Raw genomic sequence first — 121,896 nt, forward strand, 5'->3', positions numbered from 1 at the left:
TTTCTCTCTTTCGGTCCTCTGCTAAATTCTGAACCAAAGCCATGGTGGTGTGGTAACAACAGCGAGTCCTGAGGGACTTCCGTGATACCTATTGGAGAATTGTACCGGATCCACTTGATGGCCAACACCCACTCTCTGTTAGGCTTGAACCCTCCATGATTGTGTGAAGTACCGTGTACGACTTCGGTCGAATATTATTTTTCCCTTTTCCTGTTTCTGCCCCGAAGGTATGATAATGCCCACCACACTAACCCAACTTATTGTACGTTGGAATTAAGCCGGAGGAAATCGACCCTATATAGCGCTAGGATATAGCGTGGAAAAAAAGATATTTTGAAGGGACTCGATTCCGTTGAACCCGCTGAACCCGCTGAACCCGCTAAACCCGCTGAACTTTTTTTTTTCTTAGGTCGTAGCTTAAAATGGAAAAGATTCTCTCCAACAGCTCTAGCCCCCTAGAGACGGTTTTTTTTTTTTTTTCTCATTTTGTTTGGCACTTACGCCATGAAACATTTGGGGTGTAGAAAGAAGAAAAAAATACAAAGCTTTGATCAAAATGGTGACAGTGTGGCTGCCGAGCAAAACATACGGAGTAATGAAATGATGAATCGTGGATTTAAGAGAAAGCTCCTTGGTCTCCCCGCATCCACTTGGGCAGGGGGCATCACGGGCACGTCAGCGTTCTAAATGGTAATTGATAGGATTAGAAGCATCATCACCCTTGAAAACAGACTGGGGACACTAAGGCAACCCGCACAAGCCCTGTTCCAGAAGACGGATCCTTGTTGCTTGTGAAACAAGCATGCTCCCCTGTAATTCCCTTGACTTCAAGACTGATCTAGGTAGCCTGGCTTGTAGTGTAATAAGCCCAACGACCTTCTGGAAACGCAGGAACTCAATATAGATATCATGATCCATGTTTAAGCTTTACGCGTTGCAATAACGACGCGTTGCTCCAGCATGCTTGACACGGGAACGGCTTGGGTTGTGGCATTGTAGCATCTGCGAACGTCGTACGGCTGGGCTGACTCGGGTCGAGCTTGCGAGCCGGCAGATCTACATTCGCGAAGTAGCACTTGCTCCGGGGCGTTGATGTAGAATCGTGGTGAAGCATACCTGTAAATAAGATAAAACTCACCGGGTCTGGACGCTGTTCCTCCTTCAGGTACGAGTTAGAAACCTGTCGGTGTTGCCCCATCTTCATAACTATTATAGCGTAAATGGGGTCTGGCTCTAGGTGGATTTATAGGTCTTTGTTGGTTTTGCTATGTATCTCAAATCAGCAAAGAAACAAACAATGGACCAGAGATGGCCTGGCTTTCTCCACATGATTTAACTTGATGGGAAAACATGGGAGGGCAGGTGGATTAACAGAAGAGACCACACCGTACATGGGAAAAATTCCCCGCATGCCGTACTATAGAGCCGGGATGAGTGTTGCATTTCCCAGTGCGCACATAGACATACAACTTTAAAGCAATTATACTTGACGAAAATGGAATGGACATACTCACACTATGTTGTAATGATTGTATCCGTTCAATCGTGGAAGATCGTTATAATGATTAATGAAAGAGACAATGGTAGCCCCAAGTATTTTGCTGAAGGACGGGTGGCTGACCTCTTTTCTATCGTAAGGTCAGTAACATAATGACCAATGTATAATGATGTGGATACAACATTGATGACCATCAACAAACATCGATATTATTAATAGTAACAGATATCGATAAGAAAATATTCTATCGACGAGAGTACACAGTAACGAATGACAAAGTCACGTAAATCCTTCAGCTGAAGCTTGCCGAGAAATTGAGATGCGCGTAGGTGCAGTGAGAAGGAGATGTATCGTTGAAGGCGGTAGAAAACGAGGAAGCTAGTGCGTAAGAAAATTCCATGACGATGAGCATGATAGTGAAGGCGAGTAGGCAGTGGACAGTGGACAGTGTAACAATAATAACCTTCATTCAAAGAAAGAATAATCAATTATACGCACCTCGGGCTACGATAGAATTAGTAAACAGAGGGTCGAGAAAGTTTGGCCGAATAACCAGATGATCAAATGGCAATACAGTGTAGTAGAAGCCGTGTCATGCCTATGCTGGACAATCCAAAGCGTTGGGTATTCGGTTCGCGGCTCTCGACAGAATCCCGCGTTTCCCTCGTGGCTTTTCGGTGGTTTTTTTTCTTTTCTTTTTTTTGCAAGGTTGAACCTTTCCACTGGTATCAGTGAGGTCGAATCGCGTGTCTTAGGTATGAGCTTCAGCTATGCCTGCCAAATCTTGCAGATAGCTGCGCGCATCAACAACGCAAGCGACGTAACTTTCTGCAAGTTATCTGTCGTGGCCAGGCCCCGGGATTAGATCTGTGCTGCCATATTAGTTCATGCATGCCAGCCTTGTCTAGTCAGATACCGCCAGGAGAATGAGGAAACAAATGCATGGTTCCCCAAGGCGAATGGGGGGACGACAAGGAATGGGGTGTTGGAGGGGTGTAGGGACAGGCCGCAGTTACTGGGGTTCGGCAAAATGACATTTCATAAATTGGGTGACCAACTACGTATTGCGGCGCCTCTGACACCGAGTATATGATGGGGTAAAAGCAGGAGTGAAGCCCGATACGTAGTATTAAAGATATAGGCGAGATTATACAAGTGATAGCAATGTGCGAGTGACTAGCTGTACGAAAACTTCCGCATCAGTGAAGTTTTGATAGGTAGGTCGATGGAATTATATTGGGCATGGGTTACAAGGCAATTTTTAAAATCCGATCTGAGGGTAAATTGACGGCTAATGAACAAGAAATACAAGGGTGTATCTCATAGCTAGGATAGAATGCTACCTCGATATGTAGCAGTTGATAACGTCAACCTGACAAACTTGAAGGTGTTGAAATCAACGCGCTTTTTTTCTAGACGCTAAGAAAATAGGAACCGTGGTGTCCTTACCAGAGGATTCAAAGCGCTTCGAGTAGAGTAAAAGGTATCAAGCCGGTGACCAATAATATGTGAATAGAACGGCAGTCAACCAACAGACGGTCGCCTGGCGCACTCTGCTGAACTGCTGGGATCAGGGATTGACACATGCATCAGAAAGGCGAATCTTCAGCCTCTTTGATACCTGTCAATCTGGGATCAAGTGATGTAGACACGAACGGCCAGATACAGACGGCCGATAATACCGGGTCTCTGGATGCGTCAACGTCGGATGGTAAGGACTCTGACTCAGCTAACAGTCACGCCCTGCTGTCATTCAGCAAGATAACAGGTTGCAGTGAAAGACGGGCGTCGACGGATATCGGGACAGGCTCCAAAGATGATTGGCTCCTGCGCTCGTTGTATAATTTGGCCTTCTCAGATAAACAAGCACGTACTCGTTGCGTGAGAGTACTACTTATGGTTTGTAATTTGATGATATAGCAGTAAACTACCTAGATAGGAGTTAATCGTGAACACGAAGAATAAAGGCTATAGCGCAGCCAAAGATCTTTACTACTAAAGCAGCCTATACAACATGGTATTTCTTATGGTCACCTTGTAATCCTCCTAGGATGATGGGATGATGGGGAGAACCCTCAGGGATCATTAAGAGCGGGAAGCAGCAGGGGTACAATAGTTCCGAGAAACCCTGATTCAGATCGACGGCTGAATCCACGCGCGCGAAAATAGAGCATACAACGGATAGGAGGCTTGAAATCAGTGTCGCACAATTGTGAGAGGCAGAAAAAAAACGCGAAATAAATAAGTATTGTGAAGGGAGAAATATTATAGAAAAAAATAGATGGTATGAACAGATGATGATCTCGACTTTGGCTTCATACGTAAAAGATCTAAGAGATCTATTAAGATACTTTGGAAGCCTTGACGCGATCTCTGTATTTCCCATGCAGAACACTCGCATTTGCAGGGTATCCCGTGGTTATTTGGGACGAGCTTCAGGGTCGGGGGCGCGTGAGAGGCGCTGCGCGCATCTAGGCGGCGCACCCGCCGATATTTAGGAATCGCATTTTCCAGGGATCTGGACCACAATAAGATCTAATGATCAATGAAAACAGAAACTGGCCTCGACTTATAATCTTATATAAGCGACGAGGTCGTTATTGGAGAATTCTCTTTCTCCGTCCTTCATATTTTCAGGAATAGTTGGAATGTGTCTTAAAAGCCTATGCGCTCAGGCGAGCAATATCAATCCCACTTGGAACTGCATTTAGTATACGCATATAAAGAGGAATGGCCATCAGTACCTATGAATGTTTGGTCTCAAAATGTCAGAACACCACATGACTATCCAATTCCCCCACGCAAATCCACTTGAGGGTCCGTCCGCTGGTAACAGAGGTCTCACATAGCCCATAGCTCCATTTCAGATCCGATAGACGGAAAGGATATTCGCCGTGATTCCATAATGAGAATAAGAACCGACACTTAAGCACGCGTGGTTCGTCCCACTTGGGTTGTGCGCCGCGAATGGTAACTCCATACGGACTTCGATGTCATATTTTGTAGCGAGGTGCACCCCTTGAAACAAGTGGCAGTGTGCGACGCCGGGAGTATTTCAAGCTTAAAGTAAAGACAACCGGTTACTTACAATATGGATGAAATGGCCAATCAAGCAGATTTAACACCGAACGGCCGCGGCGGAATACCTTTAAGGTTGCTTGAAACTGACCGCAAATACGTCGAGTTGGTCCACTCTGGTAATTTCAGGATGGTCATCTAGATGTATATTAGCGGCTGACCACCAACCATAATTTTGCAAAGAAGGCATACATACCCACCTGAGTGCATAATCGAGTCGCGAATTTGGATCGCTAAAAACTACATGTATGTATGTAGTTATTGACAGGAACGGGAGATGTTCGAGCGACAGGGTATCTCTTTTAGGATAGCCGTTGAAGCCGTCCGAGTTTAGCTGCAGTCTCAAGCTCAAGCTCCTTGGATTTACCAGGGACTTGGCAGTTCAGGATGGTAGTACGTACCGCACGTATGCTGTGAGATTCAAAAACCTAGGGTCCTCTATTATGTAGAGTCGGCTTCCATGCAGAAGCAAGGGTCAAATACACCCTAAACGAAGTAGGAAAATGGCCGCTTACAATTAAAAGGTGTGTTAACAGGGGGTTAGTTTTCGGGACGAAGTTGTTTGTGGAGATGATGTTCCTTGTAAAATGACTGATAATTAATACATACAGACTACTGCAGGTGCCTGTAGCTCACGAGTAGCTCCTACCTAAGATATCAAATTCCATTCTTGAGATACCTATTCCATAATCGGACGTTGCCCCTGCCTATCCTCAAGGTCTTGCCTTTCAACATTTACATATCGCCAATGATAGGATACCCGTAGCTTCCCAAATGCAAATCCTTAACATTGAAGTTACAGAAATTACATACACATTGGGTAACTGCATCCAATGTAGCTTACATGTTCACATATAATACCTAATTATGTAACCATTTCATATGCTTTTATTAGCAATATCATTACCTACCGACTAGAAGGTACCTAAGTATTCAGACTAATACCCGATACTTAATACATAGACTACTATATACAGCATCACGTAGCCATAGGCCCGACTAATGCATATACTATAGCACGAGCTTTGGTCTCTTCCACAAGCAGTATATGACCTAGAGTAGATACCAAAATTACCAAGTTGTATAATGCTTTCCAGTTACCTATGGCGGTACGACGTACCTGTCGCTCAACAGGGTTGGCTTGTCTTGGCCATGTACATACGGTAGCGTCGAGATCGAGGACGGGACTCGGGATAACGAGAACTGACAGGACAAGTGGGTATCTTTTCCCTGAAGAAACCCCAGACGATGGGGTCAGAAGGTAGGTTACCTTTGCTTTATGTTACTGTTACTACGTGGTGGACACTGACTGCAGCGCCGGTATGCTAGGTATGTAGAATGAGTTCGTTACCAACAGAGCGGATCGGGAAATGCTATTAGGTATGCTATACGTTAGGTGCGTATTACGAGCGAAATTAGGAGAGCTCAAGAGGCAATTAGCAAAAGGCGCTTTTCCTTATTCTCTACCTACCTAAAGCGGGACGGAATAAGAAGAGACGCGCCATCCTTTTCAGTTCGCGGGCCATTGAGAAAATTTGAGATCAGGTCTATCTGCGGAATCCCCTCTCTGCAGCTTGCCTTGATATTATGAAACAATTCTAAAGCTGATAAAAAATCGTTGAAATGAGCAGTAGTTTTAGCATGTACATACTAAGTATCCGCGCCACTCCTATCATATTCCGGTCAATGTCAACATGATCTTTCTGGCTCGCGACACGATGTTGCTGGCTCAATATAAAGTTTCTAGCCATTTACACGGATTACTCCGATATAGGTAGCTAAATAAATGACATATCTCTCGGGCAAGTCTAGATTCGTGTGAACTATATTATTATTAGATATTCTAGGTTATAAAAACACGCAACTCGTATTACACCCGGGCTAAATGCTGATGAATAACTTCCCAATCCGATCAAGATCGGCGTAATTACGCATCATACGAATCTTCATTGACAGCATGCTTATGTCTGAGACACCATACAATATGAAGGGAGACATTAGCGGGATAGAGATGGTTCTGATGACAACTATCGCGTAGCTTCGGAAATGACATTTTATATTATGCATAAGATAAGCATAGTTAAATAGGGCCGATCAATGATCAGTAATACCACATACATTTTTGCAAGAAGCCGAGCCTTGTACTCAGTACATCATGCAGTCAAAGGCGGCCCCAAATTCAACCGCGAGAATCACTACTACGTATGTGCGTCCATGTGCATGTATGTATGCATTAGCCCAAGGTATCACGTGAACTACATAGTGTTCAGATGCCAGCTCATGTTGTCGTCACGGAAATAATCCCGTACCTACTATGTATGGTAGATATATTTCACATGTCTCTTTTTCCCTCCCCCTAAGCCCGCTACTGTCTTAGGCCTAGGTGTTCGCTATATACCTACCTAAGTAGGTAACTGATGTCCTTCGTTTATATATCTTACGTTACACTTTTTTTTCTCAATTACCTCGACAATCTCAAGTTATAGATGACGAGAAAAGTGTTTAGCTAGGTATTTGTATAAGCACAGAGTTTGGTCGTGTTCTGCATATTGCAGTTTGACGAGCTGCATGATGTAAGGCCTGCATCAATCCTTGACCGGCAGATCTCGTTTCTACGCCCAAAATAAAATCCCCAGATTGTTAGATATCAAGTCCCCTGGCAGCCTGGATGGTGGAATCGATCAATACAGGACCCCGTGGCCAATGTTAAAAGAGGTGAGTGGGCGCCTCTGGGCCTCGACACGCTATTGATGATTGATCCCCGCTAGCTTTAAGAGCGTCAGGCAGCCTGGTCAACTCGGAGAATTTTGCCGCTCCTCAACTGCGAGGATGTCTCGATGCATTGGTATTGTAATAATCTCTTGGGGAGGACAAGGCCACCCAAGTATGCGGCCTACAGCGGTGCCCAGTCGACGGATCTCATCGCACACCGTCCAACGATCTTGAAAAAATTCTTTCCCTGATTCCCAAAGCTCTTCGCCCGACAGAACGCAAAACCTGTACCTTTTATCCACAAGGATGCGCCCACCTTCGCATTGATGGCCCACGTGGTGAACTAGACCAACACCGTGCTCAATCGTAGCCAAAGGCTACTTCAATTATAATTTAACATCAAGCCAACTGCAATATGGAAAATCATGGTCATAAGCTTTAGTATCTAATAGTATATATTTAGTAGACAAACATATACACATACCTATTAAACCAGTTTTAATGACGCCCCTATCACATGTCAACAACTAACGTATAATTTTATTGCACCCGAGTTTAAACAGGGATAAAAAGGTGTACTGCGTAATATGTACTTGTCTACAGTGTGAATAGCCAATCTCATGGAATGAATGGGTAGCCCCGGATAGTAACTGAAAGGGTGTGTGCTTTACAAATTTACGGTCCACCAGTCCACTTAGGTCAATCTGTTAGCTTAAAAGGACTAGCAATGAATAGTGTAGCTCATCATACTAAAGCCTAAGCAAACTTTGTTCTGTCTACTATTGCAAGCTAGTGTGTTCCTCAAGCAAGTAATTTGTACATACAGTAAACTACGGGCTAGTGCCTTACGATGTCAAGGCATACGATGTCAGGTAGCAAACGCTAAGCAGTAATTATTACGAGAGTCGAATTAAAGTAATGGTAACTATTAACGTGCTCCGTTACCATATATGGTGTGGCCGAATTGCTTTTATTAATTGGGTGCTTTATATGTATCTCGAAGCATTTATTTGAAAAGCTTCTTGTCGCCAAACGTGTAACATATAATAAATTGGCTTGCGCAAACATCGGAATGTCTTGTATGTACCTACATACTATTAGGTTGTCTCCCATCTGATCCTCAGGACAATCAAAGGAACGTCGACGTAAACTGGAACAAGCCCCATATCAAATATACAATAGCAAAATATCCAAGTATAAACACGTATTTTCTCTTGTAACCACAATTCGACCTTTACGACAGCATTTACGAGCTCGCCATATTGCGTATCATATACCGCGTAGGTTTGGGGAGGCTAATATTTCTTTACTAGCCTATTAAATTCATCTGCCTATCTTACACCACCTTTTGTGAACTTTAGAGCTTCGGTCATAAAAGTATATGAGGGTATATCGACTCTTTGTGGTATTATCTTTTTTTCATTTATCTACAATTAACGGCTCCGTCCGACTTTCTATTTTTGCCTCTTTTTACACTACTAGGTGCCCCTGGCCTTCTAAGTCTCGGGAGCCACAACGATATTTGACAACTCTCGGTCAAGGGTTCCCTACCCATACAGCCCTAAATACCAGGAGTAAGAATACTCCACCTTTTCCCCTTGGACTAAACACATCATGTTCAGGGAAACTACCTAGGTAGTAAAAATGTGCTTCAACTAACAGCTTCATGTTTTACGTAGTTAATATGCCTCAGGTACTCTTCGGCATTGGAAACACGAAACTTAGTATAGTTGCTGTATTTCTTTCATCTCAATTGAAATTTGAAATCCATTATAGTACCTAGTTGCTCTACTTAAGATAGAACAGGTACCTAAGACAATCCTCTGTTTTGATAATGATTGTTAACTGGTATTTGATTCTAAAGAAGCTCACTATTTAAACGCATTTTAATATAGCTCTCTTATGTGCTCTTTTAAAGTCAAGTCGTAATTCATAATTATAGGGTTGGCATCATAAAAAACGCTTCTATATTGATGAACATATAATCCGTAGTTACAAAGTTGTTACAACAGCAGATTACAGTACACCAAGAGTCGCGAAGAAGCCTTTTAGATTATATCGAAAGAGCCTTGCGAGAAATAGTGCAAGTATACAAAATATCCTATCACACTCCATATAACCTATTTAGTCAGGGGCTGAAGGGTAACTTCTCTAGTTGCCCGTCGCTTAATGTAAACCTGTACTAAACAGGGCACCGAATCCTTCACAACGGTTTATTTACAATATTCGTAAATCAGATATAAATTCTAAAATTACTCTGCTTCATAGAGTATTGCTCATTTCAGAACGCACACTATCCACCGAGAACCATTAGCAATGTGGCCCCGTATCAAGGGTTTACATCTTATTGCTAGGAAAAGTCTTTTGTTATGCGTAAGGTGTTCATGATCGCCAATGGTCAGCTCGCTCGTGACAGCGCCAAACTCGGTTTCTCGCCTTCCAAATGCTATCAAAGGAATAATATCTCTAATCATAGCTGAAAGTTGACCCGTAACGCGAACAACATTATGCCATAGGAGGTACGTTAAGTCAGAGCGGCTACTCTAACCTTCTGTTTCAAAATATTAAAAACCTCAAGGCGTCTCAAACCGCTAGTAAGTACAATGCTAATAGGTAGTCTATCGAATATACACTAAACAAGTTTAAGTAATGCTACGATATACATATTATGAAGCCTAAAAGCTCTCTATCCTTGAAGAGAGTAAGAGGTATAGAAGTTCAATATTTGAGTATCATATCTATCTCATGTCATGAAGTTATCTCACCGAGCTCTCATGTAACCTAATGACTAATAAGGCTCTTACCGCATCGGTAAAGCAATTAATTCTATTACTATATGTATGTATGTTTACCTAGGTGTTCGTATGTACATAGTTCTTTAAATCCGAGCCGGACTTTTCTATACTTTGGTTGAACATGTTCATACCTACTCTTTACCAAGCACGGACAAAAGGCATCCAATCTCCAATAGTAGCTATAATAAGGTCCTCGCTTTCTTACCGCCCTTGTTGTTTCGGCCATCTGCCCACTGACGAACGAGATGCTCACACCACCTTCTGGCCTATGCTATGTAAAGGTTCTTGTCAAACCTAATCTTACCGCAGTAGCCAGACCGCATTGACTGACAGGCCAATTCATTTCTTGATGATTACTACATACTATCATACAATATTCGAGAGCCGAAAATTAATATTTGACTATATAATTCGGTACGTACCTAGGTATTCGCAATAATAAGTACCTAAATTATGTATTCAAAAGCTATCCCCCCTTTACTACCTAGGTACAACATATGGACATATCTATACATACTGCATCCACAAAACCTGAACGTTGGTCTATGCTTATAGATTGAAGGAGATGTGCATTTTATCGCCTAGCAATCATCTTAATACGCTATTGTAATCTTGTAAATCCAGATCGCCTTTCTCGTCCGATTCGCCCATGATGGAGAACTCTCGCCCGTGTAAGCGGGCAAAGATTTCGAACTACCTTTACTTTCACACCCCTCCCCCTGGACCTTGCAGGCAAACAAGGGGGCAAATCTTTCCATTCCCTGTTTCGTTTGCCATAGGATGCAATGCGAATGTTACGGTGCCATTCCACTCGACCCTTGCAGGTGCATGACATACGTACTCTATACGTACTATCTATGCACCATTTTCCCTGTGCAGTTATTCAGGTAAGCCGTTGCCCACTGTGCCGTGGTCCTGCGTTTTAGTGCATTAAATAGCCGACTCTCTACGGTCTTGTGACATTCTATGTTTCCATTGACGTTCCATAACTACATTTCGGCTCTCCGATACGACGCCACCGTATTATCGTAGTCTGATCGTTCGTTCGCGTAAACCTGACGCGTGTTTCTATATCTCTAGAGGCCTTCGATACGCTATAAGCCCTACAGATAGGAGGTAGAGAAGGACGATTTTCCACTATAAAGATCATACATCTAATAAAGAGGATTACACTGTTTCTAATGCCCCACAGCTATTATAGCTCTAAGAGGTAGTCACCGCATTGACCAAATATGAGTATCCAGTAAGAGTTCTGCCGCGCGCTTGCATGGGTGCGTTGACCGCATTGCTATTACTTCACCTGCTTCTGCTTTGCCGCGACCTTGCAGGCCCTACCGTGACTGAAGGTCCATTGTTCGAGAAGGCTGCCTCTCTATTACCTATAACATAGGGTAGGGTCGCTATAGCAGACGCGTCTTCGTAGGACTTAAAAAGGGAAGATGAGCAAGTGTCCGTGCTAAGGTAAAATGAAAATTCGATGGGGTCCCAGTCGGGACCGGTGTTCCTGCAGATATACCATGTCTCCCGTGCGTAGCTACTATTATACCTTGTCTAAAGAGTGTACAATGCTGTCCTATAAAATAAGCTAGCTCTCATGGTATACTGTTTACACTAATATTATACAGTGCAAGATGTATAGTAGCGTCGTCAGAACTCACCGATGACAATCTACAGTACTCATAAAGTGAAACCGAGCGGAATTTCCCTTCCTCTGCATATCCATATCTGGTAGCGAGCTCGGCTAGGTTGCTTTTATTGCAGATAAGTGCAAGCGTACTATGTATGTAGTATAGGGAAGATATTGTGATACTCTTCTTAGACCTTCTCTTCGCTCATCTCCGCAATCCTACGCCTAACGCCTAACGTTTGCGGTTTTTCCCCTTCTTCATTTCGCCTTGCATCAAGAAGTTAGTTCGATCTCGCCCAGTCTGTCGTATTTCCCCATTCCGTACCATTGCTGGCCGAACGTACGTATCATACAATAGCGTGGTCCACGCAATGCGTAAGTAGGTACCTGAAAAGGACATTTACAATAGCCTACGCGCACGCAATTAATACACTACTATGTATTATATACTGCCTAGCTCATAGCTCATGTTCAAAAGTCCATTTACATACCCACCCCGTCATTTCCCCTGCTTCCCTCCACTACATCCTTGCCCGTAAAAATGCCGTGACTCGCATGGCGCATCTATGTCTACCGTCGCAACGTGTAGCGGAAGAATAAAGGGGATCTTTGTACGAGTCTGCGAGTGTGAGCAAGGGATAAGCCCGATTGCCTAGGTATGGTTTGTGCGACACCTCAGGGATGCGACAGACGTGAACCGTGGAGCTGGGGCGCCCACCAGTGTCGTTCCTAATGCCCTTGTTCAGCGGCCTGTCAGGGCCCAGGGGATAGTAGGTCTTGGGGAGATTTTTGGGGTTCGGTGCATGGGCAAGGGAGCGAGCACGCATACACAAGGGGAACCCAAGTAAGCCCGTCTTGTCAGGTTGGGGGTTGAACAGGCATGTTTCCCGTTGTGGGGGAACCTCGAGCTCGACCTCCATATTATATACGATAGTAAAAATAATAGTAACCCAAACTAACGATCAAATCGGTACCCAAACCACTATGTATGCGTAGCAATCCCGCTACACTAGTTTTAGAACGGTTAAGCATTTTTATGACTAGACGATTTTTTATATCATAATGTCGATAATGTCGATTAGTTGGAGCACTAAGCTTTGTCGCTAGAGAAGATCAACCTGGCTAAGAATCCTATCCACGTCGAAAAAAAAAAAAAAAAACCCCTCGCATATGCGTAGGACAAGTGAAAGATGAAAAATTATGTATTAGCCAACGCCGGTCTGGACATTATCATACATATCCGGACGTCAGACTAGAAAACCCATAAAATGTGTAGCTCCGCCTTGCAGAAAGGAGGGAGAGCCTCACACGGGATGCTGAGATACCTACCTACATAGAAGGAATGGCTGAAACATCCCCGGCATCTCAACGGCTCATCCGAGTCGATACAGATGACTAATTCGAAACGAGCACGTACATTAGGGCGTTTTCAAACTCGCCATCATCACACACACTTTTCGCGTGGCAATGCCAATCATTTCTCGAGGATAGGTACGATAAGGGATTAGGACCGGAAAGTAGCTCGAACCGGATAGACTAGATTCTTACGGGAAGCACAAACATATCGTCCCAAGAGAACCAAACAACCATACGCGTAGTTAATTTGACGGCGAACTATACAAGATAGGAAAGATCATCCCAGCCACCCCTGAAATGTACTTGAAGATATGATTTCGGGTTGGATATTTCCGTCTACGTCTTGTTACTAGGCCGGATAGGATTCGATAGCGGCCGCCGACACCGCCTGGCGCGGTTTCGCCTGTGACAGTACCTCCGGCTTTTACTAACGCGTAAACCGGCAGCTTCCCATACGCCTTTGCTCGGGATATGTATAGTGAATGTTGTCATCCGCACAGACGCAATCCTTCTTCGAGTGAGATATCATTCGACCTTTGCTTATTATCCACCAGTGTCACCTACATAGTACATAAGAATGTAGGTGGGTTTAGGATTCATCATCGACACCATTCGAAGGGACTCGGCTTCAAAGTTGCCATTTCTAGCCGGCAAGTGAGGGAACCATGACGCATAATGAAGGCTATAATAATTTCAGACGTACCTCGAGGGGGTGGCAATCAAAACTGCGCCGTACAGTTTGATATCAAGCCATTTTAAGATACTACGGGTTAACATTCTTACCAGTGCCGTAATCATAGCAAAGAAGCATCTTTAGATGGTGCGCTATCATGAACTTTTGGAGTATCTTTATTATTGCCAACTTCGTTTAGAAACAGTGAAGGTCCATTATTAACTAATGGAATACGAATTATTTAGCATCATACTGGTCGTTTCTAGTTGTACTGTAGTCTTTACCATCTTAGCTCCGTTATCCAAGTTGCCTAACTACCTCCTAAACATCCAATCTTAACCATCTCGCAATATGTGCCTTTTGTATATGCCTACTAGGTATTCTTCTCCAGGCAAGCCTAAATAAACTCGAATACAATTTCAAATAGGACATTATACATCGTGTAGTTAGTTATTATATCGTAGACTAAGTTTTCAGAGAAATGCTTTATTCATTCCGTTACAACGATGCCTTCGTAGCCGGTTTACTCTTACAATAACCCAGTTCAATATCCTAAAAGCAAATATGGTGATCATTGAGGCTTCCTACAGCGTACACGTTCTAATCCTTCATTTCATATCTGGAACCAGAATCGTAACCCGACCTCGGTTGATGACGAGTTGATTGCTGGCTAATAGCCTAAAATAAGTTGCAAATGGCAAATAGTTTAAGAGTGGAAGGCATGTAAGAGACGGCCGTCGTAAAGATACGGACACTCAGAGAATCTTTATTTGCTTTCTCCGAAGCTTGCCAACCTACATCCTACTTTCGACCCTCTTTGGATTGAAGTCCCATGTGGTTCATGTTCGACACATAAAGCTCCAACTTCGGTGGGTAATGGTATCGCTGTAGTAGAATATCAACAGTAACCCTTAAAGCAGGTAGACAGGTAAGGGGCTTTGAATACACTATACTCTTGGTGAAATCATGAGGTTACCAACTATCAGGATTCTAGATGATACATCTAGAACAAGGGCCATGTTCAGTATGTATAGCATGGGCTTCCGTAGTTTGGTTAGAGTTCCTCGCGGATCAGCGAAGTTGTTTCCATGCTGTTTGGTTCCACCTCGTGATACTAACTCAGATATAGGATACTACAGAGCCCGTTCATTTCCACCTTTGCTCCGCTTGTCTTCCTGATAAAGCAAAAACGCGGGGCTTGAATAAATATGGCAGTACGATATGCCAAATAGCAACTTGGTTTCTTCTGGTAGTGAGTGGTTTAGAAATGAAGAATGCTATAAGATAAATAGTGTGAGTACTTTAGGTAGTCTAAGCTGATATACTATAGACTGAAATAATAATTGAAGTACTAACTACGTCCTCCCATCTCGCTACCATTGGAAGAACATCGGATTACACCTCGCTCCTATGCTCCAAATAGTCCACAATGAGGTACTCTACCCTTTAAGTATCATATTCTCTAGCGGTAGGAGAAGATAGGTAGATCATGAACGAACTACGGGGGAGTCTCGACGTTGATAGTGGCTGACCCGCTGCTGAAGTAGCCTTCCGTAGCAACAATCATGTAGTTATGTGTGCCGAGCTTCAAGCCTGCCCTTTCCCAAGCCGCGAAATGGTTGCCTGTAGTAACAGTACCGCCTGTCCGCTTTTGCGTTCGCTGGAAAAATTCGGATTGGCATATCTTCGTAGAGAAGTGTGAAGAACCGCTTTCCCTAGAGGGGAACTTGGAAAGAGGGGATATAGAAACCACTTACGATAGACCAATACTGCTGGAAGGTTCGTGTACCTTCGATACTCGGCTGGTTCGTCTATGGAGATATCAGGATTTATTGTTTGAAGTTATGACATGGCTTCGACTTACCCGTGTGCTAACGTAGATATCGTAAGTGCCGCCATCAGTAGTGACTGATCCCTTCTTCTGCGCGTTTGAAGCCGGGTTGTATGTGCCAAAGTTCTCAACGACGTAGTACTCGACGAGCGGGTTCTGAGTCCAGCCGTAGACGGCAAGGTACTTCATATAGAGTCAATATCAACTCCTCGGAACAAAAGTATTATCATTGGAAAGCACGTACACTGTTGCCATTCGGCTGGTATGTACCAGAGTATTTGATCTCCCTAGAGCCCAGAGAAGGTAAGCTATCCAGAATAAAAACAGCCCCCCTTTATATTAGAAGAGGGGTGTGAGAGCGGACCTATGCCTTACTTTGGACCACCTGGATTCCATCCCTTACCACCGACGAAGTTACCGCCGCCTCCACCTACAACAGCCTCTTGTTAGCAAGTGTCCATCATCTATCAAGACTCATAGATCCATAAATGAAGCTGCAAACATGCTCCCTAGGTTGGCTTGTGGTACCCGGACAGGTAATAATGAAGGTAGTGATTAGGTAGATAACTATGCCATATGCGTACCCCATTTCACGCTGTATTTGCCACCTGCTTCATTGGTGTAGGTGACCTGGGAACCGCCGTCGGTCCACCACGAGAAGTAATAGCCATTGTGACGGCCTGTGGCACTGGGAGTAGACTGGCGCTTCTCGAGGATACCAGAGTCCGTAATATTAAGCGGCGAAGCGGAAACCACGCCTATAAGAGAAGCCCACGCGACGATTAGAGACTTGAACGAGACCATGGCGGTAAAGGCTTAAGAATTTCTTGATTTATTCCTGAGGTGACCAGACACTAGAGTAGTCAACAGCATTGCGACGTGCACCGCTTTTATACTGCCATATTCCCGCTGCTAGCCAACTTAGAGATATCAGGGCCGTCCGGATCCCGTACCTGACGATCTCCTTCGATACAAGCCTTACCTGAATAAGCCTGAGGCCGCACATGCCCTCGAAGTCTTAGTAACCGCATACTGAGCGTGTAGGATAAATTCACGATGCTACGCTCAAGCAGGTATTCGGTATCCAGGACCGGGGATAATACATAGCCCAGGGCACTGGAACCAGGTGAGCATTATATCATACCCCCCTATGGAGCCGCATTGTTAAGCTATTTGGACTTGTTGCGGGGTGCGCCACGACTTTTAGACCGTGACTAGGCCATCGTGGAATTTTGCCGGAGGGGGAAATCCTACTTGGCGCTGAACGGCCCAACCCGCCTTATTCGGTGTGCTCTCCTTGGTATTCTAGGCATCGTGAAAACAATAGAGTCGTTGGTCAAGAGGTTTACTCGCTTTGGGAAACTGCGGCCATAATCGTCCGTAGAGTGCGGCCCTAAGTTTGCGTAGACCAGCTTGGCCGGATGAAGGGAGTTGACGGCCCGGTTGAGAGTAAAGGCTCGATCGAACGGTTTAATTCCGAGCTTAAAATCGAATCATTTCAGAATAGCTCTTGTTAGGCACCTAAAAGAAGGATATTCCTGTTTACTAGTATTGGCTTAACGATATAAGTGGAACGAAATATAGACATAAGACATGCATACACCATTTCATGAACGGATAGATTTCCAAGGCTAAGGCTATGGATAATATCTCCTTGTGGCGATAGAGACGCTTTAGAGTCCATACCATATCTTGGAAATGGCATCTATCTTTATAACCATCACCGTCTTGACTGCTTTCGAGAGCCAAGTAGGTCAAGGTTCGCTAAGCCGATTAGGTTTAAGACAATGAACACGTGTTGATGAAGTTGAGACTGTCCGTGCTGTTGGGCCGGTAGCTATTGTCTTAGTTTTCTTTTTAAGATCTTACGCAAGGTCTTTTTTGAATCTACGGAAGACAATATTTCTCTGTCGTTGATCTTTGACGATGCTTATTTATCATGGCCTAGCTTATATCGGAGTTTTACTAACAGTCGACCGAAGTGGTGGTTTCTATCAGTTTAGGAACCGCGAGTTTCCCAACGGATATGTATAAGTATGCCTTGCTGAGATACCTACCTAGATAATGTCTCGCTCGAATAAGTGTTCAGCCTCTAGTTCTGAAAATAGCGATCACTTCATTGCGCCTTTACAGGGTATGGCGTCGAAGGGGAGAAGTGATATTACGAGGATGGCCAAAGCACTCTCCTTTGATGCTTGAGTACCTAACTATTGCTTTTTACTCTCTTGGTCATGGCGTTTAAGCCACGCGACAATAACAGGTACGGACGGCCAATTATAGCTCAAATTTTATAAGCTATATGGCTTCCGAGATTTCGGGTCTTCTGTAGGGACCCTGAAGTAAGTGGCTGAGCTCACACCGAATCGTACATCGAGCTAGCTAGACCGCCATTGACCGCGACTATGCTTTATCGGAGCTTAGGAAAGGTTGAATAAGTCAGTGGCGTTGAGTCGGACGGGCAGCGTACCGTAATCCTGATCATGAAGGCTGATATGGCGGCGATCGATCTTAATCCTAGCAGCAACCACGATGACACTTCGCATCTATGGTGCTACTGCAGCCTATTCCAAGATAACTCTCCGATTGGAAGACAGTTTGCTATGTCTTAGCTTGTTCACGTCGCAAGACTGTCTTAACCTTCCCCTAATTTCAGAAAGAAAACACCAAACCACAGCTCTAAGTCTCAGCTCCAAGTCCCATAACTCTATTCTAAGCCCTAATAAGTGAATTATTATTACCTTTTAGGCACCACTAATTATATAGAAGAAGGGTAACAGGTACAGAACCACGTCATGAATACTCGTGAAGAAAAGGGCGGTGATGGTTCATAAATAACTGGGCTGTGAGTATAAAGATGTTTTGGCCCGATGTATGGTGAATCTCGGAGCCGACGGTTAAACGTATTCTTTAACCCCGTAGCTGTAAGAAGATACGATACGACCTTTCCTCCTATGGCGCACAAGTGATCATATGTTTTACATCAGCCCCATGCGATATCAAATATTCTAATGTGCTACAACGGACTCAGTTCTAGGCGGGACCCTTAAGGAGACACATAAATTCGACCATTTGAATATTTTCTAGACTTACTTCTCACACCCCGGGGATTTAACTGGTAAACTTTAGCATACCTACTGTGGTTAGAGTGTTTTGCTCGGGTTCTACGCAGTTGTTAACAAACGCTCTACTCTAATAGAGTTCTCACGGAACGGGAATACGCGGTAGCTCCCGTGGTCTAATACGATGGAAAAGGTATGGTGTGATTCGCTCTCTAGTTGATGTTGCGGTTGGGGTGTATCGGTTTCGGGGAAGGAGTTTTGTATTAACGCCTTGCCCCTATTAACCCTTGGCCGGGGCCTGAACAAGACACTACATTGGTTAAGGCGGCTTGATTTAGTGTTACCTATGTCAGAATTTCCTCTACGGAAGATTGTACTGTGTAACTTATGCAATAGGATGGATATATGGGAATTATCGGTACTACATGGGCTCGCAAATCGGTTGGGCGTGCAATTTTCGAAGACTCCGTAGATCTGGTTGTGGTTTCTTCCTGATAACTCTGAATGAAAATCATATCGTCATGTGCCCTATTTATAGGTGCAGTAAACATACAAGCATGTATTCGGACCCGGGTGTATGACCGAGCCGAGCGCCCCCGGCAGGTTTCGCTAATCTCTAGTCCGAGTGAGCCTCGAGATTTAACGACTGTTAATCTACTAAGGCCAAAATACCTATGTATATAAAGTTGATACCGATGCGACACGCCGTTAAGGATGGGCTAGTTTGATAGTACGGACGGCTGTTCTTTGTATCAATATCTTAACCCTCTACTTACCGGGCTGACAAAAATGGCGAAAGGAACCCCCCATATTCTAATCGTAGGCGGTGGCCTAGGTGGCTTGCTTCTCGGCCAGACACTGCGCAAGAATAAGGTCTCTTTTGAGATTTTCGAGCGAGATCGCAGTGACAATATTCGAGTCCAGGGGTGGGCGATCGGCCTCCATACGTAAGTCATCCTTAACAAGATAGAGAAGTGTGGAAGCTAATGATTAGCAAGTATGCTTAATGAACTCGATACGTCTATCCCCGACGACATGCCATCACGCGATTTCGTAAACCATTTGTTGCCCCTGAAATTCAACTATGAGTGTGCCTGGTATAGACATGATCGCACTAGAAAACTTGGAGTCCGCGACGATGGCAGCGGTAAATTTATTCGTGCGAACCGTGCTCGACTTCGGAAGTGGCTAGCAACGAACATGCCGATTCAATACGGCAAACATGCTGTTCGCATTGAAGAACATGATGATTCAGTAACGGTATACTTCGAAGATGGGACTTCGGCCACTGGCGATATCCTTATTGGAGCGGATGGCCCTTATAGTCCTAGTAAGTATTTGGGGTACCCTGGGTAGAAATAGGACTGCGTGTTGACTGATCTTTAGCTAGGAAATACCTCCTAGGCGGGCAAGATGTTATTAGGAAGCCACGCCAAGGGGTAATAAACGGAGAGATCGTCCTAAGCGGTCGCGATATGGAAGAACAGCTTCAGATAGGATCTTCTTGTTATCTAGTCGATGCGAGTTTGACCGACGAAGCCCCCTCGTTCTTCTTCGTTGGCCTAAGCGAGGCCTATCCTGATGGGAAGTCGGGCAAATATTTCTTCAATTTGTTCTGGCGCGACGATGAAGCAACCAAGAAGGATTTCTGGACGTATTCGGCTAGCAGTGAGAAGTTATACGAGACAGCGTTGGAGAAAACGAAGCATCTGCCGGCCAAGTTTAGATCTATCGTAGAGAAAACGGGACCTGGAGGAATGAAAACCCCGCCCCTACACATCTACACGTTAACCATGGACCCGGAGTTATTGCCTAAGGGGAGGATTACGTTACTTGGTGATGCTGCGCATTGTATGCCCTCATGTAAGTGGCTATGACGAATCTAGCGATTCAAAGAAGGGACTAACGTGGAAGAACAGTTCGAGGTGAAGGAGGGTTCCACGCCTTGCTTGATGCGCTAAAGCTTGGGAAGATCTTAGCGCAATTACGGACAAACAATACCGATGAAATTAAAAGGGTGCTTGGGGATTATCAAGACGAAATGATCGAAAGAGGGTCCAAGGCGGCGGAATGGTCAACTACTGCCTTTGACGAAGCCTGGAGTGGCGAGGATGCCGGACCTCGCATTATTTGGGGCCTGCCCGTGGTGCCTCTGCCGGACGAGAAGATCACTCTGTGACAACATTCTGGATAAAATCGTGGACGTTGGTTAGTGTGTTGAGTAGTGTATTGAACTTGAATAGCAATACCCAAATAATACTCCCAAATTAATATTCATAATAATATACATAACCTGGTTAGGCCTTGACCTTGGGATGCCTCCCACATCTTCTGATTAGGAGGTACCTAGGATATTAGGGTTATCGAAATAGTCAGGAAGAAGCGACTATGGTCGGCTCAACCAACACCGGGATGCTTTCCTCCATGAGACCCCAGGAACACTGTAGTAGCCATCGGTGTTAGTGCCTGAATTTATAGTGCATTAAAGAGGATATATATGAAAGGGTAGAAGTGTACTTACCACACCACTACCGCCGCAAGTCCCTCTCATATTTTCTCCGATAGCGAAATGCTGTGTCCCGGCCAGGACCTTGTAACAATCCTCCCCGTTCGCCGTTAAGTTGGTCGTAAGGGTGAACTTGACATCGAAGTCCTCGGTTGGCGACGAGTAGTTTCCAGTTGTCTTAATAATCTCGATGGTCCATTTTGAGATTGAATCCGAAAGCACAGTTTGGTTTCCTCCCGTCGTGCACTCGACAGTACGCCCATATGGCTCTTCAACGTACCACGTCCAATCCACTGTGCAGTTTGCCGTGCTCGGCTCGAACGAGGCTCCTGAACCCGCGGGAATGGAGCCGGGATTTGTGATAGTTGCCCATAGGTGGGCGAGAGGGCTGTTTCCCGGACGGCCTGAAGGAGAGAACGTAGATAGTCTGGTTACTTCCCATGGCTTTAAATCTTCGGTAGGTTGATTTTGCTCGGATGAGCGGACGAGGGCGAAGAGGCTCGTAAGAGTGAAGTACTTGAGGTTTCTCATTTTGTCATAAGGTCTGTACGTGGAATCTGTACGTATGATTCGTATGTGAAATCGATGTATGAAAGCTGTGTGTGATGCGTATGTTGACTTCCAACTGGAACAACCTCACTCGAAAGTTATATACAATCCTCTGCTCGAATTATGGTTTGCTACCATGGCGTAACGTTAGCATATAGCGTAGCAGTGGCTGATCTAGACCGAGCTTATTGCAAAAGTCGGCGTAGAAGGATTTGAATTAGGAGGTTGTCATCACGGACGTCGAATCGGCTAAATTGCCGCGATCGAATCACTATGGTATTTCACTAGGACCGGACTCTGAATACGAGATACGTGAATACGTGACCAATGATGATAAAATTTATTTATAACGTGATGCATATGTGTGTACCGTTGCTCGAATGTCGTTCCTCGTCTCGTCTAAGCTATGGCATGTTATGTATGGTAAGCTTTGGACTTGTTCGATTGTCGATTGTATAGGACTGGATGAACCTTATACGACACTAATATACCTATAATTAAGGTATTTATCATCTACATTGAACCTAATATAATTCACTTTTTAGTAAACCTATCACTAAACTAACCTCTACTAGAACGTTACCGCGATATTCTAGCGGACGTAATTGTATGCTCTTATACGCTCGCAATCATCTCATCTCGCAGCTCCACCAGAAGGTGGCTTTGGCCCTGGCTCGTCCGGCCATGCCCGAAACATATCACGAAGCTTGTCCAATGGCGCTGTCATGAGGCCAGCAACAGTCTCATATGGCGGCTTATTCGGCGCGCTTGGGTGACTACGCGTTGGCGTGAATATCTTGGTCATCTCGAACTGCTGGGCTAGGTCTCTCGACCTTGTGGGCCGTAGTGCCTCTTCTAGTTTGACAAGATCGTGCTCTTCCTCTTGTTTGATATGCATTTTGAGGTCCGTCATCAGCGACTCGAGAGTTGGGATAAAATCACTATGATCAGGGGTCATGTTTTGGAATTTGTAAAGCTGCTCTTTAGTCTGGGAGACGGGCGGCGAGAATTTGTTAGCATATACTGTTGGACGTAACTGGAATGATTTGTATATATAAGGATGTGCTACACGTACTATCTGATGCTCTTCTCGATCTTTATCGGCTATCTCTTGTCCGTTGTTGAGGCCCGTCTCCATTGAAGGATATACGACTAGCTCTTCAGCTATTGCATGTCTCGTCAGCTCCCACACGAAGGCATTTTGGTATCGCTGCTGAGTATCATGATCGGTCGAATTGATAATCTTGTCGTAATATTTCTCAATTTGTCGGTGGTCTTGTTTTATCGCTGACGAAATGCCGTCTGCCTGGGTGAGAGTCTGCGTTGGGTCATTTGGCGAACGTCTGTCTCGGCTTGTCTTATTGTCTGCAGGTGAATTTGGGCTTATCATACCACTTGACAAAATCTTGTCGGAATACGGACGAAATAAGGCTATAGGAGTCGGCGGCACGAATAGTTGCCATGCTCCAAAGTTCTTCTTCCGTGCTAATCGAAGCGATTGTCGGAACATGGTAATAGTGCTTGAACCCGTCAATGTATTGTGATTCTCAGAATAATTCTCAAGGTTAGTATCTTAAAGATCGATCCGTGGCAACGACGATAGCTCAAGAGCCACGAACAAGTTGATTGATATTAATCGCATCTGTGTTAATCATCGATCGTCGCGTCAAGGATTCTAACGAGTGACGGTCATTCCCGTCATTAACACGTATTCGACGAGTTTTAGTTCGATCCATTCCAAACGCGATGACGAACGGTAGTAACGTGATTCGCAATATGGGAAAATCGCAGTAGCTAGGAGTATGTATAATGCAGATAGCGGTTTCGTTCAATGACGTTCTCGTACACAGTATTGGCTTTCACGATCTAATAACTGATCATTGGCCAAGTGCTCCTGAGGATATGAGATCGACTATGATCCCCGATACACGAATAAATTAGACCCTTGCGATTCAAATAACATCGAATATGTAATTACGAGCACAGAGACAACACACCCAAAGAAAGAACATCTGCGAGACTTTTCAATTTTACAATTAAATCTCCCCATCATCAAATTCATCAACATATGTACCTCCTAATGTATGTACCAAATATGGATATATCCAAACTAAAAGAATTAAATAGTTACATAGAATCTACCGCCAAGTTCCCTCGACAGCAATCTCAGATAAGCCGCACGAGTTCGGCACCGTGTACGAGCGGTTCGGGTCGCTCTCCCACGTAACAGCAGCCCCGTCGCTCGCCACCTTGACGAACTTGTACTCGAACGCGCGGCCCGGCGCGAGGCTCAGCGAGAGCGTCCACACGGGATCGGAAGCCGTGTACTTGGCGGCCGACAGGGCCGGCGCAGCCGCGACGTCCCAGTTGCCGAGCTCGGGGATCGAGCCCGCGAGCTTAATGGTCTCCCCGTACGATGTTACGACGGCCTGGTTGAATGTCAGTGATACGCTACTACTAGCCGCGGCGGTACACGCGGCGGTGGTGCTGGTTGCGGGGGCCGGGGACGAACTGGTTGCTGTGGTGGATCGCCTGGTCGTGGTCGATGTCGATGCGGAGCCGCCGTCGGCGATGGCGATGTCCGCGCACGACAGGTATACCTGAGGCGTCTGGAACGAGTTCCACTTGAACGAGAGCAGCGTGTGGTTGGACACGAAGTCTGGGATCTTGATCTTCTTGGTGACTGTGTAGCCTCCCGAGATGCTTGTGTAGCAGGAGTTCAGCGCCGAATTATCGACGCCCTGGCACTTGGTCTGGTCGCCGCTGTTGAATCCGTTGCACGTGAACCAGTCGTTTCGGTAGCACGCCTGGTCCTCGGTGCAGTCGGGGTTGTATCCGCAGTCCTGGCCGTCAACGTCAGTGCAAGGGAGAAGACCCGCCTCGAAGCAGTCTTCGGCAGCCTGCTTCTCGTCGTCGGTAGGGAGATAGCTAGGGTCGAGGAACTTGTCGACGATAGTCTGGTTCTGGCAGATGCGGTACGCGAACATTCCGCCGTGGTCACCGTTGTGGTCGACGCACCACTGAACATCGACGATCTGGCCGGGAGAGTACGTGGCCACGATGTCGTTTCCCCAGTTCGCCGATGGCTGGTTGTAGTCAAAGCTCACGCGGGCGTTGTACCCGCAAGGGCCTGAGCGGCCAACCGTTGCCACATCGAGGTCCGGCCAAGCTGTCACCGGCTCGAGAATCGTGCATTCTGGACAAGTATCCCCTCCAGACTATATATATTAAAATAGAAAATCAGCTTCTTTAGAATTCGGAAGCTTATCAAGGTAAGTAAACGTACCTCCGCTCCTTCACGAGTGCGGCTTGCTGGGATGGTTAGGTACCCGTGACCGTGAACGAGGGTGATGAGGCCGGAGCCAGCTAACGCAGCGATCGCTTTCATCTTGGAACGTCGAGAAGATTGGACTAGAGTAGAGTCTTAAGCGTGCTAAGAATGTGAAAACTAAAGATGATCTTGCGGTTGTCAAAGCTCATGTAGTCGACTTCATAGCTCGCTGGTTTACTGATATATATACTCGTCAACACGATGTTTATATCGGTTGTATCGTGGCGCATACGTGAGAAGGACCGAAATTTGAATGGGAATGGCGGAGGAAGCTGTTACTGCTCTACGATATACCGCCGAGGTCATTTCCAACTTGCCCGCCCCGCTCCTACGCTATGATTGCCCATTCGGACGAAATATTCTGGGGAAGCGGTGTTATACCTAGCATTAAGCCGCATATCCCCGGGCGTTCATCGGTAGCTCTAGGCGCATATCGTATTGTGGGGGAGGACCCCGGATTATAGCACTGATGTAATGCATGAACCTAGGCTATATTACTATATGTAGAATTGTCTTGGAGCCGAAGACTATCCTGGGTCTTGGGTCGAATCTTAAGACGGGGAAACTCCACATTTACAGGGCAACAGGGCACGTTTGATCTGGGGTTGTTTGGAGAACCTGCCAAGAATCTTCCCGTTCGAGAGCCCTCGTGCGGGCCAAATCCATATGATCCCGTCCGAGAAAGCGCCGGATGGAACGCTTCTAGAGTTGGCTCCATGTTCGGCGGCTCTTTTGCTGTCGTAGATCATTCAAATGCATTGCCAGCATTACGCTCCCTCAGCCTCCGAGCTCTAAACGCGAATCATTAGCTATAAACTCCGCCGGCAGACTCCGCCTTGGACGTTGGACTCCTTAATAGATCAGTTATACCTACTCCAATGAGTCGTGACAACTTCGTTGAGTCGACTAGTAATGGGCCGAATTGGTATCTCAAAACTCTCGAGATTACCTAGGTAGGTACGAAGTAGTCTGGGACGAAACCCAACATTTCTAAGAAAATACCTATTTTTTCAAATGCCAATCGTATTAACAGACTTGTAATGGGTGCCCCTTAATCATACATTCATCGTCCGCCGTGACATCATCATCATGAACAGTTTGCCCGAATTAATCTCCCTTCCCTCCTCCTACTCATTATTCGTTGTTCGTTCATTCAGTCAGTCGCCAATGGTAAAGGGGGTCGTCGGGTATCAAGCTCAAGAGACTAAAGAAAAAAAAAACAAAGCAGAGCTCATGAACTATTCCTCCGGCTATGCAATCAACAGGAGGGGCAATTCTCTACCCAGCGGATTACTACCGTTGACATATGCACAATAGTCCTTTCGCCGTATTAACTTTTCAAGTAAAAAATTACTTGCAGACTAGGCCACTCGACTACTCACACACCTCGAGATGAGTAGCCCCTGTATACCAATGATTCCACCCGCGCCCGTCGCTTCTACGTAAGTGTAAGCCCAGACAGACTCTCTGTCGCCGAGGCCTGGTCGACTTCTTCATCTGGCTGCCACACTGCCTCGATGATGCTCATACGGCAACCCTTCGGTCTAGTGACGCCCTTCGGCAATAAGTTAGAACATAGGTAGTCATCAGTTTTGAAGGAGGCAAGAAACTTACTTTGAAGACGAAACCATCTCCAGCCATCTCGAACAGCTGCTTGAAGTCTTCTTCTCCACGCTCCTGTGCGTTCAGCAAGCTCATCATGACGAGGTCCATGCTTCTTATTAGGCGCTCGTCCCAAGGGTTTTCGGTACCAGGCTCTCGGAGGCAGTGGTCGTTGATGATGATTCGAGCGCCGGGTTTTAGTGCCGGAATTAGGTTACGGAGGATCTGGACGGCATAGGGCGTTGAATAGTTGTGCATAATCCAGCGGAAGAAGTACACGTCGGCGCCATGGATAGGTTGCTCTGTGAAGAAGTCGTGCGCCTGGAACTGGATGCGCTTAGCGACCTTAGCGTCTGCGCATATGGGCTTCGGCGCGCTCTCGACGGTACTAGGGAGGTCTTGTACCACGAACTTGATGTTTTTGTACATCTTGGCCAGATGCACATCTACGAAGCCATGACTGCCTCCTATATCGACGAAAGTTCCGCCGCGGGCGTCCACATCCGTCAAGTCGCAGCCCTCTGATAAGTACCATAGCTCGTATCCTTCGCCACCCGTGAGGCTGTTCATAGCCTGTGCCATGCGCTCGGCGTGCTTGGGGTCCTTTCCAACCGTAACAAACACAGGCTCTCGGTCAACTGTATCGAAGGCGAAGTTGAATCCGGTGCGGGTAAGGCTCGTAGCTTCGGGGTACGCCCTTAGGGCTTTGACCACTTGGGCGGATGCCGGGTAGACACCCTCTGTGTTGAATATCACCCAGGCCTGGAGGTCCTGATCCTGGGCTAATAGTCTTGATGCGGCCGTATGTGCGATTACGCCTGGCTTTAGTTCCTGGAATACATGGTTCGTCATAGCATGTCGCAGTAAGCGGGCAAGGTTGATCGAGTCGAGAGAGGTTTTGGCCTGGAGTTCCGAGAGCGTGATGGAACCATTAAGGGGCACAAGTGTAGCTGGGATGTAACGTCAGCATCTCATGGATAAATATCATACGGTTACCTTAGACATACCGAGCTTAAAATGGTTGATAAGCTGTAGGCTCTGGGTGCTTAGGAACTATTTTGCTAGATTAGTATGACGATACGCAGCAGAAACGCAGCAGAAACGCAGCGAGAAACTTACATCCCAAGCCATCCATCGAACCGACTCTCGGGGTCCGACCATGAGATCATGCAGCTCCTGGGTAGCGTGGATGACTTCTCTACGGCTTCTGGAAACGTCATCTGGCATAATAGGAAAGTCACCCGGCGCGTCTGCGTCGAAGCTTGGAGTCAGAAGGTCATTGCTTTTGAAGTATGCCTCGACCTTCTCCGTCTCAGAGGCAATTTTCTGCGCGAGCGCAATCATCTTGGACGAGGCCATCGTAGGAGGAGTGCTCTTCCTCGGAACGCCCGCAACTCGGATGTTGTTATTAGGTTCTTCTTTATGGAGCTTCTGCTTGTGATGTTTATTTTCTAGTGTACTTGTCGGCAGTTCGAGCGTATGTTTAAGGTTCTGTCTTTTGTGCTCCGTATTGGAAGAAGTTGCCATGGGTGAAGTTGGGTGGAGCCAGGCACCCAATCTAAGCCTAACCATTTTTGCTCCTAGGTAGTGGTAACGACGGCAACTGTTGTGATAGTAACTCCTGCGAGGTAATATGCCGAGATTCGCGACTGAAATAAAGCAGGCCGCCAACGTGAATGCAAATATGTATACCTACTAACAGGTATAAGACAGAGAACCATAGCAACTTTAACATACAAAATTAGAGGAATAAGCTATACACAATCGGAAGTAGGTATGCAATGCTGTGGTATTGAAAACATAGGTTAGGTTAGGTGAATATGATAACTTGGAAAATGAGGTTGGGCCGCACAGAGCATAAACATTTAGCCTTTATAAACTCTGGAATCATTATAAGCTGGAGTGATGTCAACGTTGTGTAAATGAGCCCCGAAGCTTCTAGGAGGTAGCTTAGAACAAGGGAAATAAACCGGGGCTATCAATATTGTATTACTCCCTGAAAAGTGCTTATTACGCGAGACAAGTGGTGCTAGAATTCGAGGACCATAGATGAATGAAGTCAAACTAGAAGATGTACACACACCCTGCTAATAAGGAGGTCAGTATTCTCATTGGTTCGAGTTTGTTCTCTGTCTGACACCCTCTCCTGATTTCCTTTGCTTAGTTTCCACGAACGGTCTTTCTCTTTCCAGATACAGTATATATAGGTATGTTGTCTTAGAACAAGGCCACGCAAGAGCGAGTCAATATGCTGGATGCTGCATACCTAAGTGAAAATAAAAGTTTTGGCCTCCTCCCTCTAGGTATGAAGAGGTTAATAAATACTCTGGTTTAGTCGATAAGAGGAAGAGCTATCTAGAGATGAAATTGGTATCGTTGAGGTTTAAAATTTGGCGTTGAATGCGATATCTTCCCGAATCAGCAGGAGCTCTTAAGTGAGATAGATATATGTCTGGGAAAAACTGGTCATAGGTAATTAAGATAAGACAAATCCAGGGATCTTCCGGACCAGAGAACTGGTTGACAGCTACCGGGGACTTGGTCTTGGGTCCAAGAGGCGTTCACTTGTGGTGTGTGACACAGCAGACATATGAAAAGAACCGTAGTTCTCTTCACTTTTCGGTACGAGCAACCGGGGAGGCGAGGGAGAGAAAAATCTGTGTGCGCGTGTATTGTCTCCGTAGTGGTAAGGGATTGGAGGAATCAGTCCAGCAAAGTGGGATCGCGAGAGACACGCAGCTCCTAGACGGCGATTACCTTTTTTTCTTCTACATTTGTATAACCTGACGTGTCTTAGGCCATAAGGACCCAGTGACTCGGTTCCCAACAACTAGAACGGTCAGAATCCCGACGACCTGGAAAGCCTAAGGGAACGTAGGGCCAAGTGTAGATTTCGTTATGTGACTGTTCTGGCTGGTTGGTTGTGTGTGTGTTGTTCGGCCGTCGTGCGGACCTGCTGTGGGCTGTTTAGCTGCAGTTATCCTTTTCTTGCCCGGGTGTCTGCACTGCAGTGGGCTGTAACCCCTGTACGTTTGTAAGCCGGTTTATTTTTGTGCAGTGCTTCTATCTAGTAAATATACGGCTGATAATGATTAACATTTAGGTACTGGCTTTGTTTAGCTTTATATAGTTGTCAATACATACATATTTGAAGCCTATCTCTTATAGTTAAAGCCTATGGAGCTATCCCTGGGAAATGGTTGACCCTGCCCTGAGGCATACTATCGTCACATCTCGCCCTAGAATTTATAACTGTCCTATAGGACTGTTGAGTACGAAGTGGAAGTTACTTCTGCCAAAATGAAGTATTTAGACGGGTTTAGTTCCTACCTAACGTAGCCGGCCGCTTGAGGTGCTTTTCTCATTAGGCCTCAACGTTAGAGAAGTGGAATTGGCAGCCAATATAACCTGGGTAGTTTTAGAAGCAAGCTGCTCCCACGATAGCAGTCTTCTGGCTGAATATTACACGCGCAAAGCTCCATAAGGAAAGGAACCTTGGACTGCTTTTCCTAGCCAGTGATAATAATGATTGGCTCCTAAGTGTGTTACCTAATGACTAAATCAGCACCGATATCGCGAGTTGGAATCTTAAAGGGGCTATGGGTATCTGAATACGGTAATGGGCGATGGCATCCTAGTTAAGTTTAGATGAAAACCAGCTTGTCGGTTCGATCTCATCTGTGAAGTAAAAAGCTTAGCCCAGCCTAGGAATGCTACGATGTAACGGCCTATTTTAGACTGGCTATTCTAGATAGTGTCTTAGATCTTCAGGGACTGACGCAATATGTGTAAATATTTCTACATAATATAAAGAAATTCTACCTATCATTGGTCATCTGGGTGTCTTAGGAAGTGAGGTTTACTTAGATCTTGACTGAATGAAAAGATGCCAAATCCATCGCTAAAGTAGTGCCTCATGACAGGTACCTCTTACCTAACTGATGCATTATAATTCGTCATCCAAAATGCGTAATTGATATCATGATCGGTCTCTTCACTATTATCTACTAATTTTACCAAAATTTACCACAAGGTAATCTGACATGGCGACAACTTTGTTATAACTAAATGCTATCGTTACGGGAAGCCCTGGAAAATACGTTATCAGATTATTTATAGCTTTTTAATAAATAGTCTTGATTATCTTTGAATCAAAAGTTTAGTAACTGAAGCCGTCGTTAAAATTGGTCCTCGATGTGTAAGAAGCCTTACGATATTTATGAGCCTTGGTAGAGGGAAATGGTCTATACTTAACAAACTCTTAAAACTAAGTAGCAGGAAGGGCTTAATCTATTTGGAATAAACTCAGGAAATGAAAGAAGCAAGGCGAAACTTAGGGCTGTTGCGATTATGTCTATGTCACTGGTGCTTGATATGACATGGCCTCTTAACTACGGTTTCAGTATCTCGTTGTGCCACCTGCTCAGGAGTATGTTGAGTGACTTGGCTCATTAGTGCATTTATTCATGTTTACCAATGGTCTAGAAGTTAATATAATCGAGCTTACGGCCCAGGAAATTCCCTTACGAAGTATATAAGTGCTTCCACCAATCTAGACAAGGAGAGCTCCTCGTCTAATAGGGGTTACCTCGCCGCCAAGACCTTCGGAGGGTAACGCGTCAAGTAAAGTAGGTACTAATCAATATATAGGACGTTTGGGGTAAACATAAGTAGCATCTTCCCAAAAAGGGGCATAATACATGAGTGGCGCTGGAGCTTGCCACCTGGTTGGCTGCAATGAGGCCGTTAGGATTTGTCACGCCTCCGATGCAGCCACTGACAGTTGTCCCTTTTTCAAGGCGGAACGTCGCGATACTTTAAAGATCGCTTTTAGTAGGATGCGAGTATGTACGCCAAGAAATAAATACACACGCTGTGCAAGTAGAACTTCAGCACGTCCAAATATCACCAGACCTGCTGTTCCTAGATAGTCGCACAGCAGATATCAGCACATTGCTACCTCGTAGGTATGCCGTGGAATATCGTTCGAGACCTGGAGCCGTAGAAGATAGGTAACTGGACGGGTTGAATACGTCATTCCATCTCTCTACCGGCGACTGATGATCAAATAGTTCTTCGGCAACGTTCCCGCTCATGCTCTCTTCCATTGGGGTTATTTCTCATATCCCGCCTGGTTTACCTAGCTTTGGAAGAGAGGAGGGGCGGAGGCTACTGAAGCGTGTTTGTTCTTTTTCCTTATTGCCGTCTGCAAACCCGCGTCATATTTACTCGCATTCTATCGTTAGCAGCGGTAACTGTGCGTATGTGCGCGGTTACTTGCCTGACGTGACAGCGGCCGTTGCTGCATGGAGCTCGTTTTGGAGGTATAAAGGCTCACTGTGTACTTGTGTATGGGATGGTGATGATATCGGCGGTTCTGGATCCGGATAGGCGAATGCCAGTCACCAGCGAACTTGGGGTACCTACATGGACAAGCGGTGACGAATCATCGTTTGGGACCTAAGGTGCGCCTCTTGATTGCCTCGGGCGTATGGCACTTAGATATCCCGTAACTATATGTACCTAGCCAGAAAAACAAGCAAACAAAAACGATGCTCGAGATCTTGGTAATATGTGGTCGGTGTGGGGGAAGTAAGAACTTAATCGGAGTGATATGTGATATAATGCTGGCCAGTGGCGATGAGGTATACTACCTACCTAGATAGGAGACGAGAACGTTTCATTTCTCGTGTATATGTCCTCATGTCGCGCGTGTGTAGACTAAAAGCGCACAGAAGTTCGTTTGACAGGTTTCCGACGCCATCGGGTGTTACCCCTGGCAGGCATATATGAAGATAATATGTACCTCTTGCATCGCATGTGATAAAAATATACACACCTAACGCCTGACGGATGTATACTGTTTTTAGAAGTAAACAAAAGATGTGATATGAAGTTAGGCTTCCTCTCTATATCTCGTCGTGTAGTATCTTATAGGTATACTAATAAACATTACCATAGCATTTTGATCATCTTTCTTATTAGTCGGATTTGAGAATGACGGACGACTTCTTCGTAAGTTGTGAACGTTACGGTGGAGAGCATCATGTATACAGTATATGAAAGATGTTTCCTATTCCGGCTATGGATGATGCTATTCTCCAATGATAACGGCTCCTGCGAGCAAGGGTAGCCAAACGTCTAAAATGAGCCAAATTAATGTCGGTTGATACCGTAGTCAATCTCAACATCCCCCCCCTCTTCTCCCAATTACCTTCGTATTTTGGGTTCCATTACGCGAGCTCCCCGTCTCTTAACTGCTACCTACTCGGGCGAACACCAGTACTCCAGTCACTGGCTACCAGGTTTCTGGCCATAAACACAGACGAGCGGCATGTACAACAGCAATGAGTTGTCATGATACCCCTTTCGCACCGAAACCAAGAAGGCCTCGACCTCCTCTCTCCCCCAGTGAAGTCCTCTGGTCATCGGCCCGAGTGCTATAGCTTGGATACCATCCAGTAGGATTTTCTTCCAATAAAGCCCAACGCTCTTCAAGGTCTTGTTTTTCGGCCACGTACCGATAGGTATGTGGAAGACGCGTTCGGTTACGTTGACATATCCGCACTGTCGCATTAAAGCGGCTATCCGACCTTCATCCGAAAACCTGAAGTCGACGCCGAGACTTTCAAGTCCCTCATCCACGTATTTCCAGTACTGAGCGACTGGATGGTCCTCCTCAAGGGTATTGTTACTGCTCATGGGGAAATGGTAGATTTCTTGTAGTTCCAACCAGCCACCGGGCTTCAAATGTCTAATTAAATAAGTATTTAGCTCCAATTCTTGACCTTGAACCGGTATATTATTCCTTGGAAGTGGAACTCACTCGTAGGCCGTCATCAGCAGTTGATCCCAGTCCTTTATAGCCATGATTGTGTGTCGAGAATGTATATAGTCGAAGTGGTTTAATGGGTGAAGCCACTCGCTTTCCACATCGTCAACCATGAATCGGACATTAGGTGGCACCCATTGCGGTTGAATAGGACTCAAGTCTACACCAAGAACATTTGCGCTGGGATAGGCATCGCCCACTAGGCAAGTCAGTACTTCGATAACTACCTAGGCAAACAATCAGAAGATAAGAAGGGATGGGTTTACTCTCGATCGCCCAGATTCCAGTACCTGTCCCGACGTCGAGTATCTCGTGGGGATTATCTCCTATGGGTGCGAAGTGCAGTCGCTGGCATAACAACTTGACCATAGCATGCTTCATATCCTCTCGTTCCTGCTCGACATCGTCATTGGGGAAGTTGTATCGGCCTTCCCTGAACTTGTGGTATCTTCTACCGTTCTCGAACGAAAAGTCCCATATACTTGAAGAAACTGAGGTAGATGCGCTTGTTACCGAATCCGATTCGTACCCGCCATCGGTGACGGATTCGTTATCCGGCAGGGTGAATCTAGACTCGATTTGACCAGTTATCTCGACGTCATCTTCCGGTTGCTGAAAATCCTGTAATAGGCCCTGGGTATCTCCGTACGGATTATTCTCGTCCTGCAATGCCATAGGCGGTGATTGTGGCGTTCGTACGGGATAGACATCTGCACTGAGAGTATCATTCGCTGAACGGAGCATTGAACATTTTTCAGCATCATGAGATCCTGGAGGGACTAGCTGTAAGCTGTAGTTCAGTTTTATTGGAAATCCATTGAACTTGGTAGGGTAGGTCGAAAGTAGACAGGGATGTTCACCAGATTGATCCTGGGGGATTACACTATTCGCGCTGTTAGGGGGAGTTCCTCCTACGATGTCTATTTGGGGACGAGGTAGGATAATTGGTGAACTATTTTTTTCGTCCCCCTGAACTTGAGCTGGCGAGAAATCTTTGGGTGTGTAATGCGATATGCCCGGATGAAGATTATTGACTTGATATTGAAGCTTTGGAGAGACGAGGACAGTTGAACCACGACCGAAGTCTGCCATGGTCAACGAGGAAGTAAATAGATATCTTGATAATTAATGAGACTTGTCGTTATATGTCACTAGTCAGGTGATGGGTAGTGATCTGAGACATTCAAGCAGCCATGCGTGTATGCATCTGGTCCTGAAGTTATCGGACTGGCTCGACTAATATTATTGAAAGAAAATAGAGGAACACCCTGGGTTTTCCATTGGCGCCGACAGGGCTTGCTATTCTTTGCGTAGCCACAGCAGTCGTATCACAATGCGAATGGCAGATGGAATACAATTATTATAATGTGGCTACTAAAGAGATTGGTAGCATCAGGCTCGGATGCCCGCATGAGCACCAGAAGTGGTGAATAGGTAGTCTGGATGACAAAGGTATCCGCGTAATGAGCATTGCAATACCGATACACGGCAGCTCGCCTGCAAAGGTCAATCTGCGGGTGAATACGTATAATAAGAAATAAACAAGAGATCTTAAACATCTTAAACATTATCAACGCTATTTTAGGTTGGTATTTACCACCGAGTACTTCCCTCGAGTAAAGGGAAGATGAGGCAATAGGTTATAAAAGTGCCTAATATATTTAAATGGTTATATTTTATATTTATAGCTTTGACAGGTATGCATATAATAACTGGGCGGTTTGTAGTATTACGTGGTCTCCGTTAATACATAGTATCATCCCCCGATTCGTCCCCATCAGTCAGGGGTCAGGGATTCGGATGGACAACTCGACCATCCCCCCACCAGGTTCCTCCTAAAACAGCACTCCGGCTTTCTAATCGGATCTTTGTGTAGTTCAACTCTATAACTGTCATACCAGTTTCGAGCATGGATATGATGGATTTGTGACGAAGATATGCCTGTTAGAGAATACTAATATCATTGCCGGACGGGTCGTTTTTCGGTTCTAATAATGATTGGCTCCTGTGCTTCGTGATTCGGGGTTTGTGTCTTGTTTCGTCCGTAAGAAGACAGCAATAAAGCGATCGAGCAAAAGTGACATCACGAGCCGAGATTCGCAGTTTGCTACAAACTGAAACAAACAGTAGACAGAACAGGTAAATACAGGAACCCAAAGGAAGTAATTGGTTATGATGGGCAACTGCATATATTTCTCCGAGATGACAACATCCCAAACATGTTCCCCTTGGGGAATCCAGCAACTGTCCAATGAATGGTTATCTCCCGGCACCATACAGCCGTAGTCTACTAAATCCCGTTACTCTGTCATCGTGATTAATAATCACATACCGTACGTTGGACGTAGAGGGGACAGGCTCTGGTATAGTGCGAACTTTCCCTTGATCTTTTATACCTTTACAGATCGCAGAATCAAGAGTACAGCCAGACCCGTAAATTGCCCTACATGCTGCCTATTTTTCCGTTGCGCTACTTTCCCAACACGAGCTCCCAAGGCCAAGGGACCGGCCCATTATGAAACGGAACCTAACGGTCGGACCGAAGCGTTAGGAAAACATTTCCTGTGATTAGAACACAAGTAATCACCCTACCTACTACACTACACGTATCTGTAAGCTCCGAGCTTGGGAATGGTTTATTGTAAGAGGTAACTAGGCACCTAGATAGGATATTTAGTTCTATGTTCCCGAAGCGGACACGCACTCAATTAGTATGTACGAAGTATTGGCATTGGCACAAGTGTTACTATTTGGAGCAAGGAAGCTTGGTGACACAGCTCCCTTTCGCCTCTTCGATATCGCTTTACATGCATGGCCATCACCATCGCCATCGCTGCCGCACGCCGGACTCGCCGTCCCATTTATATACGGCATGGAGTAAAAAAAAGGGGGATAAGGGGACTAACGGACGTTTCTCCGTAATAGGAGAAGAGCTACCCTGCAAAAGCCCCTGAGTGCGGGGAATCCCTGATAACTTTTCCTGATATTCAACACCATTTTCGCTAGGACAGGACCCCGCTCTGGTTAGTAGCTCTCTCATCTCTCATCTATACCTTATACCTAGTAGTTAATCAAACACGTATTTACGAATATATATATATATTAATCAAACCCGAGGAGTGCAACTCCAAGGTCAATGGCGCCGAGTAAGCCTTTCACGTACTGCGAGGGCGCGCCGTCATGGAATCCGACGACATATGTAGCTGACGCGGCGCTACACGAACGCGCCGAAGCCTTCCTCGCTAGCGACGATTTCCAGTCCGCCGTCGTAGCCTCCTTTGCGCTACCGCATCCCCGCCGCGATTCCTACGTCTACCACGCCATTGTTAGCGTTACCTTGGCCGAAGTCCAACATATCGTCTCGCTTGGACGTCAGAATGCCTTCCACGCCTGGTACTTCGAGCCTGCACCCACGCCCTCTACCGAAGACGACGACGACGACGCAAAGCCCGAGCAAACCCCATCCTCAAAAAAACTAAGAGCTCTCCCACCGCCTCCACGCCCCGACATCGACGCCTACCTCTCCATCTTCGACCCCAGCACCTCGACCCCCTCCGCGCTCAAGACCTTCCTCTCCAACGCCAAGAAGGGCAGCCTACGCGCCGAAATAGCCAGCTACCTCCAGTCGAAGCGATACCTACACCCAGCGCTCGCGTCGCAACTCACCATCCCCAAGCAACAGAACAAGAGCAACAAGAATAAAAAAACCAGTACCACCAGCAACGTCCCGCCGAACCCCTACCTAACGTTCCTGAACTGGAGCTGCCGCAACCTCGAATGGGCCGGCCCCAGCGTCTCCTCGACCCTAGCAGGCAACCGCTCGCACCACGTACTGCCCGTACTAATGCACCACTTCGGCTGCGCCTGTCCCAGCCACGAAGCGCTCTCGATCCTGCGCGTGCTCGCCGCGGGGCGCGAGGTGCTCGACCTGGGGTCCGGCGGGGGATACTGGAGCTTCATGCTGCGACAATACGGGGTCCGCGCGGTGCCCGTAGACAGCGCCCAGAGCGCGTGGCGCGTGAACTGGGTATCCGACACGACCGTCGCCGACGGTGCCGAGTGGTTGCGCAAGCGACGACGCAGCAACAGCAACAACAACAAAAAATCCTCGGCTGGAAGTAGCAAACCCGAAACCGATATAGATCCCGACGAAGCGGTCCTCCTTCTCGTATACCCCATCGTCGGGGGCACTATTGCCGGCGGTGAAGAGGGCGGTTTCACGCGGCTCATGATGGACGCGTATTCCGGAGACACGCTAGCCGTGGTCGGGACGCAGAATCATAACGGATACACGGGATTCCGGAACCTGAGCATGGACGAGTATATGGAACGGGAGCGTGCGGGCGAGGGTTGGGTCAAGGTTGTTCAGATCGCGCTACCGAGCTTCCCGGGCAAAGACGAGGCCCTGTTCGTCTTCCAACGTGGCGCTAGGGCTCCAACTAGTACCGGCGATACCAATATAGCTAGCCAGATAGATAATAGCAGTGATAGTAATGTGAAGAAAGATGGCACATGATTACGAAATGGTCTCTTACGGAGTTCTTTAGTGCTTGGTTTGTATTGTCATACCTTACTCTCGTCTATACCGTAGCACCTTAGGAGACCTATTTTGGGTAGGAAATAAATAGGTGACTTTGCAACTGGCATTGATAGGATAAACACCAATCGTTATGGGTAATTACTGGGTAACGGCTACCTACGTGGCTTAATATAAGGAGGTAAAACGTTTCTATTAAGGCAATCGAAAAGTTGGGGAGATCCCTACTTTGACGTTTGCCACGACTTATCTCGTTAACCTTCGTCAATTACAACTGCATTTCGGTAAAAGCTCTCCGCATAACTAAGAAAATAAGCCAGTAACAAATCATCATCCACCGGCGAAATCCATTAGCTTATCATGTTGTCATGATAAGTGGCGGTAGCATCTCTGTAAACCTCAAACCACATTCTTCAAGACAGGTTCCTAACCCAGGTAGGTACCTAGTTAGACATATTCCAACATTAAGAGGTTGGAATTCCATCGCCTCGAAATATCAACTCTCCAACCTTCCAAAACCGCCCCCTCTCTTTGCAAAGTTGTGACTCCGAAAGTCATATAGGAAACAACGATCCTCTCTTTACCTGCCATCGGTTGCATCCCCGCCATTATTACACTAGCTTTCAGGGTTAACCGCCTCAGATATTTTTATGTTGGAGGCCACGGAGATGAGGCGGGACCCATGTCTCAGATTTCTCCATTGGTTTGCTTTCTTTCTGTGTGGTGTGTGGAGTGAGTGATAATGGTTTCGTTTCATTTGGTGAGCTGGAGGTATCTCCTCTCCCTAAGCTAAGCTGGAACACGTCGCCGGCTGGTTTCTCTTGAGCTGGCTCCTCGAAACGACGTCGAGCATGCGATTTCGTATCGGACTTCTCTAAAGGACCTCGGAGATGAGGAGACGTTCGTTGCTCAGGGCTCTGAATTTGTTGTATGTGAGATGACTGGAGCGCGCCTTCGCGACTATGAACGCGAGAGTCCCCCTGGTGGATGGGTGGGGATACAGCTCCGATGCGCTTCTCAGATTCATGCGCGCCATTCTTGGATTTCAGCCCCTTTTTCTGAGCTATTTCTTCCATGAAAGCCAAAAGATGCTGGTTCTCTGCCATCTTTTCCTGAATTTCTACGAGTTTGTTGGGCGGAGCTTCCATAAGCTCCTTGATCAGATCCTCCTTCTCTTGGGTAAGTGTCCGAATTGCTATTCTTGGGTCGATGGAGGGAAGTAATTCCTCCATCTCGCCAGGAAGATTATTCGAAAGACCAGCCAATGTCGTATTGGCCTTGGGTCGAGGAGGAGAGACGGTTTCTGAAGCCTTTCCGGTCTGTGAAACTGTAGTCGGAAACTTGAAGGCTATTCCTCGGCTGTCCGAAGCCCGAGGAGTCCGGTAGGCGATGTGCGGGCTTTCTCCCGGGGACGTCGTAGATATCACAGGAGGTATAATAGGGTCTTGAGGGCGAATAGGCAGGTGAACCGAGTTCAACCAAACCCTACATTTATCGTGCAATGCGGAATCCTTAACCAGTAGCTCAGTCTGGCGGTCTTTAATCTCTTCAAAAACTAATCATATGTTAGCAGCAATCACTAGCGATAGTGACTTGGTATACTTACAGTCAGAAATTTTCTTCACTATTGCCTGAGGCGATCCTACACGAGCACCGAGGTGGTTGTGTATGGCTACCGATAGATAAGAGGCAGGAACCTCCAGCCGTCTTTGAATGACGCTGAGGTGGTTCGGATTGACACCAGGAGGCACATCAACCCTAGGAATGCACTTGCTGATTTCTCCAAACAACCGATTAGCAGCCAGGTGTGTGGAATCAGTTGACTCTTTTATCCATTTTGGCTCATCCCAATCCCTGCATCGTTCTCCATATGGTTTGGAGAAACCAAAGTACTTGAGGGTCATGTCTGCAACGACGGCTGAAGTAGAGCGGTGCTCTATGATATTGAAGATTTCATGGCAGTCCCTGTAATCGGGATGATCGTTTTCAAGAAACATGCGGAAAGCGGCTCTAGCGCTTCGACCAAAAGGCAGCGCCCAGTATCCAGGCAAAGCAGCGAATGAGTCATATACAAGGTGCTTTATATGTCTTTCCTGCGACTTCTTATTGCCACCGAAAGCGCCTCCGAGGAACTCAAGTTGCTCTTCGTTCACTTTAGCCACGGAACCTACTCCAAGCTTCTCCCACTTCTGTTTGAAGTGACTCAACGGCTTGTGCCGACGGGGACCAACCAACTTCTGCCAGTCATCATAATCGGCCTCAAAGTTAAAGGAGTGGTTTCTATGTCCAGCGGACAATCGACCTGCGAGGGTGTTATGGATCTGCACTTTGAAAGCCACAATCGCATCTTGCTGCTGCTGCGAAGGTTTTGCCGGACCGGGAAACCTGCCATCCTTCTTCCCACCAAATTGATCCCAGTCAATAAAGGGGCATGACCAACTTAAGAAGCTTTCAACGACATCCTTTGCAAATATTGCACCAAACTGTCTTGCGAGGAACTCTGTGCGATCGGCGCGCATCTTTCTAGCCGGTGGTCGACAAAAGGACGGATTGACTAACCAACCTGCAGAAAATAGAGCAGGAGAGATAACGATAGCATCAACATGCTCTCCAAGTGCCTCGCGCATTCGATCGCTTGTAACCTGGAACTTGGGATCGGTCTCTCCGAAGAAGACGTCCTGCTCTAGTGTAGTAAGGCCACAAATAATAATGACCAGGGGAAGACTCTTCCCTTCAATGAGTCTAGACTTGTCCGAAATGGCCCCAAGGAAATCCTGTATAAGCTTTTCAGCTGATGATTCAACCTTAATCTCGTCGTCTCGTTTCTGGATGGTTCCATGCCGGTTGGTGTACGAAGAGGACGTGGCGGCGACGTTGACCAGGCGATGGTCTTTGCCGTGGACGTAATGTTCAGGGTTATCCTTTACGACACTGGCAATATCACACTGGGAAAGCCATGTCTGAGCTTTCGGGTGAGTCTCGCCGCAGAGGAGTGCTTTGAATGCTAAGAAGTCGGCAATGTGCCAACCGAGGTCATCGGTACCTGCACGCTCGTGGGACACAGCGCAGAGACCGATAACTCTAGAATCGGGGCTGATGTCTGGAATAGTACGCGTGACGAACGAAGCATCGAGTACCTCATGACTGGCATAGATATCGATGGGCACGAATATAGGAGCCGATGGTGTGAGAGGCCTTCCTACAGACCCAGCAGTCGACTTCGGAGCAGACATTGTAATGGGTTGACTGGCTGGTCGTCGGGGTGTAGTAGTGAGTCTACCTAACTGGAGACCTAGGCTTAGTATGATGTACTTAGACAACTCTGCGAAAGAAGAAGGGGGTGGAAAGCGTTGATGAGGTAAACAATGATGATTGGAAAGTACCCCGGATTATGCGGGAGAGAATGCTGTGGTGGATATGCGAGATAGGATAAGGAAGTGACTGGTGGGTGATTTAGTCTAGGGATAGGATTGGAGGAAGGAAGGAAAGCTGTCACCTTGTACGGCACCAGTTCCAGGGCGAAGTCAAGCGATATGGTATGATGAGGTATGGGGGAAGGCTTATAGGTAATTAGAATGATGAAAAGCAGGGCAACTTACCGTACGTTGAGTTCCAAGGCGAGGAATAATATTTGTGGAAGCCTTAGGATAATAATTTTTGAGACAGGTTGACGCGATTGACTGTCTGGGTAGAATTCAAGCAACGCGTCGTCTATGGTAGGAGGTACGATAGGAGGTATGGTGGGAGGTACCTACCCAAGGCAAGTTTCTCGGATTACCTAAAAGGGGAGTGGAAGGTGCGTAACTTTGGTATGAGCCTGTGGCCTAAGGCATGTACGAATCTTCGTCGATGCTATTAATACTTTTTAGGAGGTAAGTAAGAGATAGGTAGGTTGTGTATTTGTAGGTGCACAGAATAAAGGCTTGGAAAAATAGCAGCTATGGTATTGGAAACTCCAATATGTTCTGGTAAGTTCCAACTACCCACACTGTTATATACCCGGTAGGCACCTGCAGCTACAGCTGCTACCTAAGGACGGTGCTGCCGACTATACGTTCTTAGGTCAGGTAGGTACCTAATGTATCTGTAAATGCCAGGGGAGTGGTATCATTCCTATATCTCATTCAGGGGAAGCTTCCTTTTACAGCATTAGGTACAAGAAGTCAAAGGCTGGCAAGTACAACAGATATATGGTTTATAATATAATCGTTCAGTCCTTCTGCTTTACCTACTATATGCTAGGCCGATACTCCCCTGTGTTCATTACTTTGCCTTGTTACGCGTTTATCAGGTAGGTGCTCGTCTAAAGGGGCAACTACTCGTTACTGTGAAATCACGCAGTCACATCAGCTACCTAATCACCTCGACTCATATTTTACATATTTATGCTAAGGTACGGCCGGGCTCGAAGAGCTAACCAGCCCAATTTTCTATGTATGGGTGTTCAGGCATTGTTCGCAGTATTAACTTACACACAATTTGCCAGCTCGATCATAGTCAAGAATATGTTTATGACGGTACCTTAAACAAAGCAACATCCCTTTCCAGATCATAGTTGGGCTTCACGCTGCTGCCTTAGACGTACCCTCATTTAGTTTAATAGTAGGTACTCGTAATAACACCTGGGGATATGAGGTCTTGTGGTATCAGTTAAATGACAGGATCACGAATTCGCCCTTCACAGGGCTGTAGTCTCCAAGTATTAGACAATGTAGTCTATAGCATTAATCGTTAACACCTATTTAAACTAACGCTAAAACGCTTATTCATGAATACAACCTGTTCTCGCTGCCCATGATAACTTGAGTAAAAATCAGAAAATACCTTTATCCAAGACCCTACATCATACACACCACAGGGTCTAAATATATCAGAGGCATTGTAGCGTGTATTAGAGCCCCTGCAACACATAGGTATTTCGTACGGTTGCCTTGAACTATAGGGGGGGTTGTGTTTTCATCCGCATCATAAATTACCTCGAATGTGACAGTAACGTATTCGTCTCTCCTGGATAGGCTACCGCCTGGCACTCGACCGATCACGAGCGTCTCTTCTCTGAAATAGGGTTTTCGCATGTTGCATCGACTTATGTACCAGGTAATTTCCTCGTAAGAATTTGAGTACACTGAGCTACGTCTCTGGAAGTGATCTCTGAGGGAATCCTGTATTCTATGGCAGGTGTAACAGAGAAAGTCCCGGGCTTTGGGGTCCAGGACAGCTGTCCTAGTACTTTCATACCGTTCGCAATTGTAGAATCTCCTCAAATGTATTTCGCGCAATGCAGGAAGATAGTTCCGTAAAAATACCCAGACAAGCTTGAATTCCTCGTCATATGTCTCACCACCAAAAACTCCGGCCGGTATCACTGGGGGGACTTGCATAATATGTCGCAAAACATTGTCCATTAACCCGGTCCTGTGAGCGAAAGATCCAATTATAGGGATCGCCGAGGGAATGGAAATCCTTACCAGTCGACGTAGATCTGCCCCTGAAAACGCAGCCGAAAGCGGATAATGGAGGGGAAAAAATAATGTATCAAGGTCGAAATTGAAATAAACAACTGACTTGCCTCCAGGAAGCGCAAAGGCGATCCGAAAGTACCTCAACGTTTCGTGCCGAGATTCCTGGTTAACCGAAAGAGAAACGGGCGGGCGAGTAAAAGAGCCCGAGTATGTTACGATGCTATGACTGATATTATAAGTATCTCGGGCCCAATTTCTTTGGAGAACAAGGTGAGTTTGCATTTGGCGAATATCTGCATCTTGGCATTTATCCTTATTCTTATCATCGATCTTCCCCGTTATTAAATCGCGAGTACCTATAATCTCCCGTGATACTATTACGTTTCGAGGTTCCCAGGTCTCCCGCCAAATTTGTAGCCGTAACTCTGGTGGGAGTTTGGAGAAGAGAGTAAAGGCTGTCGGGGTGACGATTTGCCGGTTGCTGATATCATCCGAATCTGAAATAGGAGATGGCTCTGTGTTATGATTCCTTCTATCGGAGGATTCCCCGTTGTCATTGTCGCGTTTTCGATTCTGACCGGAGCTGAGCAACTGAGACACTCGGGGTATGTCCATTCTCAGAACATGAACAACATGTGCTACCGTAGAAGTTGCAATTGAGACTAGGGTATGTAATCCTTGTGTATATGTGATATACCTCCTCGGTGATAAAAGAACGAATATGATGATGATGGAAACCTTTATACCGCTGCGCTTTATTAGATATCTTTGGAGATTCAAGTCTTGATACAATTGCTCTGACTTGCGTCTTAGAAGGTCAGGGGAAAAGAAAGATTGGTAAAAGCCTTCGGAAGTCAACATTGAGCTGTATCCTCGATAGGCAAAGCTAAATTCTGTTATCCAACCTTATTCAAAGGATCTTTGGTGGTGCTGGGTTAGGACCTCATAAGCAGGTCGTTACCACCGCGTCAGAATCTATACACAGATTGAGGGTTGATACTCCTTTAGAAATTCCATAAAAAATAAGCCAATTTACCAGACACGGAAAGAGATACAAGTTATTAATAGGGATAAGGTAGACACTACCTTAGGTAATGTATAATCCTATTACTCTTACTACATGTGAAGCTACGTACCAATTCAAGTGTTCTGGAAGGTCTTTGCTAAGTCCCACATACGGTAACTTCATCATTGAGTCCAAGTTCAAGATGATATGGGAATTTAAGTCCAATCAAAATCACAAAGGCCTGAAAGTCTTATTTTATGTAGAATCTTACTTATGATTGTCAAAGGTTGTTAATTCTAGCACGTGATTGTTGAGAGAATGTAAAGGGGCTCATGTATCGACGGGATCCCCCGGTTCTAACGTTTGTCTACAACGCGTGGGGCCGTCCCCGCCTTATCCGATCCTGACATTGGCAAAACCCTCCCGGACATCTATTCCGGAATCTCAAACCAGAAATATAGTATGTATCATGTATTTTCTTGACATATTGACATTATTACTCTGGGTTGTTCGAAGCTATGCTTGGGATACTGGAGAAACGCCTATGACAGTCGCAGAAAACAGCAAGACATTGGCACAAAACATCGTTACTTGGGATAGCCACTCATTATATGTGAAGGGAGAAAGAGTCATGGTTATGAGCGGCGAATTCCACCCATGGAGGCTACCCGTTCCATCCTTATGGCTTGACGTGTTTCAAAAAACCAAGGCGTTGGGATTCAATTGTGTCTCTTTCTATACCAATTGGGCTCTGTTGGAAGGGAAACCAGGCGATTTCTCAGTCGAAGGTGTATTTTCCTACGAGCAATTCTTTGAAGCCGCAACCAAGGCTGGCATCTATCTTATCGCAGTGAGTATTTCTCTAACTCTCGAGCAGAGCCTGCTAAACAGAACAAGCGACCCGGACCTTATATAAATGCCGAAGTGAGCTTTGGTGGGTTCCCTGGATGGCTCCAACGTGTCAAGGGACACCTAAGGACGTCGGATGACGACTACTTGGCGGCTACAGACAAGTTAGCTTCGAGATCGCTGCATAAATAAGCTCCCGACTGACTCAGACAGCTATGCTGCTCAAATTGGTGCCATTATTGCGAAAGCCCAAATTACTAATGGCGGCCCCGTGATACTATATCAACCCGAGAATGAGTATACGGTCGGCGTCTCTATCCCATTCCCCAGTGGCAAGTACATGAAATACGTAGAGGACCAGGCACGGAACGCGGGAATTGTCGTACCCCTCATTAGCAACGACGCAGCCCCCCTGGGAACTAACGCTCCGGGTACAGGACTAGGTGCAGTGGATATCTATGTGAGCTACACTGAACGAGATTACTGCACCGAATATCCTGACAAGAATTAGGGACACGATGCCTATCCGGTTATGTTTGACTGCGTTAGTAACCTCATATCCGTAATACCAGTGATACTGATGGATCTAGCGAAACCCTTCCACCTGGCCACCACTAGCCTTATCGGGAATCTATTACCAGACACACAAGCTGCAGAGTCCGTCCACCCCTTTCTCTCTCTTGGAGGTTGGTTACCGGATTCTCTTATGCTATTTAAGCTGCTATTGCTAAGTCTATCGCCAGTTCCAAGGTGGCGCCTATGATCCTTGGGGAGGTCCTGGATTTAACAATTGCGCGGCATTTATCAATCATGAATTTGAACGCGTCTTCTTCAAGAATAATTTTGCCGCAGGGGCAACTATCCATAACATATATATGGTCAGTCACGGTCAACCTATACTATCATCTCTACTGACTCGTTAGATTTTTGGTGGCACCAATTGGGGTAATATTGGACATCCAGGAGGTTATACATCTTACGATTATGGAGCGGTAGGTGGGTGACTTTCTGCTCGGGAGAAATACATATATTAACTTAGATCTGCCTTAGGCTATATCGGAAGATAGGTCGCTTAGGAGAGAGAAATATTCGGAACTAAAGCTACAGGCCGAGTGGCTGAAGGTATCACCAGATTACTTGACTGCAGAACCCGGAGCTGCCCTGGTGTGGACGTATGCTGACAATGCTGCCATCACGGTAACTCGACTTGCTGGAAATAGCACAAGTGGTAGTGGGTCATTCTTCGTCGTCCGCCATAGCGACTATTCCAGAACCGCCTCAGATAATTACACGATGAAGCTTCCAACGTTGAAAGGAGAGATCTCGATCCCCACGCTATTTGATGATCTCACTCTTCACGGTAGGGATTCGAAGATTATAGTGACCGACTATGATGTTCGAGGAATTAAGCTCCTATATTCCACGGCTGAAATTCTAACACATCAGAAGTTCGGAAACACGACTGCTCTTTTTGTTTATAGTGGACCGAATGAAATGAACGAGCTCGCCGTGCAAATTAACGATACTTTTTCAGTTATATCAGATGACTCCGTTAAAGTGAATAGAACAGAAGGCCTCATAACTTTGGGCTGCTCTACTCCAGATGCAAGGAATATCGTTAAAATTGATAATTTTCACATTTACATTCTAGGTAGGATAGGTCATTCATTCGCAAGAACAAGGCTAATAAAAACGCCTAGATCGAAATTCTGCTTATAGTTATTGGGTACCTGAGATCAACAAGTCCACATCACTAATTATCAATGGACCATATCTCGTCAGATCCGCCTCTGTTGAGAATGGCGTACTGTCGCTCTCCGCGGATTTTAATAGATCGACGACCGTTGAGGTTATCGGGGCCCCTCAAAACACGACAGTTCTTAATATCAACGGGAAGGCAACTGACTTCAAGGTAGAAGATGGAAGAATAGTAACAACTATCCAATACTCAGTTCCAGCACTCGATCTTCCTGCTCTGTCTGGATTGCCCTGGAAATACGTCGACTCGCTTCCTGAGATTCAGACAGATTATGATGATTCTACTTGGTTGGCAGCAGACCACCAATCAACAAACAATTCATACCAGACTCTACAGACACCAACCTCCCTCTTCGCTAGCGATTACGGGTTTAATACCGGAGTACTGCTCTTTAGGGGCCATTTCACTGCCAAAGGCACCGAGAAGTCCTTTAAAATCAAAACCCAGGGCGGCACGGCTTACGGCCACTCAGTCTGGTTAAACAATACTTTTATAGGATCATGGATTGGTAGTTCCAGTGCTCCAAGCTACGACGCAACGTACAAGCTTCCAAGTCTTTCGCAGGGGGCACCATACGTCTTGACGGTTGTGATCGACCATATGGGACTAGACGGCAATTACATCCCAGGCATCGACACCGGTAAAGCGCCTCGTGGGATCCTCGACTATCGCCTCGCTAGCTCAATATTAGACAGCACCCCTATATCGTGGAAGCTCACCGGCAATCTCGGTGGTGAAGACTATGCCGATCGCACCCGAGGCCCCCTGAATGAGGGCGGCCTCTATGCTGAACGGCAGGGCTACCACTTTCCGCAACCTCCTGTTGAGACTTTCACCCCAGGTTCGCCATTCTCGGCACCGGGAAAACCAGGTATATTCTTCTATGCTGCGCCGCTCTCCCTCGATCTCCCTTCTACTACATACGACATTCCGCTCTCCTTTTCATTCCGCAATGTCGCTGGTGGGGCTGTGCGGATCCAATTGTATGTGAACGGGTGGCAGTTTGGTAAGTACATACCTCACATCGGCCCCCAGACGCAATTCCCAGTTCCAGAGGGGATTTTAAACTATAACGGCGAGAACTGGATTGGGCTGGCGATATGGCGTATGGAAGAGAGCGGCGACACAACCGTGCTCGATTTTAGACTTGAGGCTGGCGAGCCGGTTTTGACGGGACGTGATCCTGTCGTCTTGGTTGAGAGTCCGGCGTGGTCATTACGCAAGGGAGCTTACTGATTTTTGACGTCTTATTATACACTGCATGATCATACGTAAATGTATAGCATTTAGTTGCGGAGATGGGAATCAATCACATCGGTTTAATCTATAGTTATTTCTATATATGCTAGTTAGTTTCTAGATGGAGGCAAGTATGATACATGATTTGTGAAAGACTTCGGAATGCATATAGCTCGCAGAGTAAATATCTCAGGATGATTTAGTAGCAGAGTACTCTGCTTTCCCATATTGCCTTCTCAAAGTCCTAGAGGCACTTGGTAGCTAAATTCCGGCAAACCAGCAAACTGAGGAAACGAATTTCCCGTAGCCTGGTAACGCTCCAGGGGTAGAAAACTCTCCAAACTAGACTTGACACAACCAGCCTTCTCTAGCGCTCGGCCCTCAAACCGATCTTCAATCCACTTGAGCCAGGTCTGTCTCGTGGCATCAAGAGTAGGTACGTGCCACGTCCCATTAACAACCAGGTACTCCAGATCTCCGTCAGGAAAGGCTTCGCATGTGGCCCGAACGGTCGCAGCCGTGACATTTTCGGGAATATAATAGTCTTCCGTGCCATGGATAACAAGAAGCGGGCCTTTGAAGGCTTTCCGTCCCGCATTTGCTAGCTTGCCGTACGCATCGACGTACCAAGTCTTGTCGTAACCATCCTGGATAATCTTATCCCCCGATAGGAAGAGCTGGGTCGAAACGCCTGCTCCGCCCTCAACTTCTTGCAAGAGCTTCGTTCGCGCAATGCCTAACGGAGTTAGCCACGTGCTAAGGTCGAAGTCTGGGAAGATGCTGGGTAGAATCATTCCAATCCACGGTAATATGAATCCAAGTTGGCCGACGAACGCGTCTGTAGTAGGACTCACGGCGATTGTACCGAGATACCCATCCACAAGCCCCTTGAATTCATCATCTCCCTTGGCCGCAAGTACTTCGGCAACACCCCATGCGACGCCACCGCCCTGACTATGGCCTATAACAGCGAAACGTTCGTCCAAAACGTCAGGGAAGGCCTCTAGAGAGGCTTGCAGGGCGTAGAGAGCATCGTGGCCGGATGTCTGCGACATCAGATACTGGTGGGGGATCTCGCTGCCATCCCAGGACTTGTGGATACCAAGGCCAGCGTAGTCGGGCGCCACGACGGCATAACCTGCAAGCGCCAGGGTAAAGGGTGCCTCATGGCCGTACCAAAGCGCCCTATGTGTCGAAGGGCCGGCCGAGGCGAAGAAACCCTCCGTGCCGTGTGTCCAGAGGACGGCAGGTGCTTTGGTGGATTCGCTTCCGTTCCCCGTTTGGAATTTCTTAGGCGTGAAGGGCCAGAGGATAAAAGCCGAGGCTGGGACAACGGTTCCATTAAGGTTTGACGTTGTGTAGAGAATACGTGAGAGCGCTGTGTTAGGTGGGATAACAAAGGACGACGCATTCGTGAACTCTTGGACCTTAAGAAGGGTACCGGGTATTGGCGTTCCGGAAAGTGGCGGGAGATCGTAGAAGCTGTCCTCGGCGGGGCCTCCGTTGGCGAGTTGGGAGCGGTCGAAGTTTATAGCGATGTTGATATTAGTGACTGCTGTTGACGACAGGTTTGCGGACTCTATCTGTGAGTTTGATAGAGCGAAACTAGAGTTGAAACCCGTCGACTGCTCGACGTTCAACGGCGCTTGAGCCTCGACAAGTGACACCGTCAATGAGACGGTGGCTAGCAAGATCTGTAAAGAATGCATCGCAACCAGTTCTCTTCAAGTCGGTTCCAGCTTATTAGTTGTATTTGGTGTCAAACGAATTCTACATGACTTAAGGCGAGTCATGGCTCTAGTTATATATGGAAAATGAATATACTATTGATTGGTCATGATAGCTATCTATTTACGTCTCTCATTAGACTATATCCCACTGAACTACCTATTTTGGAACAAATTTCAATACCATGATAATCAATAGTAGTAGAGAAATAGGGACGAAACTCCACGGAAACCCGTGGGCGAGTAGTTGACATATAAAAGCTGCTGACGTAAAAGCGCCGGAAACTTATGGTGGTGATATTACGGTGGTATCCACCTGTGATTCTTGGTGGTTTTTTAAGTCCGTGAGAAGCTGGCGGAAATTAAATCTTTAGCTTCTCGGCCGACAAAGCGTGGAATCAAGGGTAAAAGGGAGTGATGTTACGAAGGATTTATCCGATATCTTTATAATCCAAAGGCTGCTGACGAATGTCACACATCTGCTTCCATATAAATACCTACACTACGCGTAGTCTGGTCGAAGAATTGGAAACCGGTTTCTAAGTTCAACCAACAATTGCTGAAAGTCATGGTTGAATTCAGGCGGCGTCTCGCCATCTTGGCTTTTACCGATAAAAGATAAGGAACGACGCCCTATGATCAGGTATGATAGTTGGCCGTTCTATATTAGACGGAGCCGAATCTTAGAGTTTGATATTATATGATATGAGCGTAATTCCAAACAAGGGCGAAGAAATGTCAAGATAAATTCGGCATTAAGTGGTTAATCCAATCTTTTCCTTCATGTCTTTACTCGGGTGTCTGCATCCACGACATTGGGCGTGGCGTAGGGCGCGTTTGACAAGCGGGGGTTCATATATCTTTTTCTATATATGACCTTTTAAAGAGCTTAAGTTTGGAAGGAGGATGTAATAGTCAAATCGTATTTAAGGGAAACTCTGCTTTAAATAAAATCCATCTTAAGGTATCCGTGCTTGAACAAGATGTCTGAATCTGTATCTATCGATGATTTCTCGAAGCCAACGTCTATCACGGGTGGTTGCCTCTGTGGCTCCATAAGATACCGTGTCGACTTCTCGAAGGACCACGATTTCTTAAAAGGGGTAAGTGAGGATATTTCTTCAACCCATTTTTATCATCTATGGCTCTAATGCCCAACTAACAGACCGGACCTAGAGCGGAAGCTGTCAATGTACGCAATGCCGACGGAACACGGGCGCTCTGATCTTCATCGCGCATACCGCTCCGCTTAGCGGTTTTACGTTTCTAACATCCACCGAGACGTTGAAGAAATTCTATGCGACGCCGGGTATCCAGCGCGCCTTCTGCACAAACTGCGGCAGCTTTCTATACTGGCGGGATGAGTCGCGCGAAGACGTCGAGATTGCGGTAGGGTGCGTGGATCCCGAGTATCTATCCGAGTTTGGATTCGCGCTTGCGAACTCTTCAGGGCACAACGTGTGGTGTCAGAACGAGATCAAGGGCGTGACCGATCATATTCTCAATAAGGGCAGAGGAATTAAATGGTCTAAAAATAGCGGGAGCGTTAAGCTGTGAGCGACTATGATAGATGAGTTTTCTTTATGTAGTGTAGTACGATAGAGAAAGTCGTTTGCTTCTATGTTAACGACACCACCAAATTCATAGTTACATGATTCTCAAACTTCTTGATTCTGATGAGGATTGGATAGTCTCCCGCAAAGCCTCACGAAATTTTGCAATCATTAGTGATATTGACATCAATTCCGAAAACTAAATGAGATATCGTGGGAAAGACACTTAGATAGACTACATAGGGACCGCTCATTGCTATCCCCTATGAGCCAATCACAAGGTAGGGAACCCACAAATAGTGCATATTGATATAGAGCAAATTTACGACTGAATCTACCAATCACCTAATAGCATCAGTGGTTTAGTGGTAAAATCCATCGTTGCCATCGATGGGCCCCGCGTTCGATTCGCGGCTGATGCATTTCTTTTGCCGTTTTCTCGAACTTGGCCTACGACCCTTTTTTTTTTTTTTTTTTTTTTTGAAGTGCTCATCCACTCAAATTCATATCAGTCTTAGGGAGGCTTCAGAAGGAAAGATTCCATATATGATAATGTTTCTCTAGCCGCCCAATTTCATATCTGCTAATTTTTTCCTCGACGTTAAAGCTTATTAGCAGATATACTTGATAGTGACTTTAGTGCTCCGTTCTGTGGTTACGACTTTATTTCAGGTCAACACAAGACTCCCTTACAAGCAAACGCTCATATCTCTTCATTTATAACATACATACTACCTATCACGCGCTAGAAAATTCAGTTGGAACATGTTTGAATCGGCTCATCATTCCCAATGTGTGCTATATGTAATTATACATTTCACATTAATTAACATATAACATAACGACAGCATAACACACTCATCCAACCCCCCTCTCCCAAACCAATCCCTCCGCTCTCCCCTTACAAAACGAGAGCCACAACAGCCAACAGACCAAGGCTCAAAGAAGCAGCCTTAGCTGAGCCGGCGGTAACTACCGACGTAGGGTACGAGGTTGAGGTCGAGGCCGAGCAGCCAGTGCCGTTGCACACGATGGCAGTGTATCCGCTGCCGGCGGAGGTAGTCGTGGGCGCGACGGGGTATCCCGTGCCGGCGCTGTAAGACGGGACGATGCCGTTGGTGCTGCCATTGTTGTAGCCGCCCTTGCCCGTGGGGTAGACGGCGACGGTTAGTGTGGTAGACACGGACTGGACGCTGGAGGGAGAGGCGGTCGGGGTGTTCACTGCGGGGTAGCTAGATACGGCAGCGGTCTGAACGTCGTTGGACGGCGAGGGGTAGCTGGACACCGCGGCAGTCTGCACGTCGTTGGATGACGAGGCCTGGTGGTATTGGGAGCCGCCAGCGACGGGGTACGAAGCTACGCCGGAGGCAGTGGGCTTGGTCTCGGCCGTCGTCTCCACGGTGGTGGGGACAATCGTGGTCTCGATGGCAATGGTCTCGGTGGTGACGGAGCCGACGGGGCAGTTGGTCACGCTGGCCGGGCACTTGGTGATGGTGCTGATGCGCGTGCTGTAGATGGTGCTCGTGTAGGGAACTGCAGTGGGGGTCTGCGTCGGCTTCTGTGTCTCAGTGACGGGGCACACGGTGGTGTACAGGGCAATCGTTTCGGTAACGACGGAACCCCTGGCCGGGCAGTTGGTGACACTAGGGGCGCACGACGTCACGGTGTAAACGGTGGTGGAATATACGGTGCTAGTCGTGTACTCCGTGGTGGAGGCGCTACCTGTAGGGTAAGACGACGAAGTTGCGCTCACAGACTGGGTCTCGGAGACGCTGTTTGAAGCACTGAAAGTCAGGGATACGGTAGGATAGCCGCTAGCTGAGGCATTGTTCAAAACACTGGAAGTGACCGATACGGTCGGGTATCTGCTGGCCGAAGCGCTATAAGTGGACGACTCGCTGAATGAGCTAGAGGTCTCATCAGGAGGGCAGTCGTCTTCCGAAGAAGTAGCCGAAGCACTGTAGGAAGAGCTGGAGATGGTAGAGATCGTTGAGAGAGTGCTGCTGCTTGTAATTAGCGAGCTCGTCGAGGACTCCGTGACAGTCGCGATGCTAGAAGACGATGTGCTGTCCGCGTAGGTCTCGCTAGCGGATGCTGAGCTGCTGGAGGTGAGGTCGTAAGAAGAAGTTGAAGACACGCTGCTGCTAGTTGCGGCGCTGGAAGCCGAGGAGCTAGTAGAGCTAGAGGAGCTGGAACTTGAAACTGAGGAGCTGGTAGACGTAGCAAGATAGCTTGAGCTGGAAGCATTCTCCGATGTTGCAAGGTATCCTGAGCTGGAGGCGCTGCTCGACGTAGCAATGTAGTTTGAGCTTGAAGCACTGCTCGATGTGGCAACAGAGCTGGAAGTAGAGATGCTGCTGCTAGTGCTGGAGGCAGAGCTCGAGGTGGACGTAGTGCTGACAGTCGAGGAAGTAGAAGAGCTGGTGGTGCTAACGGTTGACGAGGTGGAAGAGCTGGTGGAGGAGCTCGTGGTGGATGAAGTCGTGACCGAGCTGCTAGTTGTAGCAGGCTTGCAGACATCTCCGTCACAGCCACCGCACTTCAAAGCCTCAGCAACCAAGTCATAGTAGTTCTTTCCTGCAAGGTCCTTGTTCTGAGAGGCATAGTAGGCATCCCACAACATGGCACCGCCGAAATGCTCCTGCTTCTTGTACGTGCAGATCAAGTCCTTAGCCTGTTGAGCCGTGATGTAGCCGCTCCCGAGTAATCCAACGGCGGAGGCGCTGCCGGGAAGACCGATGAAGAGCTCAGCAGCGCTGTTAACACCGCCGCTGATGAAGCTCTCCCAGTCATTGTAGTTGAAGCCAGTGGACCAGGCCTCGCAAGTGGGATTGTTGTAGAACTGGATCCAGATCTTATCGAACTTGGCCTGCTGAAGGATAGTCTCCATCTGGAAGTAATCAGCAGACTGCGGGCATTGCGGAGCAGCAGTGAGAATAATGCTCTCGCTGTCAGCGGTGATGAGATCGCGAAGATGGTTTACCATGTTGACGTATGGCTGCTGGTTGCCTAAAAATGCTAGTTAGTGTATATGGTCATACACTACCTAAGGGAGGGAAGTTAAGGGGCATATCTTACTGAATGTAGTCTCGATGTCGAAATCGAAACCGTCAATGGTGACGTGCTCCGTGCTGCTGGTATCAAAAGGTCGAGGCCCCGTATAACCGCTCTTGAAAGGACCAAACGCCTGGTAAAGGAAGTCGGCGAAATCTATACCAGCCTGGACAGAGGAGAGGGTGTAGTTGCTCGAGGAAGAGAATTCTCCTCCGATAGAAAGCAACACCTTCTTTCCGAGCTGCTGGCACTTCTTGATGTCATCCTTGATGAAAGAGCACGAGCTGAGAAGCTTAGAGTCCCGGTTGTTGTTAACGTAAACCTCGGCCGCGCAGTGAGCAGCGAAGTTTGTGCCCGGGTAGCCAGTGCCATTTCCGTTCTCGGGCGAGTTGTTCACGAAACCAAGAGTAACATAGTCGATGCTATCGGACTCGCAGTGCTCGCCAAGGCTATCGGTGTCAGGTCCTGATTGTCCCTATAAATAAGAGTAAGTATATATGAGAAACATATCTAATAATACAATGTCATACCCAATAAGCGTTTAGCTTATAGTCTTTTGTGTAAGTAGCAAAGGCAGAGGAAGCCGAGAGGGCGGCAACCAAAACTGAATTCTTCAACTGCATCTTGAACGATGTATTAAGAGATTATGTGATACGTAGGTAAAGATCGTAAAGTGGCCAAGGCCGTAATGAATGTGATCGTCAAGCTACTCAACGAAAGGACGCAAACAAGATGTTTGCCACGGCTGGCTAATATGCCGTTTCTTGTCAACTCGACTGGTGGTGATGAGGAAAAAAGAAAAGAAGAGAGAGACAGAAGACGGCGCGGTTATGAATAAAGAGCAGCCGTTCGAACCGAGCCATTCCCGCCCGAGTTAGGGATTGGCTATCCTGCATAGTGACAGCCGTACACTGGAGTATAGTGAGGTCCTACAATGTGTGACTAAAATTTGAGACATGAGATAGGCCCATTCTAGTCGTTGCCTACTCATCTCCTGCCTAATAATTTCCCGAATCTCATGGAGTGAGATTGGATTGTCCCGAACGGGTGTTCGCGCCGAAGCGACCCATGATAGTAGGCAGAAGAGTCATCGCCCAATAAGTCCCTACATACCAGAAGCACACAGCGCCGCTAGAATCGGGAAGGTCGTCAGATTCAGGAACAAGCATAGCGCTCAGCCTAGAACTTAGCTCTACATGTGGTCGACAGGGTTGACAGGGGATAGCGATTGGCCGGCTGCGAGGGCCGGATATTGAGTCCATCTCCACGGTGCAGCGGGCAGCCTATAGGCCAAAGGACGGCCCTACGTGGAGATCGATTAAGATCTAGACAGAGTACATAGGCCAAGGGGTCGCTTCTTCGTCGGACCATTTGAGGCTCGCTTAGATTGAGTTTGTTTAATGGAGATTTTTTTGTGAAGAGGAAAAGATCATCGCTCTCGACGACGACAGCCGAGAAATAAGGCTGTAGACCGAAAAGATTTGGAGCGAAGTGTATAGTCTTCATATTTGGTTGCCACCGTAAATCATGATTCTCTTTTTCACCTGAATTACGACGCTATAACCCTACCGAAGCACTTTTCATCCTGTTTTTAATATACCTACCTTAAGGGGGGATAAATCTATAAGGTAGATCAACGCATATGTTCATGGAAATTGAATTCGGCTTTTGACGATACTCGTTAAAATCCGACGGGATCGCTAGCTTGACACGCGGGTTTTGACGTCGGTAAGATTACCCAAAAGTCATTAGAATCGTGGATTTACCTACTCCTCGGCTCGGCGTTGTCGAATCTGGTCACGGCGCTTAGGGCTGGCTGGTTACGCGCATAACCCAATTTATGTGATGAAGTTGGCTTGCTTGCCGGAAAAACTACGTTGCATCAAATCGGATCAGATCGTTTATCGAACACGTCCTCAAGCACGGGTTTAGAAGAGAGAAGCCAAGGGGAGGATCTTAATTGACACTAAAGTCATATAGTTACACTGCATATTGAAGATCGCCTGCAATTGACCCGGATGAGAGCAGGAGTGTCGATAAGTTTGCTAGGTGTATAATATATGAGTTGGCATCCTCTTTAATTTTAATCTGTAAGACCAGTTTTACTTGCTTAATTCCGGTCTTTTAAAGATGATTTAATTGTCATACTATCTATCCACTTGGGATAGGTCGCTGTAGGTACTCTTTATATTTCTCCGGAATATATGTTAACTCAATGCTGGGACAGGTTCTGTACCACTAACAAGGACAATCTGGTCATTAAACCGACATTCGTAGCTTCATAGCTCATACTTGTAGTTTCCAAATTTTGAAACGGTTCAAACGGTCTAATAAGGTGGAAATGAAGAGGGAAATGTAGTCGCAACAGACCCCGCGTTTTCTTTACGACCCCTCATTGGACGTGGTGGCACGGGAGGGGGATACCTCTCCACAAGGTTCCGAGGAAATATGCCCTCGTTTTTCATGCCGAAGTCATCGACATACTCGCCATTATACCAGTCTGTCTCTTCTTCACTAGTAACTGTTATTATCTGGCCAATTCTGAATGAGAGATCCTCCTCATGATCCGATATATAATCGTAGGCAGCCTTCGCCGTAAACGGCACTGGAATTACCATGGCGGAGTCATGGTTCTGGCTGGTCTCAAAAGGGTTAGATAAAAGGTCAAACCTAAGGTTTGATATATCCTCCAATCCGTTAGCAAATTCAGGGGCCGACGAGCTTGAGGCTTGTTGATTTTCTAGGCTGAGGGCAGACCAAGGTGGAGAGAAGGAGCTTAAGGGAAGCATATCCTGTAACAATAGCATCGGGTCTGGTCCAGGAATCGGCGTTTGCGTAGCAATCCCATTAGTTTCGTCAATGGCCTGTTTCTGCCTAATAGATGACTGAAATTCCCCATACAGCTCAGCCTGAACATCACGAATAATTCCTTCCAGTTGGCTTTTCAGCGCGTCGGCGACATCCCTCTCTGCCGAGTCTAACGCTTCGTCGATTTTATTCTCCAGAACTCGATAGATTCTCCGGAAGAGTTCCCTCTGTAGGAATTCGTCATAGCTCCTCGCTGTTGGTCTGAGTTCAGGAGAACTCTCGACAGAACCCCTCTCGAGGTAGTTCCCGTAGTCTGTCTTGATTAGGTACGCTGGTCGACAATGGAGGAACGAGAAAAGACTCACAGGGCGAGGGTAGATCTACAGGATCATCAGCGGGGAAAAGTACAGTGTACACGTGTCTCCATTTATCTTCTTCCGTTTTACTATTGAATTCCTTATTCCTAATTCGAAGCAATTTTTCCGTAGTAGGATCGATGCCCTCCCTTAGTTGTTTTGGTGTGAGCTCGCAGGGAAGATCTTGTCTTGTATGCTTCTCTAAAGAAATATCCGAATCGAATGCTACATTACATCGGGAGCAATACGGTGGTAGCCTGTGTGCCCTGTAAAGGTGTTCCCTGCTCCTTGATCAGGACCCGGAAATACATCATAAATCGCATCACGCTTGGTGTAGGATAGACTTACTTCACTCGATGTACCGAATGAAATCCAGGGCCGTAACAAGCTCCTTTGAGCGAGTAATTTCTTGGCAGGTGCCGATAACGGTTCCGTTGATAATACGGACATGCAAATCTCTCTCCTGGATTGGTTCCATCATTATAAGTAGCTGGTTTTCTTCGTTTTGGTTGTTGCTGATCATCACCTTCCTCGCCCCCGTTACTGCCGTCACCTCTTGGTAGAGGACGTTTCCCCTTAACATCATTACCCTTGTTTTGTTGATTGTTAGAAGAGTTGGCAGAGCCTGAGCCTCCCCCGGGAGCATTAGATGGGCCGGATTCTCCATCTTCCATTGCACCCGAAGTAGCAAGACGGGTATACGTAGCGTATACCATATCCATCAAACCACGAAGTAAAGTTCTCCTTCGCTCAGCCCGCTGAACAAATGAACTTTCTTCTTCCCAACGGCAATCTTCACTACTCTCATTCATCGAAAACTCTGAAGCCTCAGACTCACCTTGCGAAGGTATAGTAAATGGACTAGTAGTTTCCGAGGTATGTCTCACTGATGATGCTGATATTTGGGGCGTGCTTGAATCGGTCATTGGAAATTCAGGTGCATGATAGCCTTCAGAGACCTGGGCCTTTTCCCGCGAGTATGCCATGAGGTAGCGGGTCTCGGTTGGTAGCTTAATCGCCTCACAATCTCCACGAAAATTATCACTAGTGATGAATGTTGAGTGCATGGGCGAATCCATTAAATATATACCGCTCCTCAATGATCCCGGATATATCGTATCTATATCCATTTTCTCACCGCAGCCCCGAGGACCTGTTGAGTGACATCTCGGTTGGCTGGTTGATGTTGATATATCTAGGTTATTAACTGTTCTATCAATAGTGTGAAATTCAGCGGTAGGCGTTGACCGAACAGGAAGCCGTATGGGTCTAATCGGACTTGATGCTCTAACATAATTTATATCAGAAATTATCGATATCCTTTGGGATGGGGATTACGCACTGAAGCCTTAAGTGTGTAGTTAATTTTTCATGAGTCAAACCTAACTTAATATTGCCAGAGAATGGACGGGCAGAGCATTTTTCTTCGTGAAATTTTAGCTGATCCTCGTGGCTAAAAGAATACCGACACCATGTGCAGTCGTAAAGATAAGCTTGTGAGCCTACCGTCTATATTAGTCCCCTTCAGGTTATCTCTATAAGTAAACTATTACTTACTATCGTTAACATTCTCCACTGATATCTTTAGATGATCTAAACACGGACGATTCGCTGCTACATTTGATGTCACTTGCTCCGTATTATTTTGATCTATGTTCTTATGCTCGTGTGCATAGTTGAAAGCTTGCTTTAAAAGGCGCACTTCCTCTTCCCAAACTAACCCGCGACGTTCTTCGGCAATTTCGTAATAGGTCAGCCCCGAGAATTGACGTGTAGGGTTGAAATCCTTCTGTTTCAAGAGGACTTCGATGACTTTGATGTTCTCTCGACCTATGGCGGCTAGCATAGGCGTAGAGGATGTTATGGTTTCTCCGGGAATTGGGGGTTGGTCCGCGTCCGCTAAAGAACAGGACATTAGGAAGTCTATAAGCTGGTCATTTCCAGTTTCGGCAGCTCTCACAACTGCCTTCAGACGTGGTTTATCTGCGGCATACTTAAGGGACAGTTCAGTGAAAGGCGGTTCAATAGTCTCTGTACCATGGAACTTGTCTGGTCTGCCGCATACCAGGGATAGATTGGCGTATACTGGATGCGGTTCAGGGAACTGAGAGGACTCCCATCCATCGTCCCAATTGTGAATTGCTTGAGTTGATTGTCCATACGCGCTCTGACTACGTCCACCCTGGCTATATACGGTTAACTATCAGAATTCGTAAGTGAGGTAATAAAAAGCCTACCTCGAGCCACTGCTGGCGTAGGTCCCAAGTGATTGAAAGGATCTGCTCGATTTCCATGATGCGAGAGATTTCAATGAATTTCGGGATCTTTGAGATATAAAAGATTTCACCGAACAGATGGAATGGCGTGAGATAGCGGATTTCATCGATCCAATTGATATGCTCGACATGAAGGATTTATGAGACTGTCGAGATCCGATTGATTGCGTATCGCTCCTTGCATTAGCATCTCGTTCCTGGAGTACCATAGATCCTCGTTTACTCCTAGATTTTCTATCCAGTTTAGAAAATATCGGTTTGCGCGGCGGGATGGCTGTCGGGGCCGGTGTTTCCTTTGATGGTTCTTTGCGCTGCCCACTACGTTCTACTACGCAGGAAAGCCCCGTTCGCACACATGTTGAGCAGGACGACGATTTGAATGTTGCTATATCACATCGGATTTTCCTTTTTCTACAATTAGTGCAAGCAATTATTGCTACAAAAAGGTCCATTATTAGCTGCGATTCTCCTGTGGTAGCAAAAATACAATCTGTCATAATCCAACCTACCTTTGCGTGTTCTTGTTCGGTTACGTCCTTGCATGAACGTAGATAAGTCTAATTATGAAACTGTTAGACTAGACAATAGGTAGTCTGATATGAAGAACGTTGGTGGACCTTACTAGGTAGTGGCGGGATTTGTTCGTGAGGCTTAGGAGGTATGTCTTGACGGACCTTTAGGTCAACGCCTTCATCACCGGTACTAATCTCGTTTCTTCCACTGCGAGGCCATTCCGGCGGCGATGCATCTCGGGTTAGATTTTCCGGGCATAATAATTCCATAATAAGCTCTTGATTAAAACCCTCTTAAGAAGTTGAGTTAAATATACACATAATGACGACTAAGGATGGTGTAAATTATTAGGTATGTTGAGAAATTATACTTTGTCGAATTGAGATTTGGATTATTTTGAGGTGACGAATGCTGACAGTTTTCCCCTCTGCTACCGTTGCGCAATTGCGCAGAATCTGACCTGCGCATCCACCCTACTTGTATATTAGGCTCGGGCGACGACTTACAACTTGACAGCAATGCTGGTCATATATGCGTCTATATCCTTGAAATAAATACCGCTTATATCTGCCATTTAACCAAGTGAGGTCCTCTTTGCCAATGAGCAGAGACTCAATTTTTCCTCTTTCAACGAAAGGCTGTTACTGTTACTGTTAGCATGTTGAATAGGAGGGCAATTCCCTACTGATCACGCTGTATCGAGAACCACGACCTCGGCTTCGACATCGCCAATACTTTCCACGGTCAACCTGTCCCCCGCATTAACACCATCAATAAATGCGCCATCGCCTTCGTTAAAAACCTCGTCACGGCCGTCGAGTCGGATTTTTGCTTGTCCCTTCTTCGTCATCGGAACGTGAATGTACACCTTTCTCCTGCTGCTCTCCGCGATGTGGGCCCCAATAACCCAATCGAATCTTCCCTGGGGCGGGATTAAAGCGGCTCCCATGACGAAATCGGCATGGATAGGTATGGTCCCCTCAATTGTCGGCTCGGCAGCTTTCTCCTGCTCAAATGTAGCCTCCGGACCACCCTTGAGCGGACTCAAAATCGGCACGAACCCCTTGCGCTTCTCCTCGTCATCAAAATGCCGGGTATGGTATCTAGGAGTGAGTCCTCGTTTCCACGGAATTGCCCAGATCTGGAGGAAATGAACGGTATCTCTTGCGTGCTCGTTCTGTTCGGAATGCGCAATGCCCGTGCCCCCGGTGGTAAATTGGACATCCCCTCGACGCATTCGATAAAACTTGTCCGACTGCCCACCCTCGGCACCCTTACGAAGCATACTATCTCGGTGAGTAAGTTCGCCGGAAATGATATAACTAAAAATCTCAAAGTCGCGGTGAGGGTGTGTTGGAAACCCCGAATTCGGCTTGACTCGGTCCTCATTTAACACCCTCAACGAGCCAAAGTGTGTAAACTTAGGATCGTACCATTCGGCGAACGAAAAGCTGTGGTAAGTGTTGAGCCAACCATGATCCGAGTGCCCACGAGCAGCCGACCGATGAGGAGTAATTTTAGCATGCGAGAGCATTTTGGATATTGTATTCTTAACAGTATTCATATACTGAGCTTTAACTCGAGGTTTGAGTTCTGATTATAGAAATAGAAATGAATTCTTAATATTAGAGGCCAATTGCCTACTGGGTACTTGTCGGGTAGTTATAGATAGATTATACTTGATGTCAAGCGGGTATAAGATTGACAGTTGTCGCATAAGATGGCTTTGATTTATTCTTTATATAGATTTGATTTCAGGGTGAGTTTTTACGCATAAATACGTCCCATATTCTTTCTGCTTGCAAAGCAATTAACAATTGCTGAGTACCTATTGGAGTATTAACTTCGAAGATATTCGAAAAAGCACCTAATTCATGATTTAACCCAAACTCTAAGTTACTCCATGGGACGAACTACGACCCGATAAGGCTAGTTGCCCACTCTGCTATTACCTTTTCACCTTGCCGCCTCTCCTAATACGGAGAAGTGTTGGTCAAAAGATTGCTTACGAAGTATTAGCATATGCTTATTATATATCGTGAAATCAACTCACACCAGTATGTAATACATAGTATGTAAAAGAAGTGCGAACGTAGAAGAAGAAAAAGCTCACGCCATCATAGTTGCAAGATACATCTCATCAATACCTCATTAATAGATTATCGTTTGTCATCCTGGATAATCAACCTGCCATTTCATAATTTAATTGTAACCATGATTGCTGCCACGTGCATAGGTATTAAAGAGACTTGGATCTGACGTGCGTAGTGGAACGTCAAAGCCCCTCCAGAGCGCCCGATTGCTCCGACAAACCGGCGTGAGTTCCAGAACCCTGGGTGAGCTTGAAGCAGGTAAAGGCTGGAAAGCATGGGGCACCTGCAGGTGCTTGAGGTTAGAGTTCGGAAAAAACCAGTAACCGGCATATCCAATCATCTGAGGGCAACTGCCAATCCACTTTTTTTCTCCAATATTTTTGGTCGCAAACCTTTGGATCTCCCCGGATAGGAAAGGAAAAAAAAATTACTACCTAGATTTAAATCACGATGCTAGTCGCGCGCTTTTTTTCCTCCAGTGCAAGTGCTTCTGCACTTCCATTCAAAGGTGTACAGTCATATCATCGGCAGGTAACTTGAACTCATACGAGTACAAGACCTTATTTAATTTCGAACGAGCCTCGGTAATTGCGCGTAACACGACGAGCACTTTAATCGACTACTTGGCGTTGCCCCGCGATTAACTATCCAACTCGATCTTCCATACGTTCAGCCCAGAAAATCGAGGTAAGCAAAGTAAGTCCTAGCCTGGTGCTTCCTTTTTTATTTTATAGATGGTGTTTCGAATCAGTGATCCTACTATTTGGTAGAGAGGTTTGATGCCAATTGATCCCACTGATTTCCCGATTCAAGATTCCGCCTAACCATGGAAGAATGGGAATGAACGTGGGAATGAACGTGGGAGCAACCACGGCTTATGACAAGACCATCGCTCTCGAGGATAGCCATAAATATTGTTATGATGAGTTATTTTCTTTACAAATGTTCGACTGCCTAGCCAATGCTGCGGATAAACATACTCTGAACAATATCACATCATTTTCCATGTTTACCTCTCGAGAGGCCACACAGCAGCACTGGCAGAGGTAAATCTCGAGTCTGCATGCGCCTCGGCGTGCGGATCGAACCCGAGCCCTTTTTTTCTTCTGCACAGCTGCTGTTGTGCCGTCATCGGGAGGGTGTTATCGTACTATAACTAGGGGTTTCCTACTAATTATATACCTATTAGGCATAGCCACTGGCGCAACCTGAGCTGCAATCATGTGTGGTGTACTCGGCTTGATCTTGGGCCACGTCAGTGACGACCCCAATTCCCCGTGTAAAGCTGCAGTAGCGCTTCATGAGGCTCTGTACTTCTTGCAACATAGAGGTCAAGATGGTTAGTGACACCTGGAACAAGAAGATTGACGATATGATAGATAACGAATAAGCTAACACTCATTAGCTTGCGGCATAGCAACTTGCGCTGCTGGCGGCCGCATATACCAATGCAAGGTAAGCCTCACAACTATTCCATCCTAAAACATCACCAATATCTAACATCGGTATTAGGGTAATGGAATGGCCGCCAAAGTATTCGGTGATGGCATGAGGGTCCAGGATTTACCTGGTTCGATGGGCATTGGACGTAGGTGTTTTCATTATCAGGGATCTTACCCTTATATTTTAACTATCGAAGTCAAGTTATCGAAAAGATAGTTTCATCCTTACCGTTTGCAATACTTACAGCGAGACGTTTACTAACACTCAACTTCTAGATCTACGTTATCCAACAGCAGGCACTTCGTCGAACGCTGAGTCACAACCGGTAAGTAACGTATTCCTAGCTAAACAAGCTACATGTACTTCTCATCTGAGTCAAAGGAGCTAACATGTTAATAGTATGTTACAATTCTATCCATTCATTTCTGTCATTTATTCCCTATCAACTCGTGGAATATCCAGTGATGAGAGGCATCTGGTTGTTTACAAGTATTGACAAAGAATAGATTTTACGTTAATAGTCCTTATGGCATATGTGTAAGTTATCCATGTGGTTATCTCTCTAAAGCTATACCCCCCCTTCCCCCTCCCCCCGGTTGAACCATATTGAGTACCTATATATGACCCTCAACAAAAAGCATTATACTTAGGACATATGAGATCATCTGCATTCTCATAAATTAAGAAGCATTTTGTAGACACACAAGACTTGCTGTCTTGTATCCAGCTCAATCAATTGTTTCTCCCTTATCAGATTACTAATGAGAGATGCTATAGCTTGCGCATAATGGAAATCTTATCAATGCCCCTGAGTTACGTCGGTATCTCGACACTGTCGCCCACCGGCATATAAACACGGATAGCGATAGCGAACTGTAAGTCGATACTCATACCCTACTTATACTGATTACAATATATAAAATACCATAAGAACGGTCAAGGCTGATAGGAGAGTTTAGCATGCTCAATGTGTTTGCGAACGAATTGAACGAAACTGGAAAGGCTAGAGTCAACACGGATGATATATTCAGTAAGTTTTTCCGGTTTGCGAACCTACCAATTTCCCCCGTTACCCATACCCGCCGTCGCCCTATATATGTAGCCGCTGTATTATGGAAGGGGGATGCTCTTAAGATATCCAAATAAGATGCTAATTCGTCATAGATTCCTTAGGCCGGATGTATGATCGTTGTTCGGTGCGTTATACTACTCAAATCATGGTCTATCATCTAAATACTAATGTTTTAATTAGGGCGGTTGGGCTTGCACTGCTATGATTGCAGGATTTGGTGTTTTAGGCTTCCGCGATTCTTATGGAATCAGACCCTTGGTTCTTGGAGAAAAGGATTCGGAAACTCTTCCTGGTGCAAAAGACTACATGCTTGCATCAGAGTCTATTGCCCTGCGCCAGCTTGGTTTCCGTAATATTCGGGATATCTTACCCGGCCAGGCCGTTTTTATTCAGAAGGGTCGAGCACCGGTTTTCCACCAGGTTCAGAAGCCGAAGGCTTACTCGCCTGACATTTTTGAATACGTATGTCAACATTTTATGTTATTAGTACCCCTCCTTGGCTTAGTCTTTTCGTCCTAGCCACGCCTCGAAAGCCCTTCGTATTAAACCGTCGTGGTATATTCAAATTGGCCACCGAGGTTTTGCTAATTACTTATGTTATAGGTATACTTTGCGCGACCCGATACCGGTTAGTTCACAATAGCCTCAGCCATTACAAAACTAAACAATTTCTAACCCTATTCTTAGTCATGGATGGCATTAGCGTTCACGCTTCCCGACAGCGAATGGGTTATAAACTAGCCGATAAGATACGAGAGCTTCTTGGAGATGAAGCAATTAAAGATATCGATGCTGTTATCCCGATACCCGAGACGTCGAACACCGCAGCCGCAAGCGTCTCCGAACGATTGGGCAAGCCTTACTGTCAAGGTTTCGTCAAGAACAGATATGTTTTTAGGACATTCATGTTTGTTACCCCTATTTCCCTGATTGATTTGAAGCCTTTGTTGTGCCATTATGAAACTGGCATTGTAATTTACAATTTTTTCTGCTCTCGGGTGGCAAATGGCCGTCGCTAATCAAGTATTTATAGTATGCCACAACAAGGAGCTCGCCAGAAAGGAGTTAGGAGGAAACTCAGCGCCATCCAAACCGAATTCGAAGGACGATGTGTTCTGCTTGTGGACGATTCAATCGTAAGAGGAACCACAAGTAAGGAGATAGTGGCTATGGCACGAGAAGCTGGCGCGCGGAAAGTAATTTTCGCGAGTTGTGCTCCGCCTATCACCGCACCCCATATCTACGGTAGTAAGTAATATATGCCCTGTTGTGCCTTAGGACATAGCCCTTTTGAACTATGGCCCATGTAACTGTGCAGGTTTGCTAACCTAAGTGTATGTAGTTGACTTAGCCAGTCCCATGGAATTGATTGCTTCCGGCAAAGACCGTTTTGCCATTGCCAAAAGTAGGTTCAGAAATTCGCTATGCCCCCGCCTAGCTTTTTGAGATGCAGATTTGAATTTTACGTCTGCTTCGAATTGGACACTAACTCAACCTGCAGGTATTGATGCGGAGGAAGTAATATATCAAGATCTGGATGACCTCAAGGCGGCCTGTGCGGAGCTTGCACAACCAGGCGGTCCTACTGAATTTGAGGTTGGTGTATTCTGTGGCAAGTATGTTACGCCGGTACCAGAAGGATACTTCGAGCATCTGAATCAATTGCGCGGCACGAAACGAAAGCATGCTACACATGCACAAATTTCCAGCAGCGGCCCAACGATAATTACAGGGGGTGGCTTGACCGACGCAAATGGCTTGGCGCCACATGCGACGGCACCAGGAGGCGAGAAGGAGTCGGCCGAGAAGCTGAGAAATGGTACTATTTCACCTTTAATTCGGGAAGATATTAGCCTCCACAACGTGGCCACTGAACCTGAGCGACGATGATAATTCATATTATCCATAAGAGATAGATGCCCAGAGTTAGCAGCTCAGTAAACGATATAGATAACTGGGCGAGATTCGATTGCATGCGGATCATGTAATATGAGTATTAGTTATTATCAATTCACTTTGATGTAACCTACTAGAGGGCCCAAGCGCCTGGCGGTCCCTCTTCGCTGCGCTCAGAAGGCGTCAAAACCCTGGGACAGGTCAAAAAGCTGGGACAGCCTTGGCAACAAAATACGTGTTTCCCATATAAAATCCAACTTTCAACAATTTATATTTAAACGAATAAAATAGATAAAATTATACTTCCAATAGTAATTATATTTTAAATCTTTTATTTTATATAAAAGTAATTTTTTCGATTTTAAATAAAAATAAAAGTAAAAAAGTAAACTTTTTTCAGTTGTTTTTTGAAAAGGAGGTGCAACAAATTCAAACATCCCACACACTTTTTAAAAAACACTACATTATAATAGCCATAACTTAGCCAATATTACAGCTATCAACATACACCTTATATCAAAATTTTTCTTATTTTTCAAAGAAATTTTCAATATAAAAAGATATTTTATAGCTATGAAATTCGTTAAGTTAGGGTATTTATTAACTTAGAAATGGTTGAAAATGTTAGTGCAACCCATACATTCTATATAGTAAACACTATTTGTCCCAGGGTTTTGACCTGTCCCAAGGTTTTGACGCCCTCTGAGCGCAGCGAAGAGGGACCGCCAGGCGCTTGGGCCCTCTAGTATCGCTACCTACCTGCAACCCAGTATGCTAGAAGTGATGTTATAGACTACAAAATTTACCCCTTTTTTCCTCGCCTAGATAAAAGTATATGCTGGGATCAGTGAATGATGCTGTATCTAATGTTTCTCGTGCATTCCTTAGTCGATTAGAATTATTGCAGATTAGCTAGGTCGGTTATCACAGTCCTAAAGATAACCAGTCACTATACCGTTCCTATCATTTACCTATACCATACCATCTAGATATAGGTGCCTGTCTTGTCATTCACAAAATTTAGGTTAGTGACATAAAAGCATGTGAGTATATCCTTATAGACTTGACGTAGTCTTTCTCGTAGGCCCAAAGAAAGCTTTCAATTGAGTTCCCAGGTCTAACAGGCTGTGACTTCTCTATTCTTCCGTATTGTTTAAGGTAGGTACGTATTCACTACTATAGCGCCCTTTCCTGTTAGGGGACAGTTTCCCTTACCAGATTTAAACTTCTCCGATTGCCGCTTCCTTGACTTAGTGGACGTCTCAGGTGGTGAATTTGGCATTTCCTACCACAAACATGCACTTCATTGACATCCTCATTCCCAATATTCGACACTCACTAACACAATTGTACCGCTACACAATCTATACTGCGGGATCAATACTATTTAAACCAGCCAATACTGCTAGATTATTAGGTATATACCGGTATTTATCTATAACTATTAAACGCCGACATCTCTTGAAACCTCCAACCACATATCCTGTGCCTTCGCCCTCTATCTACTACGGTTTTCTGTCGCCGATACCTCTTGCCGTATGTTATTATCTGACTATAGCCCCCTCGCCAATAGTATCCGACATAGTCATAGTCGACATTATAAAGTTGCATCTCTTTGTAAATGCCAACTGTTGAGATTTATAGCAATCGCCAACTCCGTAATTTACCGTCCTATAAATCTCAACTAGCCATATTGTCCGATAGAGCCAACACTCCTATTCATACGCAGCCGCACCTGGTATCTATACAAGATGCCGAAACGTGGCCGCAAGGGCCGTGTTGCGCCCATTAAAGGCAGATGGGATATCTTGCCGCATGGTATGGGCGTTTCCCTAACAGCTGGAAGTGAAGAAATACAGTTTAATATTCCAACACCACCTATTGCCGAGTCACTGTCTTCGACAGAGCCCCGTTCAGTCGGTCAAAGGCTTTCTTCTATAGATTCAACACAGACAACTGTAGCCATAACTCCCGAAAAAGTCATATCAGGAGCAACGGAAAACCCCTCCTTGGCAACTCAATCTACTCAGCTTGATATTACCGAAGATGATACCATGCCCCAGAGTACTAGACGTAAGATCGTTATCAAAATCAAAGTTCCAAAACAAGCAGATATAGACGAAGTCCTAGAGTCTAATGGAGATCTTGCCCCTGAGCCAAAGACGTCGGACGAAAAGCGTAAGACTGAGAATACTGAGACGGATCTCGTACAAAAGACAGGGCGGCAGTTACGGCCAAGGAAGCCAAAGCTGGCACCTGGAGTGTCTAAAATAGATGTGGATAGCCATGATTCTGCCGTGGTGGAACCAATCGCTGGTGGGCAAAGCGATAAGGGAGCACCAAACAAACGAAAGCGAGGACCTGAGCCTAGCCCTATAACGGCCGATGAAGGGTTGGATCCCGACACACCTTTGCCTAAGCTAAAGAAGGTGAAAAGTCAGATCGTAGAAACAGGCGAGGGCTATTTGAAAAGTATAGCCAAGAAAACAAAGGACAACCAATACGGTCTGATGCCACCGGGCGAGAGCCCCTTTCCCCAGTGGCTAGCGCCAAGTGCTGAACAATGTGAAGAAGTTCACAATCTTCTCACAAAGATGCATGGCGAGGTCAAGGCACCCAAAGCTATCTCCGCCCCCTCCCTTGAAGTAATGGGTTGTGGCGAGGTCCCTTCTGTGCTGGATGGGCTACTCAGAACTCTTTTGAGTGGCGCTACAAGAATAGAGCATATAGATATAACGTTGATACCGCTGGCCGAGAAATATGGTGTATCAAAGGAGGGGGTCGGAAAAGAAAGCATCAACTGGAATAATGTCAGGCTGGGATCTTACAAGGATTTGGTTGATGCTATACACTCTGGAGGACTGGCAAATATCAAAGCTAAGCATATTAAGGCCATCCTCGATATGGTATACCAGGAGAATGCTGAACGACGCAAAGCCTGCCTTCAAATCAAAGTTGATACACTTGCAGGGAAGGATGCTAATGAGCAGAAGGACGCCAAGATCCAGGGAACAGATCAAGATGATCTCTCCCTTGAACACCTTCGTGGATTATCAAAGCATGAGATCCTAAAAGAACTCACGAAATATCCCGGGATTGGTGTCAAGACTGCGGCATGCGTCATTCTTTTTTGCTTTCAAATACCTTGTATCGCTGTCGACACACATGTCTACCGATTTTCCAAGTGGCTTGGATGGGTACCGAAAAATGCCAATGTGACCGATGTTTTCAGTCATCTCGAAGTCCATTGTCCGGACCATCTTAAGTATGGCTTGCACCAGCTATTCATCCGGCACGGCCAACGTTGTGGCAAGTGTAGTTCAAGCACTGCCGAAGGGACAGCGGATTGGGAAATGCTTCCCGAGTGCCCTTTGGAGAGTCTTCTTGATCGCTACGACAAGAAGCAGTCGAAGGCTAAGTCGAAACCGGCTAAGAAAGGTAAACAGAAGGACGAAGAACAAGACGAAAAACAAGACGAAAAACGAGACGAAGAAAAGCAGGAAGGGCCTATGGACGAGCCCTAACCTCGCAAGATATGGGGGAGAAAAGATTGTAAAGCCTCCGACTTCCTATACTCAGTTCGGCTTACCAATGCTTCTGCGTAACGGTTCGCGATCGACGTGCCCGCCACACCCACCTTGGTTGCACTCTTACCAGTTCCGTCAATAGCACCCACACGGCCTCTGTCTCCTGTACTAGCTTTTGCTTTCCCTGACAAATTGGTATGTCCCGTACACTAGAGATGCAGGAGTTCTTATAGAACTAGTTAGCGATATGCTACAAGGAGTAGTTGGGATTGATTTAGGCAACAAACCTAAGGATCTGTAGCATGGCAACAGGTGTTCAGATAGTAGAACAGAAGTAGCTAGATAGAAAATGCGATGGGCTTCCAGATTTACTTAAATCATTTCAGACTGTGACTTATTTTATTGCCATATTTTATGCTATGTCAGTAGCAGGACATTGTTTTACGGAAAAGATATGTTATTGAGGCTATTCGCGTGCTAGTGGGACGGTAGGGATAAAGACGTACTTTACGTACATGCCTAACAGTACATACATACAATCACGTATATACAATCTGCGCCTTTCTTGGAAATATCTGAAACCCAAAGCAAAAGCCCATCCCTTTTAACCTCCTTTGATGCAAAAAGAGAGGTATGCAGTCATAACATTGAAGCTCTGGGGGTGAATACCAGGTAGATACTTTACTCAGGTAAGCTAGATTAAAAGGTAAGCCCCTCCCCCATACTCGTGCCACGCCCCACTTAATTCTGGCTTCGCACAGCAAATGCGCGTTCCCTTCCTAATGTTGGTCTTACCTTATCTAGCGTAATTGGTTTCTTATCGATAGGCACATTGGCATATTCCTTGAAACTTCACGCGCCAAAGCACATTACTCTTCTACCTGTACAATTCAACGCGACGGTATTGTCTCCCTCTCAAATTCTCTCGCGCGTGAGGCTACGTCCACTCGTATAGCGGAGCATATCTGTTATACTAATACTTGCATCCAATTTGCACCTTTTCATTTTCCTTTGTCACCTTCCCCTTCCTTATTATTTCTAGACGAGCCCGAACATCCCGTGTAAACTCAATCTACGTAATCCCATTGACCCAACAAAAACATCAAGCACTTGCCATTCAACCATAGAAGAGAATTACTAAAACGAATGAGAGCTAGAGAACGAATAGTAGCCAACTTTCGACTCTGTTTGCGACGTTGATTTGGGATCTATAGCGACATGCCCCAATAAATTCAACATGTCCGTCCCTAAAATACTTGTGAATGCCTTCGATGATTTCCGCGGGTTTCCCGAAACTTCCCACCTATGCTGCCCGAAGGTTTCCGACGAAGATGACGAGATCTATGACGATCCGGATGCGCCAAGCAAAATCAGCGCCGCGGAGAAGCAACAGAGGATCGAGGATGGCGAGAAAAGGTTGATCCAGACGTACACATGTTCATTAGTACTAGGGTTGGCCGAGGACTCGGCAGGAGATCTAGGCCAGGAGTTTGGTATACGGACTAATAACTTCCTAAGGCTCTGCCCAACTTGTGTGCGCAATTGGCACAAGGGACGTAAGTCCTTTCTTAAGGAAATTTCTCAGTAAGGCGTATTCCGATTACACTTTGAAGGAGACACACTAACTCATAGAGTAGGGCTTACGACGACAGTGTCGTATCCGAGATGGAAGACCGCCTGAACCAATTCGACTTTAGCCGCATCACTCAGGGCCTCGAAGCCGCCGCCGAATTCATCAATGCCCACAATGGCGTAGCCGGCCAAAGTACTTTCCTTAAGGAGGAGAAAGAGGAACTCCTTATATCTCTCTATGAAGCTATTTGCTGCATGCCGTATTTGAGCTTGCCGGAAAACCGAAAGCAATTCAATTACGTGTTCGAATCTATCCAGAAACGAAAGATCCTTAAACTAGATGAGATCCTACCGACTATGACCTTCTTTCTATTCGACGAGAATGAAATTCGTAATAGATTTGCCGTCCACACGTTCTCTCGACAACCTTCTATTACCGCCGAAGACTTTGAATGGGCAATTCACGACAACTTGGCGAATGCAATTTTAAGAGCAAATGACACCAATGCATCTCCCCAATTCCTACTTCGATTCTGGCAAGGATTTCTTCATATCCTCAATGTCCTCAATGAGAATCTTGTGTTCCATTCTCTGCGAGCCATGTCCGTTCAACCGAGCATATACGATCTAATGCTGGCGCAGATGCCTCGAATTACTTCGGTTTCGGTCTTAAAAGTACTGCTGAAGGCCTTCTGTTCTCTAATACAAAAGTCACCTAAAGCATTTTGGGATGCATATAGTCATTATTCCCACACGGCTGTTGCTGAACAGATATTGGGGAGCCCTGCTTTCAGATCGCTGCTCACCCAATCTGGGGAGCATGACTTGATGTTAGAAGGCCCCGCGGCTATTTCTTGGGTAAAACCTTTCGTAGAATCAATTCCTACGAATCAGAAGAGCGATGCTTGCGATTCCCTTTTGCATCACTTCCTCCAGAGGTATGCCCAGGATCCTGACATGACGCCTGGAGGCAAGCTGGCTTGTACTCTCGGGGCAGTTGAAGCTCTATCTTCTACTCTAGAGGCATTCGTCTCGCCAAGCTACAAGTTGCATGCCGGCTCTTCCACCATTCACACAAATACGGTCTTAAATCTGACGTTAAAGTATAAAGATCTAATCATTCAGTTAGCCCAACTTCCCTCCGATGACCGGCAAAATGCTGCCATGTCGCAAGTCGGTTTGTCTGTAATTAGATTTGCGCTTGCCCTAGATTCTCGTATCACCGTCGAAGAGTTCAACGCACTCCAGAATAGTGATAGCCATGTTCAACGGGAGGTCAAACGGAATTCGTCGGGAATTTGGGAGGCATTTTTGGAAATTCTCCAGCCCGGCGCAGATGACTTGGCCAGATCGATGTTAGTCGCCGCAGGTCCGTTAATTGCCGTGGAGATTTTCCGGCCGCTGAAGAGACAATCTCTATCGCCAACTAAGAAGGAATTTAATATCGAGTTTCAGAAGACGGCTGAAGTTGTTGGACGAGCTATTGAAAGATTGGCCGACTTCAGTGAATCCGCGCTTCAAGGTCTTTGCCAAGATGCTTCTACGATTTTACCTATCGTAGCGGCTCTTGTTCATGGAGAAGAGGTTATTAGCACAGCTGGGGCTTCTTTTATTAAGACAGTTACCGGCGAGGTAAGAAGAACGGATGCCGTACTCAAATTGCTTGAAGGCTACTTTGTGCACGCCTTGTCTTCTTACACAGCAGTTGTCAACGATGTCAACGAGAAGATGTCCCTTTGGTCGCCACAATTTAATATTATCCGATATTCGAGAGATATACTTAGTAGTCTCTGCGACCCAACGTCTGGCATACTCCGCTCAAAGGATTTAACTGACACGGAACGCGAAGTTCTTGGCAATTGGTGGAACTCACAATGGATCTTTCTTGACAATGCCTTCACCCAGACAGAAGACTGGAGCCGATTGATTGATATGGAAACTATGAAGAATTTTTGTCGAGAAGCTATGGAACTTGCCGAGGCTCTCTTAGCCCAGGATGGTCTTCTGGCCTCCGCACTGAGTCCCCAGTCTGCCCATTCTGCTTCAGTCGATAACAGTGAACAGCCTGAGAAGCAAGCCATGAGGGATATCCTCGAGCAGCCGCGCAAATACTGCCTAGGGCTTTGCAAAATGCTCCGTCTGAAGGATCTGTACCTTGTCACGGTAATCGTCAGTGTTGTTGGGAAACTCATGAGACGACTGGTAGAGTTTGACATGGAGCTCCCCTCACAGGCTCTAGCATTCGTCAAGAATACCTGCATTAAAAACAAGGATGGGAGATATAATACCCAGACGAACATGAACGAACGTCAACGGGCTGAGTTAATAAGAGCTTTAGGAGAGGATACTCAAGAAGATGACATCCAGATTATTTCAGCTAGGAAGAGTGAGCCTCCTAGACGGCAAACTAGGCTTGATGCTTGGTCAAAGTCGAGCTCTGAGACTTCCGTGTCAACCGGTTCTCGGAGGGAGAAGATACAAGTCAGATCGAGCAAGGATGACATCCGTGAGCTACTCAAAAACTCTTCTTCGGATAAGAGCCGGGCTACATTGGACATGATGAGGAGCCGCCAAGCGGAGCGAAAACCCCCGGTCGTTGATGTAGCAGCTATCCGCGAAAAGCGTCAGAAGGAGGCCGAGGAAAAGAAAAAGAGAGACGCTGCAACTATTGCCAGAGCTAAGGCCTTACGAACTCCCAAACCGCTCGTTGGTGGCGAAGGGTCTGGCCTTCAGGGGCTTTCTGGTGTACACGGAAAAGACCACGCACCTCAGAAAAGCGAGATTATGGTCAACTCTTCCTCGGAAGACGAGGAGGATTCGGAAGACGATGCTGAATTTTTAGCTCGGTCTGCTGCGGGACAGAAAACGTCCAAGAGCGGGCAATTTGTGAAAGCTAACGTACGCCTGCCAGTAAAGAAAGTAAAGATTCAACGTTCTGCAAAGGATATGCGGGCGCGATTAATTCCTCCGATGGACGTGCTACATCAGGCCATCCTCGAATGGGATATCTTTCATGAAGGCAGTGACCCTCCAAATGGCATAAGGTGCTCTCAGGTCTCTGATTCGTATGAAGATCCGCGGAAGTACAAAGAAACATTCTTGCCGCTTCTCATCAACGAAGCTTGGAGATCTTTTGTAACAGCCAAGGACGAAGCAACCTCGAAGCCTTTCGGAATCAAGGTTGTTAATCGGATGAACGTTGACAAATTTGTCGAAGTCAGCACAGCCATGCCCATAACCGAAAATAAGGACAGATTCTTAGCGGAAGGGGATATCATATTATTTTCACACGCTTCGAACCCGTTGGAAGCAACGGGTGAGCTACATTGCCTTGCACGAATTTGGCGTGTCCAGTTCAAAAACGGCAATTTAGAAGTACAATTCCGTTTGAGCGGCCGGGCGGGTCCTATATTATCTACCATGATGCCTCAGGCCGAACTCTATGCTGTTAAGATTACTAACATGACCACGATTGAACGTGAATACGCTTCTCTGGAAAGTCTTCAGTACTATGATTTGATGCCAGAAGTGCTAGATGCCAAGCCTTCGCCTATGCTCAAATTTAGCCAGGATGCTATTGACCAGGTCATGCAGAACTATCAATTGAATCCTGGCCAGGCAAAGGCAATTCTCAATGCCAAAGAAAACGACGCATTTACACTTGTCCAAGGGTAAGCTCAGAGAATAATAGAGAATCGTACTGGAAGCCTAGCTAATTAAATGCAGTCCGCCGGGAACAGGCAAAACGAAGACAATAGTAGCAATGGTAGGTGCCCTTTTGACGGGCAGCTTCTCTACGACCAGTGGCACCGCTATCAAACGACCCGGAGGAATTAATTCAACAGGTAATAAAGGGATGGCCAAGAAGTTGCTAGTCTGTGCCCCAAGTAACGCTGCCGTCGATGAGTTGGTTTTGCGTCTCAAGAATGGTGTTAAATCTACTACTGGCTCATTCCATAAGATCAATGTCTTGCGTCTGGGTCGTAGTGATGCCATAAATGCGGCTGTAAGAGATGTCACTCTGGACGAGATGGTCAAAGCTCGCGTGGAGGGCACTGCGAATCAGAATAATGGGCCTAGTTCACGGGACTTAATGCACCAAGAAGCCGGACAGATCAAGTCGGAGCTGGCTGAGTTACGGCCGCAGCTGGAGGCCGCTCGGACTGTCGGAGACCGCACACAGATTAATCAATTACAGCGAAAATTCGATGAGCTGAAGCGTCGTCAAGGTCAAATTGGTGCAAAAATCGATGCTGACAAGGATAGCGGAAACACAGCTGCGAGAGAGAGCGAAATCCGGCGGCGTCAAATCCAGCAGGAGATTCTTGACTCGGCTCAAGTTCTGTGTGCAACGCTCAGCGGTAGCGGACATGAGATGTTCAAGAATCTGCAGGTTGAATTCGAGACAGTGATCATTGATGAAGCGGCTCAGTGCGTTGAACTGAGCGCGTTAATTCCCTTGAAATATGGTTGTTCCAAATGCATCCTCGTCGGAGACCCGAAACAACTTCCGCCAACAGTGTTGTCACAATCTGCTGCGCGGTACGGATATGATCAAAGTCTTTTCGTTCGTATGCAGCGCAATCATCCCGACGATGTTCATCTACTCGATACGCAATACCGTATGCACCCAGAAATCAGTCTATTCCCTAGTCAAGAATTCTACGAACGACGTCTCATAGACGGCGATGACATGAGGAAATTACGATACCAACCGTGGCACCAGAGTACATTGTTGGGTCCATACCGTTTCTTCGACGTGAAGGGTATCCAAGAGAAGGGCCGTAAAGGTCAATCGCTTGTCAACTTGGAAGAGCTCAAAGTTGCCATGCAGATCTATGACAGATTGATAGCGGATTACCCGACAATCGATTTCAAGGGGAAAATTGGAATCATCACACCTTACAAAGCACAATTATTTGAGCTCCGTGACCGGTTCTGTCGACGATATGGAGACAAGGTTAAAGAGCAAATCGAGTTTAACACTACTGATGCTTTCCAAGGTCGCGAGTGTGAGATTATCATCTTCTCGTGTGTTCGGGCCAGCCCTACAGGTGGTATTGGTTTCATGACGGATATCCGACGTATGAACGTTGGTCTCACTCGTGCAAAATCGTCACTTTTTATCTTGGGAGACTCAAGAGCTCTAGTTCAGGGAGAGTTCTGGAACAAGCTTATTGTAGACGCCAAAGCTCGAGATCGTTATACTGCTGGCGATGTTCTCTCTTTGCTTAGGAAGCCTGGGGCCCAGTTACCACCTCCTAACTTTGATATCTCACCCACACCGATGCCATCAGCCTCCCGCCCCCAGTCCAGCGATTCTTATGGTTCCAGGGAGGCGACAGTCGAGGATCCGAATGCTATCTCAAGGAAATCCACGCAGGCTTATGATCAAGATGTAATCATGGAAGATGCTGCACCTTCCAATCGATTACCCAAGAAGAAACACCAAACACCCCAGCTGCCACAGACCTATACTGTTATCGAGCGACAGGGACAAGGCGGTCCGATAGATAATTCAGCGCTAAACGGATATGGTGGGCTTAACGAGCGCGGCGAGAGCGCCACCGTCATTCGTTCCTCTGAACGTCCGATAATACACCAGTCAGGTCAAAAACGGCCTAGAGATGGGAGTGAAGACGGCAAAATGCCGAAGAGGGTAAAATCACCAGAATAAAACGAGTCACTTGGCCATAACTAAATTATGATATCACAGGTTGCCAGCGAAACTAAACCAAGAGCTCCACCGAGTGCTCCTCGAGCAATGCCACAACCGCAGGATCCGTCGGCAATGGCCGTGCTGGGTATCCCCCCTAAACACCCTAAACACCCTCCGACAATGCGCAACCCCCCTCCTGGACCTCCGAATGCTCCCAAGGTTTGTAATATCGTCGTCTTACCCCTTCTTCAGCTAACAATAATTGCCAGGGTCCATCTGGTTCTGCACCACCCAAACCACTTCCACCAAGGAGAAAACCGACTTCTTCTGATCCTTTCATCAAACGTAAACCTAATAGGCCTCGATAATATTTATGGGCTGGATGCATTTATATTTGCAACGAAAGCGTCACAGAGGTAATAATGAAACATAAATGCATTCTCACGGCGTACGGCTTTGGGTTATTCCAGTTATTCCAGTTATCGTAGATAGTGCGAGCCCTTCTTCTCTTCAAAGACTCTAATTAGGTAGTGGTCGGCTTTTTTGATACCCGGGTATAACGTCTTAAACGGGATACAGGACATGACTTCATAGAGATTAGACTAGGTAGTCGAGGTCGCCCTCATAGACTCACTCGGTCCAGGGCTGGGCGCCTCAAGTCGTTAAATAATTACGATGAGCCCGATTTAAGACTAGGGCTAACCTAGGTAGGTAGACTGGGTGGTCTGGTCTATGATCGTCTGTAGCTACCTATTTATGCGTGAAGTTCTTGATGCCCACGATTTAACACTTTTCAGTAAATTCCTACTGTTAACCTTGATTTACGGGTTAATCTCTTTACATCTCATTGATTCCTCAACTATTCTCGTCTCCTCATTAAATCCTATTTTTGTTCTACGTACCCGCGTAGGCGTGTCAGCCTTCACGCTAATATGTACGGCGTAATATAACAAGCGACCATCCCGTATCACTTCTGGGTAGCCCTATCCTACTATTCATCCTTTAATATAACACCACACACTCACCCAAACTCAGTTAAATCCACCCTTACGGAATGCCGCAAGGCGTATTCGAATTACAAGGATTTATAAATCCTTGAATAAATCAGCTAGCCAACTACGTAGGTGCGTTTACGATTCCGCAAATCATTCCTCCTCCAGATACCTCCCTTTGCCTCCTACTATGAGGGAAACGTGTTATCCCTACGTTATCCCAGCCCTCACAGATCTTGTATACATAAAAAGACACCCAGGACCAACTTTGGGTAGAGTATAGTTGGGATAAAAACAAATGAAATAAATATAAAGGGAGGGTATAAAGCAACGTATCTCCTAAATCAGAAAAGATTAAAGACCTCGCTCTCGCTAAGAGACGTCCCGCCCTCCTTCTCCTCACGCTCTCCCCCCTGGCGTCGTTCGACGCCGTACCCCGCTGCTTCCTGAAGTTCGCGCATAAGCGGCTCCATGACCTCGAGGCTACCAGTTTCGTCGCTGTGGGTATTGCTGATGCTGCTGGAGTAGCTTGAAAGCCCTCCGGCTCGAGCACTGCGGGGAAATCGAGACTGGGATTGTAACTGCGCCTGTAGTGCTTCTAATGCCGACTGACGGACGCGGGTATCCGCTTCGCTGCTTTCTTGCCCTCCTCCGCTCTGCTGTGGACATCTCGTCGTGCCTGATTGGCGTCCATGTCCGGAAAGGCGTAGGCTCCGGGGACGGTGTCTTCGAAAAGGGATCTCCCTCTGCTCCGGCTGCGATCGTAGCATCGGGAGCGAATTGTCAAAGCTGCGTGCGGATCTTAAGGATTGAGTTCGTCCCTCTGCGGACCTGTGAGGTTGCGATTGTGGTTGCGGAACGGAACTGGCTGCAGGGTATGCCGAAGAAACGCTGCGTTGTAGGACTTGTCGGTCTTGCAACAAGGTGTCGAGAGTTTTCATCAGAGATACTAACGTCTGCATAAGAATCTCCCCGTTCCGTTCTACGCGGCGCAGCCGTTTCTCCATGTCTTTTGTACGGCTTTCTTTTAGCTTCTCGTACCGCCGCAGAAGCTTCTGCCGCATCGCCCATTCACGGGTCTCATTTTGCTCTGCCAGCGCGTGAGCTGCGTACCGTGTCCTCCTCGCTGCTGCTTCTTCGTGCTCTGCTAGTCGTTCTCTTCGGCGGTAGTAAGATGTGCTATCCTCCCAAGGCGCTGCTCTTAGGGGTTCTAAGGGAGATGACGACGGAGACGATGAGCTGGTTAGTACTGGGGCACTGATACTTCTCTTACGTCGCTTCTTCGCCACAGTCTCTGCTGATAGGTAGGGAGATTTTAATTGAATACTAGGCCTGATAGGGCTGATATCTGACATTTTCCCCGTTATATACGGCCTAGAAGGCGGTAAGCCTAGGTCTTGGTTAAACCGGCCAAGCACCGGAGACTCTGGCCAGGCATTTTCGGCTTGTGATTCAACTTGGAGAAGACGCGACGCTGGAGGTTGATAAATCTTGGCCTTTAACTTCTCCATATCTCTTTTCTTCCGTTCCCTGACGCGATCCTTGCGGCTCGGAGTTCCTTCGGATGTGGTGGGAGGTGATAAAAGATTCGCCTGCACCGAACGATTGGTTTTGTCTGTGGGTGGGGAGGGGAAGTTCAGATTCAGGGGGGAATGGATTTCGGGCCGTGAAGATGATGTGCGAACTACTATAGGGTGGTATGCTGTGGCTGTCTCTGCTTTTAACACCTTTGGTGAGGAATCTGTCATTAAACTCTCGGCAAACGACGCACGATTTCCGGCTGCCGTCTCATTTCCACTGCCGGTGTTAGAACCAGTGGCAGCTCTACTAATCGGTTCTAGTCGATCGATAGCAGCATCCTCAGCACCATTAAGCTTAGCTCTTGCTGTCGTTACTGCTCTTTTGCTGGAAGTCCGTACCGGTAAATCTGGCATGGACAATAGGTTCGTCGAGAGAATACGCGGAGAGCCAGGAGATTTTTCGGCTTTCGTTGGCCTACCTCTTGTCATAGAGTTATCACTGGTTTGTTCCGGTTGTTTCTGCTCGGATTCTTGTATAGCCTGTTTCTGAGGCGGACTTTCAACTATCCGAGGGACCGTTCCAGTTTCAAGTCGTTCGAGGTCTGGTGCCTTCATCTGTTGTTCACTTCGTCCTTCTAAGCTTCCTATAGGCGGCCTAGACTCACGTTCGGCGAGAGGTGTCGTTCTGCTAGCCCCCGAAGGACTTATCGGCGACTTGCTTAATATATTACTCTCAGACTTATCCTGCCTGTCTGGTTCTTTTCCCTTCGAAGAATAAGGTTCTTCTTCGTGTGATGGTAGCGTTGAAAGCATAGATGCCTTTCTAGGAGGAGACGCGAGAAAGGTGAATGCTTCTGGTTGCCTTAATGACCTTGGCGCCAGCGACGCTGAGGATTGTGATTCACGATCCCCGGTCACGGGCCTGGAGACCTGGATATTATGGATATTACGATTTGACGCCGGGCTATGTTCCGACCCAATTTCCTGCTGAAACTTTGCTCCAATGGGCCTTAGTGCCGACTGTTGCTGGGTAGGAATTGATTCAGAATGCGAATTGCCGGAAGGGACCGATATGGCAATGTATCGGTGGCCGCTAATAGTTCTAGCGGAAATAGCAGTATCCGGAAGTCTAATAAGCGGTGGTTGGCGTTTTCGACTCTTTCGCCTTTTCCCAAAGACCTTAAACATATCCCATTTCTTATGGACCGAATAAACGCTCACGTCGTCGGGTATCGACATAAAATTGCCTGGAGGGGGCTCGCTACGGAAAAAGTCGGCAAGGCCCTCTTCGGGATTTTCTCCCTCCCCGACGTCAGGACGGGAAACCATCTTGCCTTGAGGACGAGACGATGGCCTCTGAAGCGCCTCGGAAGTTGTAGTTCCCCCCCTCAAGTCGAACCCAGAGCGAATAATGGATACGATAGATGGCGGATGGGGCGCTTCCAAGTCTTCAACGACTTCATGATTTGTTTGGACCACTATTTCCTTTTCCACAAGAATCCCCCAGTTGATTGACTTTAAGAAGATGCTCTCCATAATAAAATCCTTGAGCGGAGATGGCAGGATGACAGGATGACAGAAACTCTATTTCTCAAGCGACGCTATCATTCATGTGTAAAGTAGTGACAGTGTACGCCACAGTTACTTCAACTCCTCCCGCCCCCGGTATCCGTGACATTACAAGAGACATTAGGTAGAATCAGGTATTCTACAACCTTAGCTAGGTATCACTGAACCAAAGTCGACATCGAAAGGATTGCCTCGAAGACAGCTCGTATATAGCCTTCACGAAGGGGTTAGAAAGAGGCTACAACGCGTAGGGTACTTAACACGTTGTATATACGAGGCCCCTTGCAGTCTTGGAGAGGGCCTAATCAGGGATAAGTACGGGTAGTTAGAATGAGAACCTGACAAATAAGAAAAAAGCTCCAGTCAAATGATGGGCTGGAGAAGTAAAACGGTAGAGTTCGGCAACTGGCCGAGAAACTCAATATACCATCCATCCGAACTAGACATTGTCGGGGAGAAGCTTGTCTCGTAACTTGTGATCGACATATGGATATGAAGACTAGGTAGCTAGCCTAACAAGGAGAAGTAGAATAACTGAGTTTATGACTTACAGGCTTTGACCTAGGTGAATGCATGGCAACCTTGATCACACATCCCAAGTTACCCCGAGTACGAGCACGTAAGATACATTTTGATGGGGAGCAGAACGTTGGAAGCAATAAACAATAATATAATAGATAACACAGTACATTCCTCTATGAAGCCAAGTGACTCGAGATTCTCGAGGTATGTTTCAGAAGAATGTGAATGAGAATAAGATACATAGGAGGTAGGTAGGTATGCTAGGAACCCTAGGGGACTTTTGCCACGCGTTCGACTTTCTTTTTCAACTGATGTTTGAATTGGGGTCGGTGATTAATTCAGAAAGTACTCAACCCCTTATCCATGTTAGACATATGCAAACTATCCAAAGCCACACCCGAGAAATATTGGTTGCTATGTATTGTACATATGTCCGTACGCCAGAGTGACTAACGGCTTCGAATACTACCTAGATATTCCTTTTTATTTTAGGATTGGGATATTTAAGTAAATACATGCGTTTCAAGCATTTAACCTAATCAACTATTTATTTGCCTCTCGTCGAACTGATATCTTCGGTTGTTGGTTGTTGGTTGTTGATAGTTGGACGAGTCATTGTCATGTCAAACTACATAAGAGAGCATCAATTTAAGTTCAACTATTTCAAAAGCCTCGAGGTCTCTACAGGGATAGAGAGCATCGTTATCCCTGTCTACCTATATATTCTCATATTATTATTCTCCGCATAAAGGCCGTTACATAATTACATATGTCTTAACGTTTCCGAGTCTGACCTTCTCGATTCCATAAATGGATGAATTTATTTATTCGCTCTTGGGTAGGCCGGCTATTTATTCAACTATTTCAAAACTCACATCCCGACCTTCGGTGACATCTTCCCAGGTCAACAACTGCGGATCTTCGCCGAAAACCCAACTTCCATCCTTGAACTCCTCATCGTCCGGCTTTGATCCCATATAGCGACCGGGGTGCCAGACGTGCAAATGCTTGTCCTTCAGGTCCGACTCGAGGTCGCCCCAACACCACCAGTCAGACCTGAGGAAGCGCCTATTCATGGCGATGTTGAATCTATCCCCTGGAACTAGGTCATCCTTTTTACGTCTATCTGCGTATTTGAAGATGCGTTCCCAGATTAGCCTATGGACCACTGTTACAGGAGATCCGTCACCAGGAATTGTGACGAACCGCTTGCCATGCTCCCTGAGGTCTGACGATGTGCTATTAGTAAAGTATCGTACGTGGAAGTAACCAAGAGAGATGTTCTTGGTAGCATCGCCAGACGCGCTACGAAGTGCTCCAAAAGCACCGCGAGCAAGCACGTCGATCAGGCCGCATCCCTCGTCCAGAACATCCAAGGCAGATAAATCGGTACATATGGTAATCGGATGACCCTCCCGTGCCGACGTGACTATTTGGAGGGTCAGTATGAACCGAAGCTCCGCCTTGGGATCGCTGAGAGACAGTGTCGGAGATGTAGACAGTGTCACGTTAATCCTTGCTTGATTCACAGAGGAGATGATATCGCTTCCATCAGATGCCATGGCTGAATCAAGTCCGCACGAATATTAATGTAAGTGAATTATCAATAGACTTAGCAGGTTGATATATGCTTAACTGAGCCCTGTTGAACTAGACTAGGCACTTGAACGCCAGCTACCTATATACGCAGCTGTACTGCCAAGAATATATCGGGGTATTACATTATAATTCTTTCCCATAGGCTTAGGGATACGATGTATTGCCACAGTTGGTAGCTGGTATGTAAATCAGCTCTGTGACTCACTTTTGCCCTCTCGTCCCCTCAATAAGAAGGGAGGAGTAATGAAAGATCCACGGTATGATTTGCGGCTAGTTATAAATAAATCCCGAGATCTTTGACTCATATATCCATATGTGCCTCCCGTACCCTGCCATGAATATCACCAGAAGGCACCCCTTCGGGTTGTTATAATAGCCCGAGTCTGCAACCCCGGAGGTAGGTGACATATGGAATATAGCTTTGCCGTATATCGTCTGAATATACTCCACACTTAGACAACAAGTAGTATATGATACTAGGGTCAAAATAGTCGTCAGATGGCGATAGTGAAATTGCGGTCTTCTTTTTCTTTTTCTTTTTCTTACATCGTGACAGTAATGATGAATCATCAGTAGCGCATATTAACTTCCTAGGAGGTATTTACGAAAAGTAACTTTTACGAACAAATTGTATGTAAATACATCGTCATTAGTCAGGGGGTATAAGTAATATAACAGCAGGAGAACCAAATGTCCAAACCGTGGATTCTCGTCTCCCCGGCAAGCCGCGGCATCGGCCACGCCCTGACGCGGCACCTGCTCCGGACAACGACCGCGCCTATATTAGCAACGGCCCGGGCTGATCTACCAGGCCTACGGACGTCTATCCTAGATAATCTATATACGTCGTCGTCGTCGTCACCTCCCGAATCCGTAGGAGACAAAGACGAAGCATCAGCCTCGGCAGCCGCCAAAAGACTACACGTAGCCCGAGTCGACGTAACAGACGAGTCCACGCTCCGCTCCGCCTCCTTAGAAGCGTCCAGGCTATTCCCGCCGGAAACGCACCACCTCCGTCTCGCGTTCGCGCTCCCCGGGATCCTCCTGCACCCAGAAAAGAGCCCTCAGGACATCGACTACGCCCGCGCGCTGCACACCTTCCAAACCAACACCCTCGGCCCCCTCCTGCTAATCAAACATTTCAGCACCTTCCTCCCGCGGAAAAGCGTCGCTATATCCCCCGAGCCCCTATTCCTATCCTCCTCCGTCCGCAGTCCCAACCACGCAACCTGGCTCACGGCCTCGGCGCGCGTGGGCTCCACGGCGGATAACAGGCTAGGCGGGTGGTACACGTACCGGGCGTCCAAGGCGGCCGTGAACAGCCTGACCAAGACGTTCGACAACCATCTGCGGGTGCGGTGCGCGGATGCCGCGGGGGCTATCGCGTATCATCCGGGCACGGTGCGGACGGGCTTGAGCCGCGAGTACTGGGACCGCGTGCCGGCTGGGCAGCTATTTACCCCCGAGTACGCTGCTGAGCGCATGTTGGAGGTGGTGCGGACGAGGGAGATTAGCGAGGATAGGGGTCGTTGCTGGGACCATCGGGGGGATGAGATTCTGCCTTGAGCTTGATATAATTTAGGTACCTAATTTAGAGCGAGCTATAATGTTTACTCCGGTTGGCACTGAAGGGAAAAGGCATGGTATTCTTAGTAGGAATAGCGTACCGATGGATATTTGGTCAACCTATTATATATTATATTTACATCTCCTAACACCTGTATGAATAACGTGCCTCTCAAAGGCATCCATGGATTATTAAAACTACGACAAGTATAATTTCAAAGGACGTAAACGAAAACATCCTTCTTACTGTACAAGTATATTAATAGTTGGAGCTGACAACTACCATTTTCATGACCTAGCCGGGTATTTTTGGGAAACCCCTGAGAACTCCATGCTATATTTCAAGGCTCGACCGCGCCCCTACAGCTCCACATTTTGGAAAGACGCCTCGTCTCCAGGAGATGGCGCGGGCCCCTTTTCGTCTGAGCTATCCCCGCTCTCCTTCTCGCTCTTCTTCTTGCTCTCTTTCTCTTCGATATCCTTTTCGTCGGCTTGCGATTGGTTTCCAGGTCGTAGGGCGACCTTCTGGGTATCTTTATCCTCAAGCCTTACTTTCTGCTCGTCGGTGGCTTTTGCCTTCTCTTCATCTCCTGTCTTATCCTCGTCGTCTTCCTCCTCGCTGCTTTCACTCTTCTCCTCGTCCTGCTTAGCTTCTATTTCTTTATTACTGCTAGACTGGGCCGGCGCCGGTGGAAGGTCCTTCTGGATGTTTTGTATCGGCGCAGGGGACGGCGCTGATTTGGGCGTCTCCTCCCTGCTTTCAACAGGGGCAGGTCTCGGGGCATCCAAATAAAACTTGGTAACACCCAGGATGCGACCGTTCTTTTCGCAGGCATCCACCCATTCTGGTCGTACAACGGGAATATTCATCTCGACAGCTTTCTCCCACGGTACGCCGCGCCCTTCGGTTGTAACAAAATGCGTAGTATCGATGCGTACACCATCGACGATCTTAGCGCCAATGCGCTCGACAGCCTTGGTGAGCTCCTCGCGCGTGTGGGGTGGCAGGATACCCGTAGTAATAGTTATGCCGCTTAGGTCGGTCATTTTGTGGGTGCGGACAACGACCTGCTTGCTGGTTTTTATGCCAGCGGTGGTGCGCAGGACCAGATGGAAGGTATATTCGGAATCGACCGCAAGGCCGCTGATCTTGGTGCTGTGCATCTGCAGGGGCCGAGGGATGTTCCCAGCTTTCTGACCATTGCGATAAAGGGAGAGGGAGATGAGGTCGGCAGTGGCGAGCTCGATAGGGTCCCACTCGAGGACTACAGAGGTTTGGGTGGCATTGCGGCAGCTGAGGACAGGTATACTAGGTTCGGATGCGCCGAAGCAGGAGAATATGCGATCTTGAAGAGCTGAGAACTGGGCCTCTGCTTTAGCTTCAGATTCGTTGTTGCGAGAGACGGTGATGTCGACTATGGAGCCTGAAACGATATTTGGGGGTAATAGAATTGAGGGGAATTCGATCTAGATATCTCCATTAGATCTATTATTATTATCATTATTATTAAAGTGGATAGGCTAATTGGTTAGATATTAGGGTAAGAAGGATTTCTAAATTTGAAGGGTTTATGAAATTGTATGTAAATTGCGACAGTAAGGACAGAGATGGATAGATAATTGTACTTACCAAACGTTTATCAGGGGTTAGTAAAACAGTTACGCCGGCATCAACTTTGCCGACGGTAAGAGAAACGAGCATTGTCGCTAAAGACGGTTTTGAGGCTCGAAATGAAGTGGGAATATAAGTGTCAATATAAGTGTCGACGATGAAAGTTGTAGTGTGGATTTGTAGTGTAACTAGGTAGATTGGAACTTGGTACAGATCAATGATCAATCCAGATAGTTAGATGATCGATGATGTACTTTGGAAAAGGTGCTTGAGCTTGTACCTGAGCTTGTACTACATATGTTAGGTGTAGGTACCTAGCTTATTTCCAAGAAATTTAGGGCCCTAATTTCCAACTCCGCGCTGTTAGGAAATTACATAGGAGGTAGGTAGGTACCTTCTTACCTGTCTCCTTACGCGTTATCGCATGCGGAAACCTTGCGATACCCCGCGAATATCTACTATTTACATATGTGAATATTGAAACATGTGACAGCGATTTTCATTTCTCAAGACATAACATTCATGTATCGAGATATATTGATATGTTTTTTCATATTATATTTTCATAATATATTTTCCGTATTTCCATGTAAGTACCTGATTGAGAGCAGCTATCATTTCGCACGACTGCGATATTGTGTGTTTGTGTTAACTTTCTTCTTATCCATCAATTTCCTATTATCCATAAACCTCCGCGCCGATTCTGAGTACTGATTCCCGGGTCGTTGATAGCTTTGCATTACATGGATACGTTTGCCATCTTTGTCTCGTGCGAGCATGGGTTCAATAGCAGACACAATTTTGTTGGTTTGCTTTACGAGTTCCGGGAATTTCAGATTGCAAGCAGCCTTTGGATTTGCGCAATAGATGTGCACTGTCCCATGCAAATCCGCAATATTAGAATCGTCCGTCATTATTTTTCTGCCCTCCCGGTCATATCCTCGGGCGGCTAACGCATCGCGAAACGCATGGCGTATTCTTCTTGATGATACTCTGCCCGGAAGAGGCGATGTTGTACCAGCAGAATGGACTGAATACCACAGAGGCTGCTTCTTCTGGGCAATGTACATTTCCAAAACCGATTTGGTAAAAGGCTGTTCATATTTATCCAGGTATCTCAGCGAATTCTTAGTGAAGCAATGCTTCTCAGAAATCAAGACACCTAACTCGAACGGATTCGGCGTCAATTTAAATCCAGAAACGCGTCGTAGGACTGAAGGGAACGAGACTTGGTACTTTCTGCAGAAAGCAACGATATGATCACCAGGTTGGATTTCCCCTTCAGATGTAGATCCACCTAAGGCACTCGAAAAGGTGCTTGATTGCGGGCGTTTTGGGCGGCGCTCATCCGTAAGCGCTCTCTCATTGCTCATCCATCTTTGGAGAGAAACATATTGTCCATAATGTGATAGTCCATAATGTGGAAGCCGTAGTTTTCCCAGGGGCCGGGCAAGATGCAAGCTTGTCATGATTTACCTAGGCCGTCCCCCGTATAACCGATGAGTAACCGAGGAGTTGTCAAACGGCTCATAGCTTTAAGTGAACCGTACGATGTTGGTTAGAGGCGTATAAGAAATAAGGAAGAATGAGGTGGCGTTTTCGATGAATTTTATGCTTTAGAATGATTCAGCCTTGTAAAATTTCGAACTTTACCTAATGTACGCTAAAGTTAGTGGTGGCGGAGATAGGTATTGTACCTGCCTAGGTACGTAAAAAACTCAAAGGTACGAAGGTTGGGGCCAAAAGTCTTGCACATGTCCAAATCTTGGCATCGATTTTCGTACGTCTTTTAACTTATTAATACTGTATCAGCCACACGCTAAGCTGAAGGTCGGATAGTGGCCTGTCCACTGAATTTAGGTGGCTTACCACTATATTTATAGCGACATCAGCCACTATGGCTTAAATAAGACCGTGCAGTCTCTTTTTACTCGCACGTGGCCTTGCCAAGCTTAGATGTGCAAGACTTTTGGCCCCAACCTTCGTACTGTTCATAAGAAAAATACTTTAACTTAAATAGTTGCTTGGTCGTAAACTAAAGTATATTACCTGCATAGGTACTGCCATTTACAACTTAAACCATTAGCTACTACTATAGTCAGCTAGTCCACTAAGCTGCCCCCACTCGCTGTCCATTTCTGTTCGTTATTTAAATGCCCCTCGTCACCAACACATTTCCTGCCCTTGACAACAACATTCAACGTAAATCAACAACCCCGGAAGTCTCAGATACTTTGTCGACTTCCATCTTCGATACCAAAACATAACAAATCGGATCCCATTTTACCCTACATATATCAGAAGATCTCCTAGTTTTCCGCCAATATGCCTAAGAATAAGGGAAAGGTGCGTACAATATTCCGACGTCGACCCCGCCACAAGTCTTAAATTTCTATCCTTTTTTTCCTTTTGTGTGTGGTCAGCTCGTGAATTTGATCCCGTCCAAAGACAACAATTACCCAAAAGCCAGTGTTCGACTAGACACAGCTTAGGGAAGTTTGTGGGATTTTGTGTCTGTTGGGTTTATCAAAGAGAAACGGCAAATCAAGCCATTTTGCAAGCCGATCACACTTTCAACCTTTATACCCCTCACTATATTGTCGCGCGTCGCAATATCAAATAGTTATTCGATTAAACTAACATGTCTTCAATAGGGAGGTAAGAATCGTCGTCGTGGAAAGAACGAGAACGACAACGAGAAGCGCGAGTTGACCTTCAAAGAGGAGGGACAAGGTACGTCGCATACCGCAATAAAAGACCCCCCAAACCAAAAAAGGTAGATTCTAACAAAGATAAATCAGAATACGCCCAGGTAGTCAAGATGCTCGGAAACGGTCGCCTCGAGGCGCAGTGCTTTGACGGCGCGAAGCGACTAGCGCATATCCGTGGCAAACTGCGCAAGAAAGTCTGGATCAACAACGGCGATATCATCCTGCTCTCTTTACGAGACTACCAGGACGAGAAAGGCGACGTCATCCTCAAGTACTCGGCCGACGAGGCCCGTTCCCTCAAGGCCTACGGCGAACTACCCGAGAGCGCCAAGATCAACGAGACGGACACCTACGGCCCCAACGACGAGGGCGAGTGCGGCTTCGAGTTCGACGAGGACCGCGATTCCGAATCCGACGAGGCGGGCGCTGCTGGCGGCAAGGAGGTCGACATCGACGACATCTAGTTCTCCCTTCCTGCTTGGATGGGGACGTATCACTCACCTGGTCTGCGGGTTCAGCTATGCCCTACAACCTACCTCATAGCGACCCCCAAGACCAGAGGAAAAAGCCTGTCTTCTCTCTCAAACCCGGATCATACTTACTACCATGTGGTCTGGGTTCCACGACAGTCGGGTGGTGCGGCTTTGATGGCAAGCAAGCGGCAGGGTACATGGTGGGAGAGACGTCATGGCCCTTTGCCGTTTGGCAGCTTAGATACGACGATTTTTTTTTTCCGCTGCTACGGATATTATTTCCCCCTTTTGCAGTCTATTTCTCGGTGGTTTTGGCATTGATGAAGACAGGAAGGATGGATGGTTGGGGGACGATAGCATAATCATAATGAACCTGCGTCGCGAGACATGACTTCCAATACGAAGTCAGTTAGTTGCTAGCTTTCAATACAGATGCTTCTTCTCTCAACATACTATAACTACGCTTAGGCACTCATTCGTGACGTGATGTAATAATTATTTGATTTGATACTCATTTGTATAATTCCTAGTTAACTGAGGTTTATCAATTCTCTAATCCTTTCTATTCCAAAACTATACCAAGCTCAGAGCTCCAAGTCAATAGTCGATAAGCAATCAACCCCTATTACCTGGACACCCGTCCGACGTGCTCGTGCCCATATTCTATAATCCTCATTCTGCATGCAGGCTCTCTAGACGTCGACAACAGGCTCCAAGTCCCTACGAGTTTTGCTCCCCCAATCCGCTAAACGGTATACTGCTAGGTACCTTCTTTACTCCGCCCTCCTTTGGGTGCAGTAGTCGGTTCCGCTATAATGAACACAATACCACCCCCCCTTTCCGCCTTGCATGCTTGATTTTAGTGGTACATATTTGTTTGCATATAAAAAGCTTTCAAGGCTTTGCTCTTTTCTTGAAATAGAGGGACGGCTAGTTACCTACTAAGTTAGGTCCATCCAGTTCTTCTTTCGCAACTCATTTGATAATGGGCGAGGCCTCTACTACTTATAGAAACCTCGTCTTCTGAGTTGCCTCACTAACTGCGACTAAGCAGACGTTCGTGCTTCCATTCTCTTCCGATCGCTTTCGGGCTACATACTCATGAGCCAGCTTATCCCATAATTGGATAACTTCTGCTTTCTTCCGGATGAATCTTGTGAATATGGCTCTACCACTCATCATCACTCTTCTCATCATCTTCATAGTTGTTAGTCTCGAAGCACTAGTCTGGATTAACGTAGATAAGAACATACCGCTATCACGAACTCTTTCCTTCCGCTTCTGTAACGCCGCAGCCAAAGCATCGGCCATTCCGCCTCCGGGACCTGCGGGGGCAATGCCTGCGGGTGGCAGTCCACTACCATGCGGTCCCGTGTCTGACCCTCCCCCAACTGTGGCTGCGCTCCTATCTCTGATTTGAGTCCTGTCCACCTTTTTGAGCGCTGCAATTCCACCGGCCTTTTGGATGCTTTCAAGCATTGCAGAACGCCCAGTATCCGCGGCGGCTGCAGCTGGAACACCAGGTGGAACCCCGGATGAATAGCCCGAATCGCGGTTGGGAGGCGGTAGCGGCGGTGCTGGAGGTATTCCAGCTCCAGGTGGTGGAGGTGGTGGTGGCGGCGGAGGAATTCCTGCACCCCCGGACGGGAGAGGAGGCGGAGGGGGTGGAGGAGGTGCACCAGGACCAGAGCCAGCGCCAGGTAGCGGTGGAGGTGGCGGCGGTGCCGATGACTGAGGTAAAGGGGGTGGAGCTGGTGCGCTCGGCGGTGGAACTGGCGGCTGAGGTGTGCTCCGCGGAGGAGGCGCGGGAGTTGGCCGAGACGCGGCAGGGGGTGGAGGTGGTGCCGGTGGCGGCGCCGCTACACTCGGACCAGGCACTTTTGGGGGAAGGCTTGGGGGAAGACTTGGAGGAAGACTTGGAGGGAGTGGTGGTGCTGGTGCAGACTGAGGCTGCTCCCTTGGCGGTGGAGGCACTGGACCTCTGGCTGGTGGTGGAGGCGCGTGATTTTGCTTCTGGCCCGTAAAAGCAGGGGGTACGCTAAACTTGTGTCCCGTAGACGTCTCTTCATTGTCTTCTATCGGGGTCTTTGGCGGTCTTGGGGGAGGTGCTGGTCCGGGAGGAGCTCGGGGAGCGCTCTCGGTATGAGCATATTTACCAGCATCTGGTAGTGGAGGAGGGGCATTGAACCGTGGCCGGGGTGGTACTGGTTCTTCTGGTGGTGTTGGCTCTCTATGCACAAGCTCTATCTTACCGGACCTACGAGGTGCGGGAGGGGGCGGGGGAGCACCACGACGCGAGCCTGACGATGTTAGACTTTCCGACACCGAGCGACCCCCTCCGGGAGGAGGAGGCGGTGGAGGAGGTGGTAGGCGACCGTGGCCGTATGCATTATACCCGTTAGAAGTCGAGTTATTGGCTGGCGGGGGAGGCGGTGGTGGTGGTGCCGGTGTAGAACGTGATGTCCCGTTTTCGGATATCCCAGTACCCTGTTCCTTCAAGAACTCAACAATAAAGTCTTGGTTTTCCCTGATGAACTCATCTGTGAGGCCCTGCTCCGACAGGAAATTTCCAAAATTATCTCGCCAGTTAGGATCATATGCCTCCAGCTTAGCAAATTTGGAGGTTGGCTTGTGAAAACCATTAACGCTCCCCGAAGAGACTCTGCCATGGTGAGAAGGTGGAACGCTACTTCGAGGTGACTCGGGCGGCGTGGGTGCTGTGGGTGCTGAGGCGTGCCTATGCCCCCCAAATATGCTCCCGAAGAACCCAGTCTTGGCCGGTTGTTGCGTGGCTCCACCGAAAGGAGTATTTCTTGTAGCCTTGGAGGCGTTCTTCTCCCTATCGTCCATCTTCTTTTTAAATTGTTTGGCTTCCTTCTCGTCGACGAAAGATAAACCTGCTAAGCAGTCTTCGAGCTCGAAGGTATGGAAGAAAGTTCGGTCCTGGTTGTAAGACCAGTTCTCAAATATTTCCTGGTCCCATATTACACCCCGACCGGCGGGCTACAAATTGTTAGAAATTAAGAAGTATAACTATGGCTTAAGACCGAACAAGGACTCACAGATACGTCAACCAGCTTTAACCAGTACGTATGTCCTACCAAGTCGTTGGATAGGACGATAGCGCCCTGCAGGCCGGTGTAGGTCCATTTTGAAGTATTCGGGTATGCGACGTATAATCTCGCGACAGCTACGGCGTGGATCTTGTTGGTATGCTTTGGTACTACTCGCCGAACGGTCTCCTTATCCTCCTCGCTGAGGATGGACGGCATGGTGACAGATGTAAAGAGGTCGTGTGATGTAAGGGGGGTAGGGGAGAGAAGGGGGAAATCATAGGAAGTCGGTCACTATCTCCAACCTTCCCCAAGCTGATGTAGAATTACCTAGTAAGTACTACCAAGCAATCATTTGAATTGGGATACGGAATTGGAATAGAATATAGTATATGATTCAAGGCTGCGTATCTGCGCCTTGTGGGATGCGTAACATGAAGCGTGCGCGGCTACCCGTAGTATTGTACCGGAAGTTGGCGTCAAGATGCGGTCGGTAGGCGGTTACGCAAGTTCGGGGTGCTAAGTAGCGGTTGGTTGGTTATTGGTTACGTTGGAAATCGAAAAGAGGCGATTGGGAGGCAACCAGATTTCAAGGGCAGATAGATGCAGCTGGTCCAGCTGATGCAGCTTGGAAAAAAGGAAATGCCGGTTGTAAATTTGTATGTATGGACTTGGTTGTCAAGTAGAGGAATAGAGAATGGGAAGAGAAAAAGTTGTTTAATTCATTTATCTCGTAAGTGACATTGTCCTCTTACTGTTGTAGTAATTTCGGAATAGTGTTTCGTGACAATGTACATTTGAAGTGACCAAGGATAGGATAGATGTATCTGCACGAAACCCGCCCGACATCATCAAGCGTTGTCTGACTAATAATATTGGGGGACCTCGACCAATAGATGTTCTCGAATGTAGTCGAAAAATGAAACAGCCACATTTAGGCACCGCCGCAGTTCGATACCTAAACGGATGTTCTCTTAGGCGCCACCTTTTTGGGAATGCCCCGCCAGCGGGAATATTCGAGTTGCTCATCTCAATTTCATTCACTTCGGATAAAGCGGTCAATCGAATTCGAAGCTCGGTGTCGGATAGATAACGATACCGAATAACCATGTTACATGCTATTCCGTACATAGATGCGTCATTCTATTTACTACACCTAACGGACGAGGGCCAAGACTAACAAATATTGCAATCTTTATTGCTTGTCATCAATGATCATGCTTATCATTACGAATCCCTACATACAGCGTATTCCTTCAAATAGCCTCAAGATCCAAGAACCCTTTTCCAATTAAATACCATTACATCCCATCCAAGGACCACTCTCAGCTATAGCCGCAGAATTTATGTGTATTCACAGCCAAGTTTATTTGTTCAACTCCTTAGCCTTCGCTTGCCTTTCCTCCTTAGTCCCCTCTTGCTCCGGCATATTTTGAGGAATGACAGGACCCGGGTGAGCCTTGTGGGCTGCGAAAAGGTTTGCGCCTTGAGACTGAGCTGCCTCGCTTGCAGTGTTTGACTGAGAGTTGCCTTCAGTCTTGCCGGTCTGCTTCTATTATTCGGTCAGTCAATGTATCGCTTATTGTTATAGAATGGTATAAGTTGTACCTGGAATGTTTCGGGCATTTTGGTTTATAAGTATTCTTTGGTTGATTTGGTATCGAGTATATTGTATGTATGTAGTAATAAAAATAAGAAAGAAAAAGAATTTAAAAAGAGTAGAGACTTCTTTCGGATGTATAATCGCTTTTATATAACTTAGATACCTATAGGTACCTAACGTATGTAACCCAGGCATTCCTAAGTTCTTGGTGGTGTAACCGTCTTTCGATCGAGATGACGTACTTGGACTTTCTATCCTGCTATCTAGAACTTAATGGCCCGCAATTGCCCGTGACCCGGCGTCACAGCGGCGGCAGGTGATTCGGAACCCCGGATTTGCTAAAGCGCGACTGCAGGTGGCGTGCCTAATTGATTAAACGAATACCTAATCCAAGTATTTTAGTTCCATTTTCTATATTCCAACTTCTATGATGCCTACTCGACTTGCTACTCGACTTATTACTTGACCTGCTATTCCATTAGCTCTACACCTTAGCTCTCTACACCATATACGCGGACACTTACGTACCACATCCGCCATATGCGAATATGCACGAGGTCCCTTGGGCCTTGAATCTCATCCGTCGCGCTTCTCCCCCTTCCATCTAAGACGTGCCCCGCATGTCTGCGAATAATGCTCCTCAACCTCAACCGGTGAAGCTCTCGCTGCCTCTTGTATGCTTCTCTAGCCTTGATTCCTTTATTATCATAGTTAGTAGGTTGCTTAATATTATTTGAACTAGGAATACCAACAGCACCTTTTCCAAGAACTCCGCGCCGAAGATGAACTCGTCGTCATTGCCAAAGGCCTCGGCCTTATGCGCCTCGTCACCAATTTACTACACAGCTACGACGCCGCCGGAAATAATCTGATAATAGTTGTAGGCGCCGAAGAGAGGGAAAATGCTTGGATTGGAGAGGCTCTCGCCGAGTCTGCTGCTATCAGCATGGCTCCTAAGGCTAGAGGTCTAACCGTAGTAAATACTGACTTCACCAGCGTCGCAGCCAGGGAGAAGATGTACGCGAAAGGCGGCATCTACAGCATTACGTCCCGAATCCTAGTTGTCGACCTATTAACGAGTCTCCTCGACCCAGCCATTATCACTGGCCTAATTGTCTTGCATGCCGATAAAGTCATAGCTACGTCCCTCGAGGCTTTCATTCTCCGGGTATACCGCCAAAAGAATAAGAATGGCTTTCTAAAGGCATTCTCCGACAATCCAGATCCCTTTACCGTGGGATTTTCGCCATTAGCTACCATGATGAGGAATTTGTTCCTCCGGAAGACATCGCTATGGCCCCGATTCCATATGACAGTTGCGAGCTCCCTTGAGGGCAAAAAGAAAGCAGAGGTTATTGAACTTGAAATACCCATGACAGACGCTATGCGGGACATTCAAACGGCCATCATGGAGTGCGTCGAGGTCAGTATCCACGAACTAAAGAAGGGTAACTCGGGATTGGAGATGGATGATTGGAATCTTGACAGCGCGTTGCTGAAGAATTTCGACGTTATGGTTAGGCGGCAATTGGATCCGAACTGGCACAGAGTTAGCTGGAAAACGAAGCAGATTGTTAGCGATCTAACAGTACTTCGCGGTCTACTGCACTCGGTCCTCGCTCTTGATTGTGTGTCCTTCCTACAGCATCTTGATACTATACATGCTGCTCATTCCCCTCAGCCCGGATCTACAAGGCAAACTCAGTCTCCGTGGTTATTCCTTGATGCTGCACATACCATCTTCGAAACCGCCAAGCGGAGAGTATATGCTAGCAATACGAAAGCTAATGCGAAATCGTCAATCGACTCTCTGCGCCCAGTGTTAGAGGAGCAACCGAAGTGGGCTCTGCTCGCAGAAATTCTAGAGGAGATTGACAGAGACCTCTACTTCGAACCTCCGACGAGAGATGACTCTAATGGAACCATCCTCATCATGTGTTCTGACGAGGCGACGACCCGCCAGCTTCGAGATTACCTTCAGATGATGCACGTTGAGCCCAAGACCGAGCATGACACAAAACAGAACAAGGAAGAGCATAAAGCTTCTGCTGCGTTCATGATGCGGAGAAGACTTCGAGGCTATTTAAATTGGAAGAGAGAATTCGCGCAAGTCAGCAATGCCTTATTTAATGAAAACCAAAAGGCTCTCGAGGGAGCCGTCGATCCACGGATAGCCCAGGGTGCCTACAAAGGAAGGGCACCAGCGAACAAGAGACGCCGGGTACGTGGTGGCGGTAGTGTGGGCACAGCACCTGGCAGGACAACAAACGGAAGTGTAGCGCAGTACTTCGAGAAGCCCAACGAAGTTGCTGACCTCATGGACGAAATTCGGATTACAGGGGAAGAAGCAAATCAAAAAGCAGATGTCATAGCTGATCCGCTAGAGGACATGGATGATTACTTCGAGCTTTACGAAATGCAGGATCTTGTCGTAGTGCACGCTTACGATGGCGATCAAGATGAGCATGTTCTTGAAGAGGTTAAACCTCGATACATAATCATGTACGAACCAGACGCCGCATTCATACGCCGGATCGAAGTTTATCGATCATCACATAACGATAGGAACGTTAGAGTGTATTTTATGTTTTACGGCCAGTCGGTCGAAGAGCAACGCTATCTTGCTACGGTCCGACGAGAGAAAGACTCATTCACTAGACTTATTAAAGAACGCGCCAGCATGTCTGTCGTTATGACAGTTGATTCGCAGGGTGTCGAAGATCCGCAGGAGGCGTTCTTAAGGACGGTCAACACGCGAATCGCCGGTGGGGGTCGGTTGGCGGCCACGGCGGAACCTCCAAGGGTTGTTGTTGACGTCCGAGAGTTCCGCTCGTCGCTCCCATCTCTTCTTCATGGGCGCAACATGGTAATCGTGCCCTGCATGCTTACAGTCGGCGACTATATTCTCTCGCCAACTATTTGTGTTGAGCGTAAGTCGATTAGTGATTTAATCAGCTCGTTCAAAGACGGAAGACTCTACAGCCAAGCCGAGACAATGTTCCAGCACTACAAAAACCCGATGCTATTAATCGAGTTCGACCAGAACAAATCTTTCACGCTTGAGCCATTCGCAGATTTGTCGGGCAACCTGAGGTCGGTTAACCCTAATGACGTACCGTCGGACCTTCAATCCAAAATCGTGCTCCTGACTCTCGCGTTTCCAAGACTGAGAATCATCTGGAGCAGTAGCCCATACCAAACCGCTGAGATCTTTGAGGGCTTGAAGACGCAGCAGGAAGAACCGGATCCCGTAGCAGCGGTCCGGGCAGGTTTAGATAAAGATATGAAAGCAGAGGATCAAGTATTCAATCTCGAGCCACACGAGATGTTGGGAGTGGTTCCAGGCGTCAACCCAAAGAACTTGAAGAACCTAACCCTAGAAGTAGAGAATGTTCGTGAAGTAGCTAATATGACTGAAGCCGAACTCAACCCGCTAATCGGAAAAGAAGCCGCCAGGCAGGTATACGGGTTCTTTAACCGGAATCTAATTGACATAGATGATTGAGATCACCAATAAACAAGTTCTATAATATCCCATCTAGCACACTATAATTACAGTCTTTAAAGATCACAAAGTGTAATTTGAAATGTATTTTTTTTTTCTATTTGCGAGGATTATAAGTCGTGATAATAGTTCCATCACTCCGTCCCGTGTAAAACAAATGACAAGGTACTGTACACAAGAAAATAGAAAATAGGGGGTATCGTAATGCTCATTCGATCGTGATGACTCTTGAAATCCCCGTCTCTCATTAACCAAGGCTCTGCTCATCATCACCGTCGTCCCACCAGCTCAGGTATATGAAACGAATTACTCGAATTCAATTTCCCGCTTACTCTCTTTCTCTCTCTCTCTCTCCTTTCAGCGGATTACCACCACCCCCTCTAGATGCGGCTCGCGGTAGTAGCATGGCGGCGTCGACCCCATCCGCCGCGCCGCGTGCCGGTCGTTGTGCCGGTGGACATGCCGCCGCCCGTCCTGCGCCGGTGGCCGCCGCAGTAGCCGCAGGTCAGGAAGCTGACGATGATGCCGAAGAAGGACACGATGCCGTTGATGATGGCTACAAGGATGTTACCGATGCCGGAGACGATGGCCATGATGACGTTTCCGATGGTGCGGAAAATGGATTGGACCTGTTGTTGGTGGTGCGCTTGTTAGTATATCTGTATGTAGGTATGTACATAGTTGTGGGTATGGGTAAGGTGTTGTTGTTGTTGTTGGTTATGACGAGGTGGAACTTACGCAAGATACTACGGCACCCATGTTGACGGTTTAGGATGATTTGATAGGTTGGGTAGGTATATAGTATATATTTGTTTGAAGACTTGTTGTAGTGTGTGTGTGGATATAGTAAAGCGTATGTAGTAGAGTTTGCGCTTGCTGGTTTTTTCTGGGTATTGGTATTGGAAATATTGATGTTCTGGATGATGAGTTATGAACTTAGTTGCACTTGTGTAAGGGGGAGTCACGACTTATATACGAACCGGGTCACATTATACGTATGGGCAAAAAAGCCATCACGTCGTGGCCAAGGAAAAGCTTGGGCATCGAATTTCTCGGAGAGATTACCTAGGTACAGCAATGTTAGGTCATAGAGTTGCAGGTAGGCTCCAATGAGATCATTCTTCAAAGCGTGCGTTCATATCAACAGCATATTAAAGATGGCTATTAATCGCCATAACGTTACAGGGGCCATATATCGGGTCACGGCACGATAACTACTACAATATGTACTGCATAGGGCGTATATACATACAGGTATGCGATATCTAGAGGTATGTATTCAGATCCTTGGAGATCCCCAATAATTATTACGTGCATGGAAAACCCATCTTTGACAGATCTGTTCCTCGTGGGTGATTTGTATAAAGAAGTTGACGTCACAACAACATTGTATCTTTGTAGTAATGTTAGTATACATGTTGACATGTATGCACTATCAATCATCTATGCAGGTAGGGATAGTCCCGCTCGCCGTCATCATGATCTAAACTTTAGAAAGGGGGTCTTCTATGTACAATGGAAGGTTTATTTTCAGTACTCGGTGCCGTTTTAATTCGCCAACGCTGCGAATCACAACCGCGCCGGTGTAAATGGTCCGACAGACAAACGGTGCGGCAAAGAATGATGCTGTCATAGATATGTGGCTTGCCTCTAATATCCTTCCTAAACAGGAAATAAGAACGCCACAGAGGCGGGGCTAATATCGTCGATGAGGCTTGACGTACCAGCGTACATATACGGGTTTTACCTATCAAATGCTCCAAGCCAAAAAACCTGTTTGTTTTTCTTACATAGAAGGGAATGGTTTGACACGCGGGATGACGTACGTTTGGTGAGATGCGGCTAATATGATCTAAACCCTTGCTTGCATCTTTTCCAGCCTTTGACCAATGAGCGGGAATATTCTGGTTTCTGGTTATTTCATGAACGGTTGCTTTCTCGTGTTGGCGCTTCCTAAGCCCAGCGTCATCATCGTATTAGGTATGTGCCCAGAAAACAAAGCGGGAACCATGTGTGGTGTGTGAACAAGTGACTCGTGGGACCTCTTACCTCTGCCTACTCGTGGTTATCATGCTTTCATGCAATCTAAGTTTTCTACACTTCCAATAATACATGCCTATCCAGCTATCCAAGCCCTTAGTGTAACTATGTAGATTTAGTAAATCTACATAGCACAGGCTAGAGTTGATATAACAGGCTTGATCCTGTCCTATGTACATGTATGATGCCCCATGCCACCCTTAGTTTAACGTACTGTATGTATGTAGATTACGCCACAATATAACATGAACAATATATAATATATATGACGGAAACCCCCCAGTGCTGCGGGCTTTTATTTTTCTTTTCTCTCTTGTTCATGCTTTGCCGCGCAGGTAGCTTCACCCCCCATCTCCGCGGGGAGGTCGGGCAAGTCGCTGCCTCCCATCAGGGCACGGTCTCCCGCCCTGACGGGATGAAACCGAGTCGCAGGTAACCCTCCTCTCATGCAGACGAGCAAACTCGCATCCCGCCGACCACGGTTACTGGTTCACCTTACAGCCGCAGTTGACGGCGCCCCTTGATCGACAATTTATTGTCTCGAGGTAGGTCGCTCGCTTGCTGGCTGTGCGCCCATGCCGTTGCCGTTGTTAGATGTGACGATGAGACTATATCGGTCGAGTAATGTGTAAACGTTGCTCCCAGTATATTCGACTTGGTCACTCGCAATGGCTATGGCTCCGAACATCTACATACCGAATACTTTCTCCGTCACCTATCCACGCTAGATGAGCAAATCCCGGTTGTACGCGACGACTCCAATCGAGACGGACAGAGTGTCTCGAAGTTGTGTGTGCGCTGCTGCTGATGACGATACGGATCCATCGTGGCGAAAAGCTCGAGCCTGCGTTGTGCGAATATCCGTCCACGAGCCTTTCCGGTCGAACCACCCCGGTTCTCGGTAGAAGACCTGTTGTTGATCGACTTTCCCCGCCGACTCGCTTGCTGCGATGTAGTCCACCGCCTCGCCGGCCCCCCCTTCGATTGATGCTTTTGAGTACCATCTCTTGGAGACGTCGTCGTGCCCCGGTGAATGCCCGTCGCGTGGAATGGAAAGAGAAAGGGTACGGTGTGGCCTTTTTGGTTTTTACGGGTGTTCTCTTGTTAAGTATGGCGACGCAAGCCTGGTCCCAGTCCTATTTCCACATTATCCGTTTGGCGTGTCTTAGCCCGGGCCCCGTGTGAACGAACTAGATTGTCATCGCAATCACGAGTAGACGTTCCACGCGGATGCTGGACGGTACTAGGTCGACAATCCTCCAACGGTCCCTCATAGCATCCTACATCTTACTTCCTTTGTCTACCATCCCCGAGCCACCGTTAAATCATACGAATGGCTTCTCTGGCACGTGCTGTTAGCACCCGAGGTCAAAACGTGTATGGGTCCAAGCTAGTTTTCTTACGGACCTTGCGTCCGACGAGACGCCCATTCTCGAGATCGAAATATATCCTCATGTTACAACTACGCCGGGGAGAAACTCAATATACACTTCATATGCAATATCTGGCCTGGCCGTCAATCTACCTATGGAATGCTTGGATTGGAAGTATCGATATGTGGGAGCTGTGAAGGATTTTGGAACTTTGCCATACTTAACCGTTATTTCTCGCAGAATAGTGCAGAGGAATATAAAATCTGTTTTTCCATATGCCGTGCCACTAAATCGTCATCGTAACCAGTCCTACCGAGATGAGTAAAAACTAGATTTATGGACAACTGTGGTTTTGTTCAGATTGCTTAATTTATCAACAAGAAAGTCATCAGTAGATGATCTAAATTGAAGGTCAAGTTAAATAGATGTATTAGTTCCATGGGTAGGAAATAGACTATAATAGTTCTATCGTAAAACATAAACCCGAGTATATAGAAAACGCTGAAAGCATGCATGGAACGTAGGTATAATAGACCGTATTAACAATTGTTCTAAATCACTAAGGACATACTCGAATAGTCACTCGAGTAGTCCAGCAGTTCTTGGGGACTCCAAGCTGCTTCGCCAAATTCGGAGCGTATTAAGAGAACTGAAAGTTCTTCCTTCCCGGCACGGTTTTGCAAGTTTCTTAACCAAGCCAGCTAGTTTAGAAAGTGCCTCGGGCACCACTCTTCTCATCGATATCGCGGTACCGTTCACGCTCCTTTCGGTCCTTCAATAAACAGGCGATAGACATAATTAGGACGACGTCGATACCGACCATACCGAACATAGCCGTGAAAATGTTATCCACGAATGTGTTTCCGAACGAGGTTAAAGGGGTGGAACATCCTCGCATAAGGGCGGCGGCGGCGGGACTGGGGCAAGTCGCATCGGTAACGAAAGCAGGGGAAGTGCTGTTGGTAAAGCCGCAGCAAGAGAACTGAGAATAGAGTTAGCCTAACCTATCGAGTGAGAAAACGTAACTATGGTTACTGACAGCCGTCTGCATGAGGTCTTGCACTTGAAATGATTGCGAAAGCCAAATCTGGAGGAATGTTTCCTGCATCTTCAAGGTGAGGATCCATAAGTCCACACCAATGGCCATAGTGAAAACGGCATCGACCACGATCATATAGACAGCCAACTTTAACCAACCCCTGCTATTCGTTGCTAATGCTGGGAGTGTAACTAAGAAGGTAACGAAAATGAAGACAGCGTTGACGATCCCAGCTGTAAAAGGAAACCTCTGGTATAGCAAATCTCGAGCTGCTTCGTTTCCTTCCGTCGGCGTATCGAAGCACGTTTGCTGGACGATGACGGAGAAACCCAACATGATAGCCCCCATGGCCACGAACAATACGTCCATGGTCACGAAGGTCGCAAGCACCTTGTTCACCATCTTGACTTATCGCGAAACTGTTATCCCTAGAATTTTAGTTGTGGAAATACACGGCTAGTGTTCCCGTCTCTTAGTACACAAAGGTACTTCCTCCTTCTATCCCCCCCAATACGTGTAATAGTTCTTTCGAGATGTTATTGACGGCCGGCGTCTCGTATAGTAAATTTGGCTGTCGTAGGCGACGAACGAGTGTGTGGCAAAAATAATAGCGAAAGAATGTAATATCAAAAATCGGCTTAGAGGTAGCGCGACAGCACTTACACCTTGACCAGCAATCCGAAAGAGGAGAAATGAAGATAGCGAAGCGAAAGTAGCAATTATGAAAAAAGGAGTAAAGTGATAATAATAATACGATGCATAGCACGAGACTATTGGTGAATAGAAGGGGACTTGAGCTTAAGCGCCGGGCTTGATGAAAACTAAACTAAAACGCTACCACCTTTTTTCCTCGGATGGCTCCGAAATGGGAGAAACGTGCGAGGCCAAGCGGCAGGGCAAGGGGATTAAGAATGAGGTACGACGAGAAAAGCCAAGCAACGGCCTGCCCAAATTAACAAGAAAGACTGAACAAAAAAAATACCATGCCACCAGGGCTCCGCCTACTATGAGTTTAGTTAGAAAGAAGGAAATTAAAAAAGCTTGGAGTAAAGGTGATGATGTTTGATCTCGTACGCTTGGTGTTTTAGATTTGTATAGGGTAGAAGGCGAACAGGGGACAGCCCCGTGTCAGAAGCCGGTGCACGTACCAGTATATGGCTCGTGGTAGGAATTACATACAACCTGTCACAAGATGAAATCGACTGCTGCCCAATTAGAACAGAGAGTTCGTAAACACCAGACTGACTAAGGGGAGAAATCGAATGATATCGGTCTGAGGCTCTGACAATATCCCATAGCATAAAACTATACGCCAAGATACGTATACGTATACACTTATATCGCTTCTACGATATGCCTTGTTCTTTACATAGGCTCGTCAAGAATTTGCCTTAGAGGTCTTAGAATATCCTATTGTTGCCATAGAGAAATATCTCGAGTCTCTCGTGAGCAACATCTGCGTTCATCTCCAAGTCTTAAACTATCTCTCATGTTCGTCTCCTATCCGAAACCTGGGGATTCCTCCGTGGTATATACTCGTACAAGACGGAGGAATATAAAATATGATTCGAAGGTCCTTAGATGATCCATGCGTCTCGAGTTGATGATGCGACTTTGCCGCACACCCTGTTGCACATCATCCGCATGTAACCCATAAATTTCGATCAGATGCTGAGGATCTCCAAACACCAACCAGCCATGATTTGCAAGTTAAAATAGAATCGTCTAGACGGCATATGGTAGTTCTTAGTCACGGCCTGTCTGGCGATCTTGGTAGGTAAGGGAAAGTCATTATTAAGATTTGATTACTTCCTCACACTGGAGAAACACGCCGCCGCGATCCTTCTCAACTCGAACCCCTCTATTGATATAGCACCTACAAATTCCCTTGGGTGATGACGCGAGACACTGACTCGGGTAGGGCGCGGTTTTCTCATATGACCGTCCAACTTATACATAGTGCTCCGATACCAACGGCGCCGCTATCGTGTTGTCTGTTCAGTCTTACCAATGCCATTCGGAAGCAGGCCGCCGAGCTTTCTCTATTACTTCCCATTTCTCCATCACGAAGGAAAATGCCGTACGCATTGTCACTACAGAACCGCAATCTGGAAGGCAAGCGGAGCGGAGATTGGCTACCTACGAACGGTTGCGACGGCAACTGGCATGCCGGAGGGGGAGTGGAATGCCATCAGCCATGAGCGGGAGTGGGAATCAATGATGGCTCTCGGAAGACGACTCGATGCAACCACATCCCGAAAACTCGGTACCTCGTACGGAAAGTACTGCATTAGGGCGTAAGACCCTAGGTATGCAACCGGCTAAGACATTGAGCTACCTGGTGTCTCTGATCGAGCAAGAAAAAGGCCGCGCGGGTAATTACAAGCATGCCGTGGTATTCCGGTGACGATATTCTGATGTCACTAAGGTAGTGTTGGGCCATATTGCCGTAACTCCCGCTTCCCGCAGCAGCCAGCAGCGCCGTTCCAGACTTTTGATTCTGGGCGGATCCTTCATTGTGACTTCTCCCGGTGCCGTGGTTCACGCTCTTCGACTATCAGGCGAGACATCAGAGTCAGGTGTCATTCGGATGTAAAGACACGACCAATTGGGTATTCATCATGCGTCTTAGTGGCGCAGAAGAGTAATACTTATTGAATTGCCACAGCGCTTACAGACAGCAGTATTGAATGTGATGGTTTACAACCAGAGCCTCTTCGCCATAAGTCTATCTAACTAATCACCTTCCCTAACATCGGAATAGGTAGGTAACAAAGGTATATTCCCAAGATTTGCTGGTTCTTTATGGCTATCTATTATGTAGTCTGGAGTGGTATACCTTGTAGGCAAGCTATAGTCGCCGATGTTGCCTTTATCTTTTATATGCGTCTACTACTCGTAAAGAGGTATATTGAATCTACAGACGTTGATATCGCATCGTACAGACTGCAGCAATCTTAACCACCAAGTCAAAAGTTCCTACGGACAAATTCTATCCAAGATCGATTATCTACATAGTAGTTCCGGGGTCGCGAATGTAGATCGTATTTCTTGCGAATGGCGTTGCTAACTAGAATATTGGTGATTTCCCCTTTCGGACTGTTTTTAACTACGGTCCGAGTCTCAATCTACATACCACCGGGCACTTTTCACAATGAACGGAGCATTACATCGTTAGGCTTGGTACGCAGTAGGCTACATAGCCTACTACTACTATGTATGTACCTCTAATCGTTCGTGAAGACACAAGATAGTATGAAGCCAAGCAAGACATGGCAAGGGTAGGCAAACGCAGATCGGCCTTCTCCAATTTCTCATCAATCCTACGAAGCCACGCTGCGTGCAAGGAGCTTTGAACCCCCAACCTCTCAAGAATATGGAGTGGCTTAATAAGTGGAACGATGATTTGCTTGGACCCTGGCACGCTTGACAAGGCCCTGGCAGTCTTGGGCAGGCAAAAAGATCGTGCCGAACCGCACAAAAAGGAAAAGTCGTTTACTACCCGCGGGGCCGTCATGATCAATCTGGATGCCTCGTGGGAGAGAGATTGGCGCTTTTCCATTTCTTGATCGGGAACAGCTATCAGTTCTCTAAACTGACGACATGTCATCTCATCTTAGTCCTTTCTCCTGTCGATATATACCATAGGTAATCGTAACTGAATAGGTACGAATGGATATCAACTACATTCTAGAGAGCCTGGAACGTACACTGGGTATCACTCCCATCAGCATAACATACCTACCTCTCTACGTAGTGTATTTCGCAATATCTCATCTCGATAAACCCGAATTAAACGCCCGTCCTTGAATGGTCCGCATGTAATGGTACCTTTTTTCGCCCGACACTACTACGACGGATTTTTCCTTCATCTTCTTCATCTCTCGCTCCAGGGTCTGCTGCTCTAACCCTCGCTCATTGAATGGATAGAACCAATTCAGGACGTATCATTATCCCCGCTTTTTCCATCTCAACGTTACGGCCCTAATGTTGAAGCTCCATAACGGGGCACATGGTGCAATCGCGTTATTAGAGACTAGCGAGGATGTTCGCGTTCTCAGCGGACCCCTACGAGATGACCTCCCAGATGACCTCCTAAGCCTCCCATTCACGTAGCTAGTCTGGGAGTAAACGGTCCTACAATGCCTACAATGTAGGACCTTTACATTGCGCTGAATAGTCATCCCATGGGTGTAAACGCAGATGTTAGGCATCCACCTCTAGATGAATAAAATGAATGGCATTTCATCCTCGGTGTCTTTGGTGCATTTCCGAGGACAATTAAGCCTGTGCAAGACATACATACAACATACATACAATGCCAGAATGCTTGGGATGCTGGATGCGTCGGTATAACATTAAGTCAGGCTGGTACGCTATGAGAGATGAACCAATCATAGCAACTCCGGCTTTAAGAGCGATACTCTCCGAGAGGCGTCTTTATTGCTTATCAGGTACATACTATGTAGTTACGTTGACGGCTTTGTTGCTCTGTTTCTTCTTCCTTGTCTCGTCATTAGGAACATGTTCAAAGAATGAAATTCAATTCTAAAGATAGAGCCTTGACGGCATTTGAATCGAAACACCAAGACTTTACATACCTACCTTACCTATCTAGACAGCTGCTAACTGCTAACGTACGGACTTAATCAAGATGAAAACGTCGAGAACCATCCACTACCAACGTGCTGGATTGGATTCCCGATATGGTCAACTCCAAAATGGTCGAACGGCCTTCATTTCATTGGAACGGAGGCAAGATGCGACTCTGAACCCCTGCTCGCCCCTCATGCATGGGGGAGTGTGCCCGCATTGCTCCTACGTACACCACAAGCGAACCATCCATCAGATCCGTGAGGGCGCCGCACCGTGCGAGTCTCAGAATGATGAGAGTGGAGAGCTTGCCAGTTGGCAGAGTTGAACATGTACACCACAAGACAGCTGCGTGAGCTATTCTTAAAAAAAGATGTACCTGATATATTCCACTCGGCGTTAACGATAAATCCCCATTAGGATTCTTCGGCGACAACATCAGATCCTCACGGCTGGCTTTCTACATACTCACAAATTACCTAAGCCCACAAGGACATCTCCGTAAGGCTTTAAGGCTTAGGGCTTATTAGTGTAAGACGTCTTTAATCAGAACTGCGGCCTACTTTTGGTTACGCAGAGTAGCACGACGACAACATATTGTTTCTTCCCACTTCTTCTTTTAGGCATGTATGTATGTATTGCTTTTTTTTTCCGCCTCGTAAGCACTAGGAGCCTGTCAAAATTGCGGTTCGGCTGTCAACTCGCTGTCAGGGTTCCCTACTATGCCAGTTAACGTAGAAGCGGTCAGCGGGCTCCAGCTTTGCTGACTGTCTTTACCACTCATATTCGACTACAAAGTCATTACTATGTAGACCATGTAAACCTGCAGCAAATACATAGTAATGAAACCCATGTTTTCTTCTTGCCCAGCTGCCCAGCTGCCTAGCTCTAGGTAGCTAACCAGCTAACCTGGCTACTTACTTTCACATGTATTGCATACATACAGCGGGCTTTCGGTCGGACTACTGTGCCGCTGACGCAAACGTAAAACTAACAAGGCTTATGGGAATCCTGGAGGCGCCAGCTCTTATGGCTCATATGGTGGAATTACGTCCACAGTCCACATAGATGACAGATTCTTGAACATTCGTAATCGGGCGCTCTTCAGGGGGCCTGCGCGTGGCGTGTCTAGCGTCAGTGGAATACCTGCAGAAGTTAATGGTTAATGCAGTACGACATGCATCGAGTAGGGTCCTGGCAGCCTGGCTGCTGGCAAGCTATTCTTCTATGTATTATATTGTATTGTATTGTACTTTGACTCGTTCGCCGGCTCGCACTGTCAAGAACCAATATTGTTTACCTAGGTAAATTCCAACAATTCAAACAATTCAACCTGAATTGTGACCAGTGTCATTATCTACCACCTCATCCGGGAATTGATATGCCTATCACGAACGATCTTAAAAGCTTATTTTCACTTTGTATCCTAGGTTCCAAATCCCGACGGCGTATCTTGAGGTTCATTGGTGTATCCTGCTTACTAGGAAATTTTCATGGCCACTAATCAAACCAATAAGTACCCGACAGTCGCCGATTACTAGTGTAGCTCCAACATGCAACAATGAGATGTATCTCGAACCGAACTACTTTGCCCTCGGGACATTTAACAGAATAAACCCCAACCGGTTGGTTGTAGCCACCCTTTCTCAACGACGGCGAAACCGATGCAAACTAAGAGCCTATGGCTACGCGCCGGCTCTCGATGAGTATTTGGTGTATCGACAAATAGATTATCAGTAGTACGGGAAAACCGGATATCCGGGATGAGGTGGCCTGGTGGCCAGATATTTTGTAAGGACACTGTTGCGCATCACGTTAGTTAATGACAGCTCAACTTGGCAACGAGTCACTCGACTCGGATAGACCCAACCGGACAAATAGAAAGGCAATAGAAGTTTACCCTATTACAAAGTATATATCAACGTTTCAACCTGATCCTATGTACCAATCTAAGACGTCTCATTTGACTATTAGGTTACCAAGCGGCTCAAAACCGACTTACACGTGGTAGATTTATACGTCTTGGATGTAAATCGTGTAGGTATTGTTTTATCACATTTCACTGCGATATCGCAAAATACGAATAAAATGCATTCATGCTGTCAGCAATATGAGGACATACGCACGTAAAATGAAGAGCGGCACTTACGAAGACGTTCGGTATAGATCATGATCCATATTTATTCTTTATGCCACCATTCCAACCTCTATTAGATAATACAACACACGTACATTAGCCACGTACCGAGATATCAGTCTTTGATGTCATTACAAATATGACACTCACTTGTTAAATCCTAACCTGCCTTGAGTCTTGACTATTACGTACCTAAGATACCTACGTACCCCGCAACGCTTATTTAACTTCAAGCATGCGTGTTTATACCGTCGGGTGTCTTACTATGATTCACTTTGTTAGCTCTCTTCTGACTAACATGAGATCAGTATCTTCCTGGGGAAAATATATACTTTAGGACATGAGATATCCCCACCTAGTGTGATGATTTATTAGTGTCATGTCACTACTTTTGGATAGGCACTAATGTACTCAAACGGAAATTAGGAAACTAATAATGCTTCGCTACGCCTCAATAATTTATAATTTAAACTAAACTGAATTTCATATGATTCGTGTATCCAGCACCTAAGGTTTTATTTAAGTGATTAGCATTTGACTCCAAAATACGTCTCCTGTAAATTAACATTTATACGTTGCTCTTCGATATCCTGAGAGCTTTTGCTAGTTACCATTTTACCGGTTAGATAGTACCGGCACTAATTCAAAGTCCCCCTACGTTACAACTATTCTTCGAACCCAATTGGTATCGTCGTTGTTATTTTCATTAAGAGTCTTGTACTCAACGTAGATCCTCCTAGGCGGGAAAATACAAAGTTCTACATGATGATGATTCATCCTCTTAATACCTTCTTGATGATTCGCATCAAAATAATCGGACTACCTAAGCTCCTAAGGAATGGACATCCGTTAGGCCATTCAAAGTGACTCACTTATATAGGTGCTTCATACAGCTGGAATCGAGTTGAAGCTTTCAAAGCTTCACCTAAAAAAACTAAAGACATATCATCGAATGAGATGTCGAGCACAGTGCCGAATGCGGCAAGTACCTGATTTAGCTTTGCGATCCTAAGTTTGGCAGGTGGCAGGTAGCAACTTGCTTAGGTGGGGGAAGAAGGAGCGCTACCATTAATAATGATAAGACCGCGCGTAGCGTCTTCGGTAGGTACGTATTGTACATACAGTCATAGAGAGCCTGAGAGCCTAGGTATATAGAGAGAGCCCCATTATGGCCCACATCAGCTGGTGGACCCGAGCGTTCTGCGGAAATTTCTGCACCGTTATTTTAGGAGCTACCAGCCTGCATGCGTTCCCCCCTTCGGTAAGCCATGTTACTCACTTGATGATTTGATTGGCCATATGCCTCATTCCTTTGCTTCAGTAAAATACTCTGGTCCAAACTCACAAAGCATCGTCTCCACCATCCATCCATTACTCGACCGCGCCAGTCTGATTGTCCAGGCAGCCCAGCGAGATACTTAGGATACCTAGTACCTGGTCACACCGATAGGTAGGTTCAGCACCATTACACTATCTTACGTACCTAGTGTATCTATCTACCTAGGTACATGTCTTTCACCCCGTGGGGTATGCAGACAAGCGAAGCAAGCAACCGCGCATTATAGTAACTGTTCATCTAGTGTACCCAAGGCTCCTCTTCGACGTCCCAGGCGCGCCAGTCCTTACAATAGTATTATTATTATTATCAACCCACCCGAGGCAGCGAGGGTTGTTGCTACTTTATTAGAAAGTCGAGTGGTATCGCCAGCACTAGTTCTGCACTAAAGTACAGAGGTAGCTAGTTCGGTCATAAGCCAGGTAAGTGATTGGCCTGATTAGAGAGGCACCTCCACGATTAGATAGAGCTAGCAGGGCCCCTCTAGCATTGGGCTGGGGGTGAGAGCAGGGGAACGAGGGGGAAAGCACCAACGCTCCTACTGCTGGTGCAGGCTGGTACAGTTTGGTGCTATGAACTGTATGATCAGAGCAAAAAGAGTGGAAAATCACGACCCGCCACCTAGTGGCCCATGCCCCCGCAGCTTCTGTCTTTTTTTTCTTTTTAAACAGTGCGGCCTTGACCACGCAAAAGCCCGTGTGCTACCACCTCGCTATCCTCTTTTCAATCATCCCGCATTCACCTTTCCTGATCAATCAATCAGACCAAGCTTGATACTGGCAACGTTTTGATCTTTTCTCACAGGGGAAGTTTAACTCCAAAAACGTACTGTTTGACAATCGCCGAGCCTCCCTTTTCAGAATCCCCTTGACTTTATTTGCATCAGCCCGCAAAACACCGACCGTCATCTAGTTGGTTGTCAATCACTTCTTTTTTTTTTTTTTTCGAGGTTCGCGCCCACTACCAATTGTGTTCATTATTATTTTTAAAAGCTACACTTTTTCAATTTGTTTGTTTTGGGCAATTGACTAACATTTTCCCACCTACCCCTACCAGGCAAACATACCAAAATTTGACCGACCTGAGGTATTGACGAATCCTTTCCAAGTTACCACCCGACCGGTGTACCGAGAGACAACCCAAAAAAAATAAAAAATAAAAACAACCAACCCGAGGCCAAACAAAGCCGCACGGCCAATCTTTTACTTTTTTTTTTTTACCCTATTTTCCCTTTTGACACATTTTTTTTAATTCTTTTTTTTCCCTAAGCAGGAAGTAGTAATTAATAATTTCTACGCTTGTTCTTCGGCCCTCATCTTCCACCTTTAATCCGCCCGGTGGCCGCGCACCAGACTCGATACAGCAGGCGCCCCAACCAGGTTTCTGCGACAGAATTACAGCCTACTACAACCCAGAGCCTCTCCGCTCAACGCCAGATCAAGTATAGGTCGTCGGCACCACGACCAAAACAGTATCTCCACCATTTTTGCCTTTTTCGTTCGTGATACAATCGTCGTACCTCAATAAAAATGGCCGACATCACAGACCAACACGATCAAACTTCTCCCACCGAACTCGACGATTCCCACGTCGGCAATGGCAATGCCGGTCCTGCAGAAAACCGTGGCATCAAGCGCCAACGCGCTAGCATCGCGGACGACGATGATGATGATGACGAGAAGGGAAGTCGCGAGCGTCGCAAAATAGAGATCAAGTTCATCAGCGACAAATCGCGTCGTCACATCACATTTTCCAAGCGCAAGGCTGGAATAATGAAGAAGGTATGTTTATGCATCAGCTTCCATTGCTCCCATCGCATCTTAGTGCACCAACCATCGCGTTGAACGCGTTACCTATTTTGAAATTGAGTTTCCAATCGTGCCAATGCCAACTTTTATACTAACGTCTTATTTCCTAATTAGGCATATGAGTTGTCCGTTCTGACAGGCACTCAAGTCCTGTTGCTTGTCGTGTCGGAGACTGGGCTTGTGTACACATTTACCACCCCTAAGCTCCAACCGCTAGTAACCAAGGCGGAGGGAAAGAATCTCATCCAGGTTCGTGTCTCGCGACTCATCTCGGCTCAACTCAATTCGAGTCCCAAGCTAACCGATCATGTTTAGGCTTGTTTGAACGCGCCTGAGCCTACCCAAGGCAACGAGAACGGCGTTGACGATTCCAACCAAGTCGAATCGCCTGAGGAACCGCCCAATTCTCACCTACCCCCTCAGACGAGCCGACCCGGAATGCCTTCCCATATGCCTCCGAACTACGTACCTAACGTACCTATGGACCCTCAACAAGCCATGGCGTACCAAAGCTACATGCAGCATCAGCAGCGCGGGCAATTTGGATTGGCACAGTCCGGTATGCCACAGCACACCTCACATCAATCGTGACGGTCGCCATGGCGGCGATAGCATTGCCTTGCACCTGATACCCCGAATTTAATGCATTCACGAGGTTCTTTTTTTATTCGAGGCATTCTGAACACCTATAATTGCAAGGCTTCGGTGGTCCGGCGTTGTTGGGTCATCGTGACTTATTTCTTATTTGTTCTGCACAATGCGACCATATTATTTCCGTATCGATTTCGACCGTCTTTCGTATTATATCACTTGTCGCTGACCGAATTTGCGATTGGTGATCCTGGGCTTCGACCCGAGTTTTCAGTATCCATTAATTCTTGCTTCATATTCCACGGAATAAACCAAGGTCCAGCTTTGCGAAGCTGGAGGGACTTGGTTTCTCACCCCCTTCCGATCTTCAATTTCCCAAATGGTAGTAGGCTTCATAACGATGACGGTGGCCCTTACACCGTCCATAACTAGTCATTAGGAGATCTGTTTCCGCCATTATTCCGAAACAGTCTACACTACCTTCGACACTAACTTGCCACTAAAAAGTTGAAAGAGTGGTCTTCGTCAACACGTCCTGCGTCGGTCTACATTGGTTCTACCGGTTGCCTCTTCTACGGCCGCACTCGTCTAGGGTCGATTTCCTATCACACCTGCCTGGACATGGGAGTGTAGGAGACGGCAATCACATTAAGATAATATACGATGGGATCAAGGGTTATCGAAAGAATGAATATCAATGGATACTTTGCCTTCTAAGTCTGCGTGGCCACTACTAATTCTCGAACTGGATCGGCCGACCCTATGTTTGACAAGGAAATGGCAACAATGATTTACGAATCATGGCTGACGAATATATGAATGAGGCTGATCGATCGGAACCAACTTTGCTGTTAACCGACCGGTGAGGCGGGCCTTTTCGCAAACCGAGACTTTGCTGCTGCTACGATTCACACTACCATCTAAAAGTCTGACGACCGGAAATTGTCGTGTGAGGGGTGGCAATCATTCCTTAACGCAGTTATAAGTTTCTATCCTCTTGAGTACTTGATTGAGGATGGAGTTTACGTTTCTGGCGTTCCCAATGCCCCTGCATCAGCATAGTCTTGGGCAGAGCTCGTGTCGGTTTCAATCCGATGGTTTCTATCCATCTAAAGTCATTTTCTCCAGGCATTAGGCCGCGATGGGCTGGATGAAAGGTGAGGCGCTCTACGTTGTCTTAGGAGGAGGCGCGTTTGTATGATAGGAATCATCCCACTGGCAGGCATTGTCCTCCCGTAGATCCCCAAGATCTTGGCGTCTGGCAATTGACATTTCAGTTGAGAATTACTCCATATCGAAGTTAAATTCCTCGAGGTCCTTTGTGAATTTTGTTAGTTTAATATGTGATTTGTCTAGTAATTGTCTAATGCGAAGGAGTCACAGCAGCTTCGGTCTATTTTCCGTGCTGGTCTAGAGCTGAACTCAACCACTAATTCTTTATAGTAACTGATCCGTAAAATGAGGTTTGGTAAAGTATGCGGTTTGCGATACGCGTTTCGAACTGGAGGTGTTACTAGCGTAGTTAACTCTAGACAAGATGTGCCGTGCCATACACGTTTTATGTCTAACATGTCACGCTCGGAAGTAATTGGGTCTAAATACACTGGTCTTTCGTATTAAGCTCTTGTGTTCATGACTGGTATTTGTATGTGCCGGGCCATGGTGTGTGTTGTATAGGAGTTGTTGTAGTTGATAGGGGGGCCCTCGGACGGGTGCTGCTTCCTGTTTGTTTGTTAATTTCGGTTGTTGTTAAGATTGAGTCTTCAATCTCAATGTATGTATTTCTCAGCTGTGCTGTATATTACTTTGCTTTGAGTAAGTAAGACTCTCGTGTAGGTAGGTGGGTTTGCTGTAAACTGGTGTATGGAGGAGTTGCACAAGTCTGCATTTGTGTTACTGCGGTGAATTCCTCGGGTTTATGTATGTAGATGGTTTGGGGAGTGGTGGGTTGGTTGGTTCACTTTCCTTAACACGAATGGATGGATACCTTATGTAAAGAGGGAGTGTGAGCCGCATACATAGAAGCTAGGGACATAGTTTAACTAGTGGTCCTCTTTTAGTTTAAGGGTCTTGACTGGATCTTTTTCTTATTGCGGTTGATTTATTGATGGACTGGACAGAGTGGTTGGTGTGTCCCTTTCTAGAGCCATTCGTCATGTAACTAACGCTTAACTTCTGTTGTTTAGGATGTAAAATGGCTTAATATCCCCTTATAAGCTTCTGGGCCCCTAATTCTTTATTTTATACCTAAGGTACCTTAACTTATACAATGGAATATTTATTACCAGTTGTGATATTATTCTTTGTTTGGTTTGGTTAGATCTGTGCTGTCTGCATCGGCCGATCGCAAGCGGAAGGGTTCCTTTGGTAAATAGTTTGTACAGATCACGAAGAACACCTCTTCTCATACTGTATATATGTTAGACTTATTATGTTAACTATTATAAGAATACGGTTTTAGTTACTGAAGAACTGGTAATGATATTTATCCTTATCCTGTTAAAACGAGCAAGTCATCTTAGCTTCTGGCCCCTTTGATTATATAGGAAGAGTTCCTTGCCCCGTAAATTTATTTCCAAGGAGATCTATAACCGCCATCCTTGAAACCCCTTTGTGTGGTAGTCATATTTCTCTGTCTATTCATGTATTAAAAGACTGGACATATCACCTAACTTTTAATGACTACCTTTCATACCCCCAATCGGCCGTTCTAGTTTAAAAGCTCTTGATATCACTAAATTCAACCATCCCAGACTTGGTTAAGATGAACTGTGACATATCCCTAGAAGAGACATGGGGATAGCGGAAAGTGCTCTGGGGATCATTAAGGCCCTTTGGGAGAGATTCAAATCTTGACTGATTTTATCAGCAACATAAACGGCTTTACTTGTGCGCCATTATTGCTCTCCTATTTGGCCTTCGTAGCCTATGGTGGGATAGTTTGGTACTGGTAAGTAGGTAACTGTTTCGACCATAGTAGCAACTTAGAATGAAGAGCCCTACTCTACTAGTTTGTGATAATTACGGTCTTATTTTCAAACTCGTGGGAACTTACTTATCATCCTTCTGTACCTGTAAAACATCATTTCCCTTGATTGTTAAAGGTATTATAGTAGCTCAACTATTAGACCTTTGTCCTATATAACAACTAACAGTTGCTTGAATATTAAATAAAAGGATGGAAGTCTGGACATCGCGATGAAGGCTTTTTGTGAGTTTTGATAAAGTTCCTGGTTATACCTCAAATATGCATAGCATTTATTGATATGTACAATTTTAACCGATGTTCTGACTATTATTTGGAAGTGGTACTTCAAATATAAGGTATGGATTTGGGGGCTCAACTGGTTTATTCCCTTGAAGGCGTATTAGGGACACATCCCAAATGCTAATTGAGGCTATAATATATCAATTACGGGCCGCTATGATTAATCTCTCGAAAGCACTGCACACTGGTATTGTTAAAGTATTCTCATCGTATTGTTCTCTTAATAAAAGTTTAGCCCCTATTTCGAAACCCCTGAGGTAAACCCGGTAGCTCGGCTTTTGTAATTGCGTAGAAAGCAATCAGGTTGTAGATATGCGCAAAGCTGGATGGCGACAATGGGGCTTGTCTATAGATCTAGACCGGAGAATATCTTACTATTTTAAGGATGGTAAGGTTGCTGATGGAACGCATAGTGACATGCAGTCAACTCGAGGCACGTGAAACGGAAATCTGAGCCTGGACCCGAGCCCAGATCTCTGGCCTCAGAACTGGACCGGCTGGCAACAAGGGTCCCGGAATAGGTCAAGCGAAGCCCATGATTTGTGGAAAATACGTGGGGTGAGCAACAGGGGTATTTATACAATTATTAGATGAGCAGATTTGAGAAAGTTTCCCCCATTGGACATGGAGTGAATGTACGACATAGAATAGCTCCTTGCTTCCATAGCTCTGGACTGGTTCAACTTCAATTAGTATTAATCATATTGATTATTGATAGCATTTTTGCGAAATTAATGCAGCTTCCAAGTCTCTAAATTGCTTCATTTGAGTACCAGATGCCTCAGCTTGCATGTTTGCTTACTGCCCCCCTTAACGCCATGCTCAAATCGCAGTCATGATAATAAAGTGCCCCTCCCTTTGCCTTATAGGCTGATATCAACTAGCCTAGAACCGAATGCAATACCGTCCCTTGTAAACTCGCAAACACCACCGGACTCATGCTCATGCCGTCGTATTATAGATTGAAAAATTAATGTGCGCCGTCTTGGCGACTTGAAAACGGGTAATGCTTCCCTTTCCTTCCGCGATTAACTATGCGTTTTAGTGTTCCGAGCTGTAGAATCGGCCGACGAGTAGGCTGCCCAGGAATGTGCCACCGAGGACTGCCATGAAGTATCCGACGTTCATTGTCATGACTGCCAACATGCTGTGTGCTTTTGTTAGTCCTAGCCATAATGGCTGATTGATATGATTTGAGCTTACAGAAGATAGCTGATACCGGCAATGCAAGTATCTAGCACCGCTCGCACGGGATCAACAGACATTCTCCAAGGACGAAGGTGAAGCTGTTTCTTCTGGACAACCACAACATCTTCTTCGACGCCATTTTCCGTCAGCGTCATCTTCTTGCTGAAGCTGTCAGTTGACACCTGCTCGGCGACAGGGAGCTTTCCTTGCACAACAACATATCTTCGCTTCATCTCAGCATCCAACCATCGCTCCTCTGCTAGTGCCTTGCCTGCAAGTAGTAGTCGAAATGCGATACCAAGAATGACTAAGAATATGATGGTTCCAGCGTAGGCGCCGCTTGTGCGTGGTGTCCAGAAATCCGAGTAGAGAGACGTAGTGATGCTGTTTTGAAATACCATATGCATCACAGACGAGTCCGACATATCCATGCCACTCATGTTCATAGCCATATGATGATCGTCGCGGGAGGACAACATTGAAATTAATCTATTTTGGCTGCTCAAATTTGGGAAAACTAAGTTAGGAGGAAGCCGAGGCGTTGTTGCTGGGCAAGATCGTTCACAGAGCTGCGAAATACCTGTCGCGTGGGATGGGTGTCACAGCTACAGGCGACCAGACCAGTGACGGGTATATTCTTTTGGGTATGAATGGTTCAACTTTTGCGACGAAACTTGGGCGTGTTGCTCATGGGTTGTGCATGATACTCGTAGAATTGGTTAGACGGGGTGAATAGAACTTGGACTTGGATCTTTGAGTGTTATGCTGGGAGCAAACAACTTGAAAGAACAGGTCGAAAGTCCGACGTGCGATGATCCAAAAATAAAATGGCGATCCTTGAATTGAAGACTGGAAGAAAGAAGGAAGAGAAAGCAAGAACTATCACAAAGGCGAAGGCGGAATTGTGTTGCTTTTCTTTCGCGCAGAGGGATGGGAAGGTACGGCAGTAAAGTAATAAGAGGTATCAGGTATGTACCACAAGCTTTTGCCAGGGTACTACAGGTACCTTAGGTAGTTTCATCACGTACATACCTTAGGTACCTCTAATGTAGTACATCCAAGTACACCTGTTACATATATGCACACCTTGTGCTTTCTGGTACCTCAATACAAGGACTCGTGATACACTATCACTATGATGATAAGTATCGGATGAGTCTCGTAGTATTGATTAATTAATTAAGTAAAAGGAAAGGAATCTATCTAGGAAGCTATTTACAATTTTGTATGCATTCCTTACTCGTGGACCTGTGGGTCCTTATGAGTAGTGGTCCGTGCCCAGTGGTGACGGATCCACAACCTTACGGCCTTAAAGGATTGTAATGTACCTAAAGTACTGACAATTTCAAGGCAGGAGAGGATTACAATAAAGAAATATCAAACCTAACAACCACCTACTCGTCAGGATTCGAAACATCCTAACGAGTATTGTTCAAACGCATAACGCAGCACCATATTAGTACATATATCTCCTGGTCTCCTTTTCAGCGGCTTATATGCTCAAAAGACCTCATTATGGTTACCATCTACACTAATCGTTTTGGTGCCAAGCCGGATTAAGTAGAGGCAACTACAATCTACGTACGCTAATTGGCTGTCTTGGTTTAGATCTCGTACCCCTGTTACCCCACATTCCATTTGAGATCTGATCGATACGTCCGTCTCGGTACAAGTTCCAAGGTTGCATCGTGAACCTCTTCGTCGCGTATTAAATACCTGGTACTTGAGGTTTAGTAAACAAAACGGAATGAATCATTAAATATAATATTATTCACTTATTTTTATTAATTATCAAATTGTACTTATTATTAACTATAGGTAGACTTCTTACCTATTGATCTGACGAGTAATAGTTTAATCTTAAATTTGGTTGGAGTTGTGAGCCAGTGCCGACCTCCTTGAGTGACTTACCATAACTAGCCCCTTGAAAAATAGCCCTGTGTTAGCCATTTAGGTATTACGCGACAAATCTTGTGTGCCGCTGCGGTCGTATTCGCGTTTCATGAAGCGGTGGTATGTGGACGTGAGTAGTGTATGGGACTACAACTTCGTTGAAGTAGGAGGAACTATGGAGTTATATAAGACTGGGCTACTGATACAGCTAGAGGTTCTGTGTCTGAGTACCTAAGGCAGTAAGGGGTCTATCGGCTATTAGGTAAGGTTAAGTGCTGAACGCGTATATTTGAATAGTTACTGGATTTCTATACATAGGTAGTATTCGTAATAGAAAGATTGATTGTTAAGTATCCTTTTCACGTAAAGCTTATTGGGGTATATGTTATCTTCATTCTTTCTTATACGAGTTCTTGTTATAAGGGATAAAGTGTTAGCTTTCAAGCTTCATACTTCACAGTCCGAGTGTGGAAAGGGGGAAAAACGGGGCGTAATTGTTACTATAATGAAACAACATACCTTGAAGCCGAGCGTGGATTGGTAATTTTTCGAAGTCTGTAAGGCTCGGATTGAATGCTCTATGATGTAGACGTTGGACTTCGTTATGATTTTATATACCTCGAAGGTAGGTAAGGTAAGTATAATATTAAAGTAACATTTTTGCTTGAAAGCTGCTGGGTGCTAATAACATAGCCGACTTTTCCAACGCTTTTCTCCATTTCCTCAAATAGAAAGCTGATATAAAATCAAGAGTTTTAAAGGCTAGGAATAATATTACGGCGCATATACGTCCGTTTATGAACAGTTTACTCTTGAAATGGAATTACTAATGATCTTAGTCCTTACCTCTTATCATAACCGCAAGTGGAGTCCTTGTGCGATGGACCCTTTCAACGCATCCTTGTTATTAGTATTATATATTATAACATTATAGCATGTTGTACTCGGTAGCTGGCCGTGGTTTATATTTTATATTAACTACCTCTATTAGAGTACGCTGCTTATAGGTAAGACTTTGGCCCTTCCCTTTCCCCCTTCCAGCTCGAGGATGCATAAAGGGGCGTTAGGGACTGTTGTAATTGTTATGGTAGTCTTATATAGAAGAGGAGCTCCTTATCCAACTAGGGCAGATAATTCAAAACAGCAAATAAATTATTGCGCTGGCATTAGCTAGGCCCTTTCTAGTCAATCCTTAGGGGATTAACTATCGCTAACACCAAACTGAATGAATGATAAATAAGAAAGGGAAACAAATAAAATCTTAAAAGTGTGGAGGCGACCTAATGCTTACCTAGGTATTTAACTGATTATTTGTAGGTTAGGAACTAGGATGCGTATTTGAGTGGTTTGTACAAGGAAGAGAAGGGAACTTTGTTTTCTCTTATAGAGCTAGCGTTTAACCGCTATTGCCATATTTCGCCTTTTTCGAGTCTTTAAAATGAATTATGTATAGATGCTCTTGTAAAAGTCGCTTGAATATTGACTTTGAAGTATTATTAATACGTTCTTCTTAAGCAGGGTTATTATTGAATGGTATCAAGTTGACGACTTTAAGGCTTTAAAGGCTGGAGAAGTTAAGTTGAGGATCTTTATACAGAGGTGGGCAAATTAGGGGTCCGATGAACTCATTTCACTAGAGCTATAATTAGGGATCTGTAATAATATAATTCCAGACTCTGTTAAATCTAAGTGGAAGAGAGCGCTAAAGGAGAGAGAAGAAAATAGAACTGTTGTGCAAATTGCTGTCACGCTTTACACATACTAGTATCGTGTATTAGTCCCTAGATTTTCTAATGGACCTTATACTGAATTAAGTAGGTAGGTACCTAGGTAATATCAAATGAGAGGCCCCCATGGTGATATCGTACTACACCATCTGGTTTGGGGGTGTATCAAAATTACATAGTAGGACCGATATTCTAAGTCGAGGAAACCGGCTACTACCTAGAGACGTCCTGTGCTCCGTTAAAGGGGTATTACTAACTAGATACTAGGGTTATAATAATATAGTTAGATAGATATTCAAAGAGTCTAGGCTTTTTATACACGATTTAA

At 46.3% G+C, this 121,896-nt stretch overlaps 31 protein-coding genes and 1 non-coding gene across 32 annotated transcripts; 12 read left to right on the forward strand and 20 right to left on the reverse strand.

Moving 5' to 3' along the window:
• Nucleotides 1–15,237: 15,237 nt before the first annotated feature.
• Nucleotides 15,238–16,374, reverse strand: F5Y00DRAFT_263286 (glycoside hydrolase family 11 protein; the record flags this gene model as incomplete). Its single annotated transcript, XM_048011490.1, has 6 exons — nt 15,238–15,423; nt 15,497–15,550; nt 15,604–15,753; nt 15,815–15,857; nt 15,946–16,000; nt 16,155–16,374. 6 exons carry the CDS (start codon nt 16,372–16,374, stop codon nt 15,238–15,240), a joined length of 708 nt encoding a protein of 235 aa, XP_047863539.1.
• Nucleotides 16,375–19,418: 3,044 nt separating this feature from the next.
• F5Y00DRAFT_253826 (putative monooxygenase) lies at nt 19,419–20,808 on the forward strand (the record flags this gene model as incomplete). Its single annotated transcript, XM_048010101.1, has 4 exons — nt 19,419–19,576; nt 19,628–19,959; nt 20,016–20,492; nt 20,549–20,808. The coding sequence occupies 4 exons, from the start codon at nt 19,419–19,421 to the stop codon at nt 20,806–20,808; spliced, it is 1,227 nt and encodes a 408-aa protein (XP_047863540.1).
• Nucleotides 20,809–20,834: 26 nt separating this feature from the next.
• On the reverse strand, nt 20,835–22,075 carry F5Y00DRAFT_240679 (uncharacterized protein). Its single transcript, XM_048008269.1, has 2 exons — nt 21,151–22,075; nt 20,835–21,070 (listed from the first exon to the last, which is right to left on the reverse strand). The coding sequence occupies exons 1-2, from the start codon at nt 21,664–21,666 to the stop codon at nt 21,002–21,004; spliced, it is 585 nt and encodes a 194-aa protein (XP_047863541.1). The 5' UTR covers nt 21,667–22,075; the 3' UTR covers nt 20,835–21,001.
• On the reverse strand, nt 22,076–23,548 carry F5Y00DRAFT_240680 (uncharacterized protein). Its single transcript, XM_048008270.1, has 2 exons — nt 22,760–23,548; nt 22,076–22,672 (listed from the first exon to the last, which is right to left on the reverse strand). The coding sequence occupies exons 1-2, from the start codon at nt 23,192–23,194 to the stop codon at nt 22,319–22,321; spliced, it is 789 nt and encodes a 262-aa protein (XP_047863542.1). The 5' UTR covers nt 23,195–23,548; the 3' UTR covers nt 22,076–22,318.
• A 268-nt stretch (nt 23,549–23,816) lies between these two features.
• On the reverse strand, nt 23,817–25,285 carry F5Y00DRAFT_113079 (carbohydrate-binding module family 20 protein). The gene is made up of 2 exons (XM_048003928.1): nt 24,971–25,285; nt 23,817–24,902 (listed from the first exon to the last, which is right to left on the reverse strand). Exons 1-2 carry the CDS (start codon nt 25,070–25,072, stop codon nt 23,823–23,825), a joined length of 1,182 nt encoding a protein of 393 aa, XP_047863543.1. The 5' UTR covers nt 25,073–25,285; the 3' UTR covers nt 23,817–23,822.
• Nucleotides 25,286–26,453: 1,168 nt separating this feature from the next.
• On the reverse strand, nt 26,454–27,976 carry F5Y00DRAFT_270976 (S-adenosyl-L-methionine-dependent methyltransferase; the record flags this gene model as incomplete). The annotated part of the gene is made up of 3 exons (XM_048012701.1): nt 26,454–26,570; nt 26,630–27,567; nt 27,733–27,976. The coding sequence occupies 3 exons, from the start codon at nt 27,974–27,976 to the stop codon at nt 26,454–26,456; spliced, it is 1,299 nt and encodes a 432-aa protein (XP_047863544.1).
• Nucleotides 27,977–32,908: 4,932 nt separating this feature from the next.
• F5Y00DRAFT_253829 (S-adenosyl-L-methionine-dependent methyltransferase) lies at nt 32,909–34,124 on the reverse strand (the record flags this gene model as incomplete). Its single annotated transcript, XM_048010102.1, has 3 exons — nt 32,909–33,371; nt 33,444–33,648; nt 33,716–34,124. 3 exons carry the CDS (start codon nt 34,122–34,124, stop codon nt 32,909–32,911), a joined length of 1,077 nt encoding a protein of 358 aa, XP_047863545.1.
• A 2,202-nt stretch (nt 34,125–36,326) lies between these two features.
• On the forward strand, nt 36,327–37,973 carry F5Y00DRAFT_240684 (uncharacterized protein). The gene has a single exon (XM_048008271.1). The coding sequence runs from the start codon at nt 36,586–36,588 to the stop codon at nt 37,963–37,965; it is 1,380 nt and encodes a 459-aa protein (XP_047863546.1). The 5' UTR covers nt 36,327–36,585; the 3' UTR covers nt 37,966–37,973.
• A 651-nt stretch (nt 37,974–38,624) lies between these two features.
• On the reverse strand, nt 38,625–41,219 carry F5Y00DRAFT_270980 (uncharacterized protein; the record flags this gene model as incomplete). The annotated part of the gene is made up of 2 exons (XM_048012702.1): nt 38,625–39,541; nt 39,593–41,219. The coding sequence occupies 2 exons, from the start codon at nt 41,217–41,219 to the stop codon at nt 38,625–38,627; spliced, it is 2,544 nt and encodes an 847-aa protein (XP_047863547.1).
• Nucleotides 41,220–44,998: 3,779 nt separating this feature from the next.
• On the forward strand, nt 44,999–48,298 carry F5Y00DRAFT_253832 (glycoside hydrolase family 35 protein; the record flags this gene model as incomplete). The annotated part of the gene is made up of 9 exons (XM_048010103.1): nt 44,999–45,304; nt 45,352–45,467; nt 45,517–45,763; nt 45,815–45,847; nt 45,894–45,989; nt 46,047–46,181; nt 46,227–46,295; nt 46,354–46,954; nt 47,004–48,298. 9 exons carry the CDS (start codon nt 44,999–45,001, stop codon nt 48,296–48,298), a joined length of 2,898 nt encoding a protein of 965 aa, XP_047863548.1.
• Nucleotides 48,299–48,537: 239 nt separating this feature from the next.
• Nucleotides 48,538–50,010, reverse strand: F5Y00DRAFT_270985 (putative secretory lipase; the record flags this gene model as incomplete). Its single annotated transcript, XM_048012703.1, has 1 exon — nt 48,538–50,010. One exon carries the CDS (start codon nt 50,008–50,010, stop codon nt 48,538–48,540), a length of 1,473 nt encoding a protein of 490 aa, XP_047863549.1.
• Nucleotides 50,011–50,686: 676 nt separating this feature from the next.
• Nucleotides 50,687–51,691, forward strand: F5Y00DRAFT_240692 (Mss4-like protein). The gene is made up of 2 exons (XM_048008272.1): nt 50,687–51,131; nt 51,205–51,691. The coding sequence occupies exons 1-2, from the start codon at nt 51,012–51,014 to the stop codon at nt 51,583–51,585; spliced, it is 501 nt and encodes a 166-aa protein (XP_047863550.1). The 5' UTR covers nt 50,687–51,011; the 3' UTR covers nt 51,586–51,691.
• A 241-nt stretch (nt 51,692–51,932) lies between these two features.
• On the forward strand, nt 51,933–52,003 carry F5Y00DRAFT_t107. The gene has a single exon. It is a non-coding gene; the product is annotated as a tRNA-Gly (tRNA).
• A 479-nt stretch (nt 52,004–52,482) lies between these two features.
• F5Y00DRAFT_263298 (glycoside hydrolase superfamily) lies at nt 52,483–55,258 on the reverse strand (the record flags this gene model as incomplete). The annotated part of the gene is made up of 3 exons (XM_048011491.1): nt 52,483–54,590; nt 54,660–55,110; nt 55,166–55,258. The coding sequence occupies 3 exons, from the start codon at nt 55,256–55,258 to the stop codon at nt 52,483–52,485; spliced, it is 2,652 nt and encodes an 883-aa protein (XP_047863551.1).
• A 1,071-nt stretch (nt 55,259–56,329) lies between these two features.
• On the reverse strand, nt 56,330–60,219 carry F5Y00DRAFT_113196 (uncharacterized protein). Its single transcript, XM_048003930.1, has 6 exons — nt 60,037–60,219; nt 59,357–59,981; nt 59,142–59,301; nt 58,148–59,086; nt 57,809–58,080; nt 56,330–57,756 (listed from the first exon to the last, which is right to left on the reverse strand). Exons 1-6 carry the CDS (start codon nt 60,091–60,093, stop codon nt 56,963–56,965), a joined length of 2,847 nt encoding a protein of 948 aa, XP_047863552.1. The 5' UTR covers nt 60,094–60,219; the 3' UTR covers nt 56,330–56,962.
• An 847-nt stretch (nt 60,220–61,066) lies between these two features.
• Nucleotides 61,067–62,247, reverse strand: F5Y00DRAFT_113176 (RmlC-like cupin). The gene has a single exon (XM_048003929.1). It carries the CDS (start codon nt 62,150–62,152, stop codon nt 61,277–61,279), a length of 876 nt encoding a protein of 291 aa, XP_047863553.1. The 5' UTR covers nt 62,153–62,247; the 3' UTR covers nt 61,067–61,276.
• A 1,655-nt stretch (nt 62,248–63,902) lies between these two features.
• Nucleotides 63,903–67,086, forward strand: F5Y00DRAFT_253835 (amidophosphoribosyltransferase; the record flags this gene model as incomplete). The annotated part of the gene is made up of 14 exons (XM_048010104.1): nt 63,903–64,020; nt 64,087–64,136; nt 64,194–64,269; nt 64,400–64,449; nt 64,626–64,661; nt 64,902–64,999; nt 65,084–65,154; nt 65,289–65,320; nt 65,377–65,658; nt 65,800–65,824; nt 65,884–66,103; nt 66,230–66,444; nt 66,539–66,601; nt 66,698–67,086. The coding sequence occupies 14 exons, from the start codon at nt 63,903–63,905 to the stop codon at nt 67,084–67,086; spliced, it is 1,725 nt and encodes a 574-aa protein (XP_047863554.1).
• A 1,320-nt stretch (nt 67,087–68,406) lies between these two features.
• Nucleotides 68,407–71,291, forward strand: F5Y00DRAFT_240704 (DNA glycosylase). The gene is made up of 2 exons (XM_048008273.1): nt 68,407–70,845; nt 71,126–71,291. Exon 1 carries the CDS (start codon nt 68,844–68,846, stop codon nt 70,614–70,616), a length of 1,773 nt encoding a protein of 590 aa, XP_047863555.1. The 5' UTR covers nt 68,407–68,843; the 3' UTR covers nt 70,617–70,845; nt 71,126–71,291.
• A 222-nt stretch (nt 71,292–71,513) lies between these two features.
• On the forward strand, nt 71,514–78,631 carry F5Y00DRAFT_240705 (SEN1 N terminal-domain-containing protein). Its single transcript, XM_048008274.1, has 5 exons — nt 71,514–72,203; nt 72,257–75,862; nt 75,918–77,850; nt 77,908–78,069; nt 78,120–78,631. The coding sequence occupies exons 1-5, from the start codon at nt 71,857–71,859 to the stop codon at nt 78,216–78,218; spliced, it is 6,147 nt and encodes a 2,048-aa protein (XP_047863556.1). The 5' UTR covers nt 71,514–71,856; the 3' UTR covers nt 78,219–78,631.
• Nucleotides 78,632–79,186: 555 nt separating this feature from the next.
• Nucleotides 79,187–82,321, reverse strand: F5Y00DRAFT_270987 (uncharacterized protein; the record flags this gene model as incomplete). The annotated part of the gene is made up of 1 exon (XM_048012704.1): nt 79,187–82,321. The coding sequence occupies exon 1, from the start codon at nt 81,896–81,898 to the stop codon at nt 79,187–79,189; it is 2,712 nt and encodes a 903-aa protein (XP_047863557.1). The 5' UTR covers nt 81,899–82,321.
• Nucleotides 82,322–83,131: 810 nt separating this feature from the next.
• Nucleotides 83,132–84,089, reverse strand: F5Y00DRAFT_113322 (uncharacterized protein). Its single transcript, XM_048003931.1, has one exon. The coding sequence runs from the start codon at nt 84,013–84,015 to the stop codon at nt 83,305–83,307; it is 711 nt and encodes a 236-aa protein (XP_047863558.1). The 5' UTR covers nt 84,016–84,089; the 3' UTR covers nt 83,132–83,304.
• A 615-nt stretch (nt 84,090–84,704) lies between these two features.
• Nucleotides 84,705–85,654, forward strand: F5Y00DRAFT_240707 (NAD(P)-binding protein). Its single transcript, XM_048008275.1, has one exon. It carries the CDS (start codon nt 84,743–84,745, stop codon nt 85,616–85,618), a length of 876 nt encoding a protein of 291 aa, XP_047863559.1. The 5' UTR covers nt 84,705–84,742; the 3' UTR covers nt 85,619–85,654.
• Nucleotides 85,655–85,711: 57 nt separating this feature from the next.
• Nucleotides 85,712–87,582, reverse strand: F5Y00DRAFT_240709 (uncharacterized protein). The gene is made up of 2 exons (XM_048008276.1): nt 87,249–87,582; nt 85,712–87,085 (listed from the first exon to the last, which is right to left on the reverse strand). The coding sequence occupies exons 1-2, from the start codon at nt 87,318–87,320 to the stop codon at nt 85,979–85,981; spliced, it is 1,179 nt and encodes a 392-aa protein (XP_047863560.1). The 5' UTR covers nt 87,321–87,582; the 3' UTR covers nt 85,712–85,978.
• A 167-nt stretch (nt 87,583–87,749) lies between these two features.
• Nucleotides 87,750–88,919, reverse strand: F5Y00DRAFT_240710 (uncharacterized protein). Its single transcript, XM_048008277.1, has one exon. The coding sequence runs from the start codon at nt 88,697–88,699 to the stop codon at nt 87,845–87,847; it is 855 nt and encodes a 284-aa protein (XP_047863561.1). The 5' UTR covers nt 88,700–88,919; the 3' UTR covers nt 87,750–87,844.
• Nucleotides 88,920–89,343: 424 nt separating this feature from the next.
• On the forward strand, nt 89,344–90,862 carry F5Y00DRAFT_240711 (uncharacterized protein). The gene is made up of 3 exons (XM_048008278.1): nt 89,344–89,576; nt 89,885–89,963; nt 90,032–90,862. Exons 1-3 carry the CDS (start codon nt 89,556–89,558, stop codon nt 90,403–90,405), a joined length of 474 nt encoding a protein of 157 aa, XP_047863562.1. The 5' UTR covers nt 89,344–89,555; the 3' UTR covers nt 90,406–90,862.
• Nucleotides 90,863–90,912: 50 nt separating this feature from the next.
• F5Y00DRAFT_240712 (uncharacterized protein) lies at nt 90,913–94,279 on the reverse strand. Its single transcript, XM_048008279.1, has 3 exons — nt 93,477–94,279; nt 91,668–93,417; nt 90,913–91,611 (listed from the first exon to the last, which is right to left on the reverse strand). The coding sequence occupies exons 1-3, from the start codon at nt 93,684–93,686 to the stop codon at nt 91,583–91,585; spliced, it is 1,989 nt and encodes a 662-aa protein (XP_047863563.1). The 5' UTR covers nt 93,687–94,279; the 3' UTR covers nt 90,913–91,582.
• Nucleotides 94,280–94,833: 554 nt separating this feature from the next.
• On the reverse strand, nt 94,834–95,093 carry F5Y00DRAFT_263311 (uncharacterized protein; the record flags this gene model as incomplete). The annotated part of the gene is made up of 2 exons (XM_048011492.1): nt 94,834–95,019; nt 95,076–95,093. 2 exons carry the CDS (start codon nt 95,091–95,093, stop codon nt 94,834–94,836), a joined length of 204 nt encoding a protein of 67 aa, XP_047863564.1.
• A 254-nt stretch (nt 95,094–95,347) lies between these two features.
• On the forward strand, nt 95,348–98,626 carry F5Y00DRAFT_240716 (DNA repair protein). The gene is made up of 2 exons (XM_048008280.1): nt 95,348–95,744; nt 95,813–98,626. The coding sequence occupies exons 1-2, from the start codon at nt 95,691–95,693 to the stop codon at nt 98,573–98,575; spliced, it is 2,817 nt and encodes a 938-aa protein (XP_047863565.1). The 5' UTR covers nt 95,348–95,690; the 3' UTR covers nt 98,576–98,626.
• A 329-nt stretch (nt 98,627–98,955) lies between these two features.
• On the reverse strand, nt 98,956–99,334 carry F5Y00DRAFT_263313 (uncharacterized protein; the record flags this gene model as incomplete). Its single annotated transcript, XM_048011493.1, has 2 exons — nt 98,956–99,204; nt 99,314–99,334. 2 exons carry the CDS (start codon nt 99,332–99,334, stop codon nt 98,956–98,958), a joined length of 270 nt encoding a protein of 89 aa, XP_047863566.1.
• Nucleotides 99,335–102,598: 3,264 nt separating this feature from the next.
• On the reverse strand, nt 102,599–103,743 carry F5Y00DRAFT_113408 (uncharacterized protein). The gene is made up of 2 exons (XM_048003932.1): nt 103,028–103,743; nt 102,599–102,970 (listed from the first exon to the last, which is right to left on the reverse strand). Exons 1-2 carry the CDS (start codon nt 103,427–103,429, stop codon nt 102,695–102,697), a joined length of 678 nt encoding a protein of 225 aa, XP_047863567.1. The 5' UTR covers nt 103,430–103,743; the 3' UTR covers nt 102,599–102,694.
• An 8,510-nt stretch (nt 103,744–112,253) lies between these two features.
• On the forward strand, nt 112,254–113,627 carry F5Y00DRAFT_113464 (MADS box protein). Its single transcript, XM_048003933.1, has 3 exons — nt 112,254–112,874; nt 113,016–113,150; nt 113,217–113,627. The coding sequence occupies exons 1-3, from the start codon at nt 112,623–112,625 to the stop codon at nt 113,490–113,492; spliced, it is 663 nt and encodes a 220-aa protein (XP_047863568.1). The 5' UTR covers nt 112,254–112,622; the 3' UTR covers nt 113,493–113,627.
• A 3,817-nt stretch (nt 113,628–117,444) lies between these two features.
• On the reverse strand, nt 117,445–119,110 carry F5Y00DRAFT_240728 (Ctr copper transporter). Its single transcript, XM_048008281.1, has 2 exons — nt 117,964–119,110; nt 117,445–117,907 (listed from the first exon to the last, which is right to left on the reverse strand). Exons 1-2 carry the CDS (start codon nt 118,425–118,427, stop codon nt 117,802–117,804), a joined length of 570 nt encoding a protein of 189 aa, XP_047863569.1. The 5' UTR covers nt 118,428–119,110; the 3' UTR covers nt 117,445–117,801.
• Nucleotides 119,111–121,896: the final 2,786 nt, after the last annotated feature.

The sequence above is a fragment of the Daldinia vernicosa genome (assembly GCF_022497035.1).
Source record: "Daldinia vernicosa strain CBS 139.73 unplaced genomic scaffold F5Y00scaffold_32, whole genome shotgun sequence".
Taxonomy (NCBI): Eukaryota; Fungi; Ascomycota; class Sordariomycetes; order Xylariales; family Hypoxylaceae; genus Daldinia; species Daldinia vernicosa.

Coding starts and splice junctions, on each gene's coding strand:
- F5Y00DRAFT_240705 (XM_048008274.1), top strand. CDS start 71,857: ATGTCCGTCCCTAAAATACTTGTGAATGCCTTCGATGATTTCCGCGGG. Junction 72,204..72,256: donor TTTCTTAAGGAAATTTCTCA/GTAAGGCGTATT, acceptor CTCATAGAGTAG/GGCTTACGACGACAGTGTCG. Junction 78,070..78,119: donor GACCTCCGAATGCTCCCAAG/GTTTGTAATATC, acceptor AATAATTGCCAG/GGTCCATCTGGTTCTGCACC.
- F5Y00DRAFT_240710 (XM_048008277.1), bottom strand. CDS start 88,699: ATGACAAGCTTGCATCTTGCCCGGCCCCTGGGAAAACTACGGCTTCCA.
- F5Y00DRAFT_240709 (XM_048008276.1), bottom strand. CDS start 87,320: ATGCTCGTTTCTCTTACCGTCGGCAAAGTTGATGCCGGCGTAACTGTT. Junction 87,086..87,248: donor TAACCCCTGATAAACGTTTG/GTAAGTACAATT, acceptor GGAGATATCTAG/ATCGAATTCCCCTCAATTCT.
- F5Y00DRAFT_240728 (XM_048008281.1), bottom strand. CDS start 118,427: ATGTTGTCCTCCCGCGACGATCATCATATGGCTATGAACATGAGTGGC. Junction 117,908..117,963: donor GCCGGTATCAGCTATCTTCT/GTAAGCTCAAAT, acceptor AAAAGCACACAG/CATGTTGGCAGTCATGACAA.
- F5Y00DRAFT_240712 (XM_048008279.1), bottom strand. CDS start 93,686: ATGCCGTCCATCCTCAGCGAGGAGGATAAGGAGACCGTTCGGCGAGTA. Junction 93,418..93,476: donor TAAAGCTGGTTGACGTATCT/GTGAGTCCTTGT, acceptor AACAATTTGTAG/CCCGCCGGTCGGGGTGTAAT. Junction 91,612..91,667: donor GGAAAGAGTTCGTGATAGCG/GTATGTTCTTAT, acceptor ACAACTATGAAG/ATGATGAGAAGAGTGATGAT.
- F5Y00DRAFT_113079 (XM_048003928.1), bottom strand. CDS start 25,072: ATGAAAGCGATCGCTGCGTTAGCTGGCTCCGGCCTCATCACCCTCGTT. Junction 24,903..24,970: donor GCACTCGTGAAGGAGCGGAG/GTACGTTTACTT, acceptor TAATATATATAG/TCTGGAGGGGATACTTGTCC.
- F5Y00DRAFT_240692 (XM_048008272.1), top strand. CDS start 51,012: ATGTCTGAATCTGTATCTATCGATGATTTCTCGAAGCCAACGTCTATC. Junction 51,132..51,204: donor ACCACGATTTCTTAAAAGGG/GTAAGTGAGGAT, acceptor GACCGGACCTAG/AGCGGAAGCTGTCAATGTAC.
- F5Y00DRAFT_240704 (XM_048008273.1), top strand. CDS start 68,844: ATGCCGAAACGTGGCCGCAAGGGCCGTGTTGCGCCCATTAAAGGCAGA.
- F5Y00DRAFT_240711 (XM_048008278.1), top strand. CDS start 89,556: ATGCCTAAGAATAAGGGAAAG. Junction 89,577..89,884: donor TGCCTAAGAATAAGGGAAAG/GTGCGTACAATA, acceptor TGTCTTCAATAG/GGAGGTAAGAATCGTCGTCG. Junction 89,964..90,031: donor CTTCAAAGAGGAGGGACAAG/GTACGTCGCATA, acceptor AAGATAAATCAG/AATACGCCCAGGTAGTCAAG.
- F5Y00DRAFT_113408 (XM_048003932.1), bottom strand. CDS start 103,429: ATGGTGAACAAGGTGCTTGCGACCTTCGTGACCATGGACGTATTGTTC. Junction 102,971..103,027: donor AAGACCTCATGCAGACGGCT/GTCAGTAACCAT, acceptor CTCTATTCTCAG/TTCTCTTGCTGCGGCTTTAC.
- F5Y00DRAFT_240680 (XM_048008270.1), bottom strand. CDS start 23,194: ATGTTCCGACAATCGCTTCGATTAGCACGGAAGAAGAACTTTGGAGCA. Junction 22,673..22,759: donor ATCGAGAAGAGCATCAGATA/GTACGTGTAGCA, acceptor CCCGTCTCCCAG/ACTAAAGAGCAGCTTTACAA.
- F5Y00DRAFT_240679 (XM_048008269.1), bottom strand. CDS start 21,666: ATGAGAAACCTCAAGTACTTCACTCTTACGAGCCTCTTCGCCCTCGTC. Junction 21,071..21,150: donor CTTGCGGCGGTAGTGGTGTG/GTAAGTACACTT, acceptor TGGCTACTACAG/TGTTCCTGGGGTCTCATGGA.
- F5Y00DRAFT_240684 (XM_048008271.1), top strand. CDS start 36,586: ATGGCGCCGAGTAAGCCTTTCACGTACTGCGAGGGCGCGCCGTCATGG.
- F5Y00DRAFT_113464 (XM_048003933.1), top strand. CDS start 112,623: ATGGCCGACATCACAGACCAACACGATCAAACTTCTCCCACCGAACTC. Junction 112,875..113,015: donor AGGCTGGAATAATGAAGAAG/GTATGTTTATGC, acceptor TTTCCTAATTAG/GCATATGAGTTGTCCGTTCT. Junction 113,151..113,216: donor AGGGAAAGAATCTCATCCAG/GTTCGTGTCTCG, acceptor GATCATGTTTAG/GCTTGTTTGAACGCGCCTGA.
- F5Y00DRAFT_113196 (XM_048003930.1), bottom strand. CDS start 60,093: ATGGAAATCGAGCAGATCCTTTCAATCACTTGGGACCTACGCCAGCAG. Junction 59,982..60,036: donor TACGCCAGCAGTGGCTCGAG/GTAGGCTTTTTA, acceptor GTATATAGCCAG/GGTGGACGTAGTCAGAGCGC. Junction 59,087..59,141: donor ACTACACACTTAAGGCTTCA/GTGCGTAATCCC, acceptor AAATTATGTTAG/AGCATCAAGTCCGATTAGAC.
- F5Y00DRAFT_113322 (XM_048003931.1), bottom strand. CDS start 84,015: ATGGCATCTGATGGAAGCGATATCATCTCCTCTGTGAATCAAGCAAGG.
- F5Y00DRAFT_113176 (XM_048003929.1), bottom strand. CDS start 62,152: ATGAATACTGTTAAGAATACAATATCCAAAATGCTCTCGCATGCTAAA.
- F5Y00DRAFT_240707 (XM_048008275.1), top strand. CDS start 84,743: ATGTCCAAACCGTGGATTCTCGTCTCCCCGGCAAGCCGCGGCATCGGC.
- F5Y00DRAFT_240716 (XM_048008280.1), top strand. CDS start 95,691: ATGTCTGCGAATAATGCTCCTCAACCTCAACCGGTGAAGCTCTCGCTG. Junction 95,745..95,812: donor TGAAGCTCTCGCTGCCTCTT/GTATGCTTCTCT, acceptor TATTTGAACTAG/GAATACCAACAGCACCTTTT.